The following is a 137,014-nucleotide window of genomic DNA, read 5'->3' as shown; positions in this document are numbered from 1 at the left end:
GAGAGAGAGCCGGCCTGAGAGCGCCGAGGCTAGGGCGGCGAGAGAGAGCCGGCCCGAAGGCGCCGAGGCTAGGGCGGCGATAGAGCCGAGATCCGGGCAGAGGGAGCGTGCCGGCCCAAGGGCGCCGAGGCTAGGGCGGCGAGAGTGCTCCAGACTCAGACCGAGCCGGCGATTAGCCAGGCGCCGGCTAGAACCCGGCCCAGGGGGGGCCGGTAGTGAGCGGCGCTGGTGGAGCCGACACAGGAGGCGCCAGCAAGTGGCTGGGCGCCAGCGTGATAGGCCCAGGGCGTGGGGAACGGGCCAGAGATTGGGGCCCGACCCAAGGAGACGCCAGGTGGGCGAAGAGCCCCGGTGCCCGAGAGTGAGAACAAGGGCACCCGAGGGGCGAGGGACCATGCAAGCGTCCCCCGGAATAGCTGCGAGGCTTGGGGCGTGCTAAGGGGGAGGCTTGGAGGCACGCATTGCCCTTAAGGCAGGACGCCTATCAAATCCCCAGTCTGGAGTAGGGACGTACAACAAGACCGTCTATTAGGGAAACTGGCAGCCTCCACATTATATCTTTTACCATCAAAGTCGTGGCGGGCGAGGTTCTGAGGGTGCTACGTCACCCTAACGTGACGGTAGGCGGCGCTAGGGAGCTCACGGCCGCCCCTAGTCGCCGCTCCCTCACAGGTAGAAACACAACAAAATACGTCTTTATTTAGTACAGCGTCTTTCAAACAAGCTGCATCCCAAAATGTTTTGCAGCCAATGGCAAAACCAGCCATAGAGAGAAGTGAAGTGGAAGTGGAAAGGAGACGCTGTCAGCCAAGCAGTGAGAAGAGATGGAGATGTATGAGGAGGAAGTTCTGGATGACAGGAGTTGCAGAAGAGAAAGTTCTCACACCAAGAGATAATGTGACACTCCGGGAAAATGTAATACTCCTTTTTCTATTTATAGCAATAAAAACCAAGGCATAAAACCAAAAGAGATTGTAACAATGACTTACATTTTCCTTTGCACATCATTTGGTTTTCAAATACTGGCAACATGTGACAGCTTCCGAAAAGGAAATATTCTCCATTATCTTTATAGGATTCAGGTTTGTAGAATACATTCACCTTTAAAACAAAGGAAGCTCTATTGAGACCAAAAGAAGATTGCTTTAATGAGGGTAAGAAAACTAGGGAAATAATTATATTACACTTTTTTTTTTAAACGGCTTTTGTTCCTTTGGAAAAGAAACGTGGATTTTGTTGAAGGCATGCGTACAACACAAGAATAAACATGATACAACTTGGTCTTGAAGAAATCCAGGTTGGAAGTTAGACACAGGTTTCTACCTAGCTGAGCACTGACGTTCTGGAAGAAGCCCCCTGTAAGGATGGGGGGAGGTTGGAAACATTGCACTTCTTTTATCATGGAGTTATTAAAGAAATTACATGATGTGGCCTGTGACCGTGGGGGAACTGCCTGCAGCGATCCCGTAGGTCCCTTCCAGTCCTGCCTTCCCGCCGCAAACAACAGTCTCTTCCAACAAAATGCCAAAAGAATTTCCCCCTACTCCCCGCCTCCGCTCGACGCAGGCTGTCTTGCTTTTCTATCCGTACAGACAGGCCAGGCTTCACGGTGACAGTTGCTTGGCACTTCTGAAAATTCAGCCCAGCTTAGCTCAGGATCGGCTCAAAGTTGGAGGCATCCAAAATTATTGGCCACTAAACAGTCTGGCGTTTCAACATGGTTGTGATGCTGTTGAAGTCAATTGAGTTGAGTCCCCTGACATCAGTAGTCCAAAGCGAAGGGCTGGTCTCTGCCTCCAAACCCTGCTGATCTGGGTCTGCTCCAGGTCATCTCTTCTATCACAGCACTACTTAAAGAAGCGGAAATCCAGAACCAAGCCAGACACGACTTCCTAGAACAAGTTTTCACCTCTAATTGCATGCCTGGTTACCTACAGAAAGCAGGTGTTATCCATGCAGTGTGCACAGACGGCCACAGCCTCCATGGCCTATAGCTTCCACATGGCATTGCGCTTCTCTAGTCGGCACGGCTAGTAGCCCGTGTCCAAAACTGACAAGATATATCATACCCCATCTACTAAATGGAGGTGGATCAAGGCCTTCCCAGGACCAGAGAACATTTCCAAAATGCAAGATACTGGCAAAGGTGCATAGTTCCCCTCCCCCAAAACGGAAAGGCGATGCTGTCAGCCAAGAACTGAGAGAAGGTGGAGATCCATGAGGATGAAGTTCTGGACGACGGGAGTGGTGGCTGACCCACATCACTTCTTAAATGTGATGGCGAGTGAGGATGTACCAGGTTACGACACTGGAGGGTCATTATATTGACAGCACTATTCTGCGAGCTCTCAGGGGCACAGACCCCAACTGTACTTCACACCAGCATAGACAAGTAGGGCTGGAAGGGACCTCCAGAGACCTAGTACCCTGCCTGAGGCAGGATCATCCCGCCCTACACAAATCCACTGTCTAACCTCTTAGCAAAACTACATACTCAACCCTGACACCACACACAAGATACCACCCTAGCTGCTACAGAGAACCACGGCAGCCAATGTCTTGCTGCTGTCAAGGTTGCTAATACACGCTCCAGGGCCGTGTCGACGCAAGACGCTGACTGCGCAGTACTTCCTTACTACTGTGCGGTACCGTCACGTGGCAGGACGCATGCTGCAACGCTGCTGAGCATTAGTCACAAGCTAAGAGCATCGCCTACGAGCCATCCAGTGATGCTACTGGGCAGTAACTCCAGGTACTCTGCAGTCATTTAGTACTCGTGTATGCAAGTACACCCACCCCCACCCCCACCGTTAGAGAAGTCTAGACTGCTATCTTCTGATCAATGAATGTGACCCATCACTGATTTGTCACAGGTCTGGGGGATTTTTTTTTTGTCACAATAATTTCTACTTGCAGAAGTGGCAAAAGGGTCTCTGTGTTTCCTTGAAGTAAGTCAAAGCCTAGTTAATAAATGTATTTTGCTCAATTGGTCCAGTAAGTTCTTAATTGAATAAATCCTGATATGTTTTTGCCTATAATGTATTTTGCTAATAATTTCTATAATTCATAAAGAAAACATCTCTAAAAACTGTGGGCACAGAGGGGCCTTTTTGTGGGGGGGGAAAGCATCCAAATCGAAAATGCCACTTTATTGTATTGGGATGTTTAAAAGCAGAGGCAAAGGATCAATTTATTGCAAACTAAGGATGTTATTACTCCTGCTGTTTTACAGCTCCCATTGCCTTAGGCATATCTGTTATGAACTTTCAAACTCCATTGACTTGAAAACAAGCCACATGATGTGCTGGTGTGATGTGCACTTTTAGCATCTAACATGAACCCAGGCATCCAGAGTCCTTTTAAAGTTATTTTTCTTTCATAAGTGCTTTACTTGTTCTATACAGGGGGGATATGAAAGCATTACTAGCAGGTTTCGTAAAGCAAGGCTCAAGGATGGACTGCAAAGCAGACAGGGCTCAGTAACCACTGTCTTTTCATTGGGAGGGTTGTAAGTAATGGCACCCTTATTCCCTTTCCTTTAACCAAGGTGTTAATTTGCAGACAGCCCAGGAACTGGCTCTTTGAAAAAGCAACAATGGTCACCTAGCATCTTCAAAGACACAGCTCAGAGGCCATAAGGAAATAAAGCCACAGTATTGAGATGAACTTCTCAATGCAGAGTGAACCTGCCCAGGGGCCGGCAGACCCGTCCACCTTCCAGAAGAATTCAGCCTAATCAGGCGTACTTCGGTCCTACACAGGCCGCCCAGGTTCCCCTATTTACTCTGTTCTTCTGTTGTCTTCTGCTGATCCTAGTCTACTACAGAGCTTGTAAGTGGGAACTGCTTTCCAAGGGCCATGCTGCAGTCTGATGGAGCCACTGTGCTAGCCTGTCACCACTTAGGCTAATCACAGCATTGCATTGGTACAGGGGTGGGCAAAATGTGGCCCGTGGGCCGGATGTGGCCCACCAGGCCATTCTGTCCAGCCCAGGGGGCCCCTAAAAATTTAGAAAATGAATATATATCTGCCCCTGGCTGCCTGTCATGTGGCCCTTGATGACTCGCCAAAACTCAGGAAGCGGTCCTCCGCCCGAAGGAATTGCCCGCCCCTGCATGAGTAGCACTAGGACCGGCTGCACAGATCCTTCGGGGATGATGCTAACTTTACTTACCACGTCCTACCATCAACACTGCAACTGCTGAACAATTTGAGCACAGGTTGGCGAGAGGACACGCGATACGTTTTGAACATAAACAGCTGCATACTTTTACGGACAGATCTAAAATCCTTGCTCTCAGATCGAGCAGAGGTTCGCTTGGAAGGTGGACGCCACCTTTCAGGTCTCAGTTCTGAAAAGAAAGGATCGCCTGTAAAGGACGGCACGTTAATGACAGAGATGGAAATGATCAAGTCAGGAGGGTACCACGTCTAGGAACCTCACATCCTTTTAATGACTTGATTTATTTAGGAGTGGACCGAGGATATAAAAGCATAACTGTCTTCACAATAATGAAGCCACAAGTTCAGATGAGCTTTTAGCCTTATCAAAGTTACAACCCAAAGCGCGGCAGGGAACTGTGATCTCAACGGCTTTTCAATTCTTTGATTTATTTTTGTTGTTGTCCCCATCTTGCTCTAGTTACTGTCAAGTCTCAGCATTTCCTTCACCTCCTGATACTCCTGAAAATCCAGCTGGTCCTGTGAAAACTCAAGCAGTGCCTCTCTGAAGAGCTGCTAGTCTTTGGTCAGCCCTTGTTTTAATTTGGGAGAAAAAAAACCAAGAGGCAAATCATATCATAGATTCGTAGAAGTCAGGTCAGAAGGGACCTTGCAGATCTTCAAGTCCGCCCCTCCGCCTGGGCAGGAGAAAAACTGGGCTCAGATGACTCCAGCTGGGTAGGCATCCAGCCTCCTCTTAAAGCCCCCCAGGGTCGAGCCAGCACCACTTCCCCTGGAAGCTGGTTCCAGGCCCTGGCCGCCCTGACCGTGAAATAAACCTGCCTCCCTGATGACGTGACCCAAGCAAATCTTCCAGGCTCCAGAAGACAGAAAGCACAGGCTGCATCGCAGGTGCTGAGGCAAGCAGATTGTTTGCAGCGCAAAACCCCAGTGATCCCCCACGAACCCCATCCAAACGGTCAGACAGGTACCGCATCCAGTTCCCCTCATCAGTCAGGTCCTCTGAAGACGAAACGAGTCAAGCTGCCGCTGACATGCGCTCTGCGGGGTTTCCAGCACCAGGGAAACAATCCATGTGGCACTTGGCAGCACTAGAGCAGCATGTTAAATTTCTCATCCAGTCATGGATTAGCTGAGACAAGGTGCACTTTATAGCTTTAATTGCTACAGCTGCTCAGTGCTGTGGTGCAGCAGACCTCTAAGTCACTAGCAGCACTGCCAGGGGCAGCAGGACTCAGGGCTACTTAGATGCAAAGCCCTTGGGCACTAGCCCAGGACATCCCCGCAGCAATGCAGAAGTGTGAGTGAAGTCGGAGTCTCCTAGAGCTGGCAGCAATGGGCAAGGCCCTAGCTGGTGCATTTAAGGGAAAGGAAAGCAGGTCTGCGGTGCAGGGTGGCTCAGAGCTAGTGCCTCCAGTACCCTCTCCCATCTGGGCCTTGCTAGGGGAAATAAAAGCTTGCAGGTTTCCACGCCAGGTTTGGGTAGCTGGGTCTCATTGTAGATCACAAGGAGATTCTAGTTTTCTGTTGCCTCTTCTGTACCCATTATAAGTTCGCAGCACCTGCTCAGGTAAGTCATGTCTGCGGGCTGATCCCAGCCACTGAATCCTCACTTCCTTTGATGCCCTCGCATCCTGCCACCTGCCATACCAGAGGCTGCAAGAGCTGCGTGGTCGCCCTCTTCTGCTCCCCTTTGCGACCTGCTGCCTCCTCGGGGCAGAACAGAGCGAGGCCCTGGGCCAGGAGGTGGAGGTGATGCCGTGCTGCCTCCAGCTGTTGTGTCGAAACGCGGGCACCAGGATTAGAAGCTGCTTGGGCAGCTGCATCCCGGGCATCGGTCTCGGTTCCCCCCCCAGCACTTCCGACCATTAGTATCAGGACTCAGGCCCTATAAAAGCCTAAGAGTCCTCTTAAAATAATAGATTTTGAGGTCTTTTTTTGCCTCCTGATCTTTTCTTTTTTTTTTTTTGAGCCTGCAGGAGGTCACATATTTTCAAGCTTTTTTTCACAGATATTAGGGTTAGAAAAATCCCCCCCTTTTTTTTTCCTACAGAGACAAACCTGAGTCTCCCACAGTCACCTGACTCCAGAACCTGGGTTTTTAAAAGAAAAACAACAAATGCCACAGAAGTCAGCCGTCCAGTGCCTCATTTTGGAGGACCGGGTGCTCTAGTGAGCAGGGCTTGAATGATGGGTCCCTCTGCTCTGCGCTTGGTCTTTCCAGACCTTTAGGCTTCGGTAACCTCTTGGTGAAGCTGTAAGACTCAGTGAAGGTTTTACAGCACTTTGAAATATTAATGACTTTGTTGTTTTTTAATTTTCTCAATATAATATTTACGAAAATGTCCAGGAAACTTAGAAATACCAATGTCCTTTTTCCATGCACATATCCAGGGCTGATTGGCTCTATTACTACAGGCCCAAATAACCTAACTTTTCCCCTTAGACAGTTCACTTTTGACAAGAGACAGACGAGTGAATAGCCATGTCAAGATGTATCAGCATATGCAATGGTACCGCTGTTGCCTTTCAGACGAGGCGCAGTACTCGTGCACAGGGCACAGCCAAACAAGTGGTTCCAGTTGCACAGACAGTGAAGGAATATCTCTCGTTTTAGTCCCAGGAATTGTCTTTCTTATCATGAAAATATGCCAACTCCAGACTCCTTTTGTGACAGACACGAAAGAAAGCTAGGAAACACGTTTGCTTTCATGAGATGCAACCTCGGCCAACTCGGAAAGGGAAACGAGCTAAAATTAAATGGCAAAGTGCTTTTAGGTTAAACAATCATGCAATAAATCAGTGCAAACAAGGATTATATGTAAGACTGTAAGTATGAAAAACTTCTCCTTCCCTCCCAAGCAGCATGCAAGAGAACCATGAACCTGTTGCATACAAATGCATTAATTAACATTTCTGGGGCAAAAAGACTACGTTTGCCTGCTCCTAAGACTTACCATTCATTTCATAGGGCAGATGGGCAGCCTGACACCTCTAGAAAGACCAGACTCTCCTATTTCAGTAAAAGAAGATTCTCCTTGTGCGTAAATAATGACTCGTATATCCTGTTTGCAGAGCAGCCGCCGGAGGATATCGTCCGAACAGATGCTGAAATCCGATCCCATGCAGAGGAGAGCCAGGTTGAACCTGCATGTCGCCACTTGACCTCGACGGCGGGTGACACAAGGTCTGATGCTGAAGGACATAGCGCAGCTGCCTGTTGAGGTGGCATGGGTCCTGCTCCCAACGCATGAGCCTTGAAAGCCATTTCAGAGCAAGCCTGGGCAAAATTTATAGGAGGATTTATCCCAGCTACTAAACACTAAATAAAATCTTCAGTGAGAGATGGGGTGGCTTGACACTGTTAGGGATGGCCATGTAAAGTAGGCACCATATCGGTGGCTGCCCATGAAAAAACAGAGGAAACCATCCATTACTGATGGAGAACTACAGGCTGCTCGAAGTGGCTGAAAACAACACTTCACAGGAGGGAGCCCAGAACCGGGGCAGAGACCAACCAACTGAGCACAAAATAACTCTGCTTTTTATGTCTGGACTCCTTCTCTTAAGCCACGTACGGGTACAAAAGCACCGTCTAAAATGAACCGTCTGCTCTTTTAACACTCACATGCAAATCAAACAGCTGAAGAACATATCATCATAATGTGAGCTGGTCAGAAGCCAAGGGAAATAACAATAAAATTGCACTTTGCCAGACAGGGGATGAAATATTGGGTAGCTCTGCTGTAAACATGACTAATGGTCATAGGACAACTGCCATGCTACTTGAACGATGCTTTTTGTTAAGTGATAAATGACCATCTCGCGGCTGTTCTGTGGTCCCACTAATAGCAGGAGTCCAGCCTCACACATGCTAAAGATAATCTGCCAGCCCCTCAATTTACTGTATATTATGCCATCAGATCCCAGGAAGATTAGCTCAGCGTGAGGACTGCGGTTATCTCAGACGTTTCTGCCAGCTATTATCCTCAGATCGTGTGAGGTCAGAGCCCCACTAAAAATAGTGCCAGGACGCACCGGTGTGTTAGATGGCTGCGACGGTGCTGGATACCCCGCGAGCTGTCAGGCACCGTTAGCAAACTAACCAGATCCCAGAGTCTGCAAAGTGCACTCCAGTAAAATCGCGCACAGACACAAACGTATCCTTGAAACCTTTCCAAAGGCTGTCGTAGCTTCACGCTCCGCGAGCGAGGAGAAGGCGAGGCCTTCTCACGCCGAGCTGGTATCTCATATCGAATTGCCAACAGGAAGCCCATTTGCTGATCTACTTTGTGATGAAGGAAGTGTCAGCAGACAACGCAGGACCAAGAACAAAAGCTTTCAGGTGGCAAACTCGTACAAAAGACAAAGTCAAGCTGGTCCTTCCGGCAGGCTAGTCTCTACCCTTCTCCCCTCACCCCGAGATTTTGGATGAGTGTTTCCCAATGCGCTAACTATAATAAAAAAAACCAGTGTTTGACTTGCTAAGCAAAATTGTGCAGAAGTTAAAGAAGAAAAAAGGATCGAAGAACAGATACATTTCCCCACCGTGGTATAAGCCTGGGAAGTTCATAGATTCACCGATTCGAGGGTGGGAAGGGACCTCGGGGGGCAGCTAGTCCGACCCCTGCCCCTGGCAGGCAAGAAAAAGGGTCACCAAACCCGGGACCATGTGATCCCAGCCAGGTGCCTGTCCAATGTTACTTGCTCATTGTCCTGTCCCCTGTCAGGATGTCACTGTTTAGACCATACAGGATTTGAACCCGTTGTGGAATATTTTGGACTGAAGTAGCCTAATGGGTTTTGTGAAATGCAGGCCTGAATGCAATCATCAGCCATGCACAGCAAAGAGACATTTTAGTTTAGTGCTTGAAATACAGTCGCAAAATAAATGGGAGACTATCCCTATATGTTCCACATAAGACTTGTAAGTGCCAGCATAAATACCAAGGGGACAAATATGCTCCAGTGTGTCAGTAAATCATCAGTGATGGCTATGAAAATGAATTAATTTATCCTCAGCTTATCTTGAAAGAAGTGCAGTAGGATCTCTTTTTATTGTGTTTGATTAAATGCTAATGGCATAACATAATTTTCTCCAACTATTAAAAGCAGTGGTGCTGTACTTCTGCTTCAATGCCTCGAACTTGATGAGAGTGTATGCAATATTTAGTCTTCCAAAGTTAATACATTTAGGGGGAGCCATTTTGTGTACTAAAAATAGTTTCTTTCTCCTGGATCTCCATGTAGGGCTGCAGAATAACATCTGCTCTGATTGCACCAGATGCATTTAAATAAAAAATAAACAAACCCACCACTAACCCGCAGACCGAGGCACAAATCCCTTCCAGCCAAAGAGAAGACCCTGGCTGAAGCAGATGTGTTTCATAAGCATTCTTGTGCTAATGCAGCCAATTTTGCTGGTAGCTACTGGAAGAAATAACGTTGTGAATGCATGCTAGTATTTAGCAGCGCCCCTGAATGTGACGTCTCGCTAGTGCTTTTAATCTCCACTCACCAAACTTGTTCTCTATCACGGGAATGTGCAGATTAAATATAGAGCTCATGTGCTGGGGACAGTTTAATTACAGATGCATCTTTTTATAGGGAGATTACCAGGGGAAAAATAGTAATGAGGACACAGGACCGGATTTTGGAATCGGCTCGTCTTCATTGGAGGCAACGCAAAGCAACAGCACTCCCCTGTAGCAAGGGTTATCCACAGAACCAAGGCCCATGTGTCAGGGAAACCTGCCAGAGCCTATGTTTGGAAATGTAATCGTCTTCAGATGGAAAGCAGCCGCCTTTGGTTTTTTGTTGCTATTTGTACAGCGTGATTCAGCAAATTCGCCGGTTGAACACCTGCAAAGAAGCCTGCAGAGATGGCTCAGGAGGGATTAGCCTTGCACTTGATGCCCACAGGAGGCAAAAAAGCATGTAAATGGCAAACAATTTAAAGATGAATTAAAAGAAAATGGCATCCAGGAGTACAAGACATCCCATCAGCAGTTTAATTACTTGACAGAGCTAGAGGCAACTGTGAAGAAGCCAACACAACTGACAGCGGCGTGTGCCAAGGATCCAGATGCCTCTGTTGGAAAAATAACTTCTCAGTCTTGGCAGCTGGGTGCTAGGATGGCCATCCAATCAGGAGGAAAAGGTGGTCATATAACGTGCCTGAGTACATTTAGCAGCCTCACACCCCATCGCCTCGCTGGATGAATTAACAGAGCTGTATCGTCCAAATGCTGTTGTGAAATAGGAGCCATCCTCATAAAGAGAGACACGGGGGGAGCAGGTTCTGATTCCAGTTACACTAATGTAACTCAAGAGTAACTTGAGTTTCACCACTTGCCACTGGGTTGCCGGGATCCTGGATGAATACTTGGGAAAGACGTGGCATTACAAAACAGTTGCTCACATTTTTCCAAAGCAAGCGTGTAAAAACTGATTTCCTTGTGCACTTTACTGATCCAGTAAAATCAGCAGCTTTCACTTCCCCGTTGGAGGAGGAGGCAACACACATACGTGAAAGCCCTTTTGGAGTCGTCTCGTTCCTGGCAGAGATCATGCGGGCGGCATGCTTTCTGCACTGATGTCTGTTGTGGGGATGAGTAGCTAAGTGGAGTTGATGAGCTTCCAGCTCATCTGACCTGATGATTCATTCTTTGCTACCACGCGTGCAGAAGCCAGACTTCACCTGCTTAATTATGCAATGGTGGGAGAGTTTTTTTCAGGTATCAGACAATGAGCCGAAATGTCTGGAGCCCCAGTCGCTGTGGGTGTGCAATATGTCACAATGAAACTCAAATTTGCTTCTCTTCAGACGGCAGCAGCCATTTAGTTCTCAGGGTGGCGTGGTGCCGTCTACACGCAAGAAGCACGCACTGCGCTCTCCCAGGGAGACTTCGCTATCTTCTTGGGAGCTTCGTTTTATAAGAGTAGAATGATTACAAAATAATCAATAATGCCAGAAGAATAATTTTAGGCCAAGAAGAAATCAAGAACAATTTAGACTAAACGAGCCTTTGCACGTGGGATCGTAGCCGACGTCTTGTCGCCCGCCATAAAGCAGGATCCAGAGCTTGCCGCTGCAGCTGTGGGTCGTGTGAATAGTACTATCAAAGTAAATGGGAACTCTTTGCATAAATAAGGATACTTATAGGAACAAGGGTTGAAGGGTTTGGCTCGTGGAGGGCATTTCAATTCTGAGTTATTGCTGCCTAAAACAGGATGCTCACTGGAAAAAAAAACGGGAGGAAGTTGTATATTTCGATTTAATGAAGATAAGATCATTAACCAGACATGCCTGTCTTTTAAGTGATACATTATAATGCTGTTAACTAAATACCAAGGAAACAGACATGTAAAAAAGGGCAGAGGTTAAAAACCGGCTGTCATTAGGAGCACTGCAATTGAACTGAAATTGCCTGATCAATAAAATGATTTTTTTTCCCCCTGGAAGTCGATTAAGTTCAGAAAAATACCATTACACATATTCATACTGTTGTGAGTCCTGCTAAAAATATGCATGCCACGTAACTGTTCCCAGAGCTTCCCTGAGGAGATTCTTCTACGAGCAAATGAAAGACTGAACTGAAGGTATCCACACATTTAGGATTATAATATCCATCCGGCAGCACTCCCAACCGTGGGCGAGTCGAGTGCGGGTCTCCCCGCTGCAGGATCTGATTGTCTTGCTCAAACCTGGTCTTTCTCCCAGTACCTTGTGGGATGTCCAAAAGGAAGATGGAAAGATGGTAAAAGGCAGCTTCTGAATGAAGTGGCGATCAGGTACCAGAGCATTGCACATGATACCTCGGCCGAGGGCGTCACATGCCATCTACGTAAAGCTCTGGAAAATGGGGAAAGTAACCCATTAATATATATGCTGCAAGAAACCCTGCATCCCCCTGCCTTTGGGGTCTGGACACAGAACAATTTAGACAAGTGAGTTGTGCTTAATTAGCCCGCAGTGCTTTTATTAGCCTCGGGACAAGCAGAGCTGCAATGAGTCTCAGTGGTGCTGTTGCCTTCTCATGCGAAGGTTTTCTCCTCTTCTGCTTCTGAAATCTGGCCCAATCTAGAGGTGGCCGAATCTAGAGGCAAACAGAGCAACCCGCTCGCTGGCTTCTACTGAGCATCTGGGAATCAGCCAGATTCAAAGAGCAGGCTCCCTGGGTCGTGGGAGAAGTTGGCACTGCCACTAGAGGTGCTTCCAAGCTCCAGGCATGACCTCTTCCCTTTCTTTCCACTCCTCTTCCCTTTCCCCTTTGCCTTTCTTTATTCTTCCCCTTTCTTCTCCTCTATTCTGCTGTGCTCTCTCAATGTCTCACTCCATAACTTTTTTCCCTTACTCACCACCGCCTGGCACCACCTGCCCCTCTCTACTCATTTCTGCTCACTGTAGGCTGGGGACTGCGTGCAGCTCAAAGACGGGTGGATGTAAAGCTCTGATTTTATAGATGGAGGGAGTCAAAACACGAGCCAGGGGTAGGCCCCCAAGTCTGCTCTAAACCTGGATCCCTGTGAGCATCCCCATGTTGCAGGCAGAGCTCGTTTCCTTGTACTCACCGGGAAGGTGTCACAAGTAGCCCAGGGCTGCCTGCAAGGCAAGAAGCTCACAAAGTTAAAAACAAGGCATTATAATAAGCCCCCCAAAGAACACTTATTAAAAACTAGGTATTTGCTGTATGAGATGCCACAAATAATGCTCCACCTGGCACAAAGAGAAGAGTCAGGAAGGGCAGAGGCATTAACCATGCAGGATCAGTAATACAGTTCAGAAGGGGGGAAATCTGCAGTTTGGGGAGCATTAGCCCTACACCAGAGAGAGTTTGCCGAAGTGCAGAGAATATAAGAAAACTGCAGAAACACCAATCTTTTCCCACAAACAGTTGTCTGCAGGTAAATTTGGGATGCTTGGAGAGCTGCGACTGAACAGGGGAATGGTTTGATACAGTGGTTCAAATCCCAGTGCAAGTCAGTAAAGATTAGCAGCCATTACTCCCTCCAAAAGGTCCTTCAGTGAAGGAAATTAGTAGTCTCAAGCCGCCTTGTAGTCTGCCGGTGCTCACTTGGCAGGTAACATGGGCATCGCTTCTGCAGAGCCAGCTGGTGCCCTCATGGTGCCCCCTCCGAAATGCTTGTGCCTGAACGGGCTGGTTCCACCCGGGCCAGGTAGGGGCATTGCACATCAACCAGTATAAGTGATCAGAAACCAGTTTAAACCTGTAACAGAACAGAAGTTCAGTGCACATAGACTTGTTTAAAAATGGCGGGACCCAGTTTAAGATAGACCTGGATGAATGTAGTATCAAACTTTGGCGATTTAGGTTAGACCAGTCTAGTGAACTTCTGTACTAGAACCCCTCTCCACTCAAGTTAGGCTGCAGTCTGCCGGCATCCCAGGTGCCTTTGCAGCCCTGAGCATAGTGCCTAACACTGATGGGGGAGCACTCCGCTCTGTCCCACACCTCTGTCAGGCTCTCTGGCACTTAGCCTGCTTGCAGGGCATGTGGGTCCCTGGTAACCCGCCCAGGACCCCACCCCCCATGCACCTGTGAGCAGACACAGCTCCAGGAAGCAGGCATGATGGAGCAGCATGGCTGCCTCTGCTGCCTGCCTGCAGTTGACAGATGCTGGCAGCAGGGGGGAGGTGTGCTCCACCCTCCCCGGCAGCCAGTCAGGGGTGGCCCTGCCGCTGGGCTTCACTGGGCCGTGCTCAGCAGTGGACAGCCATGGGGAGGTGTGCAGGATTGCTGGCCTTAGCCAGTGCAGGCAGCCTGAGTGCCTCTCCCGCTCCCCCCAGGGCAAACGCCTGTTCTGTTCACTAGCGATCGAACCCAGGGTGCTTAGAGTACAGCGGGTAACTTAGATTGCTTCTGCCTACGGTTAACCACCCGTCCCCGACTGAGCAGGACAGTCCTGGAATGGGATCCTCAAGTCCTGGTCCCAGGCTGCACGACTCCAGCGCAGCATTTGTCCCTGATTCACAGCGTCATGCAGGGATCTGGGTTTCCCCTTGCAGGCTGGCAGTGTTTCAGCCTGGAAGGGGCTGCTTGGGGTTGCGGGAGGCAAGATGCAGGGGGGTGCCACGTGTGTGACCGCACACATGCATTTGGCTGGGAAAGAGCTGGGCAGCCTGGAGAGCAGCTCCCTGCAGCTAAGTCTACGAGGGCAGAGAGGCTGCGGGGGGCAGACTGAGGCCCCCATGGTGAGGGAGGGAGGGAGTCCAGCCAGGATGGTACATGGGGCCCCTGGACTGGGGTGAGGAGTGAGACTGAGCCACAGGCAGCTCAGGGGAGGGTGGGTCCCCGCCTCTGCACGCTGCCCCCAGAGAGGGGGGCATGTGTGCTGCCCACTGGGGCGCAGGGTCCCCCGCCCTGCTGCCCTCCCCTGGGAGCCCCATGCCACCATGGCAATATGCCCCCTGCCCACCCAGCAACAGCCAGGGCAGTGGCGGTGTGCAGTTGTGCTGCCCACTGCTTCTGGGTGGACAGAGGGTACGTGGCCAGTGTGGGGCTCCTGGGGAAAAGGCAGCAGGGCAGGGACCCCACATCTGCCCCCAGCCCCACTCGGCTCTGCTCTGGCCGTGCAGGGGTGAGCATGCACCTTGCCTCCCAATTTGGAAAAGGTGATCACCCTGCTTCCACCTCAGGCTCTTTGCACATCAGTACCTAGCCTTAGCTAGTCTCCCCCCTCCAAATCCTGGCTTCTGAACAGGACCTAGGTCATGGCCAGGACAGTACCAGGGGAGCTTACAGAATCACTGTCCATCTCCCCGGCGGAGAGAAGCTGAGTTCAGTTTTTGCTGAACTGTATATTTTCAAGCCCCCAGTTTGCTATCTCTCCCTTCACAGACACAGATTTGAGGGAGAGCATCGGATCCCAGATGCACAAGCATTTCTACAGCAATCAATGGGACTGATCTGCGATTTGACAATGTTCCTTGAAAACACTGGGTAAGGAGGTGGACGGGTCAGCAGAAATGTCTTGCATGTGTGCGTACGTGTTTATCAGCGCAGCAAGGAAGCAGCTGAAATGAGCTGAGCTTTTAGGAGTGCTGTCGCCCTTCTGAGTGGAAGCTAGCCTGCATCTGGCCTGTTCTCGGCATCCTAGTTTGACTACAGCCACAAACCATGCGTCTACAAGCACAACGTCAAGAAGCAGCACTGGGCATGGAGGAGCCTCAAAAGCACAGGCATAAAACCCAAACACGGAAGGAGCCACACAGCCAGCTTGGATGAGGAAGGGAGCTGTGAAAAATGAAGCACGGCATTGCAGAGAGCAGCGATAACAGCAAATGCATCAGCCCTCGGTATATCATAACACTGGGCCTTCTCTGCATATGTAAGCAAGCCTTTTCATCCAAGCAACTGTAAAAGCCTTGCCACGGTTAATTAACAGCATCTCCACCTCATGAAGGGAGAAGCAGTGTCATCCCCATTGCACAGGTTTATTTTCTAAATCTAGAATGTGCAATTTGGGGTTTCGGCTGAGAAGGTTCCTCGGGTAAATGTGATGTCACTTATTGGACCAACAAAAGATATCACATTTACCCAAAGAACCTTGTCTGCCTATGTCCTTCGACCAACACGGCTACAACCTACACCCCCAATTTGGGGGTTGAAATTTAACAAAAGCCACTCTTGCCTTCTTCCTGGACATCAGAAATGTGGTACCAAATAACTGAGAGTGGCTGACGTTTTCATTAAAAGTTGAGTTTGGAAGCCCTGTTTTAGGTGCCCAGCCCAAGAGACCTTAACTGGGCCGGAAAGCTCTGCACATGCTCATTCCTTGCTGGGGTATGAAACTGGGATCCCTCAAAATGGAGATGGCTTAAACTTCTAGGGACCTTTGAAAGTTTTGGCTGATGCATTTAAATAAAATGATCTTCTGTTTTTAGAGCAAACTCTTTCTTCCAGCACCAGTACATATTTGAGTATGGCCTTTGCAGGTGCTATCAGCTGCATACACAACATGGGAGCTGGCCTAAGGCAGTCTAAAACATCAGCCCTTCAAGCATAGGTGTAATAGCACTAACCCCAGTTTGAAAAGCAGTTATGAAAACTGATCTGATTTACACTATGTTCAAACTGGTCTAGACAGACTTCACATTGACCACCATGCACATGCAGGCGCATGTATCTAACAGAAGCGAGCACGCGCGCACGCAGGCACACGTACGCACTCATGTCTGGTATGCCAAATGCAGAGGCTGGTTGTAGATTTTCCAGTGGTAAGCCCTTTCTGCAAACCATTGGAGAATAAAATAAAACTGATAATTTTGAACAGAAGGAGCGGAGATGATGGTGACCAAACCTCTTAATTTGCCCCATCGCAATGCTTGCAGTACCACAGACCTGTCAGTGCAGAGCCTTGTTCCTGGCACCTATTCAGCCCCCTAGCAGATCATCCAGCAGTCACCTGCTCCCCTTTCCCTTGTTGCCATGAATTGAAGGCGACAGAAGGCTGAGAGAGGAACAAGGGAGGAACCGGGAAACCACAAATTGCTTTCTGTCTAATGGAGAGTTGGATCCAAACTGCTATGGGCAAGCAAGGCATAGCAGTGTAGGTGTGTGACTCGGGGCAGTGAGATGTGTTCGCAGCAGAGAGCAAGCGTCCTAGGACACCAGTACCCCAGAGCTTCAGTCTGGAACGAGCACACAACCCGCCGCCAACAAGAGGAGTTGGCCACCCCTGGTTAAAGGAGCATCTTCATCCGACTCGGCATGCTTTCCAAGAGCCTGGCTACCACTTCACTAATGTGTACTGTGCACGGATAGCGCCCGGCTCTAGCAACTTCACTACAGCAATTATAAAAATCTCGCTGGTATCCATTTTCTCTGGTCTCTGAATCAAGCTGGAATTCCCCCTGATGCAGAGTATCATTTCTGATCACCTGTTTCTTTTTGGCCGTCTGCTTGTATGCTTTAACTTACACGGCAATTTGCTATGTTTGTCACTGATATCTCTGGTAGTTTTGAAGTTCATTACTGTACAGAATGGCCCTGACTTGTCTCAGTGCTACTGGGGCACTGTTGTATAAGTCACTACTAATCCAAGCCCAATCTCTCTGCAGAAGAAGAGAGAGTCTAAATGACTTGGAATTCGTGCCGATCTGGTGTATTACAGACATGTGGATTATTTATGTAATTGGACAGTTCTGGACACACCTGAACCCGAGGAGCCTTGAAATCCAAGTCCAGAATGACGTCCCAGAGCTTGAATGTCAAGGGCTGGCTTGAAATGTCCGATCAGTCGCTGCCAGACTTTAGGGAAGTTCAAATCCAGGTTTCATAGCTCAAGCCCAGCTTGAGCTGAAGTGAAGCCCTCTGTGCAATTCTGGATCTGAATACTGACTTGAAAACACTAAATAAATTGTGATTTAAGCCATCTGATGCAGCAAGTCACCCGAAGAGAGAATATGGCATCTATGTTGAACGTTATGGAGCAGAAAATACCTCTGGTGACCTGTTGTTTTCACCTGTGGTGCAAACATCGTGCCTCCTCTTGCTTTGGGGACTGAGCCATCATTCGTTTCAGTTTGGCTGGCAGCCTGTCTACATACTTTGTGATGCTTGGACTGTAGCGTGACAGTCCCCATTCCCAAAGAAACCCATTGGGCCTCTTCCTGAAACAAATCTTCCTCTTCCTCCTAGAAAATGAATGATAGCAATACTAGGTTCTCGGGTATTAATGAAAATTGGAAACAAACTACAAAAAGTCCTTTTGTGACTTGGCAAATAAATTAAACACAGATGACAGTGGTTGTTTGTTGTGGTGTTGGAGGGTTTCAGAAATAGCATGCATTGGCTTACGTGACCACACACACACACACACACACACCCCCCTCTTACATGTGACTGAGGACTGGCCCAGCCGTGCTTATTCAAGGGTGTTTTTCTATTTCTATCAAGCATTTTTTTTCTCCCCAGTTCAGAGGTTCCTCATGTTAACTCTGCTCAACAGAATAGTTGGATTCCAGTTCCCTACCTGCACCCTGGAAGAAGCAATTTCTCTGAGCAAGGAATTTAGGATTTGATTGTTGCAATTGTTGCATAACTTCAACAAGACGTATCCCTAAATGGTGCGAGAGCAGAAGAGACGTGCTTATAGTATGTGCACCCCTACTAAAAAACCCACAGTACAGAATGCAGCAGCTGATGGTTGGCCCTATGCACCCAGCCATGCAGCCCTGCAAAGCCAAACAAAATGTACAGAAATATGCTGGGTACAAAAAACCATGGACTAAATACAGACATTGGATTTATGGCAGGTATAACCTATCTGCCATCTGATAACCCTAGGCAATCTGTTTGCATTTTACCGGCTACATTCTTCTATTGCCAGTTCAACATTTCCCCTTCGCCCCACCTGCCTGTCTCGCACCTATTGTCTTCCACCCCTCTGATCCTCACTGCCACGCATTTGCATTTTTACAAATCTGCATTTTGCATTTTGGCTTCTATTCTACCCAGGAGAGCACATCATTCTCCAGCAGACTCTCTATGTGCCCTGAAAAAGGCTGTTTGTGCCCAAAAGCCTGAAAAGAACAATTTTTCCAACTATTTACGTGGTCTAATAAAAGATCTCACATCTCACCCAAAGAACTTTACCTATGTCCTTAGAGCAACCCGGCTACAACCAACAACCACCCCCAGGTCCCCTCTGTTGAATTCAACCCTACAGCAATAAATCCATGTCCAATGCTCAACCATTTGAGTGGGGTTTTTCAAATCAGCCCATGCTGGTTTACCTGGGCTCCCCCTCGGGGTTTCACCATGAATTTCAATGGGAACAGAGTTTGCAGAACTATGCATAATTAGTGCATAATTAGTAACTGCTATGACGGACCATTGGGCAAAGCCTGTCCCTGAGGATCAACAGTACAATGAAAGACTGAGCCAAAAATCTCATCACCTGCCTCACAATAATCTAATGTCAATAATCTAATTTACGTGGCCCACCCTCAATAAATAACCCGAAAACACCCTTACCATTAACTTCTGGTGAAAACAAACTGGGGAGGACAGAGAAAAATTTCAGTTTCAAACATTTCTGGGCAATTTCCTTCTCATGGGCTGAGTTACATTTGGCCTTTAAGCATTCAGTGCAGGGGTCTATGTTTAAATGGCTTTTGTAGTCTGGTAAGATTAAATTCTTCCCTTCTACGCTTAAAAGAAGCTGAAATGAGTTTATGTATTTCGAGCAGTTGAAAGTTGCACAAATTGAATAGAGATGTGAAATGCAAATATGCTAGTCTGTATTTTAAGCAGGAGACGCATTGTGCTTGCACATTTTGTTGTCTCATACCTAATATTTATATGTTGAATAATTCCTTATTTAACGACACTATCTTATCTTTGTGATACAAATCTGCAGATGTGACATTTCAGGATTATTGCCTTTGAAGCATCTGTAATAACAGAAGGATGAAAAATGTCAACATGAGTATGGGATTCACCCAAGGCAAACATGCACTGAGTACTCAGGATTGTTTTAAGCAGTGAGGAAAGATAATGGGTTGTCTCCCATTTGAAGAACATATCTAACATCTGTAGGGGGGGGAAGGCTGACTTTGATTTTCTATTGCTCTGGGGTTCGTTTGCCTTGGCCTCTTGTAGGACAGAGAAATAATACAGGCCAACCCACCAGGGTTACAATCAACAGCAGAAAATAATGCAATGAAATCCACATGGGAAAACACAGCATTATGCATCCGGAAAGAAATAATCCAAAATGCATGCATTCGCGAGAAATGCCAAACAAGATTTAGAGGTGAGCGTGGGCAACAAATTAGACCCGAGTTTGCACTGTACATGAAGGAAGGCAATTAAAATATTGGATGCTCTATACAATAGCAAACAGGAAGCAAAGTGTCTCTCATCATCACAATAGTGTCTCTCCTGCATCTCCATCTGGAAGACCACATTTACTTCTGGGCACTACATTACAAAAAAGGTATTGGCAAACTAGGTGGGATCTCACAGAAATGCAACAAGAAAGATCAGAGGCAGGCTTCGAAGGAAAGATGAAAAGAGATAAATATGCAAAGCTTGGCTAAGAGATTATGGCATGGACTGTGCCAGGGGTGTATCTATGCCTGAAGCGGGTGGAGGAATCTTTTGATAAAGAGTTCCCTATGATAAAGAGGAATCCTTGAGAAGGATGCATTGCATGGGGGTTTAGGAAACTTCCCCAGCAGGAGTCCAAGCACTTGCAGAACTGTCTCTCTGGGGAAGTGGTGAATGTCCCGTTGTTTGAAATATTTAAAAATGCTGAGCAGAAAACTAAAGATATTATGGTCAGGAACAGCCCTGCCCTTTACAGGCAGTCGGACTGGGTAAGCTACCAGATTATTTTCCCCTTTTAAACTTTTTTTGTGATTTGTGTTCAGCACTAATGATACCTGATCTTTGCTTCTGGGCATTTGTAAGTAAAGCTCTTGTTTTTCTTCTGCATGTCTAAGGAAGACGCCCAAGACAAACAATGAGAAACAAGTCACCCTTTTGGATTGCTTGGTTTCACTCTGCCGAGTGCAAGAATGACCTTTTTCTCCTCCTTTCCTTCCCCCTGAGGCAATCTAGGCTGAATGCATCCCAGAGTGCTGTGACATCCTCTGTTTGCTGGAGAGAGAGTGAGATTTTGTTGCCGGAGGGAAACCAGTCCTAAAACGTGCAATTCCATCCATATCGAAACCCGCATTTCTCCAGAAGTGGGTATTTGTATCACAGCAATGGAGGGCCAGTTCACAGCTGGGGCAATTCAGTGCAGTCAATGGCTGCACTATGCTGATTTACATTAGCTGAGAATCTGGCCCTTGTATTTAATGAGGGAACCTAGGAAAGGGCATGAGCTAGTCCATAGGCCTTGGCAAGTGAACTGCTGTTTCCCCTTACAAGGGGGTTTGATTACAAGAGGGTCTCCATTGCGCAGTGGGGACCTGAACTAGACCAAAAAGCAGAATTGGACAGTAAGAGGCAAGTGTGGAGCCGCGTGTGCATAGCTGACTGTTGGCACCCAAACAACAGCCGGCATGGATGGGTACGGCTCCCTCATCCTAGCGCTGCTTGTGCCAACAGTAGAGAGGGCTGGACAGCTGCTGCCTCCAAAGATGACCCTTATTGAGTAGATAAACAGAGACTCAGCCTCTTGGGCTGTCACTCAGCTCTTCTTGCCTGTACCAAATGCACGCGAACACTTACAAACAGCCCCCTCCCAACTTCCTGTGTGCAAACAAGCTGAGCTATTTATTCCTCCTGAGAATCGCATGGCTGAGTTTGCTGCACCCACGCACAGTATGTGGGTATGTCTATGCTGTTAGGTATCCAAATGCACTGGCTCATGGTCTGCAAGCTCAGGGCAGGCAAATTGTCTTTCTTCTATCCACATTGCTTTGTCTAACTTGCACCAACCCCCCTATACACATTGCTCATTGGCATTTGTGCATGGTGCTTATACTTGGGGGACATATCCCAGGTTTCCTACACAAACTGGAGCCCTTCTAGGAATTTTCTGGTGTGGATGGTGGGACAGCTTGTCTTTCCCTAATACCCCATTGGCAGAAGTTATTCTAGTCACCAGTTTTGTTGTCTTATGCTTTGGAAGAGTGGTCAGAGCTGTTGGGAAGAGCTCCACCGGGCTGGAACCCAAAAGTTCATGATGTGGAGCCGTCTTTTTCACTGATGCTGGAAGGCCTGCAAGGAATGGTGGTAATGTGCAAGGCTGCGGGGTGCTGAGGAAGCATTCCAGAAAAGCTTGGCAGGCATAGAGAATGCAGAGATTGCTGCATTAGTTCCACATGTATCCTGGCATTGCTGGTGCAGGAGAACCAGTGTGGTATGGTGGGATTATATCATCTTATGGACAGTACTGGCTTCAGAACTTTTTCCTGAGGAAGCAGATCTTCCTGGCTAGGGACAGACATCCAAAAAGCCTGAGCCTGAACTGATTCAATATTTGCAAGTTAGTTTAATAAGATGGCTAGGATGAATCAGTGTGTAACTGCATAGGCATCCCAAACATGCAGGCACATGCCTGCAGTGGCTCAGGGTGGAAGCCGGGGGGCACAAAAGCAGCCCTCCCTTCCCTTCCACAGTGCTAAGCTGAGGAGGGTGTAGCCAGGCCCAGGACTCTCTGATTAGGAGACCCTCTCCCTCCCGCCTTCTGACCAGCCCAGCAGGGAATTGATAAGACATTATTTATCACCCCTAACTCAGTGTTTTTCACTCCATTAAGAAAACAACAGAGGGACATTACCGGTTACCTGTTGATACTGGAGACTTTCAGGTCACCAAATCATTAGACGCAGGGGTTGCTGTGGATGTAGTCTTTCTGGACTTCCGGAAGGCTTTCGACACTGTCTCTCACCCTGTCCTCATCAAAAAGCTGGGAGACTGTGGTGTCGATGCCCACACGGTCAAATGGGTCGCCAACTGGTTGGAGGGCCGCACCCAGAGGGTGGTAGTGGATGGGTTCTTCTCGACCTGGAAGGACGTGGGCAGTGGGGTTCCGCAGGGCTCGGTCCTCAGGCCCGCACTGTTCAACATCTTCATCAGTGACTTGGATGACGGGGTAGAAAGCACCCTGTTCAAGTTTGCTGATGACACTAAGATGTGGGGGGATGTGGGTGCACTAGAAGGGTGCAATAGGCTACAAGCTGACCTTGACAGGTTGCAACGGTGGGCGGATGAGAATAGGATGGGGTTTAACACTGGTAAGTGCAAGGTGTTGCACATGGGGAGGAAGAACCGGCACCACACTTACAGGTTGGGGAACTCCCCTCTTGCCAGCACGGAGACGGAAAAGGATCTTGGAGTCGTCATTGACTCCACGATGAACATGGGCCGGCAGTGTGGGGAGCCAGTCAAGAAGGCCAACCGTACCCTGTCATGCATCCACAGATGCATCTCGAGCAGGTCCAGGGAGGTGATCCTCCCCCTCTATGCGGCACTGGTCAGGCCGCAGCTGGAGTACTGCGTCCAGTTCTGGGCGCCACACTTCAAGAGGGACGTGGACGATATGGAAAGAGTTCAGAGGAGGGCCACTCGTATGATCAAGGGTCAGCAGGGCAGGCCTTATGAGGAGAGGCTACGGGACCTGAACCTGTTTAGCCTCCACAAGAGAAGGTTAAGGGGGGACCTTGTGGCCTGCTACAAACTGGTCAGGGGGGATCAGCAGGTATTGGGGGAGTCCCTGTTCCCCCGTGCGCTGCCAGGAGTGACCAGGAATAACGGTCACAAGCTGGCAGAGGGTAAGTTTAGATTAGATATTAGGAGGCGCTACTTCACAGTCAGGGTGGCTAGGGCCTGGAACCGGCTTCCAGGGGAAGTGGTGCAGGCTCCTAGCCTGGGGATTTTTAAAAGGAAGTTAGATGAGCACCTTGCCGGGGTCATCTGACCCCGGTGCTCTTTCCTGCCAAGGCAGGGGGTCGGACTAGATGATCTACCTAGGTCCCTTCCGACTCTAGCTACTATGAAACTATGAAACTGCCATTGTTCCTTCTGCCACAGCACAGACCGTAGCCAGCATGTGGTCTGCTAGCTAATGCTGTGTCTGTGTAAGGCAGAGGGTGGGGGGGAATCCCAGCCCAGCAGGGACGGGGGGGGAGGGAGCAGGAAGAAGGCAGGCAGATGCCTGCAGTCTCTGTTGGAGCTGTAGCCAGGGAGCAGAGGGGAGGGGCCAGCCCTGCTGTGGAGCAGAGAGCCCCGCCCAGCCCAGAGAGCATGCTGGGGAAGTCTGGTTTAACTTAAACCAGCAAGGAGTCTGGGACAGACATTGCATAAACCGGTTTGACCCAAATCAGTTAAGTCTGATACTACATTCAACCCGGTTTATCTCAAACCAGTTTCAGTCATTTTCAAATTGGTTTATGTGCACTGAACGTCTGTTCCATTACAGGTTTAAACCTGTTTCTGATCACTTAAACCAATTTATGTGTAATGTCTGTCCCTAGTCCCTGGGTCTGTGTGAGGAGCTTAAGCAACCCCCCAGCACTGCAGCACATGATTGAGGGTACCCATACCAGCTGTCATTATCTGGAAACTGTCTGTCCTAGACTGCCCCAGGCTGGCTAACTAATACAGTGTTCCCATCTGCCTAGTGGTGGTAGAAGTTTGCGATGTTGCTATGACTTACCTGTAGGTTATTGGCATGAGGAAGGTGCCTGAGCTGTCCTAGCTTCCACAGAATGAGATTTCCAAACTGTGCTGAGGCCCACTGGTGGCACCCATGTGCCCACAGTTTGTCCAGCCACTGCATTAACAGCCATTTCAGCAACAGCAAGGGGTACTACTCCCTGGTTTGGCAGGGTGTGGTGGACCTCAGATGGAAGTTCACAAATACAAAGGTAGGAAGCGATGGCAAGATGCCCAACAACAGGTCCTGACAAAGTCAGGTATTTGCATAAATGGATACAATAGGGCCATATTCACTCCCACTGGTGTTTTTATCAACAAGGTACAGATGAATGGTAAACATCAGTACTCTGGCCACCTATCAGCTCCTGCTATGGGCCAACAAAATGGATTAGACTCTTAGCAGTTCATTGGCAGTCTTAGTAATCCTATAATGATGGTGGTAGGTGCATTTGGATGGCTGGTGGCAAGATGCTGCTGCCTCCAAAGTCTTCCGGATGCCAATGTTATGAATGTCATTCTTCTGACTGTGGTCCACTGTGATGTTAGGAGTGATTACTTTCACACAAATGTACTCTTCAGTCAATTCACATAAGCAGAAAGCATCCCACGCTCAGGGGCAAAGGAAGCTAGGGAACTTGGAGATGCCACATGTGCTCACATCCATGCCACACGTGGTGATTTTAATGAGTAACTGATTGCTCATGCAAGTGCTGCTTGGCGCATAGTGAAATACTGTGACACCTAGTACTGATATGTCACAGGGTTTGAAAGTGCTTGTTGTGCTTCTTTCTTTTAATCACCTGGGATGAGGAGCTTGCTGATTTGCAAGGTGAGCATTGGCATAGGTGAGGGTTGCTTCCTTACAATTAGGTGGGCAACAACCAGTGCTTAAACCAACCTAGATGTTTATTACCCTTACAAATATCTGCCAGGAAAAGCCTCACACCATCGTGGACTGCTAAAAAGTAGCTACCAAGAAAGAAATTTTCATTTTAAAGGACAGCAATCAAGTGCAATCTGAACAACCGGCAAACAGACTAAGCGTACAATGCAACCTGTAAAAACTAAAGTGCAATAATAATAGCCAGCGGTTTCAATGTGTCAGATATCTGCTGCCTGCAGCACCCCTCTCATTTCCTTTCCTTTCTCCTCCCACAGTCTTTTGCATGGTGCAGGGGTTGAGTCAGAGGCTGTTTACCCCCTGCTGATCTCCTGTTGCATAAGCTGTCCCTCTCCCCGGGACCCACCCACAGCTCCACCTCTCGCACGGATTGCAGGGTCTGGGATTGCCCAGCAGAGGCTTGCAGAGGTCCCCGTCACCTGATAAGCATCTCTAGCAAGAGATGTGCGCGGCTGTGCCTCTGCTGCCCTGGGCACTGCACAGGTCATAAACAACCTGGAGGGTCCTACACAGGAAAGAGGGATCAGGAGAGTGACTTTTCTCGATCTACGCAAAGGAGACTTTAAGAAACCACTTGACAGCACAATATATCAGTGGGTCTAATGAGTCACGGAGGTGGAGTGGCAAGCTTAGTCCTGCCACCGAATCTATTTGACGAGCTAGACTTCTTGCTCTCATTTCTCTGGAGTGGGGAAAACTCGGGAAGAAAATTGATAAGTGCTGTTTGACTGAGAGCTGCAGGAGGAAGCTCCCCTCTCCTCACCAGAACTGCTGCAGGGAGCTAGGGAGGGGAGTTTGGACTCCACTATTGAGGGATTTGGGCCTTTATCCCTGCAGAAAATGAATGTGCCATAAGACCTTTGCAAAAGGTAGCCTCCCACCCGTAAGACAGCTTCCACAGAAAAGGGTTTGCAAGGGCAGAGCGGACTTCTGATCATTAACAGCGACCGTGATGGCCCACCGAAGAGCCCTACGGCTTGCGGCAGCGTCACACCTCTGCTTCCACGAGTGTTTCCTGAAGCTAGAATCCAGGACCAGAGTGGTTTTACAAACTCTGACATTTGCTGCAGAAGAAAAACCTTTTATCGGATACAAGAAGCCCTGGGAGGCTACGACCAAAACAGCATCATCAGATTCGATCAAGCCAATGCTCTGAAACATTGGGTCCCTGGTTGGTACATCTGCAGTCTTCTTCCGCACTCAGTGGGGCAGGGACGTGAGGGCAGGAGGGCCCACTGCTGTGGCAAGCCCTGACCTAGCTTCAGCCTTCAGCTGAAACCAGTGACACCCCAGGGACCCCAAATCCTCCTCCGGGGCATCCACCTGGGATTCCCTCCCTTCTTGCACCAGATCTCCCCTTCTAACAATTATAAATATGGTGGCAGCATATTTAGGACACTCGTGAGACTAGTTGGTTGGCCCGCTGGGTGGTTGACCATAGTTAACTCAGGTGGCTCTGGGGTTGCTGTGGGCTGAGGGTGGCAACGTGGGAGCCTTCCTGCGGGCTTCCTCTCGCTCTACAAGAATAAGGTTCCCGCTGAACAGGGTCAAGGAAATCAGTAGGTTCATTTCTCAGACCACCATCAAGTGCCTTGTGGAGATCTGTGTAGCGGGGTACAAACTGGGGCTGTTACCCAAATTCTGTTTGGCATTTCTTCCCTTTCGGCGCTGCTAGCAGAGGTGCTTAATATGTTCCTGGCCCCACAACTTGAGCAAGATGGCTGAAAATGGCATTGCAATGAAGAATATTTCTGCTATGGACAGTGAAATCATGCGGGTTACCGTACTTCCTGCCCCTGCACAGGTAGTCACCTTAAATGTGCATGAACTCCTCTGGCCAGTTAGCTGCACATTGGGAGCATGTCCTCAGCCAGGCAGAGAAGGGGTTAGCTAGCAGTCCGGCTGTGCTAAGGGCGTGTACTAGTTAGTGAGGAGAGGTCCGTGAGGAAAACGAAGGGTTCAGTGACTAATAGGCAATACAAAATGCCAGCCAGCTTCTGTGGACAGGAAGGGGAAAGGATTGTTTGCAGGAGGCACAGAAGCAGAGAACTGCGGGAATGTCAGTGAAGGACTGCCTGTATCCAAGCCCTAAAACTTGCAGGTATGCTGCAAAGACGGCGCAAATTGGTTGTGAACAAGGGTGGGTAGCAGGTATGTACCCAGAACCCAAGGAAAAAGCTTGCAGGATTATCTGTACCCACCCCAGGAGACAAGGATAGGAACTTGCAGTGTGAATGAGTGGATGGCAAGGGCAAGATTGCCAGTCTGACGACCCAGATACCTTGCAAGTCAGACCTACCCTGTGATATAATGACAAAAGCTTTTCCCCTTAATGCCATTCGTTTATCCCCTGCCTCCTGCATTACTTTATCCATTTAATTCAGGGGTGCTGGGCTTCGGGAGATGGCCATTTGGCTTCTTCCTTATCCCATTTTGCCCCGCATAATGCTGCTGTGACACTTTAAGCTCTTTGTCATATATATTATAGATGCTGGTGCTGTCTTTTTATTGCCATTTCATTTTCACTTACCCATCAGACTGCCACAGGCAGCTCTGCTAAGTTGTAATGTCCCAGACAACTAACCCAGTTGACCCTGTTCTGCCATTTATTGCTTGTTTTAATGACAAGCACTGCCTTTTATTGACTTGCCTAACTTTTGATTTAAGTTTACTGCAGAGCAAAGAGAGAAAAAAACCTCTTTGCCCTATATGGACTGGAAATATATCGGCTGGCGTTTAAATGTTCTTGCAGTGCAGAAGATTGGCTCATACAAGGCACCTTCAAGTCAGCTCCGGCTGAACTCCACTGGTCAATGGCATTTCTCCAGCAATGAAGCTGAGATTGATCTCGGGTCTGAAGAATGACTGCCATTCTTGGACAGACTGGGTTTCACGTGGACATAAAGGAGTGCTGAACTGCTATCTGAGCTGCTCCCCACTGAGTCTTGACTCGGGGACCCTGAAAGTAGCAAGGACATTTCTTAAAACTGAAGGGAAATCTCTGAGTGGTATCAGGCTTGCTAGACCTCTGAGTTTTGGAGTTTAATATTGTTACCATAGCAGGAGAACAACAGTCTTTGCACTTGCCTCTTCTTACATGCTCTAAATAGTTGCTGGCTTTTGCGCTGTCTAGATGTGCCTACACCCCAGTATACCGAGTGTCTATGTGTGAACACCGAGAGCGGTCCAGTGGAGATCATGCAGGGGAAAAAGATTAGTTGTCAGACTTATGGCCTGGATTACTACAGGCATAAAATTGGGCTGAGCGTGATCCATATGAAACTGGATGGAAGGAAGGAAGGAAGGAATAAAATAGGGAAAAATTCCTGGCAGTTGTTGCAACCTCCTACTGACATAGCGTCGTCACTGCAAACATGAGTAAGAAAGCGCTGTTTTGTAGCTCAGTAATATTTTAACAGTGATAACAAAGCACCATAACATATATCAAAGGAATAACCATCCCAAAGTCACAAACAATTTAATATCATGATAGTGTACTGTGCTTTCTTCCTTATTTGCCATCCTGACCTAAATTGTAATGAACAGCCGTGACTGTAGTTTTAAAAAGGGCCCTCATCTTTCATTTACATTTTTCTTCATAGTTTCCAAGGAAATTGAATTACTCAGAGAGGATCCTAGAGGCATTTGGTACATCTCTATTAGCACACAACGCAGGACTGCAGATTATGCATGGACAGTGCATCTAGATGTTTATAGTTACCACAGTTAACATGCAATTAGGTTGCTTTGGATGATATTTTTATCAATCTCCCATTTGCTTATTGTTTGTGCTCTTCAGTCTTTGTGATGCCGTTACCTTAAAAGCTAAAATGTACAAGTAACCTGCTGAGGGAAAATTGGACTTGCAAACAAGTTTCTCACAGCTTCTGTCTGTCAATTCCTGTCCATGAGTCAGCAGCAAATGGTTGTATAAACACTGCTGCTCCATGAATTGTCATCTCTCCCTGGCAGCTCCAGACCCGGCTCCTCCTGCCAAGAAGGCTAATGCACAGACACTCTTCCAGGGCAGCAGTGCATCACGCGGGGATCTTAGACAATCTCATTTTCTGCCTAACTAGCCCCGAAGCTTCTGGCAGTAGCAGGGTGCAAATCTAAGGTTCTCCATCCAATCCAATGGTCTCTGCTTGAAATTTGCTGGCTAGGATTACCATTGTTGGGTTCTGCCAGAAAAAAAATAGCTTCAATTAGACCATAAAGACGCAGAGGTGAGCGCGTACTATTTTCATGCCTCAAAAACGAGATGTCTTCCACCGAGCTATTTAAGCTTTAAAGGTAACCTGCAAAGGGGAACCATCAGGGAAACCGTCAGGTTCAGTCCTATGTACTTCTGAAGTCTTGTTTCCAGGCAAGGTTTTCAAAATGTGGCTCTGAGCTGAGTGAGAGGAAAAGAAGATTTGCTATTTGGATCAGTCTATTACCCCTTCTCTGCAGGAAGCAGCATGCACGAGGCGAGGAATTCGTGGGGGGATATCGTTTCCTGGACTGACCACATAGTTGGGTATCAATAGAGAAGCTTTCAGTTGCAAAGCATTCTTCATTAGGGCAGTACAGCATGCTTCAGAGGAAGGCGAACAGAGCACAGTACAGTAGCAGATAATTATGGAGTAACTTCCCTAAAGGGGAAGTTTCTTTCTAACCCTCATCAGTTACTGGTTGACTTTTACCCTGAAGCTTGAGTTTAAACCCTTCTTTTTTTTTTATTATAGTGTATACACGTGACCTAAGCTGGAATCTATTTGTCTGCGGTGTCCCTATGGGCTAGAGACGCTAGAAAACATTCACAGATTATACATTGTTCCACCTAATGTTCTCACTTGCACTTGTCTCCAATTAGTCAGTCTGTCATTGTCTGAGCTGAGAGTTTTATCTTCAGGCAAGCTATTGTTTAGACACATGGATTACTACTAGTATTTTGATCATTGTCACTGGTTAGAAATCTTCCCTTTGTTTAATAGGAGTCGGTCTTCTGTTAAGGAAATCCAAGTGTGAGCTTTGAAAACCTCTTGTGCACAATGCCACCATGGTTATATGAGAAATCCTCTTGTGCACAACACCACCGTGTTTTTTAAGCAGCACCTGACCACTTTCATGGCCTGCAGAAGTGCTGGCCCCAGTCACACGGCATGTATCGGGGTTATTAACCGGTTGGCAGGAGTTAGTATCCAGTAACTTCTATTGTCCACATCTTGATAACATGGTGTTAGGACAGCTTGCAGACCGCATAGAGCAAACGCCTTGGAAAATCTGCATCCATAATTCCCATTGTTGCTGGTTGTGCGCGTGTCCAACTGGAACTGTACTGCCATTAACTCCCAGCCATGTGCATTTACCACGAGGTCCTCCTTAGCCAACCATGGACCCTTTTAACAAGGACAAAGGGATGAGCAGCAGGTGTTGAGGCAGTCTTGTTCTGGACATGCTTGCCACAGTAACAGCATTTCTCCCGTAAACCTGACTGCTCCATCACACTCCCAACGTAGGCCCTCTCATCTGCTGTTCACTCCCATTTCCCAATAAGTGTCGCCACTGTTTGCCTGCTGCCCACAGACAGGAGCGTGTCCACGTGGGATTTGCACTAGTTGAACTAAGTCAGTTTTTAAGCTGATTTTATTTAAAAGTAGGGCTTTTTCTGGGCGAACAACATCTAAATGGAAAATAATAAATAATGTATCCATGAGCTAAAATCTTTTTTTGCTAAACAGCATATGAGAAAACATACCGTGGTGCGCCCCTCCCTTGCTCTGACTCACAGCGAGCTTTCCTGCTGTTCTCTCAAACGGGGAGAAGAATTCCTTGAAATGCAATGGCTGATTGCATCTCTTTCCTGTCCAAGGGACTTCTTATTCTTGCTGAATGACTCTGCTCTAATGTCCTGTGTACAGATTCACAGCCTAGCTCAGCAAGTGGTCCCTAGTCTGGAAAACTGCGCAGGTGCTTTTCTACAACTGGCCTTTGATTCTGGCCCCTTCCAATGCCTTTGGTAAAGTTATCTCTGTGTATCTTGAAACAGGTTAGGGTTTGTCTTCTTCTAATTGTGGGTTAAATGCATTCAGAGCTGATCTACCTGTATTCGTTCTTGAACCACCTTTCAGCTTACAAAACTGTTCTTCCTCACCGGCTGTTACGGCCCTGCTGTGGTCATAGACCGCAGTCTTGTCCCCAACCATCCCTCATTTTGCTAGGGTAGATAAGACAAGCAGAAGGGAGAGTAGAGGTGCACCTTACAGGCTAACTAAATCAGAGATACATAAGCTTTGGCAAGCAACAGTTTATTTCATCAGGCACTATGAAGGGACTAAGGACGCAGTTTTGAAATAGAAAAGTGGGAGTGGGGGCATCGTGGACAGAGGCAAAGGTAGATAGAAGACAGAAAAATAGAAGTTAACTCTCTGAGGGATGAAGGGGTTATAAAAGCTACTCTGGGTAATGGGCTAAGACTACGTAGTCAGGCTTTTTCTTCTTGTGTGGCTATTCTCATAGGCCTTCTGGTCACCCGTTCCAGTCTGAATTTATCTTTCTTGAACTTGGCTGACAGGATGTTTCTGCTATTTTCCATTTCTATATTTCACCCTGTGCTCAGGGTCAAGCTGATCATCATATATGGGGAAAGGAAGGAAGTTTACCCCATGGTCAGGTTGGTATAGACTGGGGGGGAGGCTCCCTCTGTAGTGGAGGGTATGGCCCTCTACCTGGGATCTCTTGAGCATATTTTGACAAACCTTTGTAACAGCAGGACATTGGCCACCATGGTCCCCCACTTTCCCCGTGACAGGTTGGGGTGCTGTGTTTTGTATTGTGTCAGAATTGACTCTGTTATTTTGCTAATAGGTTAGACACTGGAGTTGTATGGGATGGTTTGGACAGGGATTATCCTGCCTTGGGCAGGGGGTTGGACTACTACATGACCTCTGGAGGTCCCTTCCAGCCCCGCTTCTCTACGATCCTATGTCTCCATGATTTTCTACTGGAAATACCTCCCCGATACATCCAAAGATCACTGTTTTACCTCTTTCATAGCCACTTCACGCCGGTGACTCATGGTCATCCTGTGACCGACTTACACTTGCAGACATTTCTCTTCCCCGGTTGCTTCTAGCTGATGAGTCCAGACATGCTTGCTATAGTATGAGCCCCCAGGAAACTGAAATGAAGACTCGTATCAGCAGCGAGGGTCACGGGGTCACTGATCGATTCTTCTGAAACAATGACCTGTTTATTATCTAGTGACTACGGCTCAGATCCCCCGGACTGGCTGAGCTATATTGTTGGCCAGTTTTGCCCTTCCCCATTTCCTGGGACTAGGAGGAGGCAAGTGGTGTTTCTTTAAGGCTATTCCAAGTTAAGCCAGCTGAGAATGGTCCCCAAGGAGCTGATCCCTGGAGTGTGGCAGTGCTCTGGCTATGCTGGCACACCTCCCATGAGCCCCAATACCGGGGGGGGGCCTAGAGCTAACATAGATAGCTGTATGGCTGCCTGGAATTACCTTGGTGCTGCAGAAATCCTCAGCTGCCTGCTCAGGTCTAATTCACAGCCCCTTTGTGCCACCAACACAGCACCCAGGGGCCACTGCTTGAGCCAGGCATGTCCCTGGGCTCTCAGTTCTGAAATTCATTTTTTCCTGGCTCTCAAGCTGAATGAGATAATGCTTCCCTTTGCCTACAGAAGGAATCAGGAAGATGCGCAGCTTTGCAAATCTGAGCATCACCCCATCTGTTTGCTCTGCCTGTAGGGTTTGTGTTTCAGGCCTAGGATCAGCACTGCAGGGCAGTTACTTTTAACACCAGCTTGAATCCTTTTCTCATCCAAGGTGGGCTGTGGGCATGAACCGGTACCACAGGCCTGAATTTGGGGAGTTTTGTATCTCGCTGGAGCCCTACAGCTGAACTTTCCCATTGGCGCTGTACTCTGCAGTGAGCCCAGCCCAGACCCCTGATCCGAGGCCCTCTAGTGCTCAGGGGAAACTCACGGCGTTGAATCTGAATGTATCTTGCCAGGCCCCTCTGTCTTCCATGCAGTCCTGGCTCTTCCACAGCAGGTTGAAAATGTAACCTAAAACAGCAGCTTTCATCAGAGCAGGCTGCCAAAGGCCTGGGACACAGGTCCAGTGGTCACATCCCTTCTCTGTGCTAATGCTGTATTGGCAAAGGAGCCATCACAGTGCCTCCTGCACCACCCACAGCTCCCTTGACAGACAGACCAGGTCCACCACACTTTGCTCCACAAAGAGCCTGGCCCTACGTTTGACAGCGCAGCTTTGGCTTGTCCCTTGTTTACAGGGTTTTGTTTTCTTTTTTTTGTTTTTTTGGGGGGGGGGGGTAAAAAAAAGCAATTGCTTTTTTAAAGAAACTATTGCCGCAGTCAGGCAAGCTCACCCTCACAAGCAGCCAGGCGTCTGCACCGGAGAGAAGAGCCACACCATGCAGCACAGTGCCCACCATCCTGTCCACACCACTATTTGTTTCCGCTCACATTAGCCTACTGACCCCCTGAGGCCGCAGTGTGATCAGGCCCACGGCTCTGTCCGATGAACACTACTAGCAGGGACTGGGTCTTGAAACCTCCCTCGCCTACTTCTTGCCCATAAGCACTAGCACGGATGCTACTATGAATGTGCTGCCCTCCACTGGGGCTCACGCATCAAATGATTAAGCCTTGCAACTTCCCATGGCAGGCCCAGTCACTTGGCCAGGGTTTCAATGCGAGCTCGTGTCAGAGCCCCAGCTCTTTAATCCCTGGATCACATTCCCTCCTGGTTATGAGCCTCAGGTCCCCAAACATGGTCATGTTTTGTCACTCTCAGCAGTACGGCTTCTCACAGTCTCTGCTCAGGCCAGACCTTTACTGAGGTGAACAGAGGTTTGGCTTGTGGAGAGACTATCAGGCCATGTCTAGGTAGCAGACTCACCCGGGCACGCAGTGCATCCTCACATCTGCCGGCTGCTTCCAGCATTGGGAGCAGTGGAGCTGCCTCTACACGCTGCTGCCAACGGGCTAGGTAGCCCAGCTGAGATACAATGCCAATTCCAGGTGCTAGTACAACCACAGCACCACGTGAACGAAGCTGCACGGTGCGGGAGACAGTCTGCATGGACCAGTGCTTGAAGCCACATTAAGTCTGCAGGTTAGGCAAAGCCTAAGATTGGACTCTCTGGCATGACTGGAGCTGGGCATCAGTGTGTTTTCTCACGCTCGTGCTCTTCAGTTGGTGTCCTCGGTTCTTCCAGAGGTGAGCTAGGTAGTCAGTAGGATGCTGTGAGGTTTTGTTACAACCCAGAAATTTAGTGCAGTTTTCCAGAAAGGCTCACAAGATGTGCTGGCCTGCCAAGCCCGCTCTTGGCCAACGTCCACCTGTGAAAGTGATGGATTTCAAGTGGAAACCAGTGGAAGAAGTCCAGTAGAGAAGGACCTGATCTCCAAAGCTTGGCTGCATTTCACTTTGGTGTTTTAGCTCGGATTGGCATTCCTGGCTGACTCCTAAACCTGGATCAACATCTGGCCCTTCCCAGGCCCCTGGCATGGTGTGGATGTACAATGTTAGCTGAACCCACAAGAGACATGCAGTTTAGACACAAGTCCCTACCCACTTTGTACTGAAATTCCTATTGAGCACATCTGCTCCAGTCCTTCCGGGAGATTAGACGGCTAATAAGGGCAAGAACTGGACAACTGAGAACGGTTCGTGTATCAGTGTGAAAGCAATGGTTTTAACAAGAGGTGGCCAACTAGCCCCTGGACCACCTGAGTCGTATGTCTTTCTTCTAGGTTTTGCTTTGGAGTTTTTCACTCCAAGTGAAATCCCTGGGGTGGAAACCTCAGACACAAGGAAACCTGGTGGAAGATTTTTCGGACGGCACCGAGCTCCGCGCAGCTCTGGCCGGCCCACTTCAAGCAGGCACCTTCATTTCCCAGTCCTTGGGGTGTTCACAGCCCCTCTCTCCCTGCACGACTTCAGTTGAGATCCCTATGGAAAAAATGTCCTCCAGACTGATCCAGTCATAGGGCCGATGGCTTTAGCTCTACCTCGGGGGGGTCTGGTTTTTATCTGGTTCTGCACCACCGTGAAACATGACTGGACCCCTGGAAAATCGGGTTGTGAAACATTTTGGGTCGGTCCAGAATCCAGACCTGACCCTCGATCTGATTTGTGTGGGCAGCCTGGCTTCACGTGAGCTGTCCAGAGTCCCTAGTTCACACTTGGATTTGGGGCTGCTTGCCCATGGGTAACAGTGCATCCCAGCATCGAGGAGGGGAAACCAGCTACCCTTTGGGTTCAGTCTTGGTCTGACTCTGAATTTCTGATGGCAGCAGAGGAAGGCGGTGGGGAGAAACCTCTTTCAACCGGCCGCTCCCTGCCAGCAGTGAGTCGGGTACGAGCCCCACTCCCAGTGCTGGAAGACTTTCCCTCAAAGGCCCAGCCCCCCCCCAGGACAGCCGAAGACCGGCCCGGAGATGGATCCTATCCTGCTTCTGGGGTTTTAGCCTCAGGAGTCCTTGGGGAAACCGAGGCAGGGGAGATGACTTTGACAGGAGCATCATCCTAAGCGGGGATGGGGACAGGTGGGAACACCTTACTTAGGCTTCTCGGCTGCGGGGAGTTACAGGGGAATCTCAAAGCCTCGGGAGCATTTCCCTGCTAGGTCTATTTAAAAAAGCAGGTCATTTGTGCCAGCACGCTGGTCTCCCTCCCTCCTCTGGGCTCCGTGCCTCTTCAACGCATATTCTGCCCACGTTGGCCCAGGGCCCAGAAGCCCAAATAATCTCCCAGCCCCAGCCCTGAGAGTTAGCAGCACAGGGCGCGCTACATTTCCTCCTTAACCAAGATTAATAACAATTAGAGCTCCCTGTCCTCCGTCCTTCCCTCCCCCCTCTCGACTGCTCTGCTCACTCCTGCTGAAGGCTGCAGTTATGGCATGTACACCTGGGAGGGGAGGAGGCAGGAGGAAGGGAGGGGGAGCTGATTTCTCTGCAGAGCAGATAGCATCATCTTCCCTGTGAAACGAATGAGTCATCTCTGCAACGCGCTCAGCCCATGTCAGCCTGAGACACAGGATCCCATCGCTCTGCCTACATGCTCTCTGAAAGGAGCCAGCCAAAATGTGCATGTTTAACTTACCATCAGCAAGACAGCATGGCCCAGCCCCCTCCTTCCTCTCTTCCTCGCTCTCCAACAGTTTATTTTTATGGCCAGCAGCTTTGCTTGAGAAGAGAGAGGCTATTTTTTCAAAGAATTGTTTTTTGAGCTCGGCTGCTGGGTTTGGGAACAGACCATTTGCATAGGCTGTGACTGCAGTCACCTTTGCTACACCCGCCGGCTTGTTTGCAACCCTAAAAAGGGGGGGGGTGTATGGGGGAGGTGGGAGGCACACCAAAGTTTTTTTTTCCCCCTGCATGTATATGAATCTCTGTGCAGTGTGAGCTGCATCCTGCTTTCCACAGGCCAGGCTAAAGGACGTTATACCCCAAAGGGGAGAGGGGAAGAGAATTATTTTCTCATTAAACACCCCACCCACCCCTCCAGCCAGCCTCCTCCACACAGGCAGACCTGGGAGGATGAGTCAGCACGCTAAAGGGAAATAGATAGCGCCAGTTCAACTGCAGCTTTACTGAGCAGCTGGTGAAGTCCATGGAGCTGTGGGCAATGGACGGTTGCTAGTTTCTGCCTTGCCAGGCATGTGTCGAGCTGAAAGCAGTTTGCCCTTGGCACACTGTGCTCAAGAAGCCTGTGTGGTGGCAGCTGAGCCAGAAAGCAAATTGCCCACGGGAGGCTGGCCCTGGAGGGGATGGGGCAAAACCCCGCCTGGGCCAGGAAGACCCGGGTGATTCTGCTGGCGATGTCCCTTGCATTTGCGTGGCACCTGCCGTGGGAGGCAGCACGGCTCCCCTCCCGCAAGCAGACACGCACAGGGCTGATTCCCCGGGGAGGGACGTCACCAGTCCAGATCCAGACAGGAAAAATGTTGTGTTTAATCAGCAGCTGATAATAGCCTCCCCTTGTGCAGCGTGAACTGCACTGGGGAAGAGGAAGAAAGTTCAGTATTGAGCCAGCTCTTCCCAGCCCATCCAGGAGATCGTGCTGCCCTCAGTGAGCCATCTCCTGGGCAGCTGCTGCCATCTGGCTCAGCCTCCCTGTATCACCTGCCCTAGCTGGCACACCACCCTTTTCCATAGCTTGTCTGAAAATGTCTCTCATCTCAACCTGTGACCCTCAAAGGCCTCTGGGCTAGGCACGCCCGGGCCTCCTGTACCCACTGCTGCTTGGTGTGAGAGGTGCGTCAGCCGTCATGGCCTGGCACTTGCTCTGAGCGAACGGCATGGGTGTGCTGGGTCCCCTCCCCGACAAACAGGGACCAGGAGAGACAGGAAGAGAAGTCTAATGGCACCTCTGAGGTCACCAAGTCAGTGTGGCACAAGGACCAGTCACGTTTTGAACGCTCAGGCTGCCCGTGTGCACTGGGCTGGTGCTGTAATGATGAAACCCTTCAGCCTGGGATGAGGATGCTGCTCTGCTGTTATTTTTATGGCTCCTTGAGCGTAATTGGATGACAAAGTGGCACTCCAGCTCTGTAGGCAGAGCACCAGAGCCATCGAGCATTTTGCAGCATGCGTGAACGATAATAAGCTGGTGATCGCCACACAAACACACAGGCTTCAACCTGGCTGTTTTTGTCCGGATCACTATTTCATCCCTGCTTGGTTTTAAGCAGGTTAGCATGGTCCAAGCTTATTCTTGGCTTAGTACCATGTCTCTGGCATTGTGGTAAACTGGTCCATGCACAGATGAGAAAAAAGGACTGCTTCTACTGGCACAGTCAGCCTGACCCCCCATCCCCAAATTCAGAGGGGGAAACCAGCTTTCATGCCATGTGCCTTGCCCCTGCTGCATAGGCATCACAGGACGTGGCCCTGCTCCCTCCCCTCACCCTGATGGAGGGGTGCTATCACCTCCTCTTTCCAGGTAGTACAAGGAAGAGCCTCCATCTCTTCTCTCAGCTTTCACAAAAGGAGCTCAGTCCTGGCCATGCTTTTAAGGGAGGATCCCCCTTCCCTCCTTGCAGGTACATCAGGGATAGACCTGCCCACCCTAGAGCCCCCTCCCTAGTTCCCATAGAGAGAATCTGCCATCTTCAGGTAAGATGAGGGGACAGCTGTCCTTCCACCCCGTCTCTCTCCGAGCCGCGCACCAAGCTCCCCTGTGCACATGCGCTCACGCACACACAGCCACACAGCACAAGAAGATTTTATAACTACTTTAGGTATTATATACATATATATGTATACGCACATACATGCATACACATATATAGGGGTGTAGGGGTTACTTTTCACGCCATCCAGGAAGAGCACACGCCAACTGCTGGAACTTCCTCAGCCTGATGAAGGGCTTTTGAACCCAAAAGCTTGCTTAAAAATTGTTTTCCAACTATTTAAGTTGGTCTAATAAAAGATTCCCCCAAAGAACCTTGTCTACATGTATATATACACATATGTGTGTATACATACATAATACACATGTATGTACACATGCGCACATTAGTAGAAATGGAGATCTCGAACTAGTCACCTGATTCCCTCCTTGCTGCAGACCACAATTGTTTCCAACCCACCAGGCCCTCTGGCTCCTACAGAGAAGGAAATAGGACTGGCATGTGGTAGGAGAAGCACACACTCCCCAGGTGGCTAGAGCTGTTTTCATAGTAGCTATACTTGAGAATAGCTCCTTCTATAACACCTAGGTCCTGATCTGGCTCACAGGAAAGTCAATGGCAAATCTTCTCTGATGTCAGTGGGGGCCGGAGGTGATCAGTATCGGTGTTGTTATACCTTCGTATTGCACAGTTGTAGATCATTTGCTAGGAAGCCAGGTGCACAGAGGTCTATTTAATACTCAGCAGAAGATCCTTTTCTTTTTTAATGATCATTTCAATTGGCTCTAGAGGAGCTTCGAGAGCATTAGGATAAGCAATCATCATGGATGGCAGCACTGGGTGACTGGAGCAATAGCTGATTAAAACTTAATGTGAGCTTAATTCCTAGGAACCTTGCTAAGCACTTACATGGAATTTCCTGATCATTTTACTAGACATGTGTGAAACTGTGTTTTACTACAGTGTTGCACCAGAGTGTCCATGTGCTGATTTGTAGGTGGATGCTAGTAACTATCCAACTGGCAACTGGACATTTGCAAAATAATGGAAAATGGGATTTGATTCCCTGCAGCTCTACGTGTCCAAATTCAGCCCAGGTTTTAAGGAATGGATGGCTGTATGATGAGTTTGGTCTTGGGCTACCATCTTCTATGCCCCCACAGAAGGAGACAAAAGACCTACAGCCCCTCTAATCCAGCCCTGAATTAAGAGCCGTGTATTCCAGACACTAAGGCTCTAGCATGGCAGGAGATTCAGGTTTTATGCCTGGCTTCACCACAACTACACGGTGAGTAGCCAGTAGTGAGTGGCTGATTTGCGCTCTCTGAGACTTGGTTTCCCCATCTGTAAAATGGGATCATTTGGATGAAAGGTAGCATGTGAGCTCTCAGCACTGTTGACGACCACTTTAAAGACTGGCTGCTCAGTCTGACATTGCAACTGTCCCAGTTACCTTCCTCTATAAAGAGCAGAGTTAAACATTTACAGTGTAAAATCCAACCACCTTTTTGGGCACTAAGAAAGGGCTCAAGGAAGCAGCCAGGGAGGGTCTGTTATTAATGTTTGGCTCAGTCCCTAGTGTGCCCCAGGGCATGCTGTGCAACATTAGCCCTGTAAGTAGAGCATCCCAAGCTGTTTGAATTCCTCAGTGTAGCATTTACTATTCTGTTTTGCTGGAGTCCCGGGAATTCAAATACTGTTACGGGAATTCAGATGCGCTGCTGACTTTCTTTGGGGGGATGAGATTAAGTGTTGCCTGTTGAGTAGCTAAAGAAATAACACATTAGCTTTCCTTCTAAATTCACTAAAAAGTTCAAGCAAGCAGTGTGTCAAGTCCATTCGTATGTGATTTAGCTCTGTTACATGTCCTGTCATTGCTGCTGTTAACTCAGGAACTTTTAAGTTTACCCCGGAAGCCAGAGGGAGGTATCTTTTATTCCTGGCGATGTTGCAATCCACTTTGACGACAGCGCACAACTTGTGTACTAAGATGCCATCTTCTGGAAGCTGACAGTTGCAAGTGAATAACTGGTTTCATCTGGGATCTCACAACAAGCAGTGAAATGAAAATCTACAGGCTGGATGCTCTTCGGGAGACATGGTGCCCTAGCCACTTCTATTCGTTTTCAGGGGTAGGCTGAGTTTGTTCTCCCTGAGTTAAGAAACCAAAGGGGTTCATGTGGCATGGGTTGGAAGTATCGGTGTCCCCATCGCAAAGGCCACCACCGCATTTGGGCCAGTTTTGGCAGTACCAGAAAATGGTAGGAACCAAGCAGCAAGTCGGCTATCGGCACTGAGCGCTCCCCAGGCTGTCAGGGCAGCGTGGAAACCCGTGCTGTCGAATATGCTGCACCTGTTCTCTGGAGAGGAGGAGGAGGAGGATGTCAGCTGCAGGTCGTGTGAATGAAGACCCTCTGATCAGCAAAGGACGAGAACAGAAAAATAGGCCTGTGGGACAGGTCCTTATAGGAATTCACCTTCAGATGGATCTGAATTGAAATGTTTTTTGAAGTTCAGGATAACATTCCCCACTCTTTCATGTACTTCTCTTCCTAATCCTGCTCAGTTTCGAAAGGCCAGAAGGCCCCAGGAAAGGCTCTTTCACAGCATTTCTAATCTGATGAGATACATGCAGTCCCTGGGGAATCTGTCGGGATTTCCTGCTGAGGTATGGAGAAGGCTCTCATTGCATTTCAGCAGGTAAAAGTGTGGGTTTATCTATGAACCAAACCTCTGAAGTTAATAATCTCTGAGACAAGCTCTCCTGCAAATGAGTAAGAATAATCCTTTGGGTGTTTGGTGAATCCTTGTGAGTATATTTATTAATTGTACTTTGCCCATCATTGGTGTCTTTCACCTAAACGCACTTCAAAATATGAAACAGTGAAATAGTGAGTTTACTTACCTAGAATAATACAGCAAGGCAGCAGTCTGGAGCCATTAACGGACCTCACCTTTCTCAACCCAAATACTATGTATTAAGCTATAACAATAAAAAGTTGCAATCCAGCTACACTAGAGACATTATCTCAGTCTATGAACCACCCTTTTGGGATGACAAATAAAATAAAGCCCAGAATGACACAAGTGGGAGCTGAGTTAAAATGCTCCTAGGTAAGGAGTTTAGGCCATTGAGCAAACTTTCAGCGGAAAGTTTAAGAAAGGCTGCAAAAGCTTCATCTTTGATCTAACACTCCCATCGTAGCCAGAACAGCATCCACTATACTCCACAAAAACTTGATCCTATACAGAGCCTTTTAAAAAGCACAAAAAGGAGAAGAACCAGGTACTCATCAAAGTCTAGGACAGGCTTGCGTATTGCAATTTAGTTAATATGGAAGGAACTGAGATGCCAGGCTGATAGGTGGCATAGCAAAAGATCCCAAAGTTAGCTAGGACATCTCCTCTTGCAATCCACAGACCATGCACAAATCGTTCCATCTCCTGTTCACATTTCCTAACCCTACCTTTTTGCAGCATAACTGGAAAATCACCTGCTGCCTAAGTCTTAATTTACATGTCATCTTCTGAGCTTCAGCTCTGTTGACACAGTAGCTCAGTAGAAATCCCCCTCAATCGTCCTTTCTTTGTCAAAAGCAGTTTTCTTTCCTTCGTATCACCAAAGCACTGAAACATAATACAACCCCAGCCATCCATGTGCAGTTTATAGTGTGTATATGGAGGTGCTACTTTGTGCCAATTTTCATCTTTACGGGTTTTATTTGCAGCCACAAGTCCGCCAGGTTTTACGTCCACTGCCATTAACCATTATTACACCAAGCTGTGCGCCACACTGCTGGAGGAGGGTGTCATGTAGATTTGCAGGTTGTTGTTGTTTGCAAATGCAATTTGGCTGCATGGGAGTTACTTATAAAATGTAATTGATGCAGGGAAATCATGCAAACAAATATAAAACGGTATCTTTTATGGAGATGGATTACACTACAGGACCTGCCTGCTGGTAGGCAGAGTGACTTAATGGGATTTTTAACCTACTGTTATTGAAAGGGCAAGCAAACCCAGGCAGCTTATCACTTTATGTGGGTCATATACAACAACATTTGCAGATTCCCCATAAACTTCAGGCCAGGTCCTCATTTGATGTAAATCCATCCATCAATAGAGACCACCTACTTGAAGACATGGTCCAACATCTGTAAGGCCCACTATTATGAACAGCATGCCCCTGCTTTAAAAAAATGGAACTTGTACAACAAGACAGAAAGAAAATGGTTATCTGCACATGAGAACCCTCTGCTTGGTCCACATAGGCTTTAGGTTTCCTTAGGTTTTTTCCAGGAACTGACTTATTGTGGACTGATGAACCAGAAGAAAATCTGCTCCATACTACTTAAGTCAAAGGAAGTCTTTCTGTTGCCTTCAGAGGGGGCTGCATCATGCCCTTGATGAACAGCAAGGCCTGAGTGTATCCAGATGCACATACAGGAAAAACAGAGCTGGAGCAGACAATGGAGCAAGAAAGAGAAATTCAGCTCATCGTCACTGAAAGTTTGAAATGCTGAAGCTTTTTTCTATTTACAGCTTTTTTGTGCTGTAAATAGAAGCTGGACATAGACTCCTCTGCACCTATGGACTGGCCAGGGAGTGTTGGGCCCATGTTATTTCCACCCCGTGCATGCTCCCTGCATCTGACACATGAACTGCGAATTCCGGGTCCTTTCTCTGTTGATGTTGGAAATGCCAGGAACTGGAGTCTGAAATCCTCTGTTTATTCTCAGAACAACGTAGAACAGAAGTAGGAGCTGTGCTAAATTCCAGCAAAGTGATATTCTTAGGTCTTAACCCTGAGATGGCGGAGCCTCAACTCTAGACCGCTGCTCAGACCTGAGATTGCCATGCACATGCCACGTGGGTCTGTTCAAGAGTGGTTGTTTCTTATGAAGGGGTCACTGCAAGCTGGACTGAGCCCACTGACCCAGTTTTGGTCCAGCGTCAAACAGTCAGCGGATTGTACTGATTTGAGTCCGCAACAAGCTCAACTGCAAAAAGTGCCCCCTTTAAAAAAAGAAAAAAAGGAAAAAAGAAAAAGTGTAAACATGCATAGTCTCATCATCCTGTCATCAGGAGCCTGAGAACTGTCAGCAACTGCTGCTGCCTAGGGGTATGGGCATACCACTGCAAAAGGCCTTATTCATGTCAGATAATTTCTCAGAAGTGTCAAAAGAATTCCGATTGCAATGCTAACATGTGATCACATACTGCTTTGGAGCTGTGCCACCGAGCAGCAACTTGCACAGAAGCCTGCATGCAGCTACGGAGAGTTCAGACTTCTCAATAAAATGTACTTAAGGAATTACTGAAGAACAATGGGGGAAAAAATCCTTGAAATTCATGAATCTGCCATCTGCTTAGTGAATTCAGGTTTTCTATTTATGGGCTTTCATATACATAGGCTTGGCTTGTCTCTTTGTGAAGTGCTGTTATCTCAGAAGCAGGGTTTGAATTACGCTTGGACTCTTAGCGGGGTCGGCAGTGATGGCAGCCGGAAGGAGCCACCGCTGCCACCACGGTCGCTGCAGGGCACTCTGGGGGCTCTCATCTCTTATGGGATCCTCTCATCTCTTCTGGTGAGGGTTTTGGGGGTTCTCATCTCTTGCAGGGGGCTCTCCTCTTTTATGGGGGGACTCAGTCCCTCCAAACCACCCCCCCCGTATTTCAAACTGTGCTCAGGAGTGATGTTATCTCATTTCCTCACTCAAGCAAACTTTAGTTAGGATACAGGTTAAGCTCTTTAAAAAAAAAATCAAACACCTCAAGACATTCTGATAATTTCCCCAGAGAATTAGAAGATTTAGACAGGGAAAGAAACCAATTTGGTGTCTTCTAATCCACCCTTTGGTCAGAAAAGGATAGTTCCCTTAAGTATAGTTGAATGTATTTTAACTGATCTAGTTCTAAATGTCCCAGGAGCTGGCGCTTCTTTCACTTCTTGGGAGATCATGCCCAAGTACCTTTTTCACTGTTCACCTTTGGAGATTGTCATCCCATCTCCCACTCAGTCGTTGCTTAGCCAGATTGAATGCGTTGGGCCCAGACTGAATGCTTTGACTGCTGTCAATGGGGTTAAGCCACGTTTGAAAGCAGGATACGATTGAGTTCCCACTTTGGAGTCAATGGCGTAGCTCCTGCTCACTACCCTGGTAAAAAAGAGCAAGCCCATCGTTTGTTTTAACCATATCTCATAGGTCAGTTCTTCTGGTGCCTAGATAATTTCTACTACTTTTCTCCGCCCCCATGCCGTGTGTTTAAATCTTTCTGGTTCCTCGAACAGGCAACAGGACTGTAGAGGCAGGGAATATTACTTGTCTCCTTCCTCCACAATACAACAACTTGCGGCACAGAGATAGAGATTTGTATTTGCTTTAATTCTGCTGCCATATTGCAGAGCAGGCAGGTGACTGATTTTGTTGCTTCTGTGTAGCCCTGTTTCCAGGTTCTCCCATTTCATTCACAACCTGCTCCAGGGACTTTTCCCTGGCTGTATGCAGTATACTGTTCTGTTAGTCCTTTCTCCAGTGTGGCTGATTACCACGATCCCTCTGTCTGTAAATCAAAGCTCTCTCCTTCCTGTTTGGCTCCCTTCTCCTTCTGATTCAAGTGCAGATGATCATTGTCACACACATATACATTACTGTTGTTATTAATTCATCTTCTTTGCCTCTTTCACGAACATCCAAGGACTTGACAGAACTTAGGAGCATTGTCCGCATCCCCTTGTACCAACCTCCAGCCACCTCTCTGGTGCGAGATGGGAGCCATTATAACTAGCTCAACGGCATTACACCCCTTTATGGGCAGGAAGTGAAGAATACTATAGTCAATTAAAGCAACAGGGAAAATGTATGCAAGTGAAGTGTCATTGCCCATGTGGGAATTTCGCCAAGACACTGGACCTATCATTGCCACTCTGCAAAAAATGCTGTGATGGCTTTATTATCCCTTTATATTATATTAATAATAAATAAATAATATTTATTATTATATATCAAGGTTCAGGACCTTGATGATTTGGTATATAATGCCTAAGAGACTGTACTTCTCTGAACCAGCGAAGACTGTTCCCTCCCGAAGTGCCACCTTCCTTTCCTGTCCTAGCTGTGTTATTCCCAGGTCATCACTTTTTTAGGCACTGATCAAGTTTGATGCTGATTAGTTCTTAGTTAATAGCGCTAAAGAGAATCACAATATAAAGCAACTTGACTGAGAAGGGTAGCAAAGGAAGACTCATCACAGGAGTGAAAACAGTGACACTCCCTGGCAGGGGATAAAGGTATTGAGGGGGAGGGGGGCAGGCTCGCTTTCAAAGGCTCTCTTTCTTTCCCTCCCTCTTTTCTTTCTTCTAGTGCAAGACATAACCTCCCTGCAGCCAGCCAGCTAGGACAGGATCCATCCACCTGAGTCTCTACATATTACAGAGCTTTCTTCACTGACACTTAGCCATTCTTTAACACGGTTTTGATTCAATCCCCCCAGAGGTATTCAGTGACTCATTTCATTCTCAAGACCAGTGCTCTTCCTCTAGCTCCTTTGCAAGGAGTTAGGCTGACCTCTCTACCTGGCATGTGTGGTCAGAAGAGCTACCAGCTGTTTCTTGTTCACCAACACAGTCCAAATGTGTTTGGATGATTCTGACAAGGTAAGACCAAAGGGGGAACAAAAGGTCCAAACTACTAGGACACAGCAAACCCCGTGCTCTCAGCACCCGGCTGGAGAACACCGCGTATCACCCGTGGCCAACACTGAATCGCCCTTGATGGATTCCAGTAGCAATGAGGCACAAAGGGTGCAGCCACCTTGGCAGGTCTGTCTCTCAGCCCTGTCTCTCTCCTGCAAGCATGGGGGTCAGTATGCAGTGGGGGAGTGGGGTGGGGTTGGAAATAAATGTTTCTATCCTACCAACCACAAAGAGAACCTGCAGAAAAGCTAAAGCCACCCGTGGCTGGTTCTTGGGGGCATGGGGAGCAGTAACAGCAGGTGAGGGAGACGCCAGCAGTGTAGCTCCACTGAAGACGCGTTCCCGAGATGTCCTGAATTTTAGGTGACCTTGGGGTTATTCAAGCCCTGGGGAGAAAAGTGCCAGGCTCACCCCACAGCAAACTGTGCTAAGACGCCTAAGAGAGAATCTGGGATCAAGTCCATGAGATGAACCTGTTTTCCTGCGGGTGTGTGTGGGACGAGAGTGATCACCAGGGACCCTGGTTTTCTCTGATTTAAAAAAAATCCCCAATTTTCAGATTTAAAAAATAACCCCAAATCCAAATTTAAAATGAAACATTGTTATATATGTCTACATATTAGTGGTGTTTCATTTTAATCATGGAAAAATGTGGATTTGGGATTACTTTTTTTAATCTGAAAATTGGGGATTTTTTTTTAAATCAGAGAGGAAGAGGATCCCTGGCGATCAGCTAGAAAGCCAGTTAGTGTGAAATCTTTGAGGGATTGGGAGAAGGTAAAAAAAGAGTTGGACTCCTGCTGCCCTCCAGTTGTAGAAGAATAATAATGTTGTACTGCACAATAGGCTGAGAATAAGAGTTTGCTATTGACCTTGTGTCTTTCTGTCTGGTCATCGACCGCTTTGATTGGCGTGGGTTAAATTAGGCTGTTGCACGGGTTGGGCCCTGATTTCTCAGCCCCAAAACCTGGTTTCTTTGCCAAAGGCTTGTGTTGCTATGCAAAAACCTCTCTGACACATTAAAGAGCAGGGCTGATGGGCTAAGAAGCCCAAGTCTTTCACTCCAGGGGTGTCTGTCTAAAGATTCAGTATGTGACCTCCTCATCTTACCCCCAACTTCAATTCCACGTCAGCTGGGGACAGACCTGGTGTGCTGTGCATACCCCTGGAGGGAGTTAAGGGAACAGCTGGAAGAGGCTTCCTAGCAAAAGGAAGGAAGGTAGTAGGGATGTGTCCCCAGCTAGTGCCCAAGGAGCAGGGAGAGACATCCTGACTCCCCACAGGACTCAAGTTGTTACCCCCACGAGGCAGCTCATGCACCGTGTGGGGGTGGAATATGAGCAATGAGCGTCACACAGCGATGTCGGCAGGACCCCGTGACTAGTGCAGGTTCGGAGTCTGCAAGAGGGAGCTGAACGTAGAGACACTTAGGGGGAATCCCCGAAGTCTGCCAGAGATGCAGACAAAATGCAAAGCAGATTTGGGCAAAGCCACAGATGTTTGCATGGCTGGCTTATACATTTGTGTCTCAGTACTTTTGTGGAGGAAGTGTTCAAGTCATGAGAAAAAACAAGGCTTCTGGTCCAGTAAATTCCACTGGAATGACTGTTACCTGACCAGCTCTTAAAAGTTTGTTGGCTCTGAAGGAGCATTGATCCTCCCTTTCCACCTCTGTTCTCTGACTTCTTTGTTATTATTGTCTCATGAAAGCAGTTAAGTGGAGAGCTCTCCTTTTTGAAAGCACCCCTGAAAACCATTTGCAATGGTCAGGGCTCTGACTGACCATTTGCAATGGTCCCAGGGCTCTGACTGACCATTTGCAATGGTCCCAGGGCTTTGGCTGACCATTTGCGGTGGTCCCAGGGCTTTGGCTGACCATTTGCGGTGGTCCCAGGGCTTTGGCTGACCATTTGCAATGGTCCCAGGGCTTTGGCTGACCATTTGCAGTAGTCCCAGGGCTTTGGCTGACCATTTGCAGTAGTCCCAGGGCTTTGGCTGACCATTTGCAGTGGTCCCAGGGCTTCCAGAGTGGAAGGGAAACATCTCTTTATCAGCACTTTAGACAACTGTTCATGTTACAGTTTAAAGATACTGCCATCTACGGATGGAAAGAAGCAGAAGCAGCCCACCGATGCTCCAAATTGGTGAGACAGCAGCAATGTAAAGAGGAAACTTGCTGGCTTGGAAACAATCCTTGTAATGATGGAAACATCCGAGTCAAGAGTTCGGAGCCGAAGTTTCTCCTGGTTTGGGCAGCTGGAGCCTGGGCTTTTGCCTGAGCCTGTTGTAAAGAGAGACTGCAGTGAGAACCTGATTCCCCTCTCACATAAAGCAAATAGGATAGGAAGACATTACTGGATCCTGTCGAAACAAATGTTGTCCAGACTTTCTGCACAGGACAAAGCAAGTCTGAGAGAGACTCTGAGAAAGGTTTTTAGGTGGAGCCAACAAACCTGCCTGGTCTTGTTTGCTGCTTCTGTGCCATGTCTTTCTATGAACACCGTTCTGGCTCTCTTTCTTTACTTGAGCACCGGGGAAGATTTTTGCTGGGATAAAGCTCTTTGTTGTCAGGTTTGTTTTCAAGAACCTGGGCGGGTTATGACCCGTCTGCCCACGATCTTCTGTTTCAGTTCATTGCAACTGATTAAAAAGCCAGAGCATGCAGGCCTATTCCGAGGGGATTCAGATTAAACCTTTTTCTCTGTATGGTGTTTGACGTCAAATAACACTGTTCCAGGATCTGTCATTTCCCAAGGAAAATGATATTTGCAGAAGGCTATTTCCTACTGTACCCTCTTCATTTTGGAAACCTGCCTTCTTTTGGTGCCTTGGAGGTTGAGCTCAAGGTAATTTTTCACCATCTGAGCTCCCAGCCTTGGAGGACAGCTGACATGTCAGGATATGTGGCATGGGGTGTTATAGAGGCTGTCTGTTCTTCTTTTATCTCATATGCCTGTGAGGACATGCTAGATAGAAGGTGTTGTTGAACTCTGCAGTCGTTAAAATGGCAATATTTAGGAATAAAGGATTCAAAGAGAAAATTTAAAAGGGTGATGGCCCTCTGTTGCCGATCTGGATTCTTTTTTGGGGGACGGTGGTGTGTTTTGAATAAGTCTGATTATTTAATCTGACCAATTCCTCGGCTCATTCATTTTTGCTGACAGGCCGTAGCTGTCCCTCTCTTAAAGGCATTCATCCCTTGAGCGTTAGCTCATGTTTTGCGCTCAGGTGTCACACTGGTGATCATGGTGCAGAGAAAGCTGGTGGAACATGCAAGATTCACATCCACAGGTCGTATGAGCTTCAGAGGCTGCTAAGCTGGGCGTATGCAGGTACTCCTTAGGGTCCTTGGAACAAGAAAGAACAGACCTCTATTGCTGGCACGCTACCTAATGTTTTATAGTAGTACATCTAGTGCAAAGTTTAACTTAGGAGGGGGGCTATTATAGCCCATGTGTTTATCTGAATAGAGTAGTTATGGTAAAGGAAGAAGATGGGTAGTATGTGCTGTGGCATTGCAAAGCAGCAGGTTACATCTGTCATACAACTATTTTAGTGCTGTGTACCCTATAGACAGATCTTCCATGAGTGGGTGTTCACAGGGGTTAGGTCACCCTAAAAATGGCATGCCTGATCTAAAGTTAGTTCCTGTCAGACGTGAACTAACTTTATCTGAGCCTGTGGTTAACCCACCCTCGTGAGAGTTAGCCCAATTTAACAAATGCTTGCGTATGTTCACAGCACAGCCCCGGGGCTGAGGGAAAGCCCAGCCACTCTCCACGGCCCTGATGCTGTGCCCTTTCCCCTCCCACCCTGACTGGGTTATTTTTATTCCCCCACGTTCCCCTCGGGCTGGGCAACTCTGCCACCCCCTCCCAGACCTGCCAAGCCCTCCATCCCCAACACTTCCTTGCCTCTGGCTCCCAGTGCCTCTTCCTGGCAGGTGACACGTGCTTGAGTACGGTGATCCTGACTCAGGGATCACCCGAGCACCAGGTGCCCTAAAAACACCAGACGTGAACCAGATCCCGCAAGTGCTTGTTTGCAGCCGGACTAGTAAAAAGCAGAGGCCAATTCTGGTCTACCCTGAAGCACTCGATTCCTTCATGTGACTTATCCATGTTTGCGCTTATTTTTATTTCAGCTCTGCAGTGACTGACCTGCATTGATCATTCTGTTTATGCCCATAATCTCCCTCTTACCAACAACGTTAACACAAAATGGCTATTACTGAGAACCTCTCTGCTGTTTAATATGAATACCAGATCTATAGGGAGAGGCAGATAGCTGTCTATTACCACTGAAATAGCTGGAATTATCCAGTTTCCAGAAATGAGACTTCCTCTGGGTAGAAGAATCAATTGTTTGGTGTTAGTAAATGCCCAATTTCACTGCATTTATGTTTTTTACAATCCAAATTGTCCAGCTTGTTTAAACCATTAACTGGAGTCACAAAAGCCTTTTATTACATTTCAAGTCTCCCATTGAAATAAATGCTCTGGAAGGAGTTTGTTCTGCACTGTCTTTTGCAGCTGAGCATTCCTCTGCACTATGGGTAATGGTTCGGCAGAGCGACACCAATGCAATATTAGCCCCATGCACTGGGAAGATAATGCCATTATTGGTACCTGAGAGACTTCCACCGCATAGCTAAAAAGTGCTTTAGCGCTTCAAGGTGAAAATGGGGGGCCTAATATAGTGGTTGGAGTGGAAGCCTCAGTTTGCGTGTGCGCCCTGGCTCGCCTCATACAGTTGTGCTATTGAAAACACTAATATAACAAAAAAACACCCCCAAACCTGAGGGGTGAATCTGCAGCATGGAAAGGTCCAGTCCTACAAGATGCCCCAAATCCAGTGATATTAATGGCATGCAAGGTTCTTTGGGTAGGTGTGATATCTTTTATTAGACCAAATCAGTAGTTGGAAAAAAAGGTCTATGCAAGCTTCGGGGCGCAATTACAGTGTAGGGTGCCTAGCACCTCTCAGGATTGGTTGGTAGATGTATAACACCGGCATGTAGGTTCCCATTGGTACAGAGTGGCCTGTGCCCCAACCCCTCCAGTCTTCCTCCTTCAGATTGCCTAGGGAAGACCATTGGGGTGCTGTGTAGAGAGCTTGCTGTAGGCTCAGGCAACATGCCTGGCACAAAAAACTTTTGACACAGGCTTTGTAGCACTCTGTGCAGACACTGAAATGGTCTGTGCACCCCGTGAGACCGTAACTCTGATCAGATGTTAGAGGAAGGAAAGCAAATGAGCGCATTACATGGAAATACAGTGGGAGGGAGAGAAGGGACTTTATAAAGATTGTAAATGAGGATGGTTTGGGTCACATTCTCTAGACGCTTACTAGGGCACAAACTCCTGAATTTCTCTTCCATTAAGTGGTCTATCGATGATGTAAAACTTCACACAAGGTTTGTTTTTATGTCTTCTGCTTTTTCTGTACTTTTCCCCCTTGAATTTCTCTTCGTTAGACATGATAGAAAGGCCTTTGAAATGAGGCTCTGGGTGGAATTTGTGCCAGTCAGTCACATTGGTGACAGATAGTTGTCTAGCTCTGCAAAATTTAGTGGACAAGAATGGTCCTGAGTAGCTTTGGAAAAGCTTGTACTTCTTTTTGGAGTGGGGGGAATTTGGATTTCAAATAATTATGCCCTTGCTCTTCTTAACTAAGAGTTAATGTGCCAGCTGTTGCCAAGGGATAAAAACCTTCACCAGCAGCTATGGCTTTCTCTAACTACATATCACACAATATATAATTTGATGTTTACCTGCTGCTCCTCACCTATTTTTCAACCCCAAACTGGGTACTTAAAACTTTAGAAAATTTGTCTATCCAAAAATGAACTATGAAGTAGTCGGGGTAGCTGACATGAACATGGCATATTTGGCCCCGATTCGGGAAAATGAGGGAACAAACTCATCCCCCCAATAATGCAAACACTTTTCTTCCCCCAGATATAGTCTACTATGGCCATAACCCACAGATTACAACACCCCCAACCTTACTTCCAGCCTCTCTAAGAAAAAACCTTCTGTCCTTTACCACTTCTTTAACAACCCGCTTTCCAACAACACGCAATGCCAGCAAAGGGTGAAGTGGAAGTGTGTGGCGGGGCTGAGGTCATCATTACAGGTGTGGGCTTTTGCACGTGCTGGCACAGGGCTGCACTTCTGGCGTCCTCACTTTGGCAGGTGTGCCATGTGCATGGTGATGTTAACTGCTTCACGACAAAGCTTTTGAAAAGTAGCCCTGTATTTACTAGTTTTCAGCTATGAAGCTGAGATGGCTCTTCTAGGCCTGACGCACAGGATTCCCTGCACAAATAATACAATTTCCCTCTAGATTTTTACTTTCTGCCTCCTTTCTTGGGCATTTTTTCTTCCCTAGTTCTTGGGATAATACATTTCTATATTCCTTCCTATTCTGAGCACTTGATCTTCTTGACAAATGAGACAGACTTGCCTGCCTCCCACAGCAGGCTGCTGGCTGGTACAAGCCAGCTACGTGATGCACTAATGGCTGTTTTTTCTCCTCAGACAGCAATAGGCTTTGTCTTAACCTACTCCCGGTGACAATGAGGAGCAAAATTCACTGTTGGTGAAAGTGGGCACAAGTACATGGAAACCAAAGTGGTATTAATCAAACTCAGCAGTGAACCTAGCTTAGTTATGTCAAGAGGAAGGAAGCATTAGTGACACAAATGCTTATTTCTTCCAGATTTTATTTTATTTTTTTACTTTTAAGATGCAGCAAAATTGCTCAAACTTTTCTTTGCAGAATAGTCCTGGATCTCAGTTGTGGAGCTACACCAACAAAAAAATCCAGTAGAAAAATATCAAAGTAACACTGAGTCAATATTCTAAGTTTATTCCTTATGCTGACAAGATTTGTATAGTTAATAGGGGTGCACCAACAGAGATTTTGGGGGCTGATACCGATAGCTGATTTTTAAGGAGGCATATCAGACAATACCGATCCGATGTACAGCTGCATACAGCTGATAGGTCTGTTGTGGTGAAAGGGGGTGGGGTGGGGGGGCAGATCCACACTCCCCGTGGTGAGGGAGGGAGTAGGGCTGGAGATGGGGCAGGGCAGAGCCACGGCTCATCTGAGGGTGCGGGGGGCAGCTCCTGCTGCTTCTCCTGCCACTTGTCTCGAAGGGCACGGGGGTGGGGGGGGCGTGTGCCCCCAGATCTGTGTGGGGTTGGCAGGGCAGGTTGTAGCCGTGGGCTGAGGCTGGGGGGGCTGCGCTGCACTTGGGGTGAGTGGCAGCAGTGCTGGGAGGGGGATTAAGGGGTGGGAACTGCAGTCACCCCAAATTTTGTCATAGCCCCCTGTGGCCCCCTCCCAACGCCGATGTCACCTGAGAGCAGTGCAGTGCGGGCCTCAGCCTCAGTCTGCAGCCCCTCTGCCCCCCCTGCACAGATCCAGGAGAACACGCCCCCCCACCCCATGCCCTCCTGGACAAGCTGCACACAGCAGTGGGAGCTGCACCCCCCATGCTCCCCGGATGGGCCACGGCTCTGTCCTGTGCCTGACCTGCCCTGGTTGGGCAGTGCCTACCCCAGCCCCAGCCCCGCTCCCTCCCCTACTGCGGGGAGCATTGATCTGCCTCCCCCCATGCCCCTCCCCTCCCCTCCCCTTCCATCACAATGGACTTGCCAGCTGCACGCAGCTCTCCCAGCTGCCAGGCTGTGCTCCTCGCCGCCTATGTGCTGCGCTGTGCTGCGGCTGCACGCACACGTGGGCATTTATTGGCCAAATTATCAGCCACCTCAGACCAATTTCCAATGTACTTAATTTTCTTTATATCTGTGCTGATCTGATATCGGACCATTGTATTGGTGCACCTCTAGTAATTAATTACATCTGTGTCAGGATCAAGACTGAGGAAAAACTGTTAAGATGACTCAAATGGTCTTTTTCTAAACCCACTGCTGTCACTCCCCACGTCCTGTGTTCTAGAAAAATTCCTTGTCCACCAATTTTCAAGAGATGCACTCATAGGGATAGCAGATGTAAACACTGATATAAAACCAGAGGATGATTTTAGGGTGGGTCACTAGAGCAGTTTGTTTTTACCCAGGAAAAGCAATGTGACAGTATGAGGACAACCCACTTCTCTTTCCAGGGCTCCTCAATTCCAGTGCTAGATTTGCTGTCACAGAATCATAGAAAACGAGGGTGTGAAGGGAGCTCAGGAGGTCACATCTAGTCCAATCCCCTGTTCAAAGCAGGACCATCCCCAACTAGATCATCCCAGGCAAGGCTGTGTCTAGCTGTGTCTTAAAAACCTCCAGGGATGGAGAATCCACCACCGCTCTGGGTGACCTGGTCCAGTGCTTCACTATCCTCCCCATGAGTGAGTTTTTTCTAACCTAAACTTCTCTGGCTGCAACTCATTGCTCCTTGTTCTGTTATCTGCCACCACTGAGAACAGTCCAGCTCTGTCACCATTTAATCAAACAGATATATTGTCAAAACAGCTACTGAATTACACACACACACACACACACACTCTCCCTCTCTGTCTTAACAGGTAAACCATATCATGAAAATGGTTTTAGTTTTTTCAAGGTCAAATACAGCAAGTTAGATAAAAGAAGTACTGTATAAAAATAAAATGTTAAAAAGAACACAAGGCTTCCTCTGTAAGGTGCTCTGAGGCCTGCAGAAGGAAAAGGTCTAGTTAAAAAAATTAGATTCATTTTACCATCTTGAATTTTCCCTGAGCCCAAGGAAGGGCATGTGTGCCCAAAAGCTTGCAGAAAAAGATTTTTTTTTTTTTGGCGATTTCTTAGTTGGTCCAAGAAAAGGTATCATCTCTGAACCAAGAGTTTTGCATTAGTTAAAAACTGAGTATTATTAAAAGAAGTCAAATGGCCCTCTCTGTGACCTGATGCAATGTGCAGTAGCTTTACCCTAAAGTTTTCAGGACACTATAGGTCAGTTCTCTTGAAAGTAAACAGCTCCTTTCAACAACTCTAGCATGGTCAGATGAACCTTTCATGGCTGAGGTCTGAAGGGCAGTCTAGTAGCTGACACAGGTTGGGCAAGGACTTCAGGAACATCTCTGGAGCTAATTTTGGACTCTCGTGTTGATGGAGACATAAATAGAAATGGTGTTGTGGTCACATGCATAAGGATCTGTTACACATTCTTTGCATCATAGCAGCGGGCAAGCAACTCACAGCAACCCAGGGAACTTCAGTTAAGCAGATTTGTTCAAGTTTTCTTTCAAAGCAGTAGGTGTGATCAATGTGTGTAAACACTGTGCTTTATCCTCTATTGATTCCCCTTGGCTCTGTTTGTCAGTGAACAGACACGGAAATACAGGTAGGGCTTCCTCCTTGCTGATTACCTGTTACAAGAGCAGAAGGCAGGATAGAGATGCCCCTTCCTAAATACCCTAAAAAAGTCAAATAATTTGTTCTCTGGGAAGTGAGCACTCTCCAGCTATGGCTCAGAAAATGAAGGGCATGCTGGAAGAGGTGGCTGGGAATGTCTAATCTGGTGGAGAAAAAAGTAAAAGCTGAATTGAGGTCAAAGGGGAAATTTCCCTCCCAGAAAAGACTGCAGATATGGCCGGTGGTTTTGTGTGCTTTGGGAAGTCCCACTGGAAAGCCAGTGAGGACCAGAAGCCCTGAAGGCTGAGACGCCTCGGATCCAAGCATCCGCACATGATTAACAGAGATGATTAAAAGGGACATTTTTGTGGCGGCCGGGCATTTTTTTCCTTAAATAATTTGCCTTTTTATGGAAACGCTGACAATTTCCTCACCTGTTGAACATATATCTGCCACTGATAAAGTGGCATGAGAAAACAAGCCACGTGATTAGTACAACTTCCCTTTGTTGGCTAGATGCTGTTCCTCTTGCTGCACCTAAAAGTCTCTGGTTGCTGCTTTTGCAGCAGCTATTCATTTGAGTCTTTCCCATGATACTTCCTACAATCATTTATTGGCTGATATACCAAAGCTCTTTATTTTCCACGCTGCAAATCCCATTTTTCATTTTAAGCCTCAGGGCCCTTACTTCACAAGGGCTTTCAGTGAGCTACATCCCTTGATAACAGCGTGCCTTGGCATTTATTATTCTCTGAAGGTCTCGATTTCAAATGTGTCAATCGCAAAGCAAAGACCGGAGAAGACAAGTGACACATTATGTTAGCACAGGGGTTTTTCCCATCTGGAGTTCAGGCTCAACCCTCCATGTCTGAGCAGCAAGAAACTTCCAAGGGTTCAAAATCTGGTTTCAAGTTTTACAGCTTGTCTACATGCCTACTGACAAGTCAGTTAAATAAGGCGATCTCAGTTGTGTCCTTGGGGAACACCAGTCAACATAGGACACCAGAACATTTCTGAAATAGGGTAAAATTTGGCACTATTGCTAAGATGGCATGGAGCAATTGTAGGGTTTCAAGGTAACACTGAAATGTGCCATCGTAGGAGATAAGAGAGCAGGGTGTCCGCTTGTAACAGTTCCTGACTCTGGTAGGTTTGGCTTTGGCAATTTTCCCTCTTTTTATTTTTCAGAGGCACTGGTATTTTGAAATACCAATCCCAAGAGCATCCCCTCAGCAGATCAAGTCAGTAAGGCTCGGAGGGTTTTGCGTGCAGGTACTATTTTCCCTTTCCCAGTGATAATAGGAGATGGATCAATCCAATGCACTTTTCCTTTCTCTTGATTCCATGACTGTCCCAGCCAGTAGCCTCCACTGTGAAACTTTGTCAAATGTTTTCTGAAGATCGCTGTGCAACAGTCAATAGTGACTTTGCTAGTTCTGGGAGTGATCTCTGAAAAGATCCCATATTACCAAGGCATGACCTCCTGTCCAGCATATTCATTACTTCAGGGCCATGCTATTCAATGTATGCCAAGCACTACATTTTCAATGCAATTGGCTGCCTTAGGCTTGCTGAAAAGCAGCCTCCATTCGCAATGGCAACCGCACACATTCCAAAATGTTAACTGTGCCCATCGTCTTGCCCTGAGGTACAAGGAGGTTTTAAGTTTCAGGTCCTTGCACTCCACACCCCCGTCCCCTGGTTCTGCAACCCCCTAGCAAGTTCCAATCTGTTTACTTCTCAATCAGTTGCTTGCCCCAGCATTTCCCTTGTTAACATGGTGACCACATTCACTTTTGGGCACCTGTCCTCTCCTAGAATGAAAGCATTGCGTTGTATTGATATAAAAATGCAAGGCCAGACAGTGGCTCTGAAATTACTAACAGTTCACATGTGCACACATGTCCCTAGCTGCTGACAGAGACCCGTTTACTCTTCCACTACCACAAAGGTTACTGCTATTGTTAAATTAGTTCTAGGATTAAAGCAACATTTTGTGGGGGATCCAAAAAAGCCATGATTGACAGCTGGAAAACTACAATGACAACAGATATTTGTGTCCAAAAACTGTTATTTTTTAAAAGCTATATTAGTTGTTTTAGGTGTTACACCTACTTTCTTTACCCATTTTCCTGGCATGCTTTTTTGGTCTCCTTTCTACTATTTAAGTTTTACAATAATACTGCCAGCTGCGAATGAGCATAAATATTTAGACAACCGCACACACTATGATGGGTACATAAGGAAGAAGTAGAAGCAGCTCAGAAATGCAGAGATGTTTGAATGCAAATTTGACTCATACTTTGTTGAAAAGTTGTTCCCAAGACTCAGAAGAAAGGGATCCAGACCAGGTGAGATACAGCTATCTTTCGAGTGTCTGCAGTAAGTAAGTGCACAGGAGCAGGGGGAAGGAATTCCAGCTGAAACTCATTCTGCCGCTGTTTGCCCAGGGACTTTGGATATGACAAAACCTTTTTGGGCCTCAGTTTCCAGATCCTGGAATGAAATGTAATAAGTGCTTCAAAGTTCTGTTAAAACAAACGACTTCCTTATTATGATTGGGCATTAGTCATAATGAGTGTTGTCTTGAATCAGTTTGGAGTAATTTGTACACATGGGCGGCTATTCTGATACATCTCCTGGTAAGCTGAGGAGCTTCCAGCTTCTGCTGTGAAAAGAGTGACTATTAAAAGTTAATATGAAGCAGCATGTGTTGATGGTTTGATAAGCAGCTCCATGTTATAGTGGGTAGGTCAATCCACTTCCCCATAACAGCACGGCAGGTCAAATGTGAAAAAAATTCATAAGTGAAAAAGAGTTCAGCAATTTCAGCCTGAACCAGGTCGATACAAGCAGTTCTGAACCACTGGCACTACTACTACAGATCAAATGTTACTGAGGCTGAAGTTCAGATGGACTGAATCAGCAAAATTCAAAGCAAGCACAGACAGTTTTTGGGGACAGGATGCAAAGGTCCAGCTGACATCTCACCAGTTTCGCAAGGCCCAAGATTCATGTGAACATTTTGCAACTATGAAAACCATTCATGATTTCTAAGTACTCACAAGTTTTCTCAGTTTGGGATTTGCTGTCACGCATATATCAATAGGAAACCTAAGTTCTGTAGAGTGGCTGACTGTTCCCATATAAACAGTGTCTAATATACTAAATGAAAAATCCAAGCCTATAACAAAAAGATTTATAAAGCCAGCATCTTATTTTTTCATTCTTCAGTAACAAGTCATTCAGGAAGAAATTGTAACATTTAGAACTGCATCTCTTCAAAGTTCAGATCAGAATTTTATTTTGCTATTCCTGACATTTAAATTTAAAGCATGTGATGGGAAAACAGAACAGTAACAAAAAAATACTACATTAACTGTTTAGGAACATTTTCATCTGTAACGATTCTTCTGCAGAAATACAGAAACTGAAAGTCCATTATATAAATTATGTTTTTACACATGTACAGCACTCACAATTGCAGAACAGAAAATGTTCAATTCCACACCAAGATACTAGGGCAAAAAGTGGTTTATCTAAGTGCAAATATGTTAGCAAGGAGTTATGTCTTTCCACTGTGAGCCAGTGGCTTTTGCTGTTTCTTACTATTTATGCTAAATCTGAGCAGGAGTCAGTTTGTGGAAAAATGGGAATTTGGATGTCAGCATCCAATTCTTTTAAGGTATAGTAAGAAGAGAACAGAGTATTTCCTGCTACAAGCATATTTGCAAATTGACTTTGCTTAAAACTTGACAAGCACCTTTCATTTTGCTGAGCTGGCTCAGGACATAAATAAGTTGATGTAAAATCTCTTATGTTAATCTCTGATTATTAAAATACAATATGGCATATATATATATATCTCTCAGTAAAATTCACATACGTGCAGGTATCATATTCCAATGGATGCCATATATCATCTTTGGCACGTCACGGAGAATACCTGAATAGCACTGGAGAATGTACTTTAGGGATTGTTCCAGTGCCGGCAGGAGGGTGCAAAAGATGGACTTAACAGAATTCCAGAAGTGGGAGAAGTGAAAGACTTAGTCTTCATGCTAAACATCATTCAGCGGACCAGGAAAGGGGTGCAATTATGCCTCACATCTTGGGATGATACAGTACACCCCAAACCCAAAGGTTATACTCGAGCCAAGAAAAATACATCTTATACAGTTCACAAATGAAAATATATTAAGGAATTGCAACATACAGGCCACATCCTCAGCAGCAGTCACTGAAACACATGGAGTTTGTGTTCACGTACCTTAATAAACTATTGTGATATAAAAATAGATTGGAGACGCTTCATAAACACAGTATGGTCATTGATTAGTTTTGTTTTTCCTCACATTCTACCTTACTGGGATGTTAAAATTGAAGGCCGAAGAACTGGACGCTCATGAGTGTCTCTCTAGGTACCATATCCAAACAGGACGGTGGTGACCATGGTCTTTGACAGATCTCTTCTCTTTGAGGCATACAGAATTCCTGAGTACAAGACTGAAAACTTTCACAGAAGCTGGGACCAGTCACTGGAAATCTTACCCCTAAAAGTAACAGTGACCATAAGCTAGCTTTATTAGGAACTAGCAACTTCCAGAAATCATTTAAAAATGTAGTTCATTGACTTATCTTCCTCCCGGTAATTTCTTCACACACACAAACCAGATTCACATTCAATCAAAAACAAATAAGCCCTTGTTAATTAACACAGACTTCTCTCCTATAGGCTAGAAGAAAGCCTATTTCTAAAATGTAAATGTCTGAGTGGTGCCTGGATAGTGCAATGATAGGGACCATGCAATATCTCCAGGAGGACAGATAAAAGATCTGAATTCCTTCCATATCTTTATCACAACCACATTTAAAGCTAGCATCTTACAGCATGAAACATGAAATCTGCATATCCTCAAAACGCTAAGCATTACTCTTAATGTGTATGTTTATAGCATTACCACCTCCATTTTGACATTGCGTACTACTGTCCTCTTTTCTTTGCTGCCAAGGTCATTCACTTTGGCTTGAAACAGAAGCTGAAGGGCACACAAACTGTTTCAATACCCACCTAATGGATCAGCCAGCAGAGGTGACCTGCAAGCATGTCCTACTATGATGTGAGGGAAACAGATCCTCTCTAGTTCCAGCTTCACTTCCATTAGCATAGACATCCCAAGACTGCCATTTCAGCAGTGTGCCATGACTGCAAGAATTATCTTTAATAGTTACACTATCTGTTGATTTAGCTGTTCTTAGCCTAAGAGCTGTCATCGGAAAGTCTGAAAAAGGCATGTCTTCAAATTATAACCATGGTAGATAGATAGCAAAGACTTTCATAATGTCCCCACACTAATATGAGACCATTTCTTAGCTAAAGGCTTGGTTTATGTAACCCCAACTCACTGTTTTGCAGTAGATTATTAGCTTAAATTTATATTATGTGGCCATAATGACAGCCAAACACTGGTGACTTCCATCAGCTATCTGCTACGTTCACTTGTTACTGAGACCTCACCATGTACAAACTAAGGATCTTCATAATAGCAAATGTTCAGTTACAGATGTTATTTGCAAAGTTTTAAGTTACTGTCATTATTTAGATGCAAATTCCGGACCATGGAGACTTGATTACCAATGCTCGATCTTTCACTCTCAGAACGGGGCAAATAGTAGATCCCATCTACATACTCCAGACCTTTGAGCCCTATATCCAAAAGGAAGACCAAACAGAACAAGAAAAGAAGAAAGAGGCATTCCAGATACAGCAACCACCAAGGTTCTACCATGAATCACAGCTTTTAGATACATTTTGGACAAGACCTATTAATCATTAGTACAGCAATCCAATTTTTGCAAATAAGCTTTAAACACTAAGAACTGTGCATCTGTCCTCTCACGGGCAAAAACCTCCAGTGACCAACACCACCACAAAGATGACTGGCTCCAAGTCTGAAGTCTACACTTCAGCCCTTTTCCCACCTACCTAAAATAATATCCCCACCATCCTAAAGCATAAAGAAAACCAAACCATAATTCCCAAGTGAGTATCAACAAATAGCAACAAGTTGATATGCAAGTGCTCCAACACTTCCATCTTAGAAAATATTCTCCTTCCTTCCTAGTGCATGCAGAAGAAAGGGAGAAGAACTGTTATACAGGTCTGTTCACAAATATTAGTGATATCAAAACTTTACCCAAGGAATAAACCAACATAGCTTCCAAGACATACCAAACTGTTTGCCTACATGGCAACACTGTACAAGATAACATACATCATCACAATGAAGGCTAATGCTGAACATGAAAATTAAAATCAAGGCTAAACTGTCACCCAGCTGGGTGTGGGGATGACAGAAGTTTCCAAAAAAACCACCAGCAAAAACCGTTTTAGTAACTGATCATCATTCAGAAGCAACTACTCTAGCAAACCCAAAGCCTATTTAACTTAGAACAGAAGATTTCATGCAGTATTGTCTTCTGTTTCTTCAGAGAAACTTTAAATTCTTGTGCCAATTAAAGGTTCATTTAATTCAGAAAACTCAAGAAAACAGGAGCACTTTTGCAATTAGCACAAGAACTGTATTGGCACCAGTTGATTAATTTGTGTCTTTAATTACAGATTAGTGGTTAAGGGAAACAGAATTAGATTCTTCCTCTATTGATGGAAAATTCTAACATAAATGCAATTAAGTAGTGTGAAAACTTATGATTATCTAATGTACACTCAAGCTACCTTGAGGCCTTCTACGCTTTAGAAAGGTAATTCATATATTCAGAACTTCAGACGGCCTCACTGGTTAAGACACATTAAAATGAAACATATCGCATTAAAGATGCCAGAATTGATTTAGATTTATTGCATGACGTTGCATAAGAAAGTATATTATTGAAAACTGTAAGGCATCATGCAATTATCAATAAGCTAATTATTTATTGTTCCTTGAGAGGTGGTTATATATTCTAAGTTCTATAAAACCAGTTTCAAAAAAGTACATAAAAAAAATTAACATGATAAGCATTAAATATTTTCCACATCTGTAGATTTTAGCTGTTAAAAAGTGCATTCAAACATACTATACTGGAAAGTCACTTTCAAAAAATGGTACTTGAAGACAACTGTCATGTTATAAGCTGCAAACGAACATTGTTTTATGGGATTAGAAAGCCAACATGTAATATTTAAATTTACAAACTTGTTTGAAATCAGTTTTCAATACACACACTTACAATTTAGCAGTTGATATAATAATCTAAAAACATATGCTTTTATAACCAAACATAGTCTAGTGAGTTTAAGTTATGTACACTGAGTGATCAAATAAGGAACAGACTTAATATTCAGACTTGGGACAGAATGTACAAATGGGAGTTTGGCATTAATCAATGTACTGTGCCATCCAGCGGAATCCTTCTCCATAGCCTTGTCTCTTTAGCACGCTGCACATAAAGACTTCTAGAGGTCTAGTGTTCAATTCTTTCAATGGTACATTGCCCTGGAAATGAAAGAGATCAGTATTTCCAGCTGTAAAATCATAAACATGTTGAAAAACAAACCGAAGTGGAATGTTATCATCTACTTTGTTTTATAGGCTACAACTTCAGAAAATAAATGCCCCTACAGCTTCTTCAGGTTACTGGGAACTAAAGGCACAGACAGAAGTGCAGCTCCCCATGTAACTCGCAGCACTTCACAGGAAGCACTATGACTTACAGCTATCCCCTGGGCCCAACAGATGTTCGCTGTTGGGTTCTGGGGGTTGGGGGAGTGGCTGCAAGGCTGCAGCCATTCTCCTCTAGCCCTGCCCTTACACCCTCCCAGGTCTTCAGTATAATCAGTATAACCCCATACCATTTGCGAGAAGCCAGCAGTGGTGGTTCTTCTGTGGAATAGATTAAATTTAATATGGCCAGTCTAGAGAAACAGTTTTTATAAGCATGAGGGAATTTGGAAAAACTTGTTTCTAATCCCCTACAACTGAATGTCTATAATAAAGTGAGTGTGCGGTATTTACATTTAATTAAAAGTACAGATTTCAAAGAGCAAAAGGTTTCAGATGTAAGCCCCAGATTACTGATACAGACACTTGGAAGAACTTTTCTTCCATTAACTACCAACGGTGATTTCCATATCAGTGTAATGGGTTTCTAATCCTTAGACCAGTGATACTCAACCAGGGTGCTGTGAGATCCTTGTAAGGGTGCCACTCAAATATTAGCAAGTTTAGGTGTGCAAACACTTACACATGATTCACAAGGTAAACCCAGAGATTTCAAACAGGAACCCAGCCCATCAAAATATTCTGACCTGTTGTGAGAGCAAGTTACCCTCATCTTTCTGAGTCTTTGCAACAGAACTGCTCTATAGTTTTCCATAGTCAACAGGCAAGTAAAAGCTAAGAGCTGGCATTTTCCAAAGGATGCCTTGAGACTAACAACACTATGAACTATCTTGTAAAGTACAAAGTATTTTGCTCTGAACAAAGATACCCTGAATCTTGTTAACCCAAAATGTGGAGACTTTATACATTAAACAATAGCTCCTATTAGACAGCTCCTTTGCGAAGCTGGGGGGAAGGGGTAAAAAGATCTTTAGACTAGATTACAGGGAATATACAGGCTCTCCAACAAGAATAGGAACATCACCTTTCCTGTTGTTTGGCCATACAAGCCAAACATCTCTCGTAACCTCTCTTCGCTGATGGCTTCAGGTCTGTCAATTTTGTTACCAAGAATTAGGATAGGCACATTAGCAACAGTTTCATCTGTCATTAATGACTATGAAGAGAAGAGAAGAGAGAGACATGCAATAAGGATGCATAGAATAAACACAGTTTATTTTATGGGTGCAAATAGTAACCCTGATTTCAGAAGCAATGCAAGATACTTGGTACTAAACACCTAGAGTGAATCCTTGCCCTGGGAACCAGATTTCACCTCTGAATTACAAAACTCTTGCTCACTGTAGTGACTGGGAAAGCAGTCACAATTCCTCAACAAAATGTGCATTGGGGGAAAAAGCAACATAATCTAGTCACAATATACAACACGCCTCCATTTTTAAAGCGGTGCTGGTGTCATTGGCAGAGAAAAATACCTGCCTCAATATAAACAGCATATATAATTAACAAGAGAAGAAGGGGAGTTAGCTGTAGCACAGATAGAGAACAGTAAAAAGTAACTACTGATTTAGATCAAACCTCTGGAAAACCCCATAAAAACAGGAGGACAAGGGAACAGGCTGGCCAGGGAAGTTTCCAAATCTCCTTTGATGGAGATTTTCAAGCAGAGGCTGGAAAGGCATCTGCCTGAGGCAGTCTGGGAACAGCAACTTCCAGATCTGTGCAGGTCTTAAGCCAAGATGACTCTTGGGTTCCCTTGCAGCCATGCAATTCAAGTCAGTGGTCAGCAACCGTTTCAGGTTGCAGACTGGAGTGAGCCAATTTGGATCAGAGGAAGGTGGCATGTGGGCCGGCACTAGGACCCAACTGCCATCGTGTCTCTCTGTGGCAGCATGGGGAGAGCAACAGCCACCAAACCTGCATGCCGCTGGCGGTCCAAATCCACTGGGCTGATTGAACAGGTTCATAGGTTGTAGGTTGCTTCCCCCTTTTCTAACTGGTCTGTTGAGCAGCATATGGAGAAAAACCCCCTTTGGTGGACATCAGGTCTGGGTGTCACCTACTCTCCACTTCCCAAGAACTGGGAATAGCAGCTCACTATTTCTAAACCCATTTGTTTAACTTACATCAAGTTCTTCTTTTGATTCAGCCAATCTTTCAAGATCGGCACAGTCCACAAGAAACACAATACCATTGATGGCAGGCAGATAATTTTTCCATACTCTGCGAGCTAACGAAAAACAGGTATAAATTAAGAGCAACTACAAATTAACAAATTAATTCAAAGCAATGCACAGGGCTTCACTAAACCGTAATAACTCCAGAGGGGCCACTAGTTTCATCTATATCAAGTTTAAAATCAGTCATTCCAATTTTACACAGCTTAAAATAACGGAACACTGCTTTTTTTAAGCAGGAAAAAAGCTTTTCATACCTGTAAGTGGAGGTCGAAAAGCCCATACTACAGTGTTTTTATGTTTAGCATTCAAATAACTTGTGGCCTCTCTTAAAGTGATGCCTAAAATTATTTAAAAAATGAAAATATAACTTGAAGACAAGTGATTCAATGGCAACTCCAGAAAAAGGAAGCAATGGAACATGTAAGTTGATATCCTTTCAAAACATTACATAGCTTTTCTGGAAACCTCAGATTGTCCTCGGAAAGGTGTGTTTGACCCTCAGACAGCCATACATGGATGCTGGAGAATTTGAAATCCTTGATAAGCAGTATTGTATCTTTGGTCCAATATGATGGTAGTAGACTTGGACGTTTTTACTACTGCCCTAGCTAAATTGCACATGTGTACAATGCAGAGGAGCTGATCTTGTTTTTCAGAGACTAACATTACACCAGACAAAAGTTTAAAACATGAAGTCTAATGGTGAATAACAGACTGGTTCAGATTTACTACTAATTATCTTAAGGAACCTCATCTAGAACTTGGCTGTCTGGCAGTTCCCCCCTATTGTATGTTGGGGTGTAATATTCAGTAGATAGAAGAAGACCAGAAGTTTCTAAAATGGCATAAAAAACCCTTGGAAAACATTCCTCGTAGCATGGGCATGTTCTCGATCTGAGGCAAATTAAGGTTAATACTCTATTACTTTATTGTAACTGAAGCAAATAGTCACATGGGGGGGGAACCTACTGACAACTCTTACCTTGAGCATGTCCACCTAGATCAAAAGTAGTAAAAGTCATACCAGCAATCGTCAGCTCTTCTGCAGCTAAAATACACAAAACTGTTATGTTCTCTGTTTCTGAACAACGTACAACCCAGCAGAATACTTTAGCAACCTTCTGGGAACAGATTTTACTCTCTCAACTGATTAAAACAATTGTACCATGTTATCCAATAAGTAAACCAGAACAAAGTGATATTGAGAGAGAGAGCCAAGACAAATATAATGCTTATATAACCAACTCAATATTATCAAGCTTTAAAGAACAATACAAAAGGTTTGCAAGGTCTGGCAAAATAAAACCAAACATTTTTTCCTGCATTGTATATCCTTACATTAACATTCCCCAAACAGTTTTGACATCTGGTTTTTCTTCAAGTTGTGATTTTATGTTGGGCTGCCCCAGGTAGCCTCCTTGGGCCAGCCAAAATTGCATGATGGCGTGTAATAAGGGTCTGATCTAAAGGCTGCTGAAGTTTACAGGAAACCTTCTATCATCTTTAGTTGGCTTTTGATCAGGTGCAAAATAAATGGGAAATGGCTCAGGTGAGTTTTAGCTCTGGACTCTACTGCTTCTCCCTCCTCTCCTGGCACCAATATTCCAAGCACTGGCTTCATAAGAGTTTTCAAAAAGGAAGTGGCTAGTGCTTACTATATAGTGTATTTTCCCACATACATCGTTCTCCCTTTTTTCTTGGCACTGCCTTCTGGAAGTGGGAATGTGCATTATATGTGAGAAAATACAGGAAGAGCAGTTTTTGCTGCTTACCTGAAGAAAAGGAAAGTAAAGGGAGCAGAACAAAGAAGCAGGACAGTGAGCTCTCAGTTACTACAAGGAAAGATCTTTTTTTTTCCTTCTTCATTCTGCTTTTCAAAATCAAGGTGTCCAAGCTTATTTCAGAGTGCATGGTATGTAAGACAATACAGTGACACTCCACAATGAGCTTCACTTTTTGTCTTCTGCTGTCATGATGAATTGTCATTTCCCACTCCAGAAAATCCTGCTATTTGCTCAGGAAGTTTTCCTGTCCTTCATGAGGTTTTTTCCCCCTGTATTAGAACTGCAGGGCTGGGCCTGATCATGAAAACTCTTCAGGTTACTCATGTCACATGCAGAGCTCCTTTACGCTTTATACAATCCAGGCTAGGTAAAATATCTAAACTATTGTTAACTCTTTCTCCTCTCTCTATACTTAAGAGCTTTTGTGTGCTCACTCAGCCCATCACTCCATTATTTCACTGAGCCTTGAGCATCCCTCTCAGTAAACCACCCTGCTGAGCCATAACCAGTGCCCTTTCAAGCAAGAACCAACCAAAAAGCATAAATCACATTTCCACAGAAAAGCATGCCTTCAACCCCAACTCCTGGTAGGTTTTTCACCATGTTCTATGCTTATAGGTAAGCTCTGTTGAATTATATTGCACTTTGATTTTTGTGATATTAGCAGAACATGCCACAGAGACTGCAGCATAGCTAAGACTTGAAATGCTCTTTCTAGTGTTACAGAGGGTATAGACTTACTGGGATGTAGTGTAGGGACATGCTGTCCCAATCTGTCATCTTTAAGCATGTGCAGTAATGTGGTTTTCCCTGCATTGTCCAAACCAAGAAATACTAGTTTACCCGATTTCTTGTACAATCCTGGAAAAAAAAAAGGCCCTTAGTGAATAATTCACTTATTTAACCACAGTCATATTGTAACGAAAGCTTAATTTATACTAGTGCTGCTCATATCAACCTGGGTGTATATAAGAAAAGATTGGCAATAACATTTTCAGCCCTTCTTAAACAGAAACCTTTTTCATACTGTGTGGGACATCTTCTGTTCTTGCAGGCCACACTATCCTTCTCAGGCCATGCCTACATTACACACTTCTGTTGGCATCAGGAGTGTGAAGAACATTGTCATAAAGAGTGTGAAGCTACCCAGTACCCATCTGGCATAGCCATGCCATAATTATACCAGTAAAAAAACGCACTTTTCCTGACATAGCTTATTAGTTTATAGCACTTTCACTGATACAAACAGCAGCATTATAGACAGTTTAGGTGCATCCACACTAGAAGCACTTTGCTAGTATAGTCTACTGGTATTCCTAGATCAGTAAAGTGCTCCCAGTACAGACAAAGGCTTGGTCTACATTTATATTTTGTCAAGACAGTTACCTTATTGAGAAGCATGGGAAGAAACAAAAATACACATTTTTAACCAATGTAATGCTGGAAAAAATGCTAACAGCCCAAAGTGGTTTTGTCAGCATACCTTATTTCATTCATGGAGCTCTGTTTAAGCTATACTAGTTGCATCTCCATTAGATGCCAGTATAGCTCTACCAGCAAAACCAGAAAGTATAGATAAATCCACAGATTTGTTGGACAGAGCATGGAACAATTTCTTCAAGTTCCTTCTTTCTTTCTATCTTAAGCTGTTTCAAGTAAAACCTGGAACCCTGAATTCAAGTTCTGAAAGGTAAGGAAAAGGGAAACTGGTTTTAAAATATTAATGTTTGCGGTTTTAACTCTATACCTATTGTTACTATTTGGTTTCACATGACAGTTCAATGAATAGAGCTTTAAACCACAGTAAGACTTGTCTGACTAAGATGCCTATACATGCCTCAGAGTGGTTGCAAGTTTGCACCCATCAACAGTATATGACTATACAAGTGAAGCATTTCCTGTCCTGTGATAATGTTCTAATAGTATGGATGAAAAGTTTCACGTTTCATTATTAATAATCCTTATAAAAAATTTCCCCCTTAACGTCACTCTATTTATGCCTCCAGTAAAGATAAAAATGTGCATACAAGGAGGGAGGGAATGGGTTAAAATTAGCATATTTTAAGTTTTTTTTTAATGAGCAAGCAGAATTCTCAACTCACACTAACCCATCTACATTGTATCCTCAATGCTACCTCAGAATTACACTTTGCTGTTCAATCATTCAAATACAGCAGTTCAAAAACGAGTTTCAGATTGAAAGCCATAGTCATCTCCTGCTCTGAAGGCCACCTGAACAGAAATAGTTTTGTGTCCGTTTTAAAGGAGTTTTCTTATTTTATAACCTTTTTGAAGAAATCATTGTTCAATATATTTCATTCGAGGATAACCCTGCCCCCCAGCCTTGTGCAAAATGCAGAGCATTCTGTAGGGCAAAGTGCTCATAACATTATGGGAAACTGAAGTATTAATTTTGGCAAAAGAAAACTGAAAATTAATTCTTGAGCGGGATAATTGGGCTGTTACTTGCTGCTAACGAGGTGATAAGGGCCATGCCCATTACAAGTTATAAGCTAACACAATGCTAAAATGCATTATGCATCATGCATAATGCATCATGGTAAAGCTTGAAATATAGCTGCAAATTTAACCTTCAAGTAATTCTGACTATATGAGTTTCTGTAAAATTTGTGTATTTGTGTTATTAATTAATCTGTGTGCAAGAAACAAGGAAGAGAAGTCAAAGATTGGGATAAATATAATTTTTTAATGATACCTACTTAAGTGACGGTCTTTTACTGCATGATGCAATGGGATATAAAACTAAAGAAAGATTTATTTTACAAACTTACGAAGGTACAGAAGTATTTCATGTAGTAAATTATCAGATTATGTGGCTAATCCTATGTTTAATATTCATCATTATAGTTTCTCTGCACTTACTAGGTTTAACTGCATACTCTAATACAACTGCAAGTGTTGCATTATCTGTGTTTTCAGTTCCTGGGTTTTCACAGTAAATTAGAGAAAAAAATAGAAATAAAGTGATTTTATTAGCTTTCTTCTACGAATGGGCCGGTTGGTACAGTGTTCATGTCTTACATTGCTGATGAATGCTTCTGAAAAAGAAAGAGACCCAGCCCAAACTATCCCCGAGGAAGACTAAAGCAGAGACTCAACACTTCACTTACCAACCACATTTTTTTCTAATCTTTGCTTTTGTTCAGTGATTTTTTTCTTTTTAAATAAGCTGGTCAGATTCTGAATCAAACCATACTGCAGCATGCCACATGCATATACCTATCCCGCTAACCTTTATCTTGCCATTGTTTACTCACCTTTCCTGCATTTAAACTAATCCCTAGGATCACATTCCAACAGGGAAGATTTATAACCTGCATAACAGAGAAGGCTGCAATTCTCCCATCCTTCTCAGCTAATTCTGTTGACCCAATAATCTTTAGCCTGACTGCCTATTAAGCTACCAAGTAGAGCAGAAGGTATCGCTTCCTACCAAGCAAGAAAAGGTGGTCTAACAAGTTCAGATGTTGCTCAACACAGACCACAAGAGAAACTCCATCTAACACTCACTTTATGGCCAAAGATAAATGCTGTTAAACTATGGTGGAATAAAAAGTGCCTGTGTCACCTCTGGTCTGGACAACTGAATATGCTCTATGTAGGTTTATACATACATAAATCCTACAGTTAGAGAGAAGTAGGCCTGGGAGGGACCTCAAAGTCATCTCAGGAAAAACTTCCTTTGTGTCAGAACAGAAAGGTAGTGGAATAGATTGCCCAGGGAAGATGCGGGATCTCCTTCACTGGCGGTCTTCAAGAGGAGGCTGGATAAGCATAGGAGGGATATTTCCGAAGTAACATTTCTGTGTTTGTGCAAGAGGTTAGACCTGATAACCCTTCCAAACCTAGGATTCTGTGATCTAGTGCAGTGGGAGACAACCTTTTTGACAGGCATGCTACAAATTATCTCCTGCTGTCCTCACATGCCACTTAAATCCTCTTTCCCCACCCGATCTGCTACACTGCTTTCTGTTCCCTGCTGTATCTGTCACTGTGCTGCCTATCCTCCATCCAAACTGCCACAGCCAACATACAGAGGTGGTCTGTGCCACTTATGGCATGCGTGCTGCAGCCTGGCCACCCGTGATCTAGTGCAACCCCCCTGAAGTCCTTCTAGCCTGAATTTTCTCTGATTCTAGGATATGACTAGGAACTGCAAACAATGTAAATGCTGTGATCTTTCAAATGATTAGAAAAGGCAAGTCTACTCAATAGGCTGCTTGAAAACATGTGAAATATGTGCTCCTAAACAAGAGGAGTGTAGAAAACTGCTGTATGAGATGGGTTTTTTTAAAAAAAAAAATCTCTCTCTCCATTCATACCATAATGCAGCTAAATAGGAGCCAGAGTGTTCTCCTAAATTTTATGATTCTGTTCAGTCATAATAATATGGTCCTACTTCTACTAAAAAAGAAAAAAATCTTTAAGCAGGAGTAGGGAAAGAAGCAAAAAGTTCTTATTATTAGAGTGCATATAAGCAGGACACATCAAGGATACATTTCTCTGGCACTTTGATCTACAGTATCTCTTGTGCTAGAAATATCCTTGGCGGGAGGAAGGGTTTCAAATATACAGCAATCACTGCTTGATTCAATGAAGTGAGAGATAAGAAAGGTTAGCCAACTTAGTTAAAATTTCACTGGCTGATATTCAGATAGCTGGCCAAGGGTCTAACACAGTGAAAAAGTCAAACCACCAACTGATAAAAGTGAGGCAATGACATTCCTGGTCTATGTAACCTACATTCCCTTTATTGTCATCCTTATATTCCCTTCCCGGCCCTTTCTGTTATACCCTAAACTCAACTTTTACCCACTTAGACCAGTGGTGCTCACTCTATACGGCCCCATGGCTTGGATGAGTAGTACAGGCTTGGTCCAGATCCCACATGCAGGGCTGTTTTGAGGGTGTGACCCCACACACTGGCCCAGCCCTGTGCACTAGATCCAGCTGCAGAGTGACCTGGCACAATCTGGTGTGTGGGACTATGTCATCCAGCCCATAGGGCTAGATGACATGGCTCCATGGGCTGGATCCCCGCAAGCTATAGGTTGAGCAGGACTGACAGACTACAAGATTTTCGGGTCAGGCTCACTTTCATGTGATTTTAGTAACGTGTTACTCAACATGGGTCCTGAGTATGACTGTAACCTGCATCTGACTGGAGGGCCTGGTGGCAATGTGATGGGGCAGCGCCCACAAAAACCCACAGTATTGCAACCTCCAGAGTAAGGTGAGTATAGGGAGTCTCAAAACCCTAGCCCTCACTGTCTTGTGGGTACTCCTTGGCTGGAAAAAGGCTAAGGGACATCACCTTGGTAGAAACAAGCCCTTGCTGCAGCATTAGGCAGTCAGCAGCACTTCTTATCTATTGCTCTCTGGCAGAAACTACAACCATCAAGGTACTGAACATCTGGACTTGGTCTGGCCTTTGGATTCTGTGTCAATGGTCTAAAGTAGGAATGGGAGGTCTTGGGCAGCCTCTACTCCTCCATACTCTTGCCTAGGCATGTGCGCCTACGGTCTTGGTGATTAGACCTCTTACACATGCACCATGATCCAGAGGGTGCCTACACTCAACATAGTCCCATTAGCTTCCCCAAGAATAATTATGGAATCAGTTATGAGTCTGGCATGAGTAAGGGTTTCAGAACGTGTCTGCATAAGGCTTGGTACATCTGGGCCTTCCAAGTGACACCTTAATGCAATTAGGGTATAAATAAAAACTGGTGAATACTGAGAATCAGGTATACCTCCAAAGAACTCATTGGAGCTACACCAGGCTAAGTCTAGTGTGAATGGAAAGCCTTCCATAAAGAAAGAAGGAAAACAGCTATTTTCTCTATCAGGAAAGGAGATGAGTGAATGCTGTTGAATCTGGGATTGGCAACTATGGCCCATGGGCAACATCTGGCCCTCCAACTGATGTCTTCTGGCCTGTGAAACAGGGATGTTGGTGGCAATTCTATGGCAGGGGCTGTCCATTGCAATTTGGCAGTGGGGAAAGTGGCTGCTGGGTTTGGAGGGTGGTGCAGCCAAGGGAAAGGGGTGGCTCATCTTCAGAGCAATTGGGGCTCGTTTGGCTTGCTGCCTGTATGAGGTTGCCAACCCCTGTGTTAAACACGTCAGTCCCATTTTTAAGATTTCATATCTCTCTTCTCAGGGTCACTGAATTGATATAAAAATAAATGCCACTGTTTAAAGCAAACGCAGGTAAACTGAACTGAGATCATTATATAAAATTGGTGTTAAAAACTCACCTAAAAACTGTAGTACACTACTGAAACCACTGTAAATCCAATCAAATATGAAGGACATATCTGAATCTTAAGGGGTCTGGAAAAAAGAAAAAGATAAATGCATTTAAGCTCTATTGAAGTAGTGTTATTAAGAGTTGTAAAATATCTATAAATCAAGTGCTGGATAAAAAATAAAATTAAGTGATTAGCTCACATCAGTAGATACATTCAGTTCTGGTATTCAGTCTTATTATCATAACTCTGAACCCTGTACTGCAGAGCCAAACATTTCCGACATGTTAAAGCAGGATTGTTACAAGGAGTACTACCACAACATGGTGTACTGTTGGATGCACCACACTGAGTCAAAGTGGAAATATGAGAATACGATCAGAGTCTAATGAGTATAGATTACAGTTTGCATTCACAAAGAACTTATTCACAAGAGCAGAATTTTTAGCTAAGAAATCTGACACATTTGTTTTGACTTTTCATTTCAAACATTATTTCTTATGTGATTTTTAAGTAAGTGGCATTTTACCATTATCATTAGACACCCTTTATTTAGCACAATTTATAACTTGGCATTAAACAGCTCCAAGACTAGCTTTATGCCATTTAATATTATACTACCACATGCCAGTTTCTGGGCCCTGTTTCTTACTTTCACAGCCGGAACAAGTAAAGAGCATTGCAAACTGTATGCTGAGACAGCCGAGGAGGGCAAGCCATGCACTCAACAGCTGCTGCCAGGAGTAAACTTGCTTTAGTTTATAAAAATGTAATTAACATTTGTTCTGATTTATACACACGGAATAATTTCAAATACAGTTCTCCTTCTATAGCACCTTTTCCCTTTATCTATACATGTCAAAACATTTTACAAACAAAGAATGGAGAGACATATTTTACGGATGAGAAAACTAAAGCAGAGATTAAATAGCTGCCAGAAACTCCTGGGGCAAGTCTGCTAAGATGGGAAATGCAAGATCTGGGTTCTGACTGCTAATACAGACCATTCTTCCTACACATGTTGTGATGGAAAGTCTCCAAATGTTAAGGGTGACAATTCTATGTTTTTTTGGACATGTCAATGACATGTTTTTCTTCTACATGGTCATCTAAGTCCCAAACATGCCAATTATCCACTGGCTGACACTATTTCTTGATGCATATGAAGCCATTCATGTGTGCAGGGCTATGCATGCTGCAATAGGGAAGCATCCTGTGCATAAGAGGCATTTCTGGGACTTAGACAACCATGTAGACGAGAAAATCTGGTAGTCTAGGCTTCCAAAGGAAAACAGAATGCTACCCTTACTAGATACATTTTCAAATAACTGACTGAGGTCAAGTATGTGGATTGTGCTCCTTCTTGGAAAAATATAGGACAAGTCTTTCATTTTGAGAGGTAGGTTTTGTTGGTTGTAGGTCAGAAGTCCTACTTCAAAGACTCATGACTAGTGGAAAAAGCATAGTTATTTTCTTCCTTTAAGAGATCCCTGTAATAACCTGGTCCATCGGTTGGTGACATCACTATCATGGTATGAAATACCCCTACCTTCTCAGGGTGGAGCACTAGCATAGCAATAGTTAGATCATGGAGAAGCACAAAGTAGTTCTTCCTGGTCAGTGAAGTATAATTAAAATGGTACAATCTTATTTTCTCTTTTCGTGGGAGATAATTGGGAAACTAGAGGATGTCCCATGACCTAATTTTGTTCAATGAATCTAACTCTAGTGTGTTACGGACGTGATAGATCTGTAGCACAGAAATCCTTGAATGGATATCTCCCCCATACAAGAACAGCTTCCACCTTGTGTGCTGTACTACTGCCCTTTGGAGTGATCATCTGAAAAGTCAGCATTCACGCTGACACAAAGCCATTTCTGAAGCAAAGCTAGTGATGTAAATATATCTTACCACCAACTGACTGTGCTGCTATGAGCAGGTCATTTCATACATTCATTTTTATGTCCTCATTTCTAAAAAAAAAAAAAAAAAGTGACATTTATTTGCCCCAGTGGGATATTGTCTATTGTTTCGACAACATTTAGAAACAATAGCATTAAGGCCCAGGTTCACGCACGGTACTTAAGTGCCTGATTTCCATGAAAATCAAGCAGCGTTAGATACCTAAATACTTTTGATGGTCCGAGTCTCAGGGCTTACCATCAGTTTGATGGGCATATCGGTCCCAACCTCTTTCTCTCTGCAATGTCCTCTACACTGGCTGTAGTCTTCTCTCCATCAGACCCTGCTACCCTAAAGTTATGGCTGAGTAAGGTAGCCTTCCGGCAGCCTTGTGCCATGAGTGTGGCACAAAGTGGCTAAAGCACAGCTGAGGGGTAGACCACCCCAAAACTGTGTCGTAACAATTTTAAAAAATCCAAATGATATTTTAGTAGCTTATTAAAAAAAAGAGTAACCCTAAGTGAACAGACTCTCCTGCCCCCACGCCCTGCATTCTGCCATATAGGAGCAGATGCCACACAAAAGAAAGGAAAAGGAAGTTTTACTTGTAGATCCTAAAGCAAAGTTACAATCTATTTAATCCACATTCGCCTTGAGAATCCCAAACTAGGGCTTCTCAAGAAGAAATCTAGGCTTTCTGCTGACATCCTCACCTGTACCTTGAATTAATGTGCGTGTTGCTGACGAGCTGTGACAGACGAAAATAATTTCAAGGATAAAACCCTGTCATCCCATGAACAGCGAGTTACAAAACATCACAAATACAACTGCCACTTACACATCTGAAAAGCAAAGGTCAGGAGCAGGCAAACACAGCAGACCCTACACGTCAGCAGATTTATTTATTGCTTGAACAAAATGCCGACCAGGAAAAGCCTCTGTGTGGCTTAGAAAAGTGATCTCCTAAAGCAACCCAGAAATCAGTGCAATGGGTGTGATGCAACAGAGCTGCTCTGGTTACCGAGGTGAAAATAACTTTGTAAAGCCCAGTTATATAAAACTGTTGGTGTGTAAAAATCATGTGGACAAATTAAAAGACTTAATAGGACACGTTGAAAAAAAACTTTCATAAAGTGTAATTGGTTAAAGTTTCAAATGTTATTAAAATGGGAAGTGCTATTTAATAAAAGCCCAAATGAAATGACTGAAGTCCTACAATAAAGTACAAAAATGGATGTTTAAAAGGGGATATGCCCTAATAAACCAAAAATACATACATTGACACCAATAAACCAAAAATACATCAAAAACTGACACCAGACAGAACTTAAATCTTTTCAAGTGAAAAAAACTCGAGTTATTTTCCAACACAATGCTTTATTATATTGAGATGGGGCATTAAACCTACTGTTACAGTATAGAAAAGAAAAACCTACACAGATCATAAGAATCATATCTATGAATTAAAAGATTTAGCAATGCAGTGATTCTTTGAGATCAGTTGTACAGCTGCTAACAGGATGAAGTGTAGCCACAAAAATACAAAGAAAACTAGCAAGACTTGCACTTCAAACTCATGAAACTTGCAGTCCTTTGTCCGAAAACACCAGAAAAACTGAAACTGTGGCAGATCACTTACCTACAAAACCCTGAGGAAGCAAAGCACTTGCTCTTTTAGAATGGATCTAGATGTTAAAATATTTTTTCTTTAAAATAATTCAAGTTGTGAGCGCAACAAGGGTTTGGGAAGCAGATTTTAATGCATCCGTGATGCTATACTGGCTTTTTCTGTACAAACCACCGTATTTCTACGCTGTGCTGTCCTTTAAAAAGACATTTAAAGTCATTTACTGTATCACATCAGGATGTATGACAGATGGCTACCAGTTCCAGATGTCCGAATCAGCAGTGAGTAGCATAACACCATGAGCTTTCTTGAGCTGAGTATCATTTTGTAACTTCCACTAGTTCAACAAAAACTGTTTGTTCAGCGTAAATATTCAAGTCGAACTGCATCAATAACTCTGGTATCAGTTTGAGGCAGTCTCTGAAAATAGACTTTTCTTGTTAAGAATTTTCAATCGAACAGATTCCTTGTAGGTCATTTATTCTTTACTTGTCAGGAGACATTTTTTTGGTTTGTTTTTAAATGGAGTTTTCTCTCTCATGTTCACTATTTTTGTTATATAATTCTCGTTATGTTTTTAACATTATTCAATTTTCAATTATTAATAGAATTGAGGGGATTTTTTCCTGTGTAATGTACCGTTGCCAGAGAACACAAGGAATAACTATGAAAAAATTAGTGGGTTTAATTAAGTCAACTGCTATCTGCATATGTTGGGAAGTGCATTTGATTGTGCGTGACGAGGAGTTGCTAACTAGCCAACATGACTGCACTTTAACCAGCATACTTTGGACTTCAGTGATTCCTGGATATAGTTTTCTGGAAACAGCTTGGCAAATAAGTGTTCAAAGTATACTTTGTAAGACTGTAGGAACACGCATCTCAGACTTTATCTTGATCACACAAAATCTTAACATTAATAATAAATCAAAATCTTTAACAAAATTTTGCATACATTTGCCAGAATAGATTAATTCAAAAGCAGGAACTGTTATTTTTTTCTAATAAAATCACATCACTGGTTGGCAAAAGAGAAACTTCGAAGGAATTCAGATTTTTTTAAGCATCTGAATGACTTGCAGTAAATATTTGGGAAACCTCAACATTTTTTCCATTATCATCAATATAGCTGTATTTGGTTTAGAAAGCAGGAAGATTTGCTATTCTATGAAGTTCCTTCTGACTTATTTGTTCTTCTTCATCTTGCCTTGTGAGATGCTGTATTTGAGCTCAGCAGTTTTTATATTTGCTCAAAATGGTAAAAATAAAATAAAATAAACCTGTGAAAATGGTGTAGCAGAAGTTGAATTAAATCTTCAAGACAGTCAATATGCTGTGATTGAAAAGCTCCATGAAACAACAAACTATTTTGAATTCCTTGTGTTTAAAGTATGGCTATAGTAATATTTGCTTTACCTAAACAAACAAAACTGCTGTCACTTTTTTCCTCTTAGCTGTGACACTTCTCTAGCTTTATAGAGCGCTCAGGACAGACACGGACTACATCAGCATAATGTGCTAAAATACAAATTAAGTGTATTAGATCATTCAAAACTTTATGAATGCTCTAATAGAAGCAAACACTTACCAACAGGGTATTGTAAACCACAACGCAGAAGAGAAATACAAAGCAGAAACAGAAAAGGAATTTGCCGAACCGTCCTCAAAGAGAAATGCAATTCAAATCCAGCATAAACAGCATCTCTGGAGAAAGAGGGTTTAACACACCTTGGTTCCCGGGTTCTCTTAATATAGTGACGAGGGTGGAAAAGAAATTAAAGTAAATGCCAGGAAAGTAGGCAGGTGAATCAAGGGAGTGCAGTGACTCATTATTATAAGGGAGTCACTTGTCTATTCTGGATGATGCGAGAATGACTTCCAATTCTGTTTCCAAACAGGAAGCAATTGCATACTTCACGGAGAAAAACTAACCTACTCGAATCAAATTCCTCTAAAATGTATTAAGGACATTTCAATGGAAGCAAAGTGCTGAAAACTAGTACTGAACACTGTGCTTGCTAAGGTAGTCCCAGAAAGAAAGAAGCTGGATCACTTCATTACTGGGAGACTATATCAAAGTAATAGCTGAAATATATCGATGGGCACTAATCTACCATCTAAAAAAGACTTTTGAACCCAAAGGTGCATTTTCTCAGGAAGGCGTATTGTCTGATTAAAAGAAAATAAGAGTTAAAGAACGGTTATCTGGGACTGCGAAAGACGGTTTGCTGAGCTCTTCCCTTCACCAGCCCCCATCAGCATTCTTATACATTATTAATCATTATATTACTTAATATTGGAGGTCTTTATAAATGACAAATATTATGTCTAAATTTCACAGTGCAAAATGATTCTGCTGAGCAGACTGGATGAAAACTGCTAACATAACAGACAAACAATCAATCTGGCTGGTGCATTAGGAGAGACAATCTAATATATAAGATTTTTTAGCATAACGCATCTTCTTATGAAGTGATTACGATAAATAACTTCCATGTTGCAGGGTTGTTGGTTGTAGCCATGTTGGTCTAAGGACACAGGCAGGCAAGGGTCTTCGGGTAGATGTGATATCTTTGATTAGGTCAACTAAATTGCCCAAAAGTTGCAAAGAACTTTTTTGCTCAAACACCCGTTGTGAGGCATGGGGAGACGTAACACCAGCAGCATCTCCCCATGCCTGTCGGAGGGTGCTTGTGCCCAAAAGTGTGCAAAGAACTTTTCCCCAACTATTTAGTCGGTCTAATAACATCACCGCTACTCGGAGAACCTTGTCTGCCTATGATCAAGATCAGCATGTCTGATTATTCTTCATTGCGATTTCTAGCCCTAGACACTTCTATACATTTTGTGATACGACTTTATTTAAATGATGGGACAGCATCTCCACCAGGTTCCTCCCACAAAAGACGTTGGCTTGGTAGTACGAGCCGTGACCGGTGACGTAAACAACCACGTTCGCACTCCTGACGTTTTGAAACCTCAAGAGAAACCTTTCACACCTTGTGACCCAAGTATTAAATAAGGCTTATTGCGAAACACCCTCAAACTCCACATCAGTAGGGAGAGAGGGACCCTTAGCAGGGCATTTTTGAGTAGCTGACTACAGTTTCAGGTGAAAGGTCAATCCAAAATCCCGGCTGCTTCCAGTGTGACTATTTAAATACAAATCACTGGCATTATTTCAATGCAACCTGAAGTCGGCTATCACCTGTACTACAAGCCCCAACTGCCTTTTTCTCTAGACGGATACAGCTACCACCTGAAGTCCCGTAAATGCATTCAGCTTTCTTCCAAGCAGCAAAACCCAGCCAGCAGACAGCTTTCTTCTAACCCCGCTATTACCGAATCCCTCCGAGATGCTGCCTTCTCCGTTTCATACAGCCCACAAAAGGGTCGAGGCCCGATGGGGGAATCACTTCTGGGGCTGCCCAGAGCCGCCTCAGGCGGGTCCCGCTGCGCTGGGCGGGCGCACAACCGGACCGGCCGGCGATGGCAGGGCTGCGGGAGCTTTGGGGGGCATCTTTCAGGGCACCCCTAAAAGCCATCCCCAAACCCCGGGGTGGGTGTGCGCAGGGGACAGGACCCGGGGGCAGCGCTGTGCTGGCGGGGGGCTGTGTCATTTCAGTACCGGGGGGGGACAGCAGGGGAAAGACGAGGGAAGAGCGGGGACCACCGCTGCACGGCCCCGGCAGGTCCCGCCGCACTCACCGCCGCCGCCGTCCGCAGGCCCGCGCCGCTCCGCCCGCCTCGCCTCGCCCCGCCCCTTCCGGCCCCGCCCCGAGCCGGCGTGCCGGGCCGGATCCACCTCCCCGCCGCGGCAACGCGTGCCCGGCCGCGGGAACCGGCCTGCTCTTAATTGTGGTTTTTGCAGAAACCTGCCTTTTTTTCCTTTGTTTTACGGAAACCTGCCTTTTTTAAATCTTTTTGGGAAACCTGCCGTTAACATTCTTTTTTTTTAAAACCTGCTTTTTAAAAATCTTTTGGGGAACTTGCCTTTTTAAATGTTTTTTTTTGCGGAAGCCTGCCTTCCGCCCCCCCCCCCCCCCCCAAGATTTGTCCCTTGCTAAAGGGGAGGGGCTGGGATGACATTAGCCACCCAAGGTGCAGGTGAGGGATGGCAGGCATTTCCCTGCAAAGCTCAGCTTGACCAGGTTGGGGGGAAAGGCAGGGATGTGTTGTTTTATAGTCAAGTGCTTTGACATCAACCGACTGACTATTCCTGTGCCTCCCTCTGGACACAAGCCCCTTCGCCATCATGCATGTGGTTGAAAATCTCAGGACAGGTACCACCAACTATTAGGCAAACTAGGCGGTTGCTTAGGGTGCCAAAATTGTGTGTGTGGGGGGTAACAAAATGATACACAGAATAAAATAACAGGTGTGAATGCCACGTGCCCCTGGAGGCTGGGGCGCCATGGGGGGAGGGTGGCGAGTGCTGACCAGTGGTCGGTGACCACCTGCAGATGCCACTGGCCACGTGGGGCAGTGAGGATCACAGACCGCCTGCAGACACCGTTGGCAGTGTCAGCAGCAAGGGAGAGTGGCAAGCAGCAGCCACCCATAGGCACCACCAGCAGTGCCTTTTTGCACCCTGACACCTGCGTGCACCCCTATGCATTGCACCCTGACACCTGCGTGCACCCCTATGCATTGCACCCTGATACCTGCGTGCACCCCTATGCATTGCACCCTGACACCTGCGTGCACCCCTACGCAATGCCAATGGTAGGAGGAACATCATTCTAAATAACAGCCCTGGCCAGCTGTTATAATTGTGTTAGGGTTAATGAAAAGTGTGAAACAATAATTTTTTTGTTTGTTTTTATAGTTCTATTGTTCATTTCAAATATCAAATAAGTACATGGAAAAGTTCATTCTAGACTTCTTATTTTCCTTTATATTGAAAGTAGTGGGGGCACCAAGGTACACAGCTCACCTACGGCGCCAATTACCCTTGGACCAGGCCTGGGTACCTGGCATGATCAGCTGACATCAAGGAAGCAATTAACTTGTCCTATATGCAGGCAAGGTTCTTTGGGTGAATCTGATCTCTTTTAGTAGGCCAATTTAAATACCTGGAAAAATTTTTCTTAGCGAGCTTTTGGGTTTAAAAACCCTTTGTCAGGCTGAGGAAGCATCTGCAGTTGGTAATAAAAGAGATCAGATTCACCCAAAGAAACCTTTCTGCCTTTGTCCTTAGACCCCCATGGCTACAACCAACACCCTTGTCCTATATGAGCATTTGTGGGTGGAAGAAAAAATGTGGTGAGAATTAGGTTTTCTTGAACAGCTTTTCCATTAATTCCTCTGTGGATTTAAGGCCAAACATCATTTTGTAATACATGGTGTTGTTCTTTTTCAGTTTCTGTCAATCAATGGAATGGAAATGTTCAATAGGATATAATGGCTACACCAAAAAAAAAATGTATGTGAAGAAGGATCAATACAGAATTTCTACCCTATTCATCCAGTCTCTAACAATACCAAAGTTAGAAATTTGGCACAGCTGCATACTGTTTTTTCTACTTGGAAATCAGGTACTAGGTAGGATAGGTAGCACCCAAAATCAGGACATATGTTTGCTATTGCTGCTGATCATCTCAGAGTATGATATACACAGATAAACTTCCTTTGTGGAGGATTGATTCACAAACATCTTAAATCGCCGCAATCACATTGGGTTATAAAGTTAATTGTATCACATACAAAGTCATGGCCAAATGAAAAAAATGGAATTTCACTGTATTTAAAGGCTTGTGTCTATAAAAAAGCAATGATCATATTTTAATATGCATTGTTATAATATTGCAAGGACTTAATCCATCAATACTAATGGAAATCAGAAAGGATGTATCCCAAAGGACCTATCCAATGTATTAGTGATGAAAGAGAGAATTTATGATAAGGTAAGACACAGCCCTTCTTCCTCATTTAGAAATTGTTGGAGGATATTCTTGCAGATTTTACACAAAAAAACCCCCAGTTTTCATTCTTATGTACCTGACAGTTACCAATTAAGGTATATTCATTTCTAGACTTGCACAAATCATCCTGAGCCTCCATTAGGTACATCTATAGCTTGCTGCAGAAATAAAAAAAACCATAACAGAAGAAAAACAATCCAGTATTAATAACTGTTTTTTTAAACCTGACATAAGTGCTATTTTAGTCAATTGAAAGACTGCAATTGACTTCAGAATTTAACTGGGGTCTTACAACCCTGTTAGAACAATACTGGCTTCTCAGTTATGCTACCCCACAATGAGCAATTGACGGATACATTCATGGCATTGGTTATCTGACGTGGAAACTATTTTTATTTTTTTAATTTGGGAAATGTTAAGATTTAGGTGTTATTGTGAAAGGTTTTGTTCCAGAAGACTTAAGTATTTTTGTTCCAGAAGACTTTTGTTGATGACTTACATATTTTATGAGGAGTTTTATGTTTGTTTACAGCATAATTAGGTAAATAATGTGACCTGCAGACTGGCTAATTGCATAGATGTCTTTCTTAATATATATATCACTTTGTAAATAGTCCTTTGTTGCAATGATGATCCTTGAATCCTAACACCTCCCCCCCCATTTTGTGCAAGTTGGATAATTGCACAGATACGCATTCCAGAGTGCCCTGATCGTGAGGAGTAGAGTTTCCCAAAGGAGTGTGACCCCACCTGGAAGCTGTCCAGTGACTCATGTGAAATTAGCTCAGGTTATTTGCCAGTAAACAACTGTCTCTACCAGAGAGAGCAATCAAAGCACTTGTCACCCTGGTTGGCAGTCCAAGGACTGAATCAGCCCCTGGAACTAAATTATATCCATTTGCTAATCTCCAGTCAGTCCTTATGAGACTTTAAAAATTAATCAGTTCAATATACTGCACTATGCAATGCTGGAAAAGAACAGGGTGAGAAATGTGATTATTTGAAGAGTAAATAGGTGTAAAAAACAGTAAGAATAAAGAAGCCTCTTACATCTACTGTTGTCAACTCTCATGTCATTCTTAAAGTCTATGCTTCAGGAATGTGAGAAACTTAGCTCTTTCTTTTATATATGAGAGCTGTTCAAGAAGTATTGAGTATTGACTGATGGGGCCATATCAAGTGAATATGGAGGCTGCGGCATTTGTGGGATATGGCAGGACTGTTTTTTTTTTTCTTCCCTCAACTAAAGAAAACCTTAAAAGGAAGAAGACTGTGGGATGCGGAAACCATAAAACAAAAAATGTGACGGAGCAACTAGCCATTCCACATATTGCTGATCAGAGGTGCTTCCAACAATGACAGAAACACTGGGAGAAGTGCACGGCTGCAGGAAGAGCATACTTCAAAGGAGATATAAGCCGAAACCCCTGTAAATAAAATATTGCATTTTCTACAGCATCCATCTTGATACTTTTTGAACAGCCCTCATATATACTCTTGACTCTTCTGCGTTCATGAAAACATCGCTATTCCATCTTGTATGTTGTTGCCGACGCTCATGATTTCTAGCATTGTTCTTGAAGTCTACGCTTCAGGTATATGTAGATGTCTCTTTCTCTCTCATGATTTTTGGTGGTGTTCTTAAATTCAACTTAAATTCAATGATATGCTTTGGGAACGTGAAAAACTTAGCTTTTCTTTTATATATAATACAAGAAATGAGATATATATAAAAATAAAAGAAAAGCTAAGCTTTTCATATTCCCAAAGTATAGACTTTAAGAACAATGCCAAAAATCATGAGAGTCGGCAACAACGTATGAGATGGAACGGGGACGTTTTCACGAAAGTAGAAGATCACCGTTGTAGAAAATAAGTGGTTGGCCCAGAAGCAGCCCACGTGAAACACAACATGAAGGAATAGTTGATTAAAATTTGGGTCAAGTTCAGCTGTTTTTGGTGTGCGATTCCCCTTTTCTTCTTCCGCTTTCTCCTTCCGGGGCCGGCCACGCTGTCGGCACGCGTCCCTCTGGGATGGACGCCGTACCAAGCCTTGTCGTTTTTGCCGTGGGAACTGTGGCAGGTAAAATGAGAGGTTTTGCGTCATGGCATCATGCATCAACAAAGGAAAAAAATTCTCCTGTGGCTCTGGCTGTGTTGCAGGCCATTGACTTGGCCATGAGCATGACTGAGCGTCAGAGGCCTGGGGCTTAGCTGGAGTCCCTGCTTTCTCCCTGCCAGTGTTTCCTGCCCCAGTCCCAGCTGCAGGCAGGCTTCCTTCCTCCCCTCTCCCCAGCCTTGTCCCCCAGCACACCGGACCCTGGGGCTACTGGGCCGCGTCCCCTTTAAGAGCCAAGCCCCGGGGCCATTCCAGCCCTGCCCAGTGCCGCAGAGCTTCTGGTCCCGGAAGTGCCACGTGTACGGAGTGCGCCTGCGCGGCGCAGTGGTTCCTTCCGGTGCCCCCCCTGCCGTCTCTCCCGTCCTCCGGCACTCGGCGCTGGGGCTGGGAGCAGCGGGCGCCATGGCCCAGCCCGGCCGAGCCCACGGCGCCGGGCAGCAGGCCTACAGCAACGGTGAGGCGGCGCCGCTGGGGCCCGCGGGGCTGGGGTTGGACTCCTTGGCGGGGCAGGCTCTGGGCTGTTTGGGGACAGGCCGCGTGGCGTGGGGGCCGTGCCAGGCGTGGGGAGACCCCCGGCTGGGCTTGCCTGATGGGGCAGCGCTTCATAGGGTGGGGGGGAAGGGCTGTAGTGCCCTGGGAAGGTGGAGGATACAAGGCTCCCCGCTTCCTGTCCAAAAGGTAGCTCCCAAATTCACGGGAGCCTCCCCAAGCCCTGCTCCGTGCCCCCTCCCCCCAAAATATCTCCAGTTTTGAGTAATGAGAAGTCATGTCCCTACCGGCCCCTGCACCGAGGGGGCCTTATAGAGTGCCTGGGTGGCTCAGGCCCACGGTCTCCCCCCCCCCGTGGGTCCAGAGTACTGTACCAGTAGTCAAGATGGGACCCTCTCGTTTGCAAGCTGCTCATTATCACTGACGTTAATTGATGGATATTCTCCCAGGGTTCATCATTTCAGTTCAGTTTGGACAACCCGTCCTATGTTATCAGCTGCTGGTGGTGTTTACTTGAATATGAGATGTCACTGGGGTCGTATAGCCATGCTTCTAACAAAAAGCGTAGTTTCATGTTTTAATGTTACTTTCTGAAGGGCCCTAAAATAGGAACTGCTTCTCTGGTGTGTTTTTTTTTTTTTAACAATCTCTGTTTCTGGTGGCTGGCCTCTACTTGGCCTCTAGCGTTTTCTTCTCTGGAAGCTGCTTTCAGCCGACATAGGGGAAACTCCAATGCCGAGTGAGTCATGGGTTTGATTGAGAGCAGCTGAGTGCTGGTCGGTTGCTTTCCACTGGTTAAAATCTCAGCAGGTGGTCATACGCGGAGGCGCTGGCCCTTTGGAATCGAGTGTACATGTGGCACCATGATGATTGCTTGCAGGGGGAGGATCCGGAAAGTGAAGTCTGCTCAAGTGTAGTTTGATCTTGGGTTTTATGCAAAAGTAGCATTCTTCCCCACAAGGAGCACAGTGACTTGGGAGAGCCTGGTCTCTTTGGAGAGATGGGTGTCACATGTTTTAAGATGAGAGGCAAGGATTTCTTAGGGTGAGATGTTTTATTGGACCAGCTGTGTAGTTGTCGAACTTTATCCTGCCTATGTAGTTGGTCCGATACAAGATCTCGCTCTGAGAAATCTTTGCCCCTTGCATAATTTCTGGACCATCGTGGCTACGAAATCACTCTTGCAGCATCTCTCGTCTTATGATGTGATAGCGCAACAGGTGGTACAGGCCAAGTTAAAACCGTTCTTATCCTGAACCAGAAGAGAAAAATCAAGCAAGAAGAGCCTTTGCTCTTCTCTTTAATTATTGTGTAAATAAAAAGGCGATGCATTTTGTGCAGGTGTTTCATAGCTATGCATGAACACCGATGTCTCTTAAGTTTTTCCTTTCTTATAGACTTGGATCTTGGCTGTTCGAGTCGCACCTCTTTCCTACTTCTTCATGAACCAGTTCTGTTTTGTTACTTTTTTAATATCGCTGCCAGAGTTGACACTTGATAAATGGCTGTTGAACATATCTGTAGTGCTAAGCGTGTGTAAAGTGCCTAATAGGGTCTCTGTTCTGAAGAGCTTGCCATCTCAATAGAGGAGCAATAGACAAAGAGTAGAGGAGTGCCAGCTAGCAGAGTGTGTTGTGGCTTTTGTACTGATGTTGCTTTCACTAGGAATGTGCTTAGAGGGCACAAGATACCTGTCCTAAGGAAATATTTGAAGAAAACAGTTGGCTATTTGTGTGTTAGGCAAATAGAAGGACATAAAGGCAGCTATGCAAATACTTGAATTGCTTTAGTTTTACTGAGGTAAGTATGGAAGATAGCACTTTGGTCACTATTACTTAGATGTAGAAAATGTAGTATTGGTAGGAACAATTACTATTTAAGCATTGACAGTGTTCTCACTGTTTTTGAAACGGATGGAAAAGAAGCCCTACAAATTTTTTTTTTTTCCCCGCCTCTGCTACTATGTTCCAGTGTGCATAATGATCTGAGTAGTTCATGAAGGAAGCTGGCAAGTAACTTTGTTCATAGACACTATTTCTGCTTCCTGACAACTTCTTGCACCCCCTCCCCTTGCTTCAGCAGGTAGCTTACTGGGCGTTACACTGTAAATGGTTACAGCAGCACTGCGTTGCTCTTTTCTAAACTATGTTGGGTTGGGTTAGTAACTCTTGATACTAAGTCAGGTAGGCAGATAAGATTGACATTGATCTGCTTGTGTGGGTATCTGGAGAAGAAAGAGAGCTGAATATTTGTAAGGAAATGTTAATACATTCATTAGCTTTGCCTGTAAGTGTCCTGCTGTGATCACAGCAACACAAAATTGTCAGAAGTTTCAGAAGTATTTGGGTTTTCTGTTCAGTCCACCAGGTGCTGTGTGGCACCAGATCTAGCTGCACCAATTCTATCTTTAGGTACTTAAGTGTTTCTCATGTTAGTGATCTGAGGGGGGTCAGCTTTCGAATGCATTTATCCTCACCGCACTTCTGTGTTATCCCTGCTGTACTACATTGCTTCAGTTTCAGTTCTGTACAAGTCACTCGTCCAAGGTCAGACAGGAAGTCTGGTGGAGCAGGGAGTAGAGTTTGGGTGCTGGAAGAGCTACGCTAGCACCCTAATCCTTGGACTCTTGTCCTTTATTTTCTTGCCAGGAAATGCCCTTTGCTTCCATCCCAGTACTCCATATTGTTATGCAGTACTGTAGTTTGTAAGAGACTTTCAGCCATGAGTACATTTACTGTTGGATTTTTCGGTTTGTTTGTTTTTTTTAATACTCTATACATCAGTGGTTCTCAACCTTTATGAACTTAAGGAACTCCTCAAACTACTCAAGGCACCCCTGGAACAATACCAGCTCTTAGTTTTGACTCGTTTCTCGACTATGAAAAAATAATAGAGCAGTACTTCTGCTGCAAAAAACTCATAAAGACCACAACAGGTCTGAATGTGTTTGGTAGTATAGATGCTCTTTTAAAATCTCTGCATTTAAGTTGTGAATTATTTGTAGGTGTTTGCGTAACTAACAGTTGCATAATGCCTCTAAAAAGATCTCATGTAAACCCAGGGTACTTTGGGACCCTGGTTGAGAATCACTGGTGTAGGGGTGGCCTCACTCTTTTCCTTCCTTCCTGGCAGGGGAAAAAGCAGTGTTTCTCCATCTAAGTACAGAAGGCATGCAGGTAGTCACAGCAGGGCAAGGAGATCTAAAAATTACTCCCTTGCCACAGCAGAATGGCAAGTTTGGAGGGATTTGGGGAAAAAGCCATATTTCAGTTAAAATGACAGAGCCCTGTGGACTCTGCTTATATAAGTTGTCGGTGGACTTCACTGGTCTGGCTTATGTTTGATTCACATTTTTCAAGGTTATTTTTGCAACCAGAACTGACCATTATATATGCATATAATATATGTAATGTCATATATATCCCCTAAATGTCTTTCCCCTAAATGAGGTTAACAGTGTGGAATTTACAACATCCAGTAAAATAGTCCTCTGATTCTGCTTGGGCATTTGGGTACTGCCAGAATACATGCAACAAAAGATATATGTTTTATTTTTCAGTCAAAATAGTCTCTTATTGTTTCACCTGAAAATAATTTATATAAGTCTAGCATGCACAATGCTGCAGTTGGGCTAAAGTCAGAGTGCCACCTACAAGTGCCAAAGCCAAGGCTGTAACTGAACTCCAACTAGCTTCAAGCATCAAGGACAACAAAAAGTCCTTTTTTCAGATATGTGGGGAGCCAGAGGAAAAGCAAGGGCAACGTTGGGCCCCTGCTAAACCAGATGGGGCAACTGACAACTGATGCCCAGGAAAAAGCCAACCTATTAAATAGGTACTTTGCGTCAGTCTTTCATCAGTCACACGGGACGCCCATGCCTGCTATGGGACAGGGAGATCCGGGGGATGGGGATCCCCTACCCTCCATCAATGCTGACCTCGTGAAGGAACACCTTGAGAAGCTGGATACCTTCAAGTCAGCTGGCCCTGACAACCTGCACCCCAGGGTACTCAAGGAGCTGGCGAGCGTCATAGCCCAGCCCCTGGCACGGATCTTTGAAAACTCCTGGCGCTCTGGTGTAGTGCCCGAAGACTGGAAGAAGGCCAATGTGGTGCCGATCTTCAAGAAAGGGAGGAGAGTGGATCCGGCTAACTACAGGCCCATTAGCCTGACTTCTATCCTGGGGAAGATCTTAGAAAAGTTTATTAAGGAGGCCATCCTTGAGGGACTGGCCCAGGCTAACATCCTAAGGGATAGCCAGCACGGGTTTGTTGCAGGTAGGTCTTGTTTGACCAATCTCATTTCCTTCTATGACCAGGTGACCTATCACCTGGACAAGGGAGAAGAGATTGATGTCATATATCTTGACTTCAAAAAAGCTTTTGACTTGGTATCCCATGATCACCTCTTGGCTAAACTGGCCAGTTGTGGCCTTGGCTCCACCACGATCCGCTGGCTGGGAAACTGGCTCTGTGGTCGGACCCAGAGGGTTGTAATCGATGGCATTCACTCATCGTGGTGCCCTGTGACCAGTGGGGTCCCTCAAGGCTCTGTCCTGGGACCCATCCTGTTCAACATCTTCATTAATGATGTGGACATTGGAGTCAGGAGTGGACTGGCCAAGTTCTCCGATGACACCAAACTTTGGGGCAAAGCATCCATGCCAGAAGATAGGCGGGTGATCCAGACTGACCTGGACAAGCTCAGCAAATGGGCGGACGAGAACCTGATGGTGTTTAACACCGAAAAATGCAAGGTTCTCCACCTTGGGAGGAAAAACCTGCAGCCTCCTTATAGGCTCGGCAGTGCTACGTTGGATAGCACTACAGAAGAAAGAGACTTGGGGGTCATCGTTGACCACAAGATGAACATGAGCCTCCAATGCGATGCTGCGGCTAGTAAAGCGACCAAAACGCTGGCTTGCATCCATAGATGCTTCTCGAGCAAATCCCGGGACGTCATTCTCCCCTTGTACTCGGCCTTGGTGAGGCCGCAGCTGGAGTACTGCGTCCAGTTTTGGGCTCCACAATTCCAAAAGGATGTGGAGAAGCTTGAGAGAGTCCAGAGGAGAGCCACGCGCATGATCAGGGGTCAGGAAAACAGACCTTACGATGACAGGCTGAGAGCCATAGGACTCTTTAGCCTGGAAAAGCGCAGGCTCAGGGGTGATCTGATGGCCACCTATAAGTTTCTCAGGGGTGACCACCAAGATCTGGGGGAACGTCTGTTCACCAGAGCGCCCCAAGGGATGACGAGGTCGAACGGTCACAAACTCCTGCAAGACCGTTTCAGGCTGGACATAAGGAAGAATTTCTTTACTGTCTGAGCCCCCAAGGTCTGGAACAGTCTGCCAGCGGAGGTGGTTCAAGCACCTACATTGAACACCTTCAAGAGTAAATTGGATGCTTATCTTGCTGGGATCCTATGACCCCAGCTGACTTCCTGCCCTTTGGGCAGGGGGCTGGACTCGATCTCCTGAGGTCCCTTCCAGCCCTAATGTCTATGAAATCTATGAAAGTGCAATAAATGAACTGTGTCATTTTAAATTTATGGTTTATGGGTTTTTTGGTTTTGGGGGTTTTTTTGGCACTGGTTCTGCTGTCTGTAGAAGGCTGTTTAACTTCTGCATCACGCTATATTCGTAGATTTTAAAATACAAGTTTTTTAAAGAAGTTTGCAAGTTAATTATTTAGATATTGTAGTTCTAGATCTTGGGGGACTGTGTTAAAGGTGGATACTGAAATAGGCTACTGGCCTGTGTCTGCTGTAAGGAAGTGTACAGCCAGCCCTGGGAAGGCAAATGGGATTTGTGTACAGCCAGCCCTGGGAAAGTAACTGTATTTAACCATTAGCAAACTTGGGGATGGAGGACTGGGTAAAATCATAGGTAGAGAATAAGAAAACTGGCATCTGGCCCATATTATGCAGGCAGGGGAGAGTGAGGTTACCAGAACAAAAAAACCTTGCTGGTATATTTAATTAAGATGCTGATATCCTAGTAATCTGTGGCTTGAAGCTGAATATTGTCTTGATAGGGAAAGTGTCAGTTAGGGTAGATGGGCTACCATAACTAGGTTCTTCAGTGCTTTGTAATGTTTTACCCATTTCTGTTTTAACTATGAACTCTAGCTGGACATCTGAAAAAACAGTCTGAAATTCAAGTGCGGTGTTTCAATTGATTAACCAATTCAGTGTAATCTTTAATGATATTTTATTTTGTAACTTCTTTCTCGAGAGAGCATTTAAGAGTCTGGATAGATGAAAGGTGTTCAGAATATCTGGTTTGAATAACATTTTCTTACCAGTGGCTGTGGACCTCTAGGCTTTACTACTTGTAAATTCCAAGGTTCAAAAATTCCTTGTTCTCACGGGGTTGAAAAGAACCACTGTCCAGTGATGTACCTTTTCAAACCCATTCACAAGCAGTCAGAGGCAGGGTTCATCACCAGAATAAATCAGGAGTTGATCGGCTAAATCATTTTTCATGGTTGATAAAATGGTCAAAATGAACAATTCAATTTGTAAGTGCAACTCTTTCTAGCTGCTGTGTTTCAAATGCTTTCTGAACTGTTGAAATAATCTGCCACCTGGATTTTGGTGCTCCTGGGGATAGTCAACACTGGGCTACTTACACACGCCTAGTTACAGTCCTCACTACAGATGCAATGAGGGTGCTTTGATTGCATCTTCTCAGAAATCACTTGTGGTTTGAGGTGGTGGGTGATGTTTGGCTGATTTTGTTTGAGCATCTGAGCTAGTTTTGTGGGTTTGTTTTTTCTTTCTTTTTAAACCATGAAATGTTTTAACAGCTGCTTTCATCAGTCAGAAATGACGTGGTACAGTGTCTTTGTGAAAACTGAATTCCTTCCTCTAGAAATCTTGCCTCTATTGTGTGATAGTGTAAAGCTCAAGAATACTTGAAGCTGTGGAAAATGTATTGTTAGGTACATAGACCTCTTCCTGATCAATGCTGCAGAACGCATACAATGCATATTTTTGTCTTATTTACAGTATTCGTAGTGAATGTTGCTCATAAGATACAGCTGCAGAAAGAGATTTCCTAACAACAATTCATGTAGTTGCATAGTTTTCTTTTATAAAGATACAATTGATTTTTAAAACAAATGGATTGCAAATGTCAGTTAATGTAGCAAATAAACCCAGAGGAGAACACTGTGTGTTACAGTAATCTAGGGAGTTCATTGTTTTTAAAAAAAACAATACAAAACAGTTACTTTGAAAATCTTTTAATTGCTGTTCATAACCAAATATTTGTTTAGATCTAAAATACAGATTTTTGGAGCCGCTCGGGTCAGAGAGAAACAAATGTGTGAAGCACATTCCAAGTTATTTATGGTTAATCTTTGCCCCTTGTTATGAAATTGTTTGGTTAACACAGGGGTTCTCAAACTTTGTGATACTGCGACTGAATGCTCGCTGGCCGTGGCGGGGGGCAGAGAGCTCGCACGCGGCAGCTGCCGCTACCATCCACCGCTCCATGCTGTCACGGCGCACTGCTTCCCCGTGCCGCTGCATGCACCTCCTGGGAAGTTTGCCGCCTCCTTTAAAGTTGCCTGGGTGGTTGCAACCCGCAGTCTGAGAACCCCTGGGTTAACTGCAAGCACTGTGCTGGCCAGGGGGAGTTCAGTTTGTGGAGGAATTACTGATGTTAGACCCTTCCTGATTTTTTTGCATTAAAATCACAGTTTTACAACTTAAGTCTTTCTCTTATGTTGTTAAACTTTTCAGGTTTTCGCTTCCTCTTTTTCTTCTGTTTTTCACCCCCTCTTGCAGTCATTGAAAAATTTGTCACCTCAGATTTTTAAAAGACTTGTTACCTCAGTTATAACTGTTTTGTTATATTATCCTATGTGTTTCCTGCATTTTCATCGTGTTTGTGGCTGCTGTAGTATCTGCAGATACTACAATGTGGGGACATTTATCAGATTTTCAAGCATTTGAATATTGTGGTGTTTTATGTTTTGAAAAGAAGATCTTTGTTGACACAGGGACTGACTCCCTACTTAAAGGTAGGGTATCAGTATAAGTCATGGAAGAATTGAGAATATTTGGCCATTTCTGTGTATCCTGTCGCTAAGGGTTCTTCAGAGGAGTTAGGAAACATTGAATTGTTCATTATTTTCCTTTTTAACTGCAACAGTGGGATTCCAGTTCAGTGCCTTCTGAACCTATTTACTTGAAACATTTTTTACGAGACTCGGAGGATTGACAGTTTTATTATGTTTTATAAAAGCAGTGCTTGCTTTAAAAATGCTGTATAGTTACTGCTTTAAATGGACGCATGAAATACTATGATTTTGTGTGCGTTTAGAATGGCACAATGTGACCAAGAGCTGCCAGTAGAACTTCTGAGGAAGTGTCAATTGTTTCTAGACAAATACTCACGAAGACTTTTGAGATGAGATCTTTTTCACTGATCCAAATACATTGAAGATTGCATTTGGAGAAGCATCCTGTCTGACGTCAGGGCGATGATGATTACTGTCTATGACACCTAATGTGCCTAACCTGGCTTTTCAGTGATGTTTTTTCCACGTTCTAAAAATAGTGTAATTATTTATTCTGCTTAAAATATAGGAAACTGATAATGCTCTGGGAATATAAATTCTCAAAGGAGTTAATGATCTTTCTATTCCAGTGAATCCAAATCAGCTTGGCTGTATCAGCAGGCCTTGCCTATACTAAAGGTCTGGTGGGAGGCAGTATCTCCCAGTGTTAAAGTGCCATGGCTTGTGTGCCCTGCTCAGGAGCTGTGCTGCCAGAGCAGGAAGGCACCAACTGCTGAAGGCACCATGGCAGCCAGGGAAAGATGTAGGTGGGTCTGCTCCTGCTTCTGCCAGGGATTTGTACAGAAGCCTTGCTCTAGTTGGCAGAGATGAAGTAATTCTGCCGGCAGAAATGAGGTTTTGCAACAGAGGAACTTTTGAGCGTGAGCTGCCGTCTTGTTAGCCGAGCTTTGTGTTGTAGACTAGGCCTCCAGTTCTTTTAAAATGCCTTCAAGAAGCATGTTGACAAACTGGTGAGAGTCCAGAGGAAGGTAACAAGATGAAAGAACTGGGATTATTTAACAGTGAAGGTTGAGGGGTATGTGAGTAGTTTTCAGGTAAAATAATGGTTTTCATAAAAACAGTGCTGATTAATTGTTCTCTGGATCCACGAGAGACAGGACAAGAAGTAAAGGGTTTAAACTGCAGCTTGGGAGGTTTAGGTGAGATGCACAGAGTTCCTAACTATGAGGAGTTGAGTTCTGAAACAGACCTAGAGCGGTTGTGTAACCTTGGTCATGAAATTCTACGGTGCAGGTTAGACGGCATGTGTCTGGGATAATCCCGGCAGGGATGACTCTGTCTTGCATAGGGGGTTGGACTGGGTGCACCTTCTAGCTGTATTTTTCCCACAATTCTAAGTTAATTTTCCTCAGTAAATGGCATGCTAGTACTATGGTGAGGTCTGTTCCTTTTGCTGAAATGGTCTATTCGACGTTTCATATTGCATGAGAAATAGTATTTGTGATCTTAAGAGTTATGTTGATTCTCCCTTTAACTAAAATGGAGGGAAGAAGTTAATCACCAAGGCTGCTTGCACATGTTAAGGGGGGGGAAAAAAGCAGCACTTTAAACTTGGCACGCTCCTGAGTCCAGCACATGCCTGGAAGAGGCATCGTGTCAGTTGGACCCAGCATGTCCAGTGTCTGTATAGATTGGGCACTTTTAGGGGGGCTTTTGGCCAAAAAGCCCCACCGAAGCACCCAATGTATGCAGCTGCTGCAGAGCTGGGTTGGAGGAATGCACTGCTGCTTCTGGTAAAGCATTCTGGTTTTGTTTCTGTTTTTTTAATGTCTGCAAGCAGCCTAAGTGAAAATAAACTGACAAGCAGAAACAGGCTTTTCTTATCTGCCATCTACTGTTGGTTTCTTCCTTCTTGTTCATTGCCCAGTTGTGTGGGAGAATGTGGGCCTTTAATTCAGTGTGCTCTTCTTGTCTTTGGATCTCTGATGTGGGTGCACCCCAGGTGCTAGAGAAAAGCTTATTGATAAGCTTCAATCTGGAGTGTGATATCTTTAAGGTGTTCAAGGGATCTGCAAGGCTGTCATAAATACTCATTCAAAAGTCCAGTGCAGCAGTTCTCAACCTTTTTAGACTTGAGGCACCCTCTTGGAAAATGCCAGCTCTTAAGTTTCACTCAGTTTTTGACTACAGAAACATCACAGATCAATTCTGTTAGGACTCACAAAGACCGCGACAGGTCAGAATGTTTTTAACATTATAGCTTTCAATTTGAAATCTTGCTTGTGCACCAGACAGTGCTAATGTTGTGTGGCACCCTTGCAAAGGTCTGAAGGCACCCCAGGGTGTCATGCACCCCAGCTGAGAATCAGGGTGCCCTACCTTTTTGCTCTTTGGGTTGGATGGACAGCACTCTGTCCAGCTGGTGGGGCCTATCTGACATGTGGGGACAAAATGAGGAGCCCGATTAGGTGGTGTGGGTGTGGGGAGCAGCTCAGCTCTGATCCGGCTGTGATGGGGAAGGAAATTTGGCAGCGAGAAAGGGTAGCGGTATTATTTGTCACTGCTTCACCACCACCAAATTTCCCAATCTGTAAGGAGTCCCGTGGGCTGAATGCTCTAGCTCCATGGGCTGGGTTTGGCCTGTGGCCCAGAGGTTGAGCACTCCTGGCCTAGGATATTAGGAGCAACTGATTCTCAAGTAAGCATCTGTTGAAGTCCTGCATCGCTAGTGATCTATACAATGGCCTGTAGCAGCAAACTTCTGAGGGAGAAGTATGTTGTATTACTGGGAATTTCTCTTCAGATGCCTGCAGTGTATGTAGCACTGACTCCTTGTAATTTTGTCTTTTAGGTCCTGTTCAAAACCCATTGACGCATTCATCACACATGTCAGACGGCCAGAGATATAACTCTCCAGGATTGTACTCGCATCCGATACCAACAAAGACTCCCCTGCACCCTTCTCCTGGACAGTATAATTATGGTGGTTCCCAGAATGTTTCTCAGTTAAGTAATTATCAGGGACCTGGCCAGACTCTTAACAGAGCACCTGTAGGACTTATTTCTGTGGCACCTTTGCAACATACAGGTTCTTCTCCCCAGATGCCACCTCCATCACAAAACTCAGCTGCCATATCATCTGCTGGTAGCTTCCTTCCTGGAACTAACCCCCCAGCACTTTCAAACTGGCAGTATGGGCAGACCTCGGTGAGTCAGCCAGCTGGGTCTCAAACAAGCCATTTTGCTCATGTAACAGGAGCAGTACCAACCCAGCCGTCAGCATCATCTTCAGGAAATACAAATCCTCCAACAAGCTATCAGTATGCAGCTTCTCCTGGAGTTCCCCCACTTCCAAACAGCTACATGAAACCAGGTGAGATAACATAACAGAACTGTAATGACTCTTAAACAATAATGTGTTGGGGCTGAGTTTCTATGTCTGCTTTAGAAGAGGTTATTTATTATTCACTGTTCCTGTTTATAATTCTGTTCTGGTTGTGGGATTGTGGTGCTGGACCAGGTATACTGGAAAACCGTGCCCAGCAACCACTTGGAAAAGTTGCATAGATGTCAGTGGAAGTTCCATGTATGAAGCAGGCATTTAATTTTGTTGGGTTTTTTTGAACTGTTGAAGTATTTACGGTCTGTTGGCCTTCCTGTCAATGCTTTGATAAAGCATGTAGGTTCATGGCTGTTTGTAGACTTTTTTTTTTATTTTGTTCTGAATAGCTCTCTGAACACTCACACTTAAGTTATGGAGCCCAAAAAGTTGGTCTGAGACTGTAATCCCATGACAACGGTGGTGTGTTTATAAAGCTGAAAAGTGTACTTAGAATTCCATTTAATAGTTTAATACAGCCCATTCTAAACAAGGCTCTCAGTGGGAAGTTGCAAACTGAACTCTCTGTGCTTACTATGAAGAAAAAGCCGCAGTTTTCTGTGTCACTGATATACAGAAACCTGGTGTGTGGGTGTTTCATGTAAAAGCTTGCGTTGGCATTGTTGATGCCACAAATCAGTTACGTGCCTAGCTGAATATAAATGATCTGTTCAGGCAGGAACAGCGCATCTCGGGGAGATACCATTGAGCACAGCATGGATGTCAAAACACGTATTAGCACATACAGTTTTTTATAAGGAAGTGCATCAGGCAGTTTTCAACCTAATTCCTGGTGTTCTCCAGTGAGTGGTAAACACTTACATTTTTTTCGGTAATATTTTTCTTTTACTGGTTTCGTTGAGGGCACTATGAATTTGTGACATGCTATAAAATTGAGTCTTCAACAGTTTTAATAAAGCAAATTAAGTACAGTATCTGGAACAGTAAGACTGCAGTCCCAATTTCTAACTTCCCATTCAACTTGAAGTGGCCTCCATGTTGTTGAATGGGAAGTTTATTTACCATAAAATGTAGAGTTTGTGCTCTAGCACAAACAACTCACTAATATCCAGAAAAGTGAGAGGTAGTTAGCCATGTTAGTTTAGTCTGATAGATGTATGCACTTCACGGGTATCATTTTAATTAGTCTGTAAATATACACGTGTGTGTTTATTAGAGAGCACAAGCTTTTGTGAACGTATGTTTATTAGGAGTGCACCAATAAAGATTTTTTTTGGGCTGATAACGGTGGCCAGTGATTAACGATCCATATTGGTTGATGCTGATCTGATTGCCGATTTTATGGAGCCAGGCAGCTTGGAGAGCAGCATCTAGCTGGTAAGTCTGTTGGTGGGGGGAGTGGGTAGAGAAATGGGCCAGCCCTGGCCTAATCCCCCACCTCTGGGAAGAACCCTGCCCCAGTGGCAGCCTGTCCTCGCCCCTTGCACAGATTGGAGAGCATATGGCTTCCTCGGGGGTACGCGTAGCGGCAGGATCTGTGCCTCCCGGATGAGCCTCAGGGCTCTGTCCCATGCCTTGCCCCAGCTGGCCAGTGCCTGTGCCTACCCCAGCCCCACTCCCTCCCTCCCCATGGGGGGGCCTCGATCTATGTTTTCCCCCCACCCCCCTGCCTCTTCCCCTCACAACAGACTTACTAGCCAGGTGCTGGTCTCCAAGTTATGGACTGGCTGCATGCAGGCTGTGGCTGTGCGCATGCACACAGCATTTATCAACAACTTCATCGTCCACATTGGCCAATAAAAGCTGATTGCCAATAACGTCAATTTTCCTTTCATCGGTGCTGATACGATATGGACCAGTGTATTGGTGCACCTCTAATGTTTGCTTCATCAGGTGCTGTCTGAAGTGAATTTGCATTCACAAAAACTTGTGCTCTTATAAATCTTACCTAAATAGATCATACCTAGTGTCATAAGAGGCACAAAATTTGCTGTAAAAAGTGATAAATTTTCAGTAACATGCTGCTCTAGTACAGTTCCCTTGTGCTATGTCATACAGAAGTGATCAAGTTTTGTAGTATAAAGCAACTGCCTTTTAACTAGTTTGTGAGCACATTACAGAAGCTTCTTTCATAGTTTGTTCACTGTCTTTGTCAGGTTTCCTGTAGCCAATTCAAATAAATCTCTCCCTTTTTTTTGATTATCAAGTGCTCTCCTGTCGAGCGTATGTCCCTGTTAATAGAAACTGCATGTTTTGCTACTTCAAAAATTATTGTGACCTGAAACAACTGGAATGTTAAAGCAGATATTTCCTTGTGAATGACATTTAAACTCAGCTTGGCTGATGTATTGGAGTGTTAACTCCTCCTCCTAAAAGTTCACAGCTAATTGCTTAGCTGTTTTCAGAATGTGACCTTTGGGTTTTAAGAGTCCATGAATGTATTTTTTGTGGTTCTTGGTGGGGAGCAAAAATTAAGAAGTCTTTTTAGAGACGCTAGTAAATTGTGAGAGAATCTTCTATGTGCAGTTGCAGAATACAAATGAATGACTGAAAGAGTCAGAGCTATAATACAATAATTTTGCATGAATTTTCTTGTATTTATTTTTAAAAAATAGTAGCACATTGAGTATTAACTTTGTGTAATTGAGCTTATTGCCTAAGGGGGTGGGGGAGGTGAACTGAAGCAAATGCCAGATTTGGGTGGGGAAAATTAACATTAGCAATCTCAGGTCATGGCGTAGATAAAGAAACAAAATAGTAAACTTTACTAAAGATAACAGCAATACAGTTGATAGGTCAATTGTATGGATTGATTGTTTGTTGTTGATACCACAGCAGGTATAATTGCAGGACTCTAGATTAAGTGAGTAAGTAGATAACTCGACACAATTTTGTAAAATTATTTGACCACACTACTCCTAGTGTCATGTAGCTAAAATAATTGGTGAACAACAGAATGCTGTTACTTTTAATAGAAGGCAGCGTGCTGCCAGGCCACGGCGAAGACCTGATATGGTGACACATTGGCACGAGATTTCTGGAGATGGTGTTCCTTTTCAAATTTAACTAGTGTGTATGTGCTCAGTGGTCTCCCTCTGAAATAAGGGGGTTGGGAGGGAAAGTGATCCTAGAATAACTCTAAGGCTAGAGTAAAACATTTGGGGTGGGGAAGGCAACTGGATACATGATTTTGTTTTTTTTTAACTTTCCACCAAATAAACATGAAATAGGAAAATCTGTCATTGGCTTTCCCCTTCTTAACCACAGCAAAATGGTGTGGCATTTTCCTACATCAGAAGTGTGTGAAGTTCTGACTACTTGATGAAGACTTGATAGAACTGTCTTATTGGTGAAGTAGAGTTTGCGTGATGCTTATCTTTGCTCACAATCATCAAGAGTAAGATCCTCAATGGAAATAAATCATGGAGCCCTAAAGGCCCACTATTTAGGGAACAGGAGAAGAGCAGGTCAACAGCTGTGGAGATGCATATTTATTTTGGAGTTTTTGTTATTGGTGCGACACTTCTCACTGAATAATGTTTACAGTTTTGGCCTTTGCGGCTTTGTAACACAGTACATTTCCATAACTTGAGTTATTCCACAACTCATGAAAATGCATCTTTCTCCAGGGTCTGCTCCTCCACCAGTGAGCCAGCCTTTACCTTCAACATACCCTCCTGCTAGACCTCCCCTAGGACCCCCTCCATCTGGAGGGCCACCCTTAGGAAGACCTACTGCAGCCATTACAAGCCCACCTAACAGCTCTGTGTCCCAGGCTCTGCTAAATTCAGCTACAAACCAGGAAGGTAAGGAATCTGTCAACTATCTGTTTTTTTGTTGTGTTTTTTTTTTAAACAAATAATTGGACATATAAAACGAAATTCTAGAAAGAACTTTGTGAACAGAAACTTTGAGGTGCTGGATAAAGTTCCCCCCAGCCCATGATTTTACTAAAAATTATCGTCACTCTTCACATTACGAAAAGAAGTAAAGTCCTGTGAATGTGTTCGTCACCAATACTTTCCAAACAAAGGTGGTGAAAGCGGTTTCAGCTTCCTCAGTTTAATATGTGTCTAAGCACTCATCACAGCTCTGCATGGACAGACTTACTGTGTTCATGTTCGTTTTAGAGATGGTCATGTGGTAATGGCACTGATCATTGTTTTTGAATCAAGTAGTTTAGTGTGAAACCAAAATCCACAATATTGATTGTCTTCCTTCATGCTAGCTGGGTGTCACTGTACTATAAAGGTAGTTTTTTCCAGGGAATCCTGATGCCAGCTGAGAACTTCTAATTTTGAATGTCTAAAAAGGATATTCCAAAGCACCCGTGTTGATGTCCTTGTTTCCAACCAGCAGAGTACTGGCAGCAGTTTCTTTGCCTTGACAAAGTTGCTTTTACTGTGATAGTCCAAACTCGGCACACAGTAAAGCTAATTTATTCCCTAATAAAAAGCATTTAAAAAGAGGACTCTTGGTACTTAGTATCACACTACAGTCGTCTCAAAACTAGCCCCAGAATGCTTTCTTCTTGGGACATGGCACTCAGATGTCTGATCACCAACGTTCTGGTTGTATGAAGGCACTGCCTCATTCTCTATATTAGCTTGCAGTAATGAGCCTTCAGATGCTCCCTTCCTTTTCCACTCTTTTTCATAGTCTTGACCATTATTCATTCTTGAGCAGTTTGTGAATGTTGGAGAAGCTGAGCTGATGTCGGTAACGCTCAGTCTATAGAGTGGGATGGAGAGAGAGGTTTTCTTCTTCTAGCAGAAGTAAATCATTACTATTGAGTGAGAGCTTTTGATTAAGTATTTCCAAGTGGAGTGTCTAAGCCCCAGTGGGCTTTCCAAAAATAACACCAAATGTGCAAAACCTCTCTCTGGCATAGAGGAGCGATCTGACATTTTGCTGCACTGCAGAGCAAGGTGGAATCTTTGCAGAGCTAACCTAATATCCAAAATCTTCAGATGATCAATGCACTCTGGGTGGTGGTGATTAGATATGCTCAGTTCCATCAAAGTCTGCAGGGGGTGGACAACTTAACCGAACTTCCAACTGTGCATTTAAATAATCCAAAGCTGAACGGGTGCACAAGTGAAGATGTAAATGTAAAGCCATGTTAACTGCAAGTTTCAACCAAAATATTCAGTTTAGTGAAAAGAGGTTAATTATTTGTGGGGGGAGGGGGAAACTTTTATAGCTTGTAACAGACATTACTTATCATGATGCGAGTTCCCAAAATAACTTCTCAAAGATATAGTATTCCTTTAAATGGATTAAGTTTCTTTCTTAACATCTGATTCCTTAGTATTATGTTTACCCAAACCCAAGATGACTCTGAATCTAAAACAACCCCCAAATAGTTAAACTCTATATATGGAAAATTTGATAAATTTGTTATAATTTTCCATATATAGAAACTAAATATTGGAGGGTCACCTTGAATATGTTGTTTCCCCCGTCCCCTTGTCATTCCCCCCCCATGCAGCTGGGAGTTAGGCAGTAGGGATTGGGATTCAAGTAGCCTGCCCCCCACCCCTCACCTGTCCTGCTGCTTTTGGGCTCCTGCTCACTCACCTTCTTACCTTTGCTTTGGCAGCCTCCAGCCAGCCCAGGGCACGAAGCTCATTTTTGTTTCAGCCCCAGCCTGGCCCAGTAACAGTGCATCAGCTATTACCAGGGTGGGGGAAAGTGGCAGTGGGGCAGGCAACAGCTGTGGCCTCGACCCGAGGTTGGGGCTGGAGCCAGAGCTGCAGCAGCTGCCTATTCCCCCTGCCTGGGCCCCCAGCCCTCCACTCAACCACTTTATACTCAAATCTAAGATGTGGGACTCTTTCCTCTCCCCAAGTTAAATGGGATTGAAAGCTTCATCTTGGATTCAAGTAAATATGGCATCTTAAGGTAAAGATAGACCTCTCAGTTCACAGTGTGTTTGACACATGTTTAAGTAATAGGTATAGGGAATCTAGAATTGGAAAGCATTTTTTGCCTTAAAAGTAGGTTAGTCATGAAGTTTTAGCAGAAGATTTAACACTAAGTAGCTTTGTTCCTCAAGTAGCTACCCCTTGGCATCTGACTGAACCTAACAGGAGTGCTGTGTGAAGTGAAAAATTGTACAGTTGATTTCTCATGTTTGCTATTTATTGATCAAGGCAGTTTTGCCAGCTGAAGTTTGTATTGGTTCCAGACTTCGGGCCTGAGGGTTTAATGTTCTCAAACTTTTTTTCTCTTTCCCCATTAAAAGCAACGTTGGGTGGAATTTGTTTTATTTTCGTAAATCCTTCCAATATTAAAATTGGTTTACCTCTTCATAAATATAGAAACAACTTTCTTGTTTTGTGTTTTATCTCGTTATGGCTGTCCCAGGACTTGTTTCTCTCATTCCTTATGTGAGTTCTGGGGTTTACTTTCTGAGGGATTCCCAGCAGGGTTGCTGACTTAAGGGATTCAGTGGTTCGAACAGAGAAATGACTCCAGTGCCACAACTGAGATTACCACTTTCTTTCTACTGTGCATGACTTCCAAGGTGATTCATAAGGATTTTTTCTATTTCGTTAGGTGATCTGCTTTCTGTGCGTGTGTGTGTGTGGGAATTAAGCATTAGAATTTTTTTCCAGAGAGAAGTGTTCTCCAATTGGTCACAGTTGTATTAAAATCAGTGCGTGATGTTAAACTTCCAGTAAGTAACAGCAGCTCTGTTTCTGAATTTAAGCCCTCATTTTTTAATGGTTTTTGTAGGTGATGCCACATCAGCTACCGGTGATGGATCTTTGGTCCAAAATAGTTATGATGCAATAGAAGGGGGAGGCTTCATGGGTAAGATACTCTAATTAGATATTTTTAATCTTGAGGAATTTAAATTTTTAAAGCACTTTCAAGAGGTGGCTGTCTTCCCCTGAGAAATGTAAGCCTTACTCAAAGTATTTTGAAGAAAGCAATATAGTATTTGGAGCATGATTCTTTTTATTCTTTAAATAGTGTAACAGATGAAATACTTAGATGGAAAAGTAGAGCAAACTTACCAGTATTTTTCAATAGGTATCTGATCAGAATGGGCATTTTTACATGTGTTCTGTACGGGGGGGGGGGGGGCCTTAATTGGAACTGTTCTAATTAAAGTGCCTGCAGCGTCTTGTGTATCAGTGTCCTCATGCTTCAAAATGGCAGCGGGGGCACTTTAACTAAAACTCATCAACTGCTCTGGTACACAAGACGTGGAGGCTGGCTGGAGTGTGCTAGCTGGGATGCTTCAGCAGACTCAATAAATCAAGTTTCCTCCAATGTGCTGTAATTACAGCATGTCAGAGCAGCTTCCAGGCAAGTCTACAGGCACCCAATATTGACATAACAGCACCTCAGCTGTCTTGTTTTTTTAAATGTATTGATCTAATTGGATTTCTTGAACAAATTAATTTGAATGTTACAATTTTCTTCACCTCTAGCAAGCACACATCCTTCTCCTGCTTCCCAGAATCTTAAAATGGGTAGGAGTGTTGGATATTCTTATCCTAGCTTGCCACCAGGCTACCAAAATACTTCACCTGGAGTGCCAGGAATGCAGCCCCCACCCATGCAATATCCAGATGGGCTGCAATCATTCCATCAGGTAAGTCATCTCTGCCATTCTTGTCTCTTGCTATTGACCCTGTCATCTCAACTGATCTGTGCTGGTATACTGCTGCCTTATAGACCTAATTAGGATCTGTGTGTGTAGCAGGGTCTGACTGCAGTTCAGTTTGCAGGTTTGAGGTCTGAACTTGTACGTGTTGAGATCTCGGGCCTGGATGGGAAGAAATTCTGTTTTACATCTTGATGAGCAACAGGGGAAACAAGCTGACAGCTTTCCAATTAGACTCACTTGGATTGATCAAAGGAAAGAAACTGCTGCCAAAATGTATTTTTTTCCAGCTGCGTGGAGCATGTTTTCTTTGTTCCATTCATTGATTTTTTTTTTTTTCTCCCCCCCCCCAACCTGCTATTGCCATCCATTGTTCTTCATATTTCAGTTTTTTTCTCCAAATGTTCAAAATGGAACAGAACTCCATCTCTTGCTGCAGCTGAGTTTCTCTCCTGGCTGCTTGTCTTCCAGATCTCCTTTTGTTTTGGACTTCACTAATCTGCATAGAGTTACGGTTCCAGTTTTAATTACCACTTGCCCCTGTTTGTCCAATATATGTACATGCAGGAGGCATTCAAATACAAGTACTTTGGATTAGAAATTGTGCTAGAGTCATTTTGTCTTTTTTTAAAATGTTGTGCTCACATATATCCTTGTTTCTCACCTTTTATAGTAATATGTTTTAAATAAGACATACTGCTAGGAACTCTTGTACTGTGCAACGTGTTAGACCCGGCCTATACAGCAAGGGTCCCTCAGTGTAGGTGGTGGGGTTATACAGCATTATACAGTGTCAGTCACGGTAACTTGGCAGGCTATGTGGCTTCCAAGCTACGGTGGTAGAAAGGGTCTGAAGCAATGTGAGTGAGGCCTAAAGTGGAACATGACTGCTAGGATTCCTACAGCCGCAGAAGTGCACAGGGTCTTAAGAGCTGAGTGATTTAGGAAGGACCCACCCAATAATGCTTCACACCTGTTAAGGATAGAAGTCCTGGTGTGGCAAGGATGGTATTCCAGCCCAGACAGGATATCTGGAAATGCTACCTCTTCCTCAGCTGCCCATACAGCCGCCGCCTCCTATTTCTGGCTGTATGAACTGAATAGCTATAGAGTGGCAGGAAGGAGGTCAGTTCAGTAGTTTTATATAGCAAATAGTTTAAATATGGAGGGTAAACGTCATGATTTTGTGCCTAAGTAACTTCATCTCCTGGGCCTGCTTACTGTCAGGAAAAATAAACTGCTATTTGTTCTTGCTCCACCTCCCTGTATTTGTGTGTGTTCCAAGGACTCCTAGGTAGCACCTTAGATTTGTTCTGTGTGCTATAATATTTAGGTTGCTGTCTAATAATTGACAAGACCAAGTTTAAGCACCAAAATGTCCAAAAACATTGCATTGTTAAATCCAAGTAACGTCTTCATCATAAAATATGAAGGGGAGGTATTTCGTTTGCTTTGCAAAATGATTGATTTAGGTGCATCACCCGGATAAGCTTAATTAACTTGTGAACTTTTGTTTTACTTAGCCTGCCTTGGGGACAAATCACCTGGCTGCATCTATGGGTAGCTTAAGTCTGCAACCAGAAGGAGTAAGACTTGTCAATCTTCTTCAGGAAAGGAATATTCTTCCCACAACCCCTTTGCAGGCTCCTATTCCGAACTTGCATGAAGACATCCAGAAACTCAACTGTAATCCAGAGTAAGGTTTCTCATTAGCTATCATTTTTCAAAATGAATGGAAATGTGAACATCTTTTTTAAAAAAACTCCTTCGTGCATAAAATCAACAAAGCTCTTCATGAGAAAATTTACTTTAGGTTTTTTGGTAGCTGTCAGGAACTATTTTAGTAGTAGTGTAATTTTTTTTTTATTAAAATAAGGGAAGTAGACAGTAGCTTAAGCTAGATAGAGCTGTGTGTGTGTGTGTGGAAAACAGACAAGGGTACAAAACTTTAACTGATCCAGTTGCGTCCCAGTTATCAGTACTCCAGACTCATTCTTGTCCTAAAGCTATCCCTTTATTGCCTTTGTTATAATACAGCTACTTAACAGCAGAGCAGTTGTTTTAAAGTTGCTGCGAGGGTAAAATACAACTCCATAGCCTTTACTGTTGTCAGAGAATGAAAATGATGACAGGCTAAATCAAGAGGAAGAAAGGTCCCTTTCTTGTCCTTAAAAAGAACCTGCTGGGGATGCTGGAAGGTCTTACTTTCAAAATATATTTGTTTTTTGTACAAAATACTGTTTTACTTGGGCCTCTTCAGGAAGGGTTCGGAACGCAGGGTTTAGAAGTCATCTCTGTTTGCACTAGCTTTGTCAGAAAACAAAAAGTAGATTTTATGGGATTAATTGGATAACTTCTCTACTTTAGTGACCTCATCTTCACTTGTAAAACAGCCAGAGGTACCCTTGACTGTAATGCTTTCTCTAGCACAGACAGCTGAAATTTTTCCTTGGCTAACTTTGGTACATGGATCAATTTAGTAATTTCTAATCCCAGCATAACTAGTAAACAACCATCAGTTCTTTCAAGTATGTAGGCCCTTCCATTCTGAGCATAATGACTAGACGCTTACCTGCCAAGAGACATGGCTGTGTTAAAGTGATTTCCAAAAAAACAGCTATAGCAGTGAACAGTAGAAAATGTGTATTTTTGTATGCGGCAAGTAGAGTTTCACCACAGGGGAACATGGACAAAAGACTGCTGTTTGTAAAGCTCTTTGATGCATGCGATACAGAAACCTAAAGAAAGACAGAATTGGTTAGTTAATTATTTATTTTAAAAGACAATAAGTAATCGGTAGAATGGATCCCAATCAGGTGTGAAGATCATTTAAATAAGGTGCACCAAAAGACATCTACTGATAAAAGACCTTAAATTTGAAGGTTAAACAAAAATGACCAGTGAGATTGTTACTAAAATAATCTAATTGCAAGAACCATGATGGGTATCGCCAGATGCTCCTGTACAATTGTTCTTCATTAGCTGTAAAGATTTGTTACCACCGATGTAAAATTGACCTTGGAATCCTTTTCAGAAGATACAAGATACAAACTTGGAGCCATATTTTCAGAAGAGCTCAATGCCCTGAAGCACCACAGTCCTTGGAAGTTGTAGGGTGTCAAAGTCTTGTAAAAACACAGCCTTTGCCATCTAGGTGTAGCTTGGGTTGCGTTGTTGGTTGAAGTTAGCTTTTTTAAATCTTTCAGTAGTTTTCTTCCGACAGGTAGAATCACTTAACTATTTGGTTTTTTTAAAACAAGATTGTTCTTCTGGTCAGTTGGAATTCAGAATGTTACAATTAGCCTAGTTTTCACTTGCTCCGGAGCAAATGCTATTTAAGTCTTGAGTGACATGGATACATACAAACTATACTGTAATACTGAAGAAAATTTAGGTGCCTGTGACTGCTATACTTGGATCAAAAGAGTCCAGGGTGAAGGTGGCATGGTGTTGGAACAAGGGTATTTTATTTGAAAGTAGCAATTCACTGTCTTCAGACTGAAAAGAAACTATAAAAGATGCAATGTACTGAAATTTAAAATCACCATTTCATTCTCGCTGAACGCCTCTGAAAATAACCCTTTGTCCTTCGTGTAGGTTGTTCCGATGTACCCTGACTAACATTCCTCAAACTCAGGCCTTATTGAATAAAGCCAAACTTCCTCTGGGGCTTCTGCTTCATCCTTTCAAAGACTTGTCGGTATGATGAAACTTTCAAAGTTTAAATACTGTTGTGTTAACTGTACCTATACTAAAGTGCAAAATTCTAACTCTGTAAGAAATGGTCATGTCTCAGGTAGCGGTGGCCTGGGAAAATATAATTCTCCTCAGTAACTGAAAACTTTAACTGGCCAGTCGTGTTGTTTCTATTCCACATGAGTTGCTCTTTAGTTGTGAAAGAAAGAAAGAGAGAATGAGGACCTGCATCCCAATGTTACGTGACCTATCCTCATCCATAAATTGCTCGAATCCCAGAGGGAGCGCGGTACTCAAGCTGTAATTAAAGGCATTGTATTTTGTTATTGATATGGCTTCAGTAGTTCTGTCTTGTCATACAATCACAGCTATAGCCATTGATTTCCTATATTCAAACCATCTAAGCCCTACTTAACTAAGTTTGAAAGCCTGGGCTTGAATGTCCTCAGATACCCTTAAAGGTATATTTTATAGATTCAAAGAAGTTCGGGGCTGGAAGGGACTTCATGAGATCATTGGGTCCAGCCCCCCTGCACTTGGGCAGAAAAGACTCAAGTGCCAGGGCCTGTTACTTTCACAGTTGGGTTTAAATGTAATATCTGTTTCTGAAGTGCTGAGTTTTTTGTTGTTCAAATGAATTAAAAACACAAAGCTAGACACTGCGAAAGGTTTGTAGTTGTTTTGACAAAGAAACATAAAATCAACCAGGTTAGTACCTGTGTAAGACCAGCCTTTTTAAGTATCAGTTTTAAGGGTGCCATGTTGATCAGAAGTATATTCTGGTTCCTAAGTGAGCTTGCACCAAAACTGGCTAGCCCAGAAGCCCAGCAGAGTTAATATTGCTATCACAGATAATGTCACAAACACCTACCTTCTGGGTTTTTAAACGGCGTTTTTCTATTCCAGCAATTGCCTGTGGTCACCTCAAGTACAATTGTGAGATGCCGTTCCTGCCGAACATACATTAACCCCTTTGTGAGCTTTCTAGACCAAAGGAGATGGAAGTGCAACTTGTGTTACAGAGTGAATGATGGTAGGTTTTAAAACAGCTTGCATGCTTGAACATGTCTTGCCCCAGAGGTACACTAATCCTGACCTTTTGTGGTCTGCTACTGTACTGGTCTCCTGGGATAATACTAAGTGGCTGGGCTGCATAATATAGGCAGTCTCCCAGATCAAGAACTGGTCCTCCATACAGAGACCTCTTGCATTGGAAGCGGTACTCCCAGTGTGGAGTATTACTGTAGAAATGCACTGCCCTATGTTGTAGCCATGGAACTAATTCTTATGCTATATTCCATTTTGGACACATTGTGATTAGATCAGGTCTGCTCTGTCAGTGTATGTTAGTATGAGAGTTGTAATATGATAAACTTCTATTTCATGTAGTTCCTGAAGAATTCATGTACAATCCTGTGACAAGGGTCTATGGAGAACCTCATAAAAGACCTGAAGTTCAAAATGCTACTATTGAGTTCATGGCTCCTTCTGAATACATGGTGAGGTTTTTCATTGTTATTCGGTTTCACTCTCCAGCTGCCTAAGTCCAAAAAATGCCCCATTGTGATGGATGCTCAGCTGGTCGTTTGTTAGGTGGTCCCTGTCTCTTGGAGTCCATCTGAGAATTCTTAAGATGGGCTTCTTCAGGCAGTCTGCAGTCTTACCATCACAGTTGTTGGAGTTATCTCTTATGGCACTTGCTGATCCCAAGAAAGAGTCGGTGTAGGCAGCTGAGCTGTTCTGTCTACTTGTTTTCCCTAGTGGCTCTTTTGTTTGGGAGTCTTAGCCTGCTGTCTCAACTGGCTTTAGTGATAGAGGTCCATGTTCCATACTTAAATCCGAGGCTCACTTCTTTCTAACCATTGTCCTGTGCATCCATGAAGCCATATTTCCTTACACTTATGTACAGCAACTTCAACAAAACATTTTCTTAACGTAATCTTTAGAACGGTGGATCATAACCAGGCTGCTGCAGCAGCCAGATAAACTTGGTCTACATCCTTCCCCCATGTTAGGGCCTTCTAATCAGCCTAAAGCAAGCGGCCTTGTTCTAGGCAATGCTTTCTGGTTTGGTGCCCCCCCCATGCTTCTACTGGAAATGAGTGCAGGTGGAACTGTCTTGTCCACTTCTGTTTTCAGAAGGAGTGGAGGCGGGGAAACTGGACCAGGAAGGCTTATGCAGCACAAAGCGGCTCCTGCCTGCTTTAGGCTGATTAAAGAGCCCTAATGCAGGGGGAGTGTGCGCACGTGACATTGCCCTCCCTGGGCTGGCTGTGCAGTAGGTATGTGGGGCGGGTTCATCTGAAGGCAAAAGAATTCAGCTGAGAAGTGCTGGGTAAGTTAAGGCAGCACCAGCAGTGGTTCTCAGCCGGAGGTGTCACCACTTTCAAAAAAGAGGAGGTGGGGTGTCATGAACCTGAGAAGGTTGAGAGCCATTGCTTTAGCATAATAGCACGTTTCATTGCGTCTGCCCTTAGATTTTATAGATGACTAGAAATTATTTGCTGTGCCTGCCAACAGTGCAGCTGCAGTTAATTGTTTGCCCTCTGCTGCATGTAGCTATAGGCAGCAGTGGGCCTTGCTTGGAGCTGCAGTTCTGAATTTGAACCAAGTTGACTTTGTTGTGAAAGTTTGAGGATCCTAGTCCCTTTAAAGAGAGATCGTAACGACCTTCCTCTGACTGAAAACCCATGACTTGAGACCTCGACCCAACTTTCTTTTCACATGCCTGTTCCTTAAAGCAAAGGATCTTAAATTCACTGGATCCATTTTCCAAATGGTAAATTTTATTTTCTGCTTCATGTTAACACTTTATCTTGTTGGATTGGTAAATAGAAGTCTTAGGCATCCCTGTGTAACTTTAAATACCATATAAACTCAAAGATGCTTCATTCCTTCATAATTAGTGGACTCAATAGACAAAGAGCCTGACTCTACCCTTGCTCAGCTGAGAAGTCCTTGGACTTGAGTGATCCTGTTTGACTGGGTGAGAGTTGAAGGATCTGTTCCTTAAGTATTAGCCAGTATGTTAAACTTTTACGATGCCAGTCTGTTGTATCTACATTTTCTCTTAAATCTTAGTTTACAAAAATGCTTTGGAAAATTATAATCTATGAATCTGGAGTAGATTTGGACAAAAAAGCATTTAAAAAAAAATTAAGTACATCTTTGGAAAAATTGTTTAAAGCTTTTTTAAAAAAATCTCTCGGAATCCTTGAAATTGCATGTCAATATTTTGATTGATACTGTACATTGTAAAACTTAGTTTTTAAAATACAGATTTCAGGGAAGATTTGATCTGACAGTTTCACTTTGGCAGCGGTGAGAATTGGTGCCATGTTTATTCTTCTGTGAATATTTTCTTTCTTTTACTGTTTTATACCATCACTACTATAATGGCTATTATTCCACAAATAGGAGTGAGTTGTTCTCTGAAAGCAGTTCTAAGTGATGCAATATAGATGTACTGAGTAATTAATAAAAATCCAGGCAGTCATGCTGAAAATAAAGTCTCTTGTTTCTTTAGCTACGTCCACCTCAGCCTCCTGTGTACCTCTTCGTGTTTGATGTTTCCCATAATGCAATAGAAACGGGATATTTGGACACGGTCTGCAAGTCCTTGTTAGATAATCTTGACTTGTAAGTAAATGGTATTCTTTTCTCCGTCTGATTATTTACATACTCTGGTATTTTCTATCTGAAAAATGCTTGTAGTGACTTGCGAAACTAATTTAATGTTCAAGTAAGACTTTCATTCAGTCTGAGAGAGAAACTTATGAGTATTTTATGATAATATAGGTTTAAACTACAGTCCTTTTCAATTGTAGTTTCACTGATTTAAACTTGAGTGATTAACAGGCATGTTTTACCGACTCATTGTTTCACTACTTGGTTTTCCTTCATAAGGTTGTTTGTTTTTTGTTTGTTTTTTTTTAAAGGGGATGGAATACCATATTTATTCAAATATAAAACCAGGCTTTCCCCGCCTCCAATTAGTTGGGGGGCATGGAGTCCCTTGTCTTATACTTGCATACAAGTAAACCTCATTAAATACATTACTTATCATTAGCACATGCTGCCTCTGACAACAGTTTAAGTAATGGAAACCAACTATGACGTTATTTAAGTACAGCCCACACTGAGCATCCTTGTAGAACACCTGGCTCATACTAGGCAACATACTGAGGGAAACCTTTTTTTGTGTGTGGCCCTTTGGGGGAAAAAAACTGCAAAAAAACCCCCCAGTACCTCCAGGCCGAGTGCCATTTCCCTGGAAAGGGCACTCTTGTCTGTACCAGCAGGCTGGCACGGGGAGGGCTGCAGCCAGACCTGACGCCATCCCCTTGGTGCCAGAAAAACAGATTGACTTTTATTTAAATGTTTAGGATTGGGAATCCAAAAAAGATGACAAAGCCAGTAGGGAAATACAGATCGCCTGAGCGAGGGACTAGCAATCGAGGGATGGGGGTGAGGAGGGGAATGCAACTACATTACAGGAGATACAATGGTAGCCATCTAAGCCCAGGGGTGGGGATGGGAGGAAGGGGAGGGAGGGGGTTCGCGATGCTGAGAGAGAAAGGAGATGGATACACACAAACCCGTTACAATGGTGGAGGAAGTGGTTTGAAGGAAGTGTCTCAGTCCGTATAGAGTCTGATCATGGGGGTCCTCTTCGGGTGGAGCGGGGTTGTCCGTGGTTGAAGAATCCTCTCAGAAGTGAGGGTCCAGCTGGTGCGGAGGGGGAGTGGTTCAGGCGGTCCCCTTTGGGTCCAGTCTGGCGGCATTTGATCTTGGCCAAAAAGGCCAAGAGCCTGATGGGAACCTACCACAAGTCTAGCTCAGCACAGTCCACTTGAATAAGATACAGTGCCTATTGTACTGAGTCCCTCTTGGGGCTGATGCTTTTTCAAGTCATGGTGAACTACTACGTCAAATACATTTCAACTTCCTCTTCACTCCCACAGCTGAGCAGCACAGTTTTTCCTCCTGTTTCCAATGATTCCTGTTTCTTCACCAGCCTTAAATGTTTAGTGGATCTCGCCAAAAATCTGTGTAGACAAGAGCCTCTGTTGCCTCTTCCCCCTGCCCCCCATCACATGTGATTTAGTGTGGCCCTGCACTCTGAGGCAGAGCTAGATCAGGTAGCCCTGTACCTCCATCTACCTATAAATTTTTGTAGGATCCCAGAACTCGTGACAAGACCACTTGGTTCCATTTGTGGGTGGGGGTGCTAATTAGCACGTGGGTTCTTTGTGGGAGGTCTCTGGAGCAGTGCTCACCAGGGGGTCACCATGGCTTGAAATGCTGTTGATTCTGCTGGGGGCCAAACCCAGTGATCTATATGATAAATTATGAGCCTTTTGGTTTTGGACTAATATCTTGTATAGTTCATACTATATATAAGTAGGTACAAAGGTACTGCCCGAAAGTGTGTTTATGGAGTACCTGTGCTGAAACTTGCAGTAGTTTTTGCACAAAAGTTAAAATGCATCAATTCTGAATGAACTAAGTCAAGATACCCATAATAATTTGCCTAAAGAGATCCTAAGATTTGGTCAACTTTTGCAGCACCATTATACAAGGAATGGATGGGCCACCCTTTTGATCCTTAGAGCTCTCATATTTTCTTGTAAGTTTGAAATCTGCTAGGATGGCTACTTGACTCTTTAACCAGCTTGATTTGGAAGTGGTCTTAATCTTAAATGCTAACCTTGAGTCTCTTGAGAACATGTTCATCTTCTTTAAAAGAGCTGTGTAATCTCTGTATTCCAGAGAAGTACCCCTATCTTCCACTTAGAAGTTCAGTACTCAGTGGGTGTGTCTACACACTACCCTTTTGTGCTAGGTCGCCATATGGCATGCTACAGCAATGTAGCGATTACTCAGGTCTACATATGATCGCTAGCTACGACACCATAACGCATTCCTTGCTTATAGTGCACCACTACAGTGACACAGCAGGGAAATCTTAAACGTGCATCACCTGTATGGTGTGATATGGGTGGTTACTGCACCATGTTTTAGTACGTGCAAAAGGAAGTACTGAAGCACAGTGCAGTAACGTCATCACCGTAAAGTGACGTGTAACCATGCCCAGTAAACTGTTTTTATAGTTTTTATAGTACCTTAACTCTTGTATGTATACCCACTTTCTAGAATTCATGCAACTTGGCCAAGAACTTGTGATGAGAATCTCTCTGAGTGTTTGTTTTCCTTTTGTACAGCCTTCTCTCACTCTTGCTCTCACTCTCGCTCTCCAAGTTAAGTTTCTGATTACTAGTCGACTTCTGTAGTTTGCAAGAGGACCATTTGCAACCAGAGGTGCACCAATACGATGGTCCATATGGTATCAGCACCGATTAAAAGGAAAACTGGTTTTTTGTTTTTTGTTTTTTTCTTTTGGCTGATGTGGCTGATAATGTTACCAGTAAGCACTGCGTGCATGCGTGTGCGCAGCCGCACCATGCATGCGGCCAGGAATGCAGCCTAGCAGCTTGAAGAGCAGCATCTGGCCGGGAAGTCTGTGGGGAAGGGAAGGGGTGTGGGGTGGAGGAGGGCAGATTGAGACTCCCACGGTGACCAAGGGAGTGGGGCTGGGATGGGGCATATGGGATGGAGCCGTGGGCTGCCTCTGTGTGTTTGGGGCTGGGGAAGAGCCCTGTGCAGCCTAATGTGGGGGCTGGACCTGGGCTGTATTTGGGGCAGGGCAAGTGGCAGCAGCACTGAAGGAGGGGGCTGTGGCAAATTTTTGGGTGGCTGGAGCCTCTTTCCCAGCACTGCTGCCATCAGCCATGCCTGGCCTGAGTACTGCCCTGTCCTAGTCCCCTTGCCGGGAAGAACCTGGCGCAGCCTGTGGTCCCAGGTGCCCAGCGGTAGCCTGTGCATAGATTCGGGGGGCATGTCGCCTTTGCCTCCCTTGGGGGTGTGCGCAGCGGAGGGAGCCACCCTGTGCGTGCTCCTGCCCCCGGACGAGCTACAGCTCCATCCCATGCCTTGCCCCACCCTAGCTGTACAGTGCCTGCCCCACTCCCTCCCTCATTGTTGGAGGGGCCTCAGTCTGCATCCCATCCCTTTGCCTCTCCCCTGGTCCCCCCCCCCCCCCCCAACAGACTGACCAGCCAGAGGCTATTAACCAGCTATATCAGCCAATACCAATCCAAGTTCTTCCACACTTGTCTGAGAACTCCCCTTCAGGGAGGGATTTTTTTTGCTTCTTGAAAGTAGAAGGAAAGTTACATGAATCTTGATTTGTTTTTGTTTTTTTCTTAGACAGCTAGCCAACACAATTGTATCAGCTTATTTCTGTAGAAAGCCTGAAAGCTGAGCTAGTGGAAAATAAAAATCAGAGTAGCAGTTTGTGTTTCTTTCAGACATTAGCTCTAGATGGACATTTTATTCTTGCGGGGGGGGGAAATGTTCTACAATATTCATTGCATCAAAATTGCATTATAAAAACTGTAGGAATGAATGCATGAGTACTTAAAGGGCACAGTTGACTTGTTGAACCCTTTGTGTCTTTGGTTTTTAGGCTTCCTGGGAACACTAGAACAAAAATAGGCTTTATAACATTTGACAGTACAATCCATTTCTACAGTCTTCAGGAAGGTCTCTCTCAACCACAGATGCTAATAGTTTCAGATATTGAAGGTATGTAGAGGCAACTCTAGACCAAATATTAGAAAATGTCAGACAGTTTTGAGATTCTTCTTGGGCACGTGTTGGGGGGTGGGGATTCCCAGCTCAGATCATTAATCATTGATGCTCGGGGACAGTGAAATCTGCTATCTTATCCAAGCCCCATTTAACAATGCTTTGGCCTGCAGAAGGGCTCCTTTGTGGCCCTAACAAGTGAACAGTTCATGGCCTGAAACATGAGATCAGATTCCTTTACATTCTAGTTTAACCCATGAAATTATCAAACCCTTTATCACTAAGGCATTGCAGCCGCTGATGCTTGGGAGCATCCTGTGAAATTCACAGTGACTGAATGAAGATTAGTTTGGGGGAGGAGGGTTCCTTGTGATCATACTTGTGTTTAGTTTCAAAAGAACCTTCCTTGCCTGTTCTACAACAGGAGAAAAAGAGCACCAAAGTGTTTTACAGGATCTTATTTTACAGACCTCACTATCCTCCAGCACATCTACTTTCCAAGCTAAATGATTCGCATCTTCATAACTGTATTCTGTTCACAGCGGCTTAAATTTTTTATTAAAAACCTGGCAAAACCTTCAGATACTACTAAAATATAATTATTGATTGTGGTGGCCTTACACTGACAAGCTGAGCTCAAGAGTCAATGCTGAGTGCTGAGAGTCAATGTCTAGTGCCCTTTTTGGGCACTAGACATTGCAGGACTTTTAAGCGGTACATAGTTCCTGCAGCAGCCCAGAACATGCAAGAGGGGTAGTGTCTTAACATGGTGGGATTTTTATTTATTTATTTATTTATTTATTTATTTATTTGTGTGTTTATATTAAGCTAACATTAGTAGAGGAAACTGTTTTTGTCATCTACTGGTAGTTTTAGATTATTAAGCTAGTGTTTCTTCCTTGTATGTGGCCTAAAAAATTGAAGCGAGCTAATATAATTACGGTAGTTATGTTTCACATCTCAAATTAAGAGGTGTTGGGGTTGTGTAGCTGTTACTGAGGCCAGAATAAGAAGCCAACTTCGTAAATGGTTAGAAAAAAAGATGGTTGGATTGTTAACAATCGTTAAACAAGCCAAGCTGAGTTTTTTAATGAGTGAGCTGTACTCCTTAAAGGACAAAGTTGCTAGTTAATTAAAGTGTGTATCATGTATTTTCCAGCAGGGACTCAGACTTGATCACAGGTGTAGTAGGGATATAGTGAATACTGGACTGGAACCAGGGATTCCCAACTCCACTAGACAGATATGCTGCCTCTATGATGTTGAATTAATTGCTTAACTTCACTGAGCCTTTGTTTCCACATCTGTTAAATAAAGATGCCTGTTATCTACTGGCATGGTATTATTTGCAAATTGTTAACTGGGAAAACTGGGGAGAATATATAAGCATGGTTTAATAACTAGCCTCATTTCTGTTCTTCCAGATGTGTTTATACCAATGCCAGAGAACTTATTAGTAAACCTCAATGAAAACAAAGAGGTAAGCCTTAAGCAGCTGAGATCGTATGCAGTCTATAGCACAGCTCTGTAGTACTTGCCAGAATACTGTCACCTGAAGTCGGATGCATCTGAATCTTTTCAGAAGATGAATGTCCAGTTGCGGGTGTCTTTTAAATGGGACTTCAGTGCTTTCTGAAGCAGAATTACTTAAAATATTGTTAAGCTTTTCCATATTCTGTTTGATATGCTACAGAAGTTTTCTTCAGAAAAAAAGATTGTTGTGTTAGGTGAAACATAAGAACATACATTTGGACTTTTTGTTAGTGTAGCCATGACCCAGCTTTGGCTCTTTATCACTAACTGAAAAAGTGAAATGCACCTGCTGTTCTTTAAGTAGGGGCCTGTCTTAATGTCTGCCCTCTCTTAATAGTAGATGAGGACAAGTAAAGGTGTATTATTTTAATCTGAAAAATTGCTTTACTACTTTGTGTTAAAAATGTTAATGCTCTTAAATTTAATACTATTTTGCAAGTACCAAATTTCTGGTAGAAATAGGGTCTCGGTGGTAGCTACAAAACAGCAAACGGCTATCTTGTTTCTTGACATTTTGTATTTGCTTTTTGGAGCGGGTATTTTGATTTTCCTCCTTTAGTATTAACAGTACCCCACACTGACAAGTTGGATCAGCAGGAGACATCTCTTAAGATTTTAATTGTAAGTAATTTTACTCTGGCTTAGCTAATTCAAGACCTACTGAGGACCTTGCCACAGACGTTTACCAAGTCTCTGGAAACTCAGAGTGCTCTGGGACCTGCGTTACAGGCTGCCTTTAAACTGATGTCCCCCACTGGTGGTAGAATCTCAGTCTTCCAGACACAGCTTCCATCTGTAGGAGTGGGAGCACTGAAATCCCGAGAAGAGCCAAACCAAAGAGCATCTGCAAAGGTTAGTGTAGCAAATCCATGGCCGTGAGGCGGTTCCGATTCCCCTTAGTGTCCGTGCAGCCCCTGCCTGGCTCAGGCTGAGCTGCAGCCCTTCCTTTGGTTCTTTCCTGCCATGCCTTGACCTTTATTAAAGATTATAAGAGGGAGGCTGCCTGTGAGCTCTATGTGAGCCTGAGCCTGTGTTGATCCTCACTGGGCTCTCCCAGAGTCCCCTTAGTAACAGTCCTGCGCCCCAGGCCAGCAGGCCCTCAGTCTGCCTGTGCTGCTTCTGGGCACTGCTCGCCTTAGGGACTCCTTGCTTGGCTCCTTAGCCTTCCCTGTACCACTCCCCAAGCCTCACGGGTGTTACTGTTTGATGTTTGGCCCTTTTAGGGCACTCGGCCCCTGGCCCCCTCTGTCTGCCCCTGTGGATTTACACTTGGCCTACTATGGACTCAACAGCTGCTCAGGCCTTGAGCCTGCCCTGGCAGGGCTCAAGGCTATTGTTTCCCCCATGGGCACTAGTGGGACCTCTGTAACCACCCCTTATAGTCGCAACCTGAACTGCTGGTCTAAACAGTGACATTAAACATAAACCCCTGGGCTATAACATAACAATAAGAATGGAAACAACCCTCTGGCCCTTTAAGAGGGCAAACTTTTACTTCTAGTACTGCTTCCAGGGGGTCACTATTCCTGTAAGCACAGAGCAGGCAGTCGAGCACCCCTGGGTGGCTCTCCTGGGCAGGAACTCTTTCTCCTGCAGCTGCCAGGGTGGGAACCCTGGACGGTTCAGGCTCTAGGCTAATATAGCTCCAGCCTGAGCCCTCTTCTGGTCATATGCCTCATTAGCTCCCTTCCCCACCTGCAAGCAGCCTCACAGGCTGCTAGCTCCCATAAAGGAGCAGGCACACCCAGTACACTGCTACAGTTAGAAAAGCACAACAAAATGAGGAAATGCTACCCCATTGCATAGTTTTATGTAATTCTCTTGAGTGGGATATTCTAGGTGACCCATAGATCTTTTGTAGTTCTGGGAGTGTAATGGAACTACTAAGGAAACTATTTGATTTTCAAAGATATGGAACACCCAGGATTGCTGTTGAAGTTGGTGAGAGGAGGCAGTGCTTACTATCCTTGAAACTGGGGCACAAATGTGCACTGTTGGGAATTGCTTTTTCTGTTTTTTATATTAACAGGACATACATCTTACACCGTCCACTGACTTCTATAAGAAGTTAGCTTTGGACTGCTCGGGGCAGCAAGTTGCAGTTGACTTGTTTCTTCTTAGTGGGCAGTATTCTGATCTGGCTTCATTAGGTAAGACCTTATAGGGTGCTTCTAAAAATGAATTGTTGTAATATGTATTTCTACACTGCAGTTAAAAATGTTTGAAGGTCCACTGCAGTTCAAGCATGTGAAACTAGATTTTTTGTTTCAGTGTTGTATATGCTAACATTCAAAGCATTGACTAGTAACCCTCTCCAAATGAACAGGTACCACGAATGGCAGAGAAGGGTCTTTCTAATGAAGTACTATAAGTTGCGTTCCTCAGGAGTTCAAGGCCTTGTGGCCAAGCTAACCGTTCACCAGTTCTTTCTCATCTCATGAAACAGCTGGCAGTCTGTCTAAATTAGTAGACAAAATAAATCCGAGATTCGACTGAAATAAGATCTTGCCTAAAAAAAGAAACTAAATTTAAACTAGAACAGAACAACAAAACAAACAAAACTCCATGTTTTTAATGTCATTTAGTCCTAGGCTTATAAGGAATGTCACTAGTAATAAGCTTCCTTGCTTTTTAAAAAAAAAAAACTATAATTGGTAGTAATGTCTTCACTGGTCAGAAAATTCACGGCCTTACTTGTGAATTTTTTTTTTTGTTCGTTGACGGTAGAACTTTTGTCTTTGAGTCCTCAAAACTTGTCCATTTTCCTCTAGAATCAGTGTCCTAAGTTTCTGAGGTTTTACCATTGTGTTAACTCTAGACATGTGTTAAATACTACAGTGGCAAATGTAGGAATTGAATTGGACTACAATATTAGTGTATTGAAAGTTAGCTTTGTCTCTGTGTAACTACGTTGTTTGCAAGACATAATGTTTCAACACTAGCACTATTTTTCAAAGGATGCTTGTCGTCTGGGGATAAGGTAAAAGTCAGTAGAAATAAATGATTTTCCTTCCCACCTCTCATTAGATGACTGAATAAACATCTTTGGAACAAGCTTTATTAGCATTTTAGTTACTTTCTTGCCCATATAAAATAGTCTGAGTAGCGTGGTATCGTATTTCCTACATGGCAGTGATAAATCCATTTCATACCTTTATAACCTTCATGATTAATTGAACATAGCTGTGTCAGATTATTCATGCTTGGGTATAAGCCTACAGATGTGTAATATGAGAGAGTTATTTAATACTTAAAGTAGGCAAATGACAATTTAAAATAATGGGTAAACTGCACTGTAATTTAAAGACCAGAGTCAACAACCAGTTTGTACTCTAATGTACATTGTTTTTCTCTTAGGCTGCATATCACGGTATTCTGCTGGTAGCATCTATTACTACCAATCTTATCATCATAAGCACAACCCTGTTCAGGTGGAGAAGTTACAGAAGGAGTTGAAAAGATACTTAACTAGAAAGATTGGCTTTGAAGCTGTCATGAGGATACGGTGCACCAAAGGTCTGAATTTTTTTTAGTTAAAATACTGTATTGGCATTTTTCCCCACAGGCATGAATAAACAAATGGCAAATTACACGCACACGCATGTCGGGTAACCTGATTTCAGATTATTTTTTAAATATACAAACTACTTCCCTGTCAGTAAAAACTGGTGCCAGCAACCAAATAGTTTTTGCCTTGCCAGAACTAGAAATCAGCGCTTAGTTGCCATGAACTTCCATGTGGTTCTCACAAAGGACTATAACTTAATATATCTGCTACATGGAACGTTTTTCTACAACTGCGTTCTGCCCTGTAGTTAAGCCAGAGGCTTCTCTATTGACATCTTCATGAGATGATGGGGGAATTTCCTACTGTCTTGTTCAGTTTGTAATTTTGATAGAGGTACAGCTTTCTAGTACTGACTCTGACAAGGTTATTGCACTTTTATATTTAGTCTCATCATTTACATCTGTCAACTTTTCAGACTTAAACTACTGGTTTGAAAAAGTAGTGCTTATATAGCAAGGGAATTTTTACATAGTACGTTCTCTTAAATGATTCTTCATACCATGTATTCTACATTAGAAATATCTGGAAATTCTGAGTTGCACTTCTGTGGGGCTAATCTTAATGCTGGTTTGTATTGTGAATTTTCAGTAACCACCACCTTTTCTGCAAATTATTGTTCAGCCTGCAGTATTTTCATTTGCTAGATGATGCCAAATTTGGAAAAAGGTGGTATGTCAGCAAGCTAGAAGGGAATGCAAATATGTAATCAGTTAGTTGTTTATATTTGATTCTAAAACTACCACTAACCAAATGGGTTTGTTTTTTTTTCTTTCCTAGGTCTTTCCATCCACACCTTCCATGGGAACTTCTTTGTACGATCCACAGACTTGTTGTCCTTACCCAACGTGAACCCAGATGCAGGGTACGCTGTACAGATGTCAGTGGAGGAGAGTCTTACTGATATGCAGGTTGTTTCTTTTCAGTCAGCACTTCTGTACACCTCCAGCAAAGGTAAGAAACATCAACAGCATCAGCTAGGTCTGTGGTGTAATATGCTAGATGCCATGTGGGCAAGATCTTAAAGAGTAAACTAAGTTACAATTTAGGTAGCTGCAGGTGAATTTTCATGGTGTCCAGTAAGCTGGCAAGGATTTAGAAGTGAGAATACTGACAAACTAGCTGTATAAGCTGCTGTGTGGTGGCATTATTACATTTTCACTTTACGGGTTAACCTGCACGCTAGAAAACTTGCTCTTATCTAAAAATGTGCTGTTTTGAGCCAAGAGATTGGCCTGAGTTCTCAGTTTGCCACTTAAGATCCGTAAAGTTTCAGATACTTCAGTTGTAGTAGGTATTTTTCTGGGATACAAACCAGTTGCTTTTGGTAACTTTGGACATTAATTTAAAAATCAAAATTGCTGGAAATACTAGTATCCAGACTTCATTGTTGCTCTGTATGCACCAGTTTTTTTTAAATGTTGCCTTTGTGGTGGGGGGAGATGCCATTTGAAGACTACACAATTTTTTTTCTCTTGATAGGTGAAAGAAGGATTCGTGTCCACACTATGTGCTTACCAGTTGTAACAACACTGAGTGATGTCTACCTGGGGGCTGATGTGCAAGCTATTACGGGGCTGTTGGCTAATATGGGTAAGTGGTGAATGTGCTGTTTGAATGCGTAGATTTTAAAATGTTATGTATCAGTAGAACCCACTGATTGCCTTACAGCAACTGGAGCAGCAAATCAGACTCTTGGCTTTTCTTCTAAGCTTCATTGATGTCACTATCCCTCTTGTTAGTTGGGATGCTTGTGAGAACATTAAGATCCTAAGATGAAGAGCTAAGCAGGTGCAGATATCTTAAGTTAGTAGAGAAATGAGAGAACTTGCTGTTAATTTTCTATATCTGCTGTTTATTTTTAGCTGTGGACCGGTCAGTTTCTGCTAGTTTGAGCGATGCTCGGGATGCCTTGGTGAATGCTGTTATTGATTCCCTATCTGCTTATCGGGCTTCAGTCCTAAGTGTTCAGCAGCCTGGTCTCATGGCTCCCTTTTCTCTGCGACTCTTTCCACTTTATGTGCTGGCTCTCTTAAAACAGGTAAGAAGAAAATAAACTTTCCAAAGGCTGAGTTAGTTGTTAGGCATCCACCCAAATTAAAAGTGTCCTTGTGAGACAAATAGTGATATTTTCTGTACAAGAGCTTCTTCTGTGAGCCTGTGTAGTGCCATTGCCTTTTGCGTCTGAACACCCCCCTGAGAAGCTGTGTAGTAGAGTTAAATATGGTTGCTCTAAAAAAAAGAAAAAAAAAAAAGATACATTTTTAAACTAATTGGTTGGCAGATGTTTAATGAATTTATACCTCCCTCTGACTCCAATCTCTAGCTCTTTAGAAATCATTCCACTACTAATTGTTGGCACCAGAAGTTCACTAAGCAATTAGTTATGAGTTTCACAGGTATAATTTAAGAAACATGATTTGCACATAGATAAGTTAGGTGGGATTGCTCACAAAGTTTTTATAATGATATCTTTAGGTGAATTCTCAAGGTAGAATTTTATAGGGGACTCTTAAAATACTTAAATGTACCAAAACAAAATCAGATGCAACTATGTATAAATTTCATATATTTAAATGTGGTACTCTACCTAGTGCCCCCTGTTGGCTGGAAATTAATGGCAGGTTAAATACTTAAAATATTGGTTTTGTTCATAGAAAGCATTCCAAACCGGAACGACAACCCGTTTAGACGAACGCATTTTTACTATGTGTCAAGTGAAGAACCAGCCCCTAATTTACCTCATGCTCATGACCCATCCCAGTCTGTACAGAATTGACAATCTCACAGATGAGGTATGTTCTTTTGTTTGTTTTATTTTTTTTACCCACGGTATGCTTGTTGCTTGGTTTCTTAGATCATTTATTAGAAAAAAAGAATTGTAATAATTTTCTAGGTATACAGTCATCTCTCAGGATATTCTAGAGTTGGATTCTGTTCTAAAGATCCATTGAGGCAATCTATGAAAAGAAATGTGACGTTCTGATTCTTTGGCATTTAAGTTGAAGGTCTAAGATATGAATTGTGCATAAAGGCAGCAGCATTAAAGCTGTGTTCCCTAGCATCTGAGTCTTGTTCCAAATATCAAAGGTGTAGCCTGTCATTTAAATAAGTGGGAAAGTGGCAGGAGAGCATTGGAGAGCAAATCAGGCTAACTGGAAGTTCATAAACATGTTATGAATACAGTACATAGTCCCCTTCTTGAGACCTGGCTGGTGGTTTGGCTGGTCCTGTGATGGAGGCAGAGTCGTATGGCTTTTGAGCAGTTCCCTCTTGTCTTTCCCCAACTGTTTCTTGCAATTTTATATTGATGAGCTCTGGACAAGATGTGTGATCCAGTTGGCAGGGTGGGAATTCCCGTATCTGGAGAGTTCAGGTGAAAGATATCGGAGACTAGCACTTTGAAAATGTAATTGGGTTCTTATTCAGAAATCTTTCAAGCTACATGCTGCATCTCATAAAAGGAGATGTTACAGCAGTGATGCTTTCTATGCAGCTCTTGAACAGCTGCTTTTTAAGAAGTCTCGACAACAGTTCTGTGAGCAAATATAAATAGCTATACTTATTGCAGGTGACAGACCTGTTCTCTAGACCACTACTTCAAAGCCTATTGACTTCTGAAAATAAAACATGAAACTTTCAGAAGGGAAATCAATCTGTCTGGACAAAACAGATGCTTTTTTTTTTTTAAAAATGTATGGCTAAATTTGAATGTTTGTGATAGACGTGTTAGGCACTTGAGGGGTAAAACATGGCTCTGATAGTTATCTTTTCCATCTGATGGAAGTGTATATCTATCACTTGTATATTCCTTTTGTTTCTCTGTCCTTGTTTCTCATCTGTGTATGTAGATGCACGCTGATGTCATACGTTTTTCTCTTTAGGGAGCCCTCAACATCAATGATAGAACCATACCTCAGCCACCCATCCTTCAATTGTCTGTGGAAAAGTTGAGTAGGGATGGTGCTTACCTTATGGATGCTGGCTCTGTAAGTTGTTTGCTTTGGGAATTTTAACAACTTTTATCTGAAAGTGTTTAATATGTGTGACCCGGGTTCTTTTTGAAGACTCCTGAGCATTTGAAATATTTAGGAAACCTATGAAGATATGCATGTTGCAGTCTTTAATGCTGTGATTTTTTTTTTGGGCCATCTCTTTCAGGTGATGTTTATGTGGATTGGAAAGAACTGTGGACAGAATTTTATTAACCAAGTCTTTGGGGTTCCAAATTATGCATCTATACCACAGAATATGGTGAGTACTTTGGTGTAACATTTGACTCAAACATCAAAATAACATCTTATATAAGTAAAATGTCATCATGTTCATTGCAGTGGTCTGCATGGTCGAGCCAAATTCAACTCAGGTTTTGGAAGAAATTCACTTCTTCCATTCTGCTTCTCCTTCCTTTTGGAGTTCCATGTTTAAAATGTTAACCTGGGGTTCTCATCATGAAGTTGCAAATAAGTGAAGCTGGTATTCATTGACTAATGCAGGCAAAGTTTGTGGGTGCAGACTAAGCCTTTTAGTTTTTGGTGGGAGTTTTTAATATCATTCTCCTGTACCTCAAGTGAAGGTGAGGTTGTCCTCCCAGTTGTGACAGCTGAGAGCCAGCATCAGTATGGCACAATTTGATAGATTGCTCAAGGATAGTCGGTGACTACAATTACTGTGATGTATAGAACAGCTTCATGTTAACTTGCCTACTTTGCCTGATTTAAGACGGTGGTTGATTTATTTTATTAATTGTAAATTTACTTCTCCTAAAAACACATTCTACTTAGCTTAATAATAATCTTTGTCTAATAGACGCACCTTCCAGAACTTGATACAGCTGAATCTACCAGAATAATAGCTTTCATCTCCTGGCTGAGAGAGCAGAGGCCATTTTTTCCTATATTGTATATAATAAGGTGAGTAAGAAGTTTTTTCTGTTAAGTCCTTTTATTGAAGTATGAATGGTCCCATGTTGGCCGCTTTAGTGACCTATTTGGCCTCAAATGTGCAGCATATGGTGGCTAAATGTTTGAGACACTAGTGTGACTGCTCGTAGTCTCTTGTTTCTTAATCACTTTTATAGTTGTGAAGAATGAGAAGTAACCAGGGTTAACTTGAGTAAATCGATTGATAGTAAATTGAACTAATTGGTTGTTTTCCAGTATATTGAATTGCAAATGATTGATTGCAAGGTCTTTAGCTGCTACTGCTTTTTTTACTGGTCTGTGTGCTTAGTAAATCTTTCAAAATGTTGCAGTTTATCTTACTGTTTTAAACAACTGGTGCTATAGACCATACTTATCTTATATTACTCATGTTTTATTTCTGTTTTAAAGGGATGAAAGTCCACTGAAACCAAGTTTCCTACAGAATATGATAGAAGACAGAACAGAATCTGCCTTATCATACTATGAGTTCCTTCTGCACATACAGCAGCAAGTGAATAAATGAACCACGGGTTGTATGGCTCACTTGCTTGAGGAAAGTTTTCTGCAGTAAAGAACACTTGCGCTTTTAATATCTCCTTTAAATTTGTGGCCTGATGCAGTTGATGAGAAGTTCTCACTGTGATTTCAACCAAGTAAAGCAAGTAAAGGACCACAACTAAGAATCAATCAAATGTGCAACTACATAATATAGTACTTCTTAAAATTGAAATATGTGAACTGGTTGGGCACCTTTAATTTGCTGCAAATTATGTTTTTACTGTAAGTAGTTGCAGCATGAATACATTTACAGAGGCAATATTGAAGAGGTGAAATACATTTTGTAAAATAAAGAGTTCTTTGTTGTTCAGAATGTATATTTCTGTAAGTTGTTTTGCTTTTCTGTTTGTTTTTTGCTGCTAGATATAAAACCTCACAATACTGATTGATTTGCAGGGAAATTCTTATACAGTATAGCCACTGATTTAACAATTGAGCATTACTTTTCTAAAAGCAACCTGGTATACTGAAAGTAGCAATGAATTCATTGTGAAGTGAACAAATATAAAAATGTTTATGAAATTTTAGAATTCAGTGTTTAGAAATGGGTTGTTTAAGACTAAAAGTAAGCTTAAACTGCCATGTTGGATGGAGAAAGACTATGAAGTAGTTAATTTTAAAAGCTTTTAAATGCATCAGTATTGTAGTTGAAAGCAGGCCTAATGTACTGAGTACAATGAAGACTAATCAAGTGGTTTGATTCAGCAGCAAAAATGGGCTGAGACTAACAGTAAGCTTTTTTTTCTATTTAAAGTGAGTTTAGGTCTTACCTTGATAAATGGCAGTAAAGGGGGGGGAACAGAAACAAAGGACTAAAACCACCCTGGATTTTCCTGTGAATTATGTTATCATAAATTTTAACCTAATTTAGGTTAACTTCCATGTAAAGTCCATAAAATGGAACTGTTTTGTGAAGTGAGGCTGTCTGGTGATACTTGGCTTTATCTGCTCTTGTGAGAAGACACTGAAAACTTTCACATTTTAAAAAAGATTCCAGACAAGTAACAATTTTACCTCTGAAAGAAATACAAACCATATTGTTAGGAAGGTTTTTATGGTTTTTTGAACACATTTTACAATTCTGAACCTATGGAAAAGCCTAGTCTCGAAGCTGTTGTGCAGACAGAATACCTATATTAATTCCATTAACAGACCTCTCCATGTACAACAAACGAAACATGGAAAACAGGAGTTAGAAGTTGATTTACATGCGTAAAGCTTGGGGAGTACAAGCTTTGATATAAAACTTTGATCTGGGGAATACTGTCATAAACAGATGACTACTTGTGTTGCTAGCACATTTACTGTCCCTTCTATACCCATACCATGAAAGGCCTGTGATGTAGTAAACTTCTTTCTTATTTTGCTTTTAGTTCATGTAAATGCTGATATACTTAATTCAGTCTTGCAAAATCTACTTGCTGGAGCAAGTAACTTCATTGAGTAAAATATTATTTGTCTTAAAGGTGGGCAAGTAGATATCGTGCCTAGGCTAGTAAATTCATATGGGTTTTGCAAAGCTGATTTTACAGTACTTGGTAGAATCGGTTTTTGCAGCCATTTTCAGGCTCTGGCTATACTTGACTGACAGGAGTTGCCTTAATGCAGGGGAGAAGCAGGTGGTTCTTGAAAGAGAAACTGCTCTTGCTGTTTGAGCACAAACAAAATCCAAGTTTTGTACAATTTTCTCAGACAGTATTTCTGAAGAGAACTCCTCCCAAAACTGTTAGGAGCATCCAACCTGCTGTCTGCATAGCTAGTGGAAGTGGCTTGTCCCCCCCTCTCCTGCCCGCTCTTGCTTATAGGTACGTAAGCTTTTTCCAGTCCCAGTGAAAATGTCATGAGTATGTTGTGGGGAGGGGAAATGAGTGGACGGACATTGTTAGCATTCAGTTAGATGATTTGGGTTAGTTCTGGTCCAGTCGTGTCTAATATTTTAGCTTTTCTTAAATGAGAATTTCATTTATGCAGCTATATCTTTATTTAAAATGGCAAACCGCTTCAAGGCATATGATCATGAGATGTATGCACTTGGATGCTGGAAATTATCCTTGTGCTGAACACGCCAAAAGCCCGTGCACCTTTTTGTCACCATATGGTTTATTGTCATATCCCATCATTTGAGTTTTAAGTATGGTGCCTGCTTCTGAGATGGTTTCACTTGCTTTATGTACACAAGGATAATGGCTGAATAAATAAATCAATTAGTGGCATACTAACGATTTTGAATTGGGTTCCCTAATGTTAGGGTTTTTTTCCTGTATAATTTATGAACACTAAGCCAATGAACCCTTTTGGAGTAGAGTGCTTTCGTTCATCCTGGGAGATTATGCACTATTGAACATTGTTAGTTGTATTTCTTGCAGTGGACAACAACCTGGTGTGTTGATTACATTTTTACAGCATCACAAAGCAGACCAGTGTGTAAAATATTGTCACTAATTCCAAATGGCAAGGATAATATAAGACTTTCCACTGCTTTAAACAGGCAAAGGTGGCCCTGATATTTAGCATTACAATCCTACTATGGCAAATGTACTCTATTTTTCTAGTTTCTCAGATTTTTTAAACTATTTCTGTATTTGACATAATGTTAAATTCAGTCCACATCAGTACCATCCACTATAATTTGCATATGTTACCTTTTTTAATTTAATATATTGGAGTCTGAGTCAAAATAGACTGTTTTGCAATAACTAGAATAAGATTTACATCTTTTATTTAGAGTTAATTTCTTAACAGAATCTAATCAAAGATGCAGAACAGCTGTGACATAAGGGACCATTTAATGTGATTCTAATATTCTGTTTACTATTATGGATGTAATACTTTAGTAAATTTAATTTTGTAAGTAGTGTATAATATTGTAATATTAAACCTTTGTTTTCTGCAACTCAGACATTAATCTTGCGTGAAGTTACAAATCTTCCCCGTTATGAATCTGAGACAGGATTTACTTGTCCTCCTTTTTACAGTTTGTAATTTTCACTGTTTTATTCCTGTAAAAAGTCATTTGTAACACATGCAAATGCTTATTTTATCTGTGCTAATTTATCAGATTTGGCTACTCAATAAAATCAATTGAAAGAACTCACATAAGTTCCTCAGTCCTTTTTATAAATGGAAGTAAGATATTACATTTGACCAACTGCAAGCTGAAATTCTTATAGGCTGTCCCTCATTCACCATTAATAATATATAGCTAAGAGTAAAGCATTGTGAGGCACTTCACACTCGGGGAGACAATGCATTTCTAGTTAACTAAGAAACATTTCACTTGCTACTAAGGTGTTTTGTTTTGTTTTTTTTATATCCCAGTGCATATTTGCATAGGTGGGGAACAGCAGAGCACTGTCATTCACTCCTGTCCAGGGCATGCTTTTTCCATGAAGTCCAGCCTAATTATGTGTCAGAGTAGAAAGTCCTGCCATCTAGTTGCAGGAGGCCCTACAGGCCAGGCTGATCTTGGTTAGTTTTTCACATGAGTTTCTTCGGGGGGGGGGCGGTTGGGGAAGGTGCCGGGGGGGTTCGGGTATTGGTCATCTCTTAATTAACATAGTAATCTTTTATTTTTTTTGGTCCTTAGAATAAATTGTTAATATAACTGGCTTGGTAAACATTTAAACTAACACAATGCTTGAGTCCGTAAAATATCAACTTCTATGCAGTACTTCAAGTTAAAAGGAGTTGGGTTTGGCCAAACCGTTCTATAGATATATTTGATTGCTTATCCAGTTTGAACTTTCTTCCCTTATGTGTTGCCTGTCACTCCTTAAATTTTTCCCATCCATTATGATTTCTTCATCACAGATGAATAACTCAAGATGGCCTTCATGTGTTACTCTGAATGCTACTTTCACAGAGCTATCCTGTTATCTTACCAATCTGGCCCAGGGTACCCATCTTGACTAATTTCATGTTCTTTCCCATAAGTAATTTGTATTCACTGCCAACCTTGGAAATTCCCTAAACTAACATTCAGTGGTGACTGTCCATGTCTTTTGCTGGTGATATGTTTAGTCTTTGTGGGTGGAAATGCATAGTCTTTCCTTGCCTTTGTGCCACCATAAAAGCTATGGTGGCACAAAGGCCAAGCAAACAGATATCCATATCCCTTGGTGTGCCACAAAAGCCCCAAATTTGTAGCTACACCAAAAATGATAATAGATTGTGCCGCCTTGTGGCAAGAGAGCGTGGATATCTGAAGTTGCCTATGTTCTCCATCACCCCTGTGCAAGAGCACCAGAGGCTTGAGGGGCCCTATCCCCTCCGCCCCTGGAATTCCCCAGCAGGATCCAGCCCCCTGGAGCATCTGCCCAGCTTTCCCTTCTTAAAGATGCTCCTCGAGGAATCTTAGGATGCGTCTCAGTAAACAGGGAAGCTGGGGTTTCCCTGCTTATGGAGATGCACCTCTGGGATCTCCCAGGCCTGTCCCTCTAATTGGGGAAAGCACAAGGTCTTCTGCTTATGGAGATGCACTCCCGGGAGGTGTGGGAGACAGGGAATTCTTAGCACTCTGTGCTAGGATCCATGCTGACCTCTCCCTCCATGTGCAGCATCTGTCAGAGCAGGTCCCATCATGGAGGCACAGGGTCATGTGGGTCCCTGGCCTCCGCAGCACTCCTAACCGACTTGTGACTCCATGTGAAGCATGAGTTGGCATGGGTCCTAGCATGGAGGCCACAGCTGATCCACTTTGATTTGGCAATATCTGTTTCTACCCTGTTAGACCATCTGGTGAGTACCTTGTAACCTTGAGCAGTAGGGAACCAAGTATCACCAATAATGAGCTTGTGCTACCCATAGGTAACCCCTTTTACCTTTACTTTTCTCATTATCACTTGTTGTGGAGTTGTGCGGTCCTATCCTGTTCATTCACTTCCAGTCTTCTATTTCATTTTGTATGCCATTATACTGAATATTGCCAGCTATTGAACTGTAGATGAAAGCTGTCCTTCTGCAGCTTCTGTTGATGCAGAGTGGTTTGCAATTTATAGTAGGTGGTAGTAACCTTACTACACCAGTTTGTTCAGATGCTGGCTTTCAAGCTGTTTCACTGTTCCCTTTTGCACTGATGTAGCAACCCCATCACTGTCATTCACTTGTTATTCCACGCATTCAAGTGGACAAGGTATTCCAACAGTTGTTTCTCCTGTGTGGCGGTGGGGGAAAAAGGTAACCTCCTTTACTACTTTATTAGCCCATTCTAACATGGAATAAGAATAATAAAGTTCAAGCTTGCAACATGTTGTTGTAGGAGGACAAGCCTGGGAAACCCCAGAGGTGCATCTCCATAAGCAGGGAACCTTTAACTGAAGGCCACTTCATAGGCCTGGTTGGGATCAGCATAAATGTCTGACTTGCTCTGCCATTTTAAATCCAGCATGGACTTGTCTGACTAATCTTCTTTCCAAATCATGAGAATAGCGTATCCTAGACTGTTGGGAATTGGTAGTGCGGTTGCTTCTATGCCTGCTTGCCTTCCAAGGCTAACGAGCTTGGACTGCTTGGATTCAAAACAGCTTTCTTTTCTTGGACAAACTTGCCTAAACAGGGTAAGTGAGTTTGTTTTGCTTTAGTATGTGACCTGATTTTTCTTTCTCCTCAATACTTTTGGTTCAAGACACTTTTTAATTTGTAATACTCCATACATACCTGGGTTTTACCAAGAGGGGTCATCACCTCCATCCATCCAGGGGCTGCACTCTTTACACTGTTGTAGCTCAGCACATTGCTGCAGAGTACTTATAAGAGGGGGGAAAAAAACCCAACAACTTTCCTTTAAAAGGAAAAATTCAGGGTGGGGAACACCCCCCTGTAATTGGCAGCCTGACATTCTTGATGATACAGCTCCACCTCCACTGCATGGCATAGTGGCAGACAGAAACCACTGGCACAGCTGTTTGAGCACTCATGGCCTTTGGGTCAGGTCCCGGAGGACAGGAAAAGGGCCAACGAGGTCCCTATTTTCAAGAAGGGGAGGAAGGAGGATCAGAGTAATGGTAGGCCAGTCAGTCTTACCTCCATCCTTGGAAAGGTCTTTGAAAAGATTATAAAGGATCGTATTTGTGGGAGTCCAGCGGCGAACAACGATGCAGCAGGGAAACCAGCAGGGATTTGTAGCGGGTAGATCATGCCTGACCAATCTGGCTTTATTTTATCACAGGATCACAAAATGCTTAGACGCAGGAGTAGAGGTGGATGTTGTTTTCTTGGACTTTAGCAAGGCCTTCGATACGGTATCTCATCCCATTCTCACAAATAAATTAAGAGGCTGTGACACAGATGTTTACATGGTCCAGTGGGTGGCAAATTGGCTTAGCGGTCGCACCCGGAGAGTGGTAGTAGATGGGTTGGTATCGACCTGGAAGGATGTGGGTAGTGGGGTCTTGCAGGGTTCAGTCCTTGGTCCTGTACTCTTCAATATCTTCATCAGTGACTTGGATGTGGGTATGAAGTGTATTCTGTCCAAATTTGCAGACTATACTAAATTGTGGGGTGAAGTACACACTCTGGAGGGTAGGGAACAATTGCAGGCAAACCTGGATAGGTTAGAAAAGTGGCCAGTACACAATAGGATGCAATACAACAAGGGCGAGTGCAGAGTGCTGCACCTAGGGTGCAAAAATATCCCACACACCTTCTGGCTGGGGAATGACCCTCTCAGCAGCACAGAAGCGGAAAGGGATCTCAGAGTCATAGCGGACTCAGTGTGATGAAATCATCAGCAAAGCTAACCGCACTTTATCATGCCTCTGCAGATCCATGACAAATAGATGCAAGGAGGTGATACTATGCGGCATTGGTCAGACCGCAGTTGGAGTACTGTGTCCAGTTTTGGGCGCCGCACTTCCAGAAGGATGCTGATAGACTTGGGGGGGGGGCGTCCAGAGGAGGGCCACTTGTATGGTTAGGGACTTGCAGCACAAGCCCTATGAGGTGAGACTGAGGGACCTGGACCTCTTCAGCCTCTGCAAGAGAAGGCTGAGAGGGGATCTTGTGGCTGTCTACACGTTCATTAGGGGGACGCGGCAAGGGATCAGAGATGCTCTGTTCACCAGGGCATCTCTTGGAGTAATAAGGAACAATGGTCACAAACTGCCAGAGAGCAGATTAAGGATAGATTTCAGGAAAAACTTCTTCACTGTAAGGGTGTCCAAAATTTGGAATGGGCTTCCAAGGGGGGTGATGCTCTCCCCTACCTTGGGGGTCTTTAAGAGAAGGCTGGATAGGCATCTGGCTGGGGTCTTCTGACCCCAGTGCTTGTTCCTGCCTAGGCAGGGGGTCGGACCTGATGATCTGACTTTCTGCCCCTGGGGCCGGGGGCTGGACTTGATGATCTTCAAGGTCCCTTCCAGCCCTAATGTCTAAATGCTTTATGAAATTTGTTGAGGTCCCTTCTGACCCTAGCATCTCTGAAAATGGGAAAGCACGCAGGAAGGCGTAAATGGAACTAGACATGAAGATTGCTGACTTCCATGTTACGATTGCTGCGGGGGGTGGTTTTGGTGATGGTACAGGCAACTTGCAAACATCTGCCTGTTCTTCAGGGAAATTCTAGGGTGCATTAAGACCAGAATGGTAAAGAACAAAGCAAGCCAGTGTAAACTGTAGTATTTCACCTGCACTAGTGTGTTCCTGTGATGATTTGAGGAATTCGTAAAAATGTGTGAATTCTGTGTCCTCTTTTGAATTCTCCATGTCTTTACCAAGCTGCCAACTCCCTCTTGCTTGTGTAATACTTTACCTTCTCTCCTTTCATCTCCACGTGCTGAAGTTCCAAGGAGTGGTAGTGGATCAGAGACCTAACGATAGATGGCTGTTACATGGATTTATGGTTCTCTATTCAAATATAGATACCTTTAATGAGCTAGTTCCAACAAAGAAGTGGGTTGTCAGTGGTACAATTGCTCAGGAAGGGTCTGATGGGGCTGATCAGGGACTGACTTTGCAGAGGGGACTGATATATTTATAAAAGGGCAGGAACCAGAGGCATTCATTTTTTTTTAAGTTCTTCTCAGCAGCTCAAGTGGAAGGGGAAGCTGCCTGTGCCAGGAGTCTGATGAGGTAAAGGAAACTGCTTTCTTAAACACATATGGCCCTTGGCGACTTCCAAGGAAGTATGGACAAAGGTAAGGAGCATTGCATTCAGATTATTGGTCTTATATGGCAATTCCTGAGTTACACAATGTCAGGACCTACCATCATCAGGACCTACATTTGGTTTCCTCTCTGCTTCGTGGAACTTGGCAATATACAGCTCTCTTGTGCCAAACTAGGGCATGGGCCAAAAGTAAGATCCTCCTTTCCTCGGTCGCCAAAGAGCTCAAAACAGAACTTGATTTCTTGCCTGAGTTGAGCAGTCCAGCCTGGCATTTACTAGAGCTGGCATTGCACTTCAGTGTTTGGATCTCAGGTTTCCTCCTGTTCAAGGTCCCGAGAGGAGGGTTGGTGATCTGGACCTGTGAGGCAGCTGGATGACTTCTCAGCTCCACCTCTCAGTGGATGACTTAGCAACATGATTTTTCAGCCAGAAAAGGACAAGTGATAATGCCTGTCCTGAGAAGTATGATCCATTAAACTTTTCTTAAAGGGTTGGTCTAGGTCCCGTTGGCATTTGTTGTTTTGTGGACATACCACAAAAAATGGCCTCCCCCCTTCCCCACTCCCATAGCTACTGGGGTTTTTTTGTATGGGGGGCGGGGTGCCACTCTTCTAGCCTCCTGCTAGAATTTGCTGATGGGATTGTGAGGATTTGCAGCAAGGGGAAGAGCTATATGGATGACTTGGTTGGTATAGCATACACACTGTGTTAAGCACTTTGTCTGTATTTACAGATGCCATTTTATTGTCTCTCCAGTACATATCTTTTCACATTCTTGGTGCAGTTAAGAATAACAAATATACTGGAATAGCATTAGTTTAAAACAAGCAACAGCACTGCACTAAGCAGCCATTTCACAGGGCTAAGTTAAATTGTCTGATATGTGATACACTGGTATTTCTAGAGTATGATGAAGCATGACCTAATCTTCCTGGGAATGACACAGTGATATGTGAATTTGAATATTTAATAAAATAGGGAATTATAGGCTCTAGTTCCTTAGACTTGAATCCTTATGAGTCTAGGCCAGTATAAAACAAATATCCTTTGTATTCTACATTGACATGGAAATTCTGTGACCTGATGTAATTTAGGAATTGCTGTGTGGATCACATGAAGGTAGTCAAGTAGTCTAAAAGATCTCGTTAGTTCATGAAGAACACAGGCTGTTAACATATTTGGCCTTTCATGTGGTTCTTGTTACGGGACGTGTACCATATTCAGAACGTTGAGTTCTGCAGGTTTGCCTTTCTCATTGTAGCACTAGATTTTGAGGTGTAAAGGGTTTTTTTTCTGGCCAAAAATATGCAAGCAAATTCTCAAGATCACGTCCTCTGAGACTAGAGCAGGACATACCTAGAGCAAAATGTTGCTTTTTATACACCTACATGTGTGAAGGGCCTCTTTCTTTCTACATCCCAATTTTATGTTGGCTTTTTATAAAGAGATTTTCCTCTCTGAATATGTGCCCCTGAAGTTGGATGCAAGATTTCCATGATCATGTTTTAGTGTTTAACGTACCGTAATGCAAACTTCTCACGAAGGAGACCTGAATGAACTAGACCTTGCTGGTGAACTATAATTAGCTTGCTGTGGATTTCAGCCATACAAAAGCCTCCAGGACAGCTGTGGTTTATAGAATATTATTTTCCTTATCATAGAAGATGAGGGATGGAAGGACCCCAGGAGATCACATCTAGTCCAACCCCCCGCTCGAAGCAGGACCATCCCGTTAGATCATCCCAGCCAAGGCTTTGTCTAGCCGGGTCTTTACCTCCTAGGATGGAGAGTCCATCACCTCTCTGGGTGACCTGTTCCAGTGTTTTCTACCCTCCTGATGAGAGAGTTCTTCCTAATATCTAACCTAAACTTCCTTTGCTGCAACTTGAAACCATAGCTCCTTGTTCTGTCATCTGCCACCACTATGATGTGTTTAGCCCCATCCTTTTTGGACCCCCTTCCGGTAGTTGAAGTTTGCTATTAATCCCCACTCAGTCTTCTCTTCTCCAGGCTAAATAAGCCCAGTTCCCTTGGCCTCTCTTCAGAAGTCATGTGCCCCAGTTCCCTAACCATTTTTGTTGCTCTCCACTCTCCAGTTTGTCTACATCCTTACTGTAGTAGGGGACCCAAAACTGGATACAGGACTCCAGTGCCAAATGGAATAGAGGGGAATAATCACTTCCCTTGATTTGCTGGCAATGTTTCTAAAGCAGCCCAAGATGCCATTAGCCTTCTTTGCAACAAGACCACACTGTTGGCTCAGATTCAGCTTATTGTTGACTGTAACCCCCAGGTCCTTTTTTGCAGAGCTGTTGCTTAGCCAGTCAGTCAGTGCCAAGCTGGTACTGGTGCATGAGATTGTTCCATCCTAAGTGCAGGACTTTGCATTTGTCCTTATTGAACCTCATTGAGATTTCTTTTGGTTCAGTCCTTCAATTTGTTGAGGTCTCTCTGAATCCTAGCCCTAGCTTCCAGCGTATCCACTACTCTCCTTCCCACCCCCTCCCAGCTTGGGGTCATCTGCAAACTTGCTGAGGGTGCACTACATCCGATCTTCCAGGTTGTTGATGAAGACATTGAACAAAACCAGCCCCAGGACTGACCCCTGGGCACTCCACTTGATACTGGCG

The 137,014-nt window shown here is 44.2% G+C and overlaps 2 protein-coding genes across 7 annotated transcripts; one reads left to right on the top strand and one right to left on the bottom strand.

Moving 5' to 3' along the window:
• Window positions 1–58,722: 58,722 nt before the first annotated feature.
• SAR1B (secretion associated Ras related GTPase 1B) lies at window positions 58,723–80,604 on the bottom strand. 6 transcript variants are annotated; one of them, XM_090064819.1, is made up of 8 exons: window positions 80,539–80,584; window positions 75,213–75,274; window positions 73,310–73,385; window positions 67,770–67,889; window positions 66,227–66,292; window positions 65,191–65,294; window positions 64,089–64,220; window positions 58,723–62,938 (listed from the first exon to the last, which is right to left on the bottom strand). In XM_090064819.1, exons 3-8 carry the CDS (start codon window positions 73,365–73,367, stop codon window positions 62,822–62,824), a joined length of 597 nt encoding a protein of 198 aa, XP_089920945.1. In that variant the 5' UTR covers window positions 73,368–73,385; window positions 75,213–75,274; window positions 80,539–80,584; the 3' UTR covers window positions 58,723–62,821. The 6 variants fall into 6 exon arrangements, with proteins under 6 accessions (XP_089920945.1, XP_089920944.1, XP_089920943.1 ...); XM_090064818.1 differs by lacking the exon at window positions 80,539–80,584 and adding an exon at window positions 78,419–78,537; XM_090064817.1 differs by lacking the exon at window positions 75,213–75,274 and having other exon boundaries at window positions 80,539–80,604.
• Window positions 80,605–85,182: 4,578 nt separating this feature from the next.
• Window positions 85,183–129,379, top strand: SEC24A (SEC24 homolog A, COPII component). Its single transcript, XM_090064586.1, has 23 exons — window positions 85,183–85,327; window positions 96,244–96,765; window positions 100,362–100,538; window positions 103,474–103,551; window positions 104,178–104,341; window positions 105,877–106,049; window positions 107,951–108,053; window positions 108,956–109,082; window positions 109,439–109,548; window positions 111,576–111,688; window positions 115,578–115,696; window positions 117,124–117,179; window positions 117,878–118,084; window positions 119,262–119,382; window positions 120,590–120,748; window positions 121,578–121,751; window positions 122,280–122,390; window positions 122,663–122,838; window positions 123,455–123,592; window positions 124,682–124,786; window positions 124,959–125,051; window positions 125,607–125,710; window positions 126,131–129,379. The coding sequence occupies exons 1-23, from the start codon at window positions 85,276–85,278 to the stop codon at window positions 126,243–126,245; spliced, it is 3,297 nt and encodes a 1,098-aa protein (XP_089920712.1). The 5' UTR covers window positions 85,183–85,275; the 3' UTR covers window positions 126,246–129,379.
• The last annotated feature ends 7,635 nt before the right edge of the window (window positions 129,380–137,014 follow it).

The sequence above is a fragment of the Crocodylus siamensis genome, chromosome 10, assembly GCF_052110815.1.
Source record: "Crocodylus siamensis isolate JL-2025a chromosome 10, ASM5211081v1, whole genome shotgun sequence".
Classification (NCBI taxonomy): Eukaryota; Metazoa; Chordata; order Crocodylia; family Crocodylidae; genus Crocodylus; species Crocodylus siamensis.
Note: the sequence above shows the minus strand (reverse complement) of the source record. Positions and strands in the feature narration are given on the sequence as shown.

Excerpts from the sequence above, each read along its gene's own strand:
- SEC24A (XM_090064586.1), top strand. The coding sequence starts at position 85,276 with ATGGCCCAGCCCGGCCGAGCCCACGGCGCCGGGCAGCAGGCCTACAGC. Across the intron at positions 119,383-120,589 it reads TTCTGATCTGGCTTCATTAG|GCTGCATATCACGGTATTCT; the intron begins GTAAGACCTTAT and ends TTTTTCTCTTAG. Across the intron at positions 125,711-126,130 it reads CCTATATTGTATATAATAAG|GGATGAAAGTCCACTGAAAC; the intron begins GTGAGTAAGAAG and ends TCTGTTTTAAAG.
- SAR1B (XM_090064817.1), bottom strand. The coding sequence starts at position 73,367 with ATGTCCTTCATATTTGATTGGATTTACAGTGGTTTCAGTAGTGTACTA. Across the intron at positions 67,890-73,309 it reads TAGTGTACTACAGTTTTTAG|GATTGTACAAGAAATCGGGT; the intron begins GTGAGTTTTTAA and ends TTTTTTTTCCAG. Across the intron at positions 66,293-67,769 it reads TGTCCCTACACTACATCCCA|CTGCAGAAGAGCTGACGATT; the intron begins GTAAGTCTATAC and ends TGTGTATTTTAG.